The following is a 144,179-nucleotide window of genomic DNA, read 5'->3' as shown; positions in this document are numbered from 1 at the left end:
TCTACTAACTAGCAGCAAATGTTATCACTAGTAGATACGGGAGATAAATGTACCTTAATCCATGGGAATGTAGACTGATCTCACCAGCCAGAACTGGCTATAGACAGCTGGGGGGAAAACAGTCCAGGCAAAGCAACACAGTTTAACTATACAATTTGGGAGATTGATCCCTTCCATGTGTATAAAGCACATATTTCCCCTATACCATAATACATTTCAGGAATTAATCTTCTACAGAGTGTCATATTGCAGACCACTGTAGGGGAATTCTGCCTCTGGAGTAGAGTGATCAAATCTATACTGAGGGGACAAGCTAACTGGTCCCCTATAAAAGTACCCATGCCTCAGAGACTAGAAAACAATATAAACTTCCAGTTGGGCACCAAGAAATCTCAGTCATTATCAAAGAGTTGGAGTAGATGGAGATAATAACACCCATACACAGTCCTTTCAATAGTCCTGTATGACCAGTATGAAAGCCTGATGGAACAACACATATGACAGTAGACTATCAGGATCAATACCCTCCTGGCCTGGCAGAATTCAGCACATCATAAAATCTGGGGGGAAAAAATCTCATTTAAAACTGAAACCCAACTACCATACTATAATGAAACCAGAGCTTTCATCTCTCTGTATAAGAACAGGTGAATAAGCCCCAACTAGTATGCTATATATGATGGTTTGGGGTAGCTGATAGCAGGAACTATAACAGTTGATCTTGTTGCCTCTGTCTGTATGGAATGACTTGATAGAATTTATGATGTGGGGTGGCTACCCCCAACTTGTATAACTTTACTGTTAAGCTACAAAATGATAGTCTTTTCCACTGACAAAATGTTTGTTACCAACATGAGGCATATCTTTCTTCTAAGGGATGGCTATGGACCTGTGAACAATACGTTTTCTATTGTCTCTTAAACTATTGTTAGGGAATATGGATGCAATGTCTGTCCTATGGTCAACCTAGCATGCTGCATGGGGGTGCACAGACCCAGCACCTAGATACCCCTCCATATTGAGAGTAATTTACTGCATGTAGCCACTTATGTGACTGGGACAGAAGTTAAAGGTCAACAAAATTCCTCAGGGGGGGGGTGTACAAATGGTATTATAAACCACTTATCTTGTAAAGTATTGAAACTCCCCTTCCCTGATCACTGTTGATAACAAATCTCCAGACCCTTGTGTCATGAGACCCTGTTGAAAGTCTGTTCTCATACCTTATGGAATGTCTTTGTCCTAAATTATAAACTGCCCCTTGCACTCCCACCTTTGTGAGACACTATTTTCATTTTTTTTTCTAGATGGAGATCTCTGGAGACCCTCTCCTGTTTGTAAGTCCTAATAAGGCTCATATCTGACTTTGTGCCTAACATGTTCTTTGGTCTTGGAGTTGCACCAACCCCCCGAGTCCTTCAAGAACTGGTTTGGCAGACCAGTACTGTGGTAGGGGATGGTCCAAGCACAGCCTACTCCCTTTCCCTGTGACTCCACCAATAAACTCTGTACTCAAAGCTAGATATATTAGCCTGGCTCCTAGGATATATGGTGAATGTGGGCTGACTCTCTTCTCAGGGATGCCTTGAGGTGAAATAAGTCCCCTAGGAGATAATGGCTTGCTCTCAGGCACATTCCTTCCTTCTTTGCCCAAACATATGCAGAACCTCCTGCTGCTCTCTGTTCCAGAGGCAGAGGGGAGGGGGCCCTCAACTAAGACAGAAGGCATGCATAGAACATCTTCCTGAGTTGGCCAATGGATGGGGACCAACTGGCCATGGGAGGTCCAATGTCCATGAGTAAAGCTAACCTTGATCTGTCTTTTTCTCTGCAAAAGAGCAAGTAAATGCTCTTCCAGCCAGTGCCTGTGTAGTCTTGCTTTTGCTGGCAAGTCTGATATCTGTGAACTGCTCTTCCTGGTGCCAGACATTTTTATGCTCTTTGCTAGCCTCTAAATGGTGAAGCCCCAACTCCAGAAGAGGTAATAGGTATCTGTCTTTCTGACAGATAGTTTGAACAGCAATTTGAGTGTCATCAATTCAACAAATACTCTATTATAAAGATTTCTAATAAATGTGCTAAGGGGCATGATGAGCTCAAAGCCTAAGTTAGGGAGTTGCCTGTTCCCAAGGAAATCTTATGATCAGTCAAGTTGCAAAGATTCAAACAATGAGCAATGAGCTCTACAATAAAAGTTGTCAAACTGAGGATGCACTATATCCTGAATATCTTGATAGGTGGTTCTCAGTTTGTCACCACACACCTTGTGGGAGGTTCATTGTTAGTTACTTGGGGGATATAACACATCCTTCAATGTCAGTCATCTTACAATTCAACTGTACAGAGTTTTTGCTTGGTCTATAGCAAGTATGGCAACATTTTCTGCATAATGGTTTGTATGTACTGAGTATTATACAGGATAAAGATATATAAAAATCACATTCCACTGTCAAACACAATAGCAAATAAGGAAATCTCTAAGTACACAGCTCACAAAGTGATGTCAACTCCCCAAGGCTCTGCATAATCAATAATACATAACTTCTGCATGGGATGCCATTTTTTCGTTCAAAATATGACTCTTTATTCTTTTAGATTTTCTTATTTAAAATACCTCCTGTGGACAAATTTAGAAAATAAATATAAAATTGTTACCCAGTAATCCTTTACCCATAGATAATTTCTATTAGCATGCTGAAGTATAGAATTTTAGTCTTTTTTTAACACACAAATTCCATTTAAACAAAAATAAAATCAACTGGAAATACCTTTTAACATACTTTTTTCATAAAAATATCATGAAAATTGTGCTGGTTTGAAAGGATGTATGCCCCCTAGATAAGCCATGTTTTGATCAAAATCCCATTTCATAAAGGTACAATAATCCCTATTCAATACCGTATGTTTGAAACTGTAATCAGATCATCTCCCTGGATGATGTGATTTAGTCAAGAGTGATTGTTAAACTGGATTAGGTGATGGCATGTCTTCACCCATTTGGGTGAGTCTTGATTGGTTTATTGGAGTCCTATAAAGGAGGAAACATTTTGGAGAAACTTGGAGATCCAGAAAGAGCAGAGAAGAACGACATAGCCATGAGCAGCAGAGTCCACGAGCCAGCGACCTTTGGAGATGAAGAAGGAAAATGCCTCCTGGGGAGCTTCATGAAACCAGAAGCCAGGAGAGAAAGCTAACAGATGATGTGACTGCCATGTGTCCTTCCACTTGAGAAAGAAACCCTGAACTTCCTCAGCCTTCTTGAACCAAGGTATCTTTCCCTGGATACCTTAGATTGGACATTTCTATAGACTTGCTTTAATTGGGACATTTTCTCGGCCTTAGAACTGTAAACTAGCAACTCATTAGATTCCTCTTTTTAAAATCCATTCTGTTTCTGGTATATTGCATTCTGGCAGCTAGTAAACTAGAACAAAAGTTTTCTATGACATTTAATAGTATTCTATGACATTATTTTTAAGATGGCACTTTATTCCTTTTATGGCTATACCATTATTTGTATTAGAAATGCCATATTATTAAATTTTACATTGTGTAATGTGATCACTATTATAAACAGTGATAGGGATAGCCTTTTAAAAGATCTTTTTACACACTCATCATTTGTTAGAGTATCAATGAAGCAAAATTGCATCAAAAAGCACATTTTAAATGTTTCAATATAGACTACCAACATACATTCAAAAAAGTTTTTAAAAATGCATAATTCACCAAGAAATATATAAAAGAATTCATTATCTGCACTTTCTAAAACACTAGACATTGCAATATAATTAGTTTCTATACAGTTTGGTTGCTAATCTGCATTTCTATGTCTGTTAATAGAATTGAAATTAGCCTTATGAGGTCTGCCATTAGCATGTTTTGGACAAAGTACCCTATTGCTTCAAAGAAAATAAAGATGCTACAGTGTAGAACACCTCCTACTATTCCATTTTACTGCAGATAATTTAGAAGACCCATATGTAGAAATGTTTCTGCAGGCAACTTAGCTATTTCTACTTTATTGGGATTGTATTAGTTACATATAACTAAAGCCCAATTACAAATAACTTCTGCAATAGGGAAAATTTGTTAATTTTATTTAAACAATGTCCATGAGTGTCAGGAACACTAGAATTAGAGACTCAAGTACTATCTCTCCATATGACATCTCAGCTTGTTTTTGTATGTTAGTTGTGGAGTTAAACTTATTTTATTATTGTAAATTTATGATTATTCCCTTGGTTCCAATTTTTAAAAATTCCTTGAAAAGATATCTTTCCCTGGATCAAATGCCAATAATTTTCTCAAGGGAGTTGATGCTATAACTGGCAGATTCTATAACCACTTGGCTAAAATAGGAAGACAAAATTTCCCCATAGGGAAAAAAATCCAGACTAAAAAGAAATGCTGGTCATTCAATTGACCAATGTGATCACTACACTATTAGTCATACCTATTCTCAGAGCCCTCTATTCTGATGATCTTGACAAAGGGCCCTCTAATAAACCACTTGCATATCTTGCATCCGGAGATGAGAAAGAGTAGCCCAACCACTTGTCCGGGAATGATTTTCTGCCATGATTGGTTTAAGTCCTTGTTTAAATGGAGTCAATTAGACAGCTTTTTTACTGAGTGTTCGAGATATAATGGCAGAGTTTTGCAATAATTTGGTAAACAAAATATTTCCCTTGCTCATCCACCCAAAGATGAGATGAGAGATTCAGTGACCACAGCTACCTGACTCAGAATGGGATCTTTAGTTTCTGAGGAAGAACAGACCCCATCCAAACAAAATTCATGTGTGTGCCTATCAAATCTGTCCTAAGGCACAATTGTCTGTCATAGCCAGTTGGCAATAATGGACTAAGCAGGAGAACTAGTATCACAGCAGGAGTTCTAGATGTTGTAAAGCTCTAAAGCCATTAATATCCATCTATCCAGAGTTAGGTTCTACCTATAAAAGTATAAAATGCATAAGGCTTTTTTAAACATGCTATATTTTCAAATTTCTAAGTTAACATTTACCCATATTTATTGTTAAGTAGACCATAGCTGATCTTTTCACTGGTGATCATGAATATTTACCTAGTTGATTTAAGTCACTAAGAATCAAAGGTAAAATTGGAATGTTATATGAAGAAGAGTTAGGTGCATGGAAGAAATAAAAATTATTCATTCAAGGAAACATAGACCATGCTTGTACAATGTGTGTCACATTGTTCTGTGGACAAACTAAATCTTAAAATAATTGAATAGCATATGTATTTTTGCCCTAAAAGTCTTAACCACTCTACCACTGTGTTCAAATGAATTCCCCATGATCCCTCACAAATGACTCAAGAAGTAAATACTCTGTTAAAATAAAGGAATCATAGGTATAGATTTCTAATACACAACTCTTAGTCTAAGGTTACAAGTTCAACTTCAACATAGATTAGTAATGATATATTATCACTATGCTTTGAAGGTCACTCGAAAAAAGTCAACAATTTAATGTTAGCATCCAGAAGAAAAAAAATTTACAGAGATATCCTTGTCCATATAAATTGCTTAATTCAAGTAGATGAAAGCTTTCCTGGTAATAGAGACCAAAGTCTTAGAGAGCTCAAATTAGAGGCAAGAATAGAACAACAACAGCAACAAAACTACTCTCTGGCTCTCATTGTCTATTTACATGAAGAAGGATAATTTCATTTGATTTTTATCAACATGTAACCTTAGATGAAAGATTTAACTTTTACTATATATGCTATTTATTCATTAATAATTTTATATTTCAAAGATAAAATTTCTCTTCACTTCAATTTATAAATAATATGAACTATAAACCATAAAATATGATTTCTGTGGCAAAATCCAAATATGAAAAATACCTTTATTCAGTCATCAGTGAGGATTTGAGTCATGCCATTAAATTACGATAGAGTTTATCAACAGACCTAATTTATAACTGAATAAATAATTGTAAAATTGGGATTTTAAAATTTTGAGTTATAGAAACAACTTAAATGAGAACAGTAAAAACTACTATGAAAGAGTTTTATAACGATTTCAAAAACTATAACCTACATACTGCAATATACTAACTGCAATATATTTACTGCAAATGTGATTCTCATTCATTTGTCAAACCTTCTTTAGTAAAGATTGGTAAAATATGGCAAAATGCTGATCTAAGTGTTCCCCACTTAGCCTCATATGAATCAGAAATCTTTTTCTTTTTGTAATAATAATCCTTAAATTATAGTAGATCCAGAAGCTTTTCAAACTTCATTGGAATTTACTTAAAAGCGTTTTCAAATACAAGAGACATTTTATCTTAAATGCTTGTGATATTATTTTGATCTTGTTACCCTTTAATCTTACTCTACATGTATACTTAATAATAAATTACTTTAAATTAGCAATTTTTTCAATAAATGTATTGAGTATAGGTTATGTGTCAGCATGTTAGTGGTCAAGACACAAAGATTAATTAGATATGGACTCTTCCCTTAACATGGTTAATCTACTCTGGAAGATAGAATGGGTGTGTGAGAGAGAATACATGAATTAATGAATATTTATTTATAAAGCTCTATGGAAGCCAAAGAAGGAAGGACTGTATCTAAGAATTGGGAGTATGAAAACTGTGGGAGTAAAAGAACATCACCACCCAGATTTGAAGAATGAAGCTGAGTTTGTGATGTGGACAAGGGGATGAGGAGGAAGTTGTCCCAGACATACAGAATGACATTACAATCCAAGTCCCTCCTGTAAACACACTGCATGACTAGCCTCAGTTTCCTGATGCAATATTAACCCCTGGGAAACCTGAACCTGAATTCTCTTCTTGTGCTAATTTTTCAGAAATCTCACGGTTGTACTCTTCTAGCCACGTTTTGCTCATAAACTGAGTGATCACACTGAGACCCTTCCCGGCTAAGTTACTGCCTAAGTTGCAGTCTGGTCTTGTTAAGCCTCCTGACTCCACAAAGCAGATGATGGTTTTACCGCTCTGGACTCATTGCTGGTGGTACCTCACCCTGACCATCAGACCTCATGGAAGGGCTATGCCATAATTATTTCTCCCCTTTTTCTTCAACTAATTATTTTTCTGGTCTCTATATTCTGCCCTCTGGCAGTGGCAGTTTAACAATATTAATGGTTTTATTGGAAAAGTGAGCCTCTAGAAAGTTGCCAACAGGAAAGGCATCCTCATTGCAAAGGAAAGAGTACAACGTTATCATCTTTTGTTATGTCCTTTGCAAACCTTTTCTTTCTCATATTTGAAGTGAACTTAGAACACAGTAGTTCAACTTTTTAAAAAAGCATTAGCATTCAAAATGCTACTGCGATCCCAGAACCAGCACTCTGTACAAAAGTCTTAACTTGTTCCTGTTCTGCTCTACGAAGCTTGTATAACATTGGCTTGAATTGAAGAAATGAGGGAGAATTACTGTCCATGTACAGTATACCTAAAATTGGAAAGTACATATTTAGATATAGATATGGAGAATACAGATATCTCAGATGGAATACATCATTTTTAAATGCTGTGCATAATACTAATAACACTGTTAACTGGTGTGCAGCTAAATAGAGACATTTTCAATAGGAAGACAAGGATTTTTTAAGTGAGGAAGATTGGAGATTTTTGTTTGAATTCTGATTTCATTGCATTGTATCCTTTGTACTTTTTTGTTAATTCTCATAGACACAATTCTCAGTCATTGCTTCTTCTTATTTCTATATTGGACTACTAATCTTTATTTGGGCAGTTCTTTCTCTTACTTCTATAAACCGGTTTCTCAAAACCCCTCTTAAGACTCTTTGGAATATGTGGTTAATGATGAATTCATATAGCTTGAGGTTTTCAACTTGCTCAATGCTAGGTCTTTATTTTTGTATCTAGCAAATATTCATTAACATCTGAAGTCACTATATAAAAGTATTAAAACAAAATTAATTTGTGTATAACTCCCATCCTCTACCCACACAAAATTCAGGATTTAATGGGAGTCAGCAATATGTGGCTGAATTGTACTAAAATTCATTCTACATAAGCACATGCAGCCTTTTAGAAGCTGAAAATTCAATTCCCCCAGCTCCCTAGTATATTACTTTTTAACACTTGCTATTAATTTTAATGAATATGATTGAAAGTAATATTCACTAAATGTTTTGGAAATTTTCCAATTTGTGTTAATACTTAATTGAAATGTGCCTGAGGCACTTAACACATATCAGCCTCACACTGACAGTTGTTTGGTTTGTATAGGACTAAGAAAAATTGTAAATAACAGCAATACCTTTGGGTATTGGGAGATTGGAAATTACAAATCTAAGGTTAATGAAAATGACCTTTATGCACAAATGTTACTATCAGAGGTAAAAAGAATGATTGTTTGTTATTTATTAAAAATAAGCAAAACATAAAGAGTGCTTTCATATACCACTCTTATTTTGTAGTGTCTTGACCTTTTGCTGTTTCTATTTATCTTCAGGATGCATTTCATTTGCATCATTTTTGTTCTAACTTGTAGCATTCCACTTTTATCTATTTTTTCTAGTTTTAAATTCAAAATATCTCGTAGATAACATTGTAGAAATTTCCCTGTTAAGTGCGTATATAGTAAGTCCATTTATAAGAATTTGCTTTAAAAATATAGAAAATTAGCTGTGAAGAATTATGAATTGTGCTTAAATGTTAAGGAATTAAGATAAAAAGAGGCAGATATAAATTTAGAGTTAATTTTGGATCCATTCAGCAGGCATTCAATTTGTTGTTGCATTTCACATATTGGGTATTATGTTGGAGCCAGGTTAATTAAAAAAAAGAAAGAAAGGAAAATTATTTTTTATCACAATAATCTTATAGCTAAATTGGGCAAACACGACATATGCACCGAAGCAATTAGAGAATCTTCTATTTTTTAAAAAAACAACAAAATTTAAGCAGTTTAAATTTGCAACAAACTTTGTTCCTGTACATTTCCTTATAGCTATTTAAAAAAATTGTCTTAATCACTTTTTTCAGTTTACCAATTTGTGGAAAATAGTATTATGGAAATTAAAAGCAAAATGTTTGCAAGATTTCTTTAGTCAATTACCAAAAGGAGTTTTCTATCCAAAGATTAAAGTCATCACACTCTATTGTTATCACTGTAGACATGTACTGCCTACTAATTTTAATGGAAGCATTAGGAACTTTTCTCTGAAAGATACTGAACACACATTTAATTAGAATTGTTTGGGTTCACTTGAGAAATCAGAACTCTTGTTAGCAAATCTTTTGTGTAAAGAAAAACTGGTTAAACAGAAAATAAAATCTTGAACAAGGCACTTGAGAAAGTATGTACGAACATCCATAGAATAAAGAAGCACATACGCACTGGATCTCTATATTCTGAAATAATAGCAAATGACATAGACAAAGGTTCATAAATAAATGAAAAGATATTAACACACATTGGCTGTATTTTCCAGCTGTATAGCGGTCCAAGGCAGGAAGAGCAATACTTGCACACAGCTATTATCTAAGCCCAGTCCAAACACATTCAGTCATTCAAAAAGCATTTCTGGATGCCTTACAGCATTTCAGTGTTGACCTTACTTTGTTTCTCCTTGCTTGGTTCTGTTTCACAGCACTCTTCTAGTTTGTCTATCACTTCTCTGATTACTCTATCTATATTACCTCTACTGACTTGCCTTCCTACTCCTTTAAGCTCTTCAATGAAGGCCATCCCTTAGCCTCCATAGCGCTTGTCTTATTCCTTGTCATTCTATCCATAGCCAGTTAAATGCTTTCAAAATGCTTCAATTACCATCTCTTCTCAGATAGCTGAGAGTACTGTATTTCTAGCTCTCTTTCCTCTCTTACACATTAAATATTAATTTTTACGTTACTCCCACCTCAGGCCCTGGACATTTCTATCAAGACTTAATATATTTTAAATAAAACTCTCCCAAAGTCTTTTTTCAAAGATACAGATTCAATGCAATGCCCCTAAAATTCCAAAGGCATTTTTTTTTCAGAAATGAAAAAAAAATCCATTCTAAAATGTACATGGGATTTGAATAACTAATACAATCTTGAAAAAAAAGAACAGTGTTGATGGTCAACACTTCCTGATTTCAACACTTACTAAAAAGCTATAGCAATCAAAACGGTGTGGCACTTACGTAAGTATAGATATACAGGGCAAGGAATAAAATGGAAGTTCTCAGAAATAAATCCTTACATCTATGGTCTATTGATTTTCAACAAGGGTGCCGAGATCATTCCTATGGGAATGAACAGTCTCTTCAACAAAAGGTGCTGGGACAACTGAATATCCACATACAAATGAATAAAATTAGACCCTTATACACTATATACAAAAAATTAACTCAAAATGGATCAAAAACCTAAAGTTAAAGCTTTAAGAAATACATATATGTATAACATTTTAGCCCTATGTTACTACTGAGCCTATGTTAGCCACAAATTTATTATCTAATAATATCATAATGCATAAAAACAGTGTTTTCTGAGATACACAGGATTTAAAGTGAAGGAGATTCCATTACCAAGAGAAAAGTCCATGATTAGATACCACTAAACAAGCCATTAATGTGATTTAAGAAATTATTTTATGCCCTTTTCTAGACTAAATGGATCATACCCTAGAGTTACTATCTTAAAGATTTATCTCACTAGCCTATAAGATTTGGAGATCCCTAATTCTCTCCTTTCCTGAGGACATTGTGTATGTAAAGCCTTAAACCTTTTTCTTCCTTCATTTCATCACAGTGAATGTCAAAGACGAATTTTTCACCCTATGCAACAATACGGTCTTAGAAGAAAACAATTCAGTGCAACTTGAAAAATTAACCAGATTTACCACTCCAAGAAATGAAAAGGAGAAGAAGAAAGAAATGTTAATTTAGTTTTTGCTTTTGTTACATCAGAAACAGCAATGGCAGCAATTGCAGCCTTGAGGAGGATGCATGCTCCTGGTGCCCCAAATCTTCTTTATTTGCTTAAGAGTTAAAAGAACCTTTTACTATGATTTCTCTTGTTCCAAATTTATCACTCAGGTAGAAAATAAAGAGTCCTTCAGCAATCATAATTCACTGACCTATGTCTTTAAGCATTCGGCCCTCATTAAATGCATCCTCCAAATCAATATGTTAGCAAAAACATATCCTGAATTCTTGATGATAAACAATACGGTAGGAGTCCTAAGACCTTTTGGAAACTCATGCTGTAATCTATCTTGGCTCAGCATCAATGAAAATGATAATTTTTAATTCAACATGAATATAATTCTAATTATTCCATGATGTTCAGTCTAAATTCTATTCTTACCATGTCAGTAAATTTTAAATCTCGTTTGAAAGGTAGAAAAATGGCTTTTGTTAATACATGAAACAATGATCATCATGTCTGCTGACTAAATCAAATCACTTCAATCTCTAAGGTCAGGAGTTCAAGGCAGAGTTGGAGCCAGAAACCTTTAAGTTAAAGATTTATACACTCAAATCAAATACCTATTTTTTTAACTCTAAAAAGTTAAATAAATAAGGTCAGAAGGGATAAAAGAAAACACAGTGGTGTCAAACCATGCTGTCATTTTTAATTCTTTTACACAGAAGCTGAATCATTATGCCCTGAAATTTTATTCATGTATAATTTATTTTAGAATCTACTTAATTAAAATTCATAGGTATCCCTTACTGTCCTTTGTTTCCAAAATTAACACAATTCTAAAACTGGAACTCTTATGTGCTGCTAAGGGCTTAAATCTATGTTATTTTAACTTATGCAAAATCAACTGGAAAACTAGGGATAATTATTCAAGCAAATCAACCAAAACAAAGTTTAACTGCATGTGGATGTAATCAATAAAGAAAAAATTTAGAGCCCAATTTTACAGGTGATGTTTTCAGTTCTTTATTTTAGAGGTTAAGTGAAACTTGGCATGGCTATGGAATACTATGGTAGACAGAACAGTGGTCCCCAAAGATGTCCACATTTTAAACTCTAGAACCTATGTACATGTTACATGGCAAGGGGGAATTAAAGTTGCAGCTGGAACTGAGGTTGCTAACCAGATAATCTTAAAACAAGGAAATTTTGGTGATATTTTATTAGTATTGCTGCAGCAGTACTATATACACATCTATGCCATTGTATTTTTCTTTGTCTGTTTTGGTTTTATATGTAATTTTACTGACTCTACAAAAAGAAATTATAAAATTGAGAACTAAGTCTTGTCCTCTTTTTTATTTTTCTGATCACCTTCAAAAAGTAAATAATACATGTGGCTTGTATAGAAATTACATAATTCGAGCCAAGATATTGTATTTTTCTGATTAATTAGAGAAGTTAAGACTAGTAATCAGATACATGCAATTGTTTCAGAAATTTTCCAACAAATAGGTATTAGGTGTATCACTACCAATAAAGCATATAGCAAGAATATTTCTGTACATGAAATGTATTTGTATTAGATTCTCATGGTTGCTGTAACAAATTATCAGAAACTACATGATTCAAAACAACTCAAATTTATTACCTTATCATTCTGGAGGTCAAAAGTCCAAAATGGGTCTCACTGGGAGAAAATACTAGGGAAACTTTGTGGCACCATTGCTGGCCTTTCTTCCATTCTTTCTTCTGCTCTGTATGGTGCTTACCATACTCACAGTGAAGATCCCTTGTCCCAGTTCTGAAGGTAGCAGAGTAACCCTTAGGTACATACTAGAGTGCATTTTTGTCTGTAGGGTGCCTTTTGTCTGGTGGCATCTTGGAGGACTGAATAGAGATACTTGCTATAGTTGCCTTGTCTAAAGAATGTAGAAGGGGCCCACAAGGAAGTAATACAATATAAGAAACCTATCAAAGTGTAGCCACATGAGGAAACATAAAATATAGCCCCGAGAACCAGGAGGAAAGATTATTTCATAGGGAGATGGGGAACATTTATATCTGTGTAAACAGGGGGATTCTGAAAACTGTACATGTATTTCCATGTGAAGAAACCTGCTCAGAAAAGACCGGGAGGATCATATATTTTTGCCTTGAGCTGTTCTTTAGACCAATTATAAGAATGACTAAGCTTTGAAGAAGTGTACTTGCACAAATCAATCTACAAAGACTAGAAAAGGTGTTTTCTTTTCTTCCTTTTTTTTTTTTTGCGTGTTAATTCCTAGAATTCAAGGAAACCCAATTCATAAAACTAGTAGCTACATGCAAGTTTAAGAAACAGATGCCTCATTGACTAAATTCCAGAAATAACAGCTTAAAATAAGGAAATGCTCAGTGTGCAACAAAAATTATAAAACACACAAGAAAAGGAGAAAAATAGCCCATGATGCTCAGTGTGCAACAAAAATTATAAAACACACAAGAAAAGGAGAAAAATAGCCCATGCAAAAGATAAAGGAAAAAGCATTAAAATTATCAATGACAAAGACCAGATTTTGGACATACCAAAGACTTTTAAAAAGTTGCACTAAAGGGAAACTACAGATTAATTTCCTTAATGGACATAGATGCAAAAATCCTCAACAAAATACCAGCAAATCCAATCCAATGACACATTAAAAGAATTATACATCACAACCACGTGGAGTTTATACCAAGAATGCAAGGGTGGTTCAACATAAGAAAATCAATCAATGTAACACAACACATTAACAAATCAAAAGAGAAAAATCACATGATCATATCGATTGATGCTGAAAAAACAGTGATAAAATTCAGCATCCTTTCCTGATAAAAGTACTTCAAAATGTAGAAATTGAAGGACTTCCTAAATATCATAAAAGGCACATATGATAAACCCATAGCCAGCATCATACTTAATGGTGACAGATTGAAAGCATTCCCCCTAAGAACAGAAATGAAACAAGGATGCCCACTGTGATCACTGTTATTTGACATTGTACTAGAAATCTTAGCTGGAGTGATTAGACAGAGGAAAGAAATAAAAGGTATCCACATAAATCAGTAATGTTTCTATACACAAGTAATGACCTACCTGAGGAGACAATTAAGGAAAAAACTCCTTTCAAAATAGCAACCAAAAGTGGTACAATGATGGCTCAGTGGCAGAATTCTCACCTGCCATGCCAGAGACTCAAGTTCAAGTCCCAGAGCCCTTCCACCAAAAATAAAATAAAATAAAATAGCTACCAAAAGAATCAGATCTAGGAATAAGCCTCACCAAGGATGTCAAGGACTTGTAGACAGAAAACGATAAAACATTGCCAAAAGCAATTTTAAAATGACATAAATAGAAGAAAAGACATTCCAAGCTCATGGATTAGAAGGTTGAATGTCATTAAGATGTCAGTTCTACCCAAATTGATCTACAATTCAATGCAATATCAGTCAAAATTCCAACAACCTACTTTTTTTTTTTAAGACTTGGAGAAGCTAGCTATCAGATATATTTGGAAGGGAAAGAGACCCTGAATAGCTAAAGATACCCTAAAATAGAAGAGCAAAGTGGGAGGACTAACATTTTCTGACTTTAAAGCTTACTATAAGCCACAGTGATCAAAGCAGCATAGTACTGACACAAAGATAGACATATTAACCGATGGAATCAAATTGAGAATGTGGAGATAGACCAACAAATCCATGAACAATTTTTCTTTGATAAGGCCCACAAATCCACTGAAGTGGAACAGAAGAGTCTTTTCAATAAATGGACATGGAAGAATTGATTAGCAATAGGCAAATCAATGAAAGAGGGCCCCTACCTACACCCTATACAAAAATTAATTCAAAATGGATTAAAGACCTAAATATAAGAGCCAGTACCATAAAACTTCTAGAAGGAACCATAGGGAAACATCTTTAAGATTTAGTAATAAAGGGCAGCTTCTTAAATTTCAAACCACCAGGCAAGAATGCTTGCCTGCCATGCCAGAGGACCCGGGTTCAATTCCCGGTGCCTACCCATGTAAAAAAAAAAATTCAAATCAAAAGCACAAGCAAAAAAAGAAAACATAGATAAATGGGAACTCGTAAAATCAAAAGGTTCTATGCCTCAAAGGGTTTTGTCAAAAAGATGAAGAGGCAGCCAACTCAATGGGAGAAAATATTTGGAAACCACATATCAGATAAAGGCTTGATATCCTGTGTACATAAAGAAATTATTCAAGACAAAACAACAAAAAACCCAATTACAAAATGGACAAAGAATATGAATAGACACTTTTTCCAAAGAGCAAATACAAGTGGCTAAAATGCACAAGAAGAAGTGCTCAATTTCATTAGCTATAAGGGAAATGCAGATCAAGATCACAATGAGATATCACCTCATGCATATAGGAATAGCTGCTATTAAGCAAAGAGGAAACTAAATGTTGGAAATGATGTGGAGAAATTGGAACACTTATTCATGGTGGGAATGTATAATGGTGCACCCACTGTGGAAGTCAGTTTGGCAATTTCTCAGAAAACTAAATATTGAGTTACCTTATGACCCAGCAATACAGTATTGGATATATACTCAGAAGAGCTGAAGAAGTAAGACAAACAGACATTTGTAGATGGATGTTCATAGTGGCACTGTTTATAATTGCCAAAGGATGGAAACAACCCAAGTGCCCATCCACAGATGAGTGGATAAACAAAATGCCATTTATATATATACTATCAAATATTGTGCAGCAATAAGGGAAAATGAGGTCTTGAAGCATATGACAATGTGGATGAACCTCAAGGACATAATGCTGAGTGAAATGAGTAACTCACAAAAGGACAGATGCTGTATGATTTCTTATTGTGACTCTGGAAAAGGTAATCTCAGAGGTTACATTGCAGAATATGGCAAACCTAGGGGTACACAGAAGCTAGAGATGGACGAAAAGCTACCCAATGAGGTTGAACTTAAATGCAAGGGAGTGATTAGAAGTGAGGATAACTAATTAGTGGGATTATAAGTTACATTGTCATATTGGTGGTTAGTATGATTGAAATGGGATGTTTAGTGCCATGTATCCCATTGATTACATCTATAATTACAAAAAGTTCTCATATGAACTATTTCAAAGGTTTGCTATTGGACAAAAAGTCAATGGTAGAGGGGTATGGGACAGGAGAAATTGCATGTTATGACTAACAGTTAACAGGAAGATGTCACTAGTACCACAGCACTACCATGGACAACTAACTGTGAGGAGGGGAAGGGACAACTGATAAGGGGTAGTTTTTCTTTGATATTTGGTGAGGTTGTGTTTGTCAGCTCTTTGTCACTATGTACCAGTGAAAGCTGTCTAAAACTGAGAGTGCTGCTGATTGCATAACCAAGTGAAGATACTGTAAGACATTATAAGTTTATTTTGGACTATCAATGAGGCCCAATAGATGGAGGGAGCTGAAGTATACAATGAATGAAAAACAGAATGGTTAACCGTGTCACATATATATGATGTAATATGGTGTGGCTACAAAAAAGAAGGACATTGTGAGGCATGCAATGAACTGAATAAACCTTGGGGACAATATTTGTGCAAAATCAGCCAAAAACAAAAGAACACATATTCTACAGCCTCTTATAGAAAACACTTATAAGAAAACTGGAGCCTAGTAAGCCCTTATAGCAACCACACATAGTCTGAAGTTGTAAATGTATTTCTAGATTCTGAGTCACAGAGCTATATGTGTATCAGCTGGTATTTCCTTGGAACTTTGAATAACTCTGTAACACCTAAGATCCAGAAATGGAATGCAGCACCCCTGAAAGTTAGCATAGCTATATGTAATAATAGTTAAAGTAACCAAAAAAAGAGATGAGGTTTCAGTTAGAGATAAAGGTGAAGCCAATCTGGTTAGGACTAAGGTAAAATTAGAATACAGTGTAAAAGATGATAGTATGTTCTCTAGACCTTCACCCACTGTATGAGACCAAAGACAGAGATGTTTATTGTGTCTAGAACCTAAACTTTCTGTCACACAAAATTTAAAACAAACTGTCTGGATATCTCATTTTAAAAAAAACCTGAACTCCTGGAGTCCAGTACAAAAATGAGACCTTATAATTCTGCATAGCTTAATGTAATACCTGGATACATCTTAGACTATGGTTGGCTGATAAATAAAACGTATTGGTAGAGTCCCTTGAGAGTCCAAAGGAAAAAAAAATGGAACTATTAAACTTTCCCATCTGGGAAACCCTGGGTACCCTCTTAACCATTGGGGGCTCTCAAGAAAATAGGGTAAGCCCTTGATTTTGAGGCTTCCCCTTATGAAACTTACTAATGTAGTGGAGAAGCTAAGAATGCTTATAACAAGGCCTAAGACTTGCTTCCTGTAAACATATTTTATTGCTCAGATATAGCCTCTCTATATATATACCCAACTCTTCAAGGAAAATCATTCCCTTCCCCCTACTTGGGTCACAACATTCAGAGGTGAAAGTCTCCCTGACAAACTGGAGTATGACTCCTAAGGATGAGTCTGCCCCTGGCACTGTGGGATCAACAATGCCTTCTTGATCAAAAGGGGGAAAAGGAGTGCAATAAAATAAGGAATCAGTGGCTTAGAGAGATCAAATTGAGTCGAGAGGGGATTCTGGAAGCTACTCTTATGCAAGCTTCAGATAGATAGCTTTAAGTGCCAAGGTTTGCTAAACCCCAACTAACATCACCCTGGTTAACTCTTAAGAAAACCTAGGACTTGAAGTGCATAAAAGCTTCATGCACTGAGTTCATTTTCCTGGAACCTATCACTTCCAGAGGGTTTCTAGTCTGGGTGAATCCTGAAACCCAGTGGGACCATGGCCTCAAGATTATCAACTAATTACATCCTCCTATCCTTTAGTGTTCACATACCTTCTCAACATGAAAAAGTCAGAAAGGAAATTGCTCAAAGATTCCTAAAGATTGAGAGAAGGATCAAAAGAGAAGGAGGAGTTATAACAGAGAAAACAAGATTTAACAAATGAGTATGACTGTTGAATCACTATATTGATATTTCTTTTAGCTTCCAGTGCTTTAGAGATGGTAGAAGGAAAAATCTGAAATGTGGAATGGTGACCCTTAACAAATTCTGAAATCTTTCTATAACTACTTGGTGAATCTTAACAAATTCTGAAATCTGTTCTATAACTACTTGTTGAAGTATACTTTAAAAATTATTGCATTTTATTTATTTTCTTTGTGTACATTATATTTCACAGTAAAATGTTTAAAGGTTTAAAAAGTTTCACTAAATATGTTCAAAGAATTGAAGGAAATCATGGACAAAGAACTACAGAAAATCAGAAAAATGTTAGATGAACAGCAAAAAATCAACAAAGAGCTACAAATCTTAAAAGAAACCAAACAGAAATACTGGCAATGAATATCATAATAAATGAAATTTAAAAATTCCCTAGTGGGGATCTATAGCAGATTGGAGTAGTGGAAGAAAGAACCAGAAAACTAAAAAATAAGACAATTAAAATTATTGTCTGCAGAGTAGAAAGAAAACAGAGTGAAGAAATATGAATAGAGTCTAAGAGGACTTTGACACATTTTCAAAGGTACCAATATAGGCTTTATGTGAGTCTTAGGAGAGGGAAGAAAGAGAAAAAGGGGCAGAAAGAATATTTGAAGAAGTAATGGATGAAAACTTTCCAAACTAAATGAAAGAAATGAATAAACACACACAAGAATCTCAATGAAGGCTTTTTATCATAGATTTTAGAGGTTAAATTTAACCCCCATCATAACCACGAATAAAATATCTGAAAATGTATACAGAGGGAAATAAAAAGGTTCATATCAAAGGATAAATTCAATAGAAAAGAATGCAGTAATGGAAGAATTTATGAACCGAAAATATAAAAGACATCAAAAAACACATAGCAAAATAGAAGAAACTGTATTATCAATACTTACTGTAAATGTAAAAGGTTTAAACTCTTCAGTCAAAAGGCAAAGCCTGGCAGAATGAACAAAAAAGCATATCCAGGGTAGGCCACAGTGGTTCAACAGGCAGAGTTCTCACCTGCCATGCTGGAGACCTGAGTTTGATTCTTGGTGCCTGCCCATGCGGAAAAAAAAAAAAAAAAAAAACTACACACTGTTTATAAGAGAATCATCTTCAATTTAAAAATACAGTAGATGGGAAGTAAAAGCATGGAAAAAATATTCCATACAAATAGTAAACAGGGGTGACAATACTAGGATTAGTCAAAATAGACAAATTAGAAACTGTAAAAGGTACAAAGAATGAGTCTATATAGTAATAAAAGGGTCAATTCATCAAGAATATATAAAAATTATAAACAACCATGCACCTAACAGCAGAGCCCTTAAATGAATGAAGCATATAGGGAAAGATTTGAAGGCAGAAATATTAGATCTACACTAATGGTAGAAGATTTCAATTCATCACTTTCAATGTTAGAGCACCTAGATAGAATTATAAGTAACTAGAGGAACTGAAAAATACTTTAAATCAACAGGACCTGATATTTATTTATTTATTTATTTATTTATTTATTTATCCAACAACAGCAGGCTTTGCATTCTCCAGTGCACACAGATAATTCTCTAGGATAAACTATATACTAGGTCACAAAACAAGTCTCAATAAATTTAAAAACACACAATTTACCTAAACTGATTCAAGAAGATGGAAAATTTCAACAGAAGAATAGGAAGAAAAGATAATGAATCAGTAGTCAAAACCCTCCCAACAAAGTAAAGTACAAGACCAAATGGCTTCACTGGCAAATTTTAACAAACATTCAAAGACTATTAAAACCAATTCCCTCAAATTGATTGTTTTAGTTTGTAAGCTGCCAAAATGCAACAGACTAGAAACAGAACGGCTTTTAAAAAGGGGAATTTATTAAATTGCAAGTTTAGAATCCTAAGGCTGTGAAAATGTCAAAACTAAAACATCCAGGGAAAGATACTTTGATTTAAGAAAGGCTGAGGGTTCAAAACACCTCTTCAGCTAGAAAGACACATGGTAATATCTGCTAGTTTTCTCTTCTCATTTCATAAGGATTCCCCATGGGCATTTTCCTTCTACATTTCCAATAATTTCTGATTTTGTGAGCTCTGTCAGCACTGAGCTTCTCCCAAAATGGTTCCCTCTTAAAGGACTCCAGTAAGCAACCCCACATTGAATGGGTGGAGTCACAACTCCATGGACCGTGTAATAAAAAAGTTACCACCCACAACTGAATAGGTCACATTTACATGGAAACAATAAAAATGATCCTACCCAGCAATACTGAATGAGTATTAAAGAATTTGGCCTTCTGGGGTACACAACAGATTCAAACCAACACACTGATCCTAAAAATTGAAGAGAATAGAACAATTCCTAACACATTCTATGAGGTCAGCATCACCCTAATACCTAAGACAGATAAGTATACAACAAGAAAAGAAAATTATAGACCAATCTTTCCTATGAATTTAGATGGCTAAATGCTCAACAAAATACAAGCATATCACGTCCAATTGCACGTTGGAAATATTATACACCATGACCAAATGGGATTTATCCTAGGAAGGCAAGAGTTATTAAATATAGAAACATCATTCAATGTAAAGCATTACATTAATAGAAAGGAAATAAGAAAGCAATTCCATTTAAAATAGCAACTAAATGATTAAAATATCTAGGGATAAATTTAACCCAGAATCTAAAGGACTTGTGTATGGGAAAACTACAAATCATTTCTGAAAGAAATAAAGAAGATCTAAGTAATGGAAAGATGCCCTATGCCTATGGATCAGAAGATTTAATATCATTAAGATGTCAATATTGCCCAAAGAGAGTTATAGATTCAATACAATCCAAATTAAGATTCCAATAGCCTTCTTTCATCAAATTCATATGGAAGTATAAGGGACCCTGAATAGCCATATCTATCTTGCAAAAGACAAAAAAAAATTGAGTACTCACTCTTTCTGATTTGAAAGTGTATTATGAAGCTACAGTAGTCAAAACAACATGGTACCTGCACAAAGACAGAAAGATAGACCAATGCAATAGAATTGAGAGTTCAGGAATAAACCATCAACTCTATGGCTGATTGCTTTTTGAACAGGTTGCTAAGTCCACTCAAAGAGGAAAGAATAGTCTCTTTCCTTGATATCCACATTTAAAAGAATGAAAATGGAACCCTACCTCATACCATATACAAAAATTAACTCAAAATGGATCAGTGATCTAAATATAAGAGCTGAAACTCTAAAGCCTTTAGAAGAAATTAGAGGTAAGTATCTTCAGGACATTGTATTAGGCAATGGATTCTTACACTTTACACCTAAAGCACAAGTAACCAAAGAAAAATAGATAAATTGGGCTTAATCAAAATTAAAAAATTTTGTTCATCAAAGGACATTAACTAGAAAGTGATTTTCTACCAGAAAATGGTAGAAAATATTTGGAAGCCATACATCTGATAAGGGTTTAATATCCAGAACATATAAGAGACAATCAAACAAAAAAACTTGTAAAACTCAGCAGCCAAAGACAAATCAAACAAGTCAAAAATATCAAAGGACTTCAATAGACATTTCTCCAAAGAAGATCTCTAAATGGCCAGAAACACATGTAAAACTCTCAACATCATTAGCCATTAGAACAATGAAAATCAAAACCACAATGAGTTACTACCTCAAACCAATAGAATGGCTACTATTAAAAACCAGAAAATAAACAATTGCTGGAGAGGTGTGGAGAAATAGAACACTCATTCAATGCTGGTGGGAATGTAAAATAGTGCAAGTGTTGTGGAAGACAGTTTAGCAGTTTCTCAGAAAGTTTAGTACAGAATTGCCACATGCCTTGGCAATTCCATTTCTAAGTATATATTCAGAAGATTTGAAAGCAGGGACTCAAACAAATATTTGCACACCAATGTTCATAGCAGTATTATTCATAATTTCCAAAAGATGAAAACAGCATAAGTGTCTACCAACCAATGAATGGATATATAAAAATGTGCTATATACATACAATGGAATATTATTCCAATGTAAAGAGGAATGAGGTTGTGATACACAATGCACACATAAACCTTGAAGATGTTTTGAGTGGAATAAGAGAGATACAAAAAGAAAGAATATAAAATGACTAGAATATAGAAATGCATAGAGATAGAAAGGCAATTACAGGTTACCAGGGACTGGGACAGGACAAACTCAGAGTTAATGGATTATGGGTACAGGGTATCTGTTTGAGGAGATGGAAAAGTTTCAGTAATGGACAGTGGTGATCATAAGATAAAATTGCATACGTGAGTAATGCCTCTGAACTGTATGCTTGGAGTGGTAGAGATGAAAAATTTTAAGTTGTGTATGTGTTACCACAATTCAAAAAGAGAGAGAGACTAAATACACAGTGACAGTTAAATGGAATCCATGGTCCTGAACTGGATCCAATAACGGAGGATAAAATGTCAAAAGGACATTATTGGAATAATGAAAATAATTGGAATATAGACTGCATGATTCATATCAAGTTAAATTTCTTGAACTTGACAATTGTACTTAACGTGGCTATATAAATGAATATCCTTGTTCTCAGGTATGTACATGGAAGTATTTAATGGTAAAGGAACATGATGTGTGCAATCTAGTCACAAATGTTTAGAATGTGATATATTAGATAGATGATATCTAGATAGCCAGGTTAAATAGTCAGTTTAGACAGCTAGAGAGTAGAAAGAAAGAAAGAGAGAGAAAGAGAGAGATGGAAGGAAGGAAGGAAGGAAGGAAGGAAGGAAGGAAGGAAGGAAGGAAGGAAGGAAGGAAGGAAGGAAGGAAGGAAGGAAGGAAGGAAGGAAGGAAGGAAGGAAGGAAGGAAGGAAGAAAGACATGGTAAAATGTTAAAGATTGATAAATCATAATATCTGGGTATATTGGAATTCTCTCTTACTTATTATTATTATTACTATTGTTATTATTGTTATCTCATTTTGGCATAGGCAGGCTCTGGAAATTGAACCCAGGTCTCTGGCATGGGAGGCAAGAATTCTGCCACTGAGCCACCGTTGCACTGCACCTTCTCTTATTTTTGTATTATGTGTGCAACCTTACAGTAAGTTTGAAATTATTTTAAAATTAAAAGTTAAAAAAAAATGCACCAGAACCTTATTTCAGAAATCACTCTTAGAATACAAGCTGAAATGGAGTTCTGAATTTTGTCAGCCAAACACTGATTAATGTTAATATCAATGTATTATATATATAGAATATAATTAATATTCTCATGACTGTTGATTGTAAGGCAAATCCTCCTTTTAATCTAAGAAATATATATTTGTCTTATTTTTCAAACTGCCAGAATATGACATGACAGAAACGGAATGGCTTTTAAAAACGGGAATTCATTAAGTTGCAACTTTACAGTTCTAAGGCCATGAAAATGTCCAAATCAAGGCATCTGAGGAAAGATACCTTAAATTAAGGAAAGTTGATAAAGTTTGGGGTTTCTTTCTCAGCTGGAAAGTCACGGGGCGACATTTGTTAGTTTTCCCTTCAGGTTTCTTCAATGGCTTCCCTGGCGTTCTGTCCGTTTTGTTGGCTCTGATGCCTCTAAAGCTTTTTCCAAAATGGTTCCCTCTTAAAGGGCTCCAATAAGCAACCTCACCTTGAATGGGTGGAGACACATCTCCATGGAGACCATCTAATCAGAAGTCACCACCCACTATTGGGTGGGTTACATCTCCATGGAAACAATCATAAAGCTCCCACCCTGCAATACTGAATGACAATTAAAGGACACGGTTTTTCTGAGGTACACAACAGGTTTAAGCTGGCACAATGGTCACACCGTTTCATAGTCAACCCTACTATTAAAACACATAGATTGATATACTTTATAACTTTTATGTCTATGAACAGGAATAAAAATTCTGTTCAATTTCTAAATAAATATAGTTTCAGGAAGATATAAATAAATGGTAACCTCTTTTATTTTTGCATCCCAGCCTACTTTTATATGGACAATCTTTGGGTATCCTCTAGCTTTGCTGTGAGTACTGATGACAAAACTCTTTCCCATTTCTCTTCTTTCCATCTCAGCTAATAACCCTGCATCATACTTTATTGAGAAAATGAAGAACGAGGAAACATTGCCTTCAGAATTCCTCCAACAGATCCGCCAAACTACATACTATCTATTTTCTTTCTTATGACAGAGGATGAAGTGTTCTTGATCTTCTCTAAGGCCAGCCCTGACTTATTCGCTCAATCTTCCATCCCCTTTTCCCTATCTCCTCTTATGGAGGACTTTGGTCCTGTAGTCATCTGCTCTTTCTCTAGAATCATCAGTTTTTTCCTCTTCACTGGATCATTCCCATCACTAAAAAATAAATAAATAGATAAAAGTTTCTCAGTTCTGTATTCCCATAAGTCTTTCAGTTATCATTGCAATTTTTTTGTTGTTGCTCCTTTGAAAAGTCTTGAAAAATTTGTTCAAAATAGTGACAGGTAAGCTCTACCGGCTCACCTCCCAATCTTTCCTTTAACCTCTGCCAGTGAAATCATTCTTGGTAGTCACCTTGATAGAGTTAAATCCAAAGGCTGCTTCTATGCTCTTCTTACTCAGGCTCTCCCCACATTTAATATACTTAACAATTCCTCCATTTCGAGACACAAGCTCTTGGCATCAACAAAATTTCACTTGCCTGTTCGTTCTAGCTCACTAGCTGCTTTCTCAAAGTATGCTTATCTGGTTTCAGCATCCTTACTTAAAATCCAAATACTTAAGAGTTCTAGCCTTCACTCTTTAGATTCCTCTTTTTATCTGTATTTACTCCCCCCGAATTTCCTCTATTCTCTGTCTGTTGATTTCCATATTTTTATCTCCAGTCTTTATCTATTCTCTGAACTTCCAATTCTACCATTTTTGACAAATCACCATGCCTGCGTATCTGAAGACATTTTAAATACAACATGGACAAAACAGGACTTTTGACTATAACCCCTCAAATGACTAATAAAACAAGATAATGTTCCTCTTTTTCTCTGTAGATTTGTTTTTCCAAACTTAGAAAATGCACTAATATTCACCCAATTGCTCCAGAAAAATATAAGAATCATCCTTGATTATTTCCCTTAGCTTCACACTCCACACCCATATATTAACATATGTTCTCAAAATTGCATGAAAATATATTGCAAATCCTGAACATTTTCAATTAGGTCCATTACTATGTTTCTAGTGTTAACAGCCGTCATCTCTCAGACACTATCTTCTTTGGCCTGAACAACTTCATTAGCCTCCTGAGTGAGCAGCTTCATTTCTCTCTTGGCTCCCTAAAGTCTATTTGCCCCAGAGCAGTCAGAATGAGGTTTTAGAGTGTAAAATGAGCTACATCTCTGCATACATAAAACCAATGGCTAAACATTACATTCAGAGTAAAATCCAAACTTCCTTTCAGAATTTACAAGGTAGCTGTAGTCCTCAGCTATCTCTACAACATTATTTCCAAAATCTTTTTGCTTCCTTCCTGTCGCCCACTTTACTATTATATCTCTTTCAGAATCAACTAAAAATGGTGTATACATTTCAAATTTCTAGTATGTGACCCATTTCAATAGATCCTTTAGGCTTACTTTAATATTGCTTACCCATTTTTCTTCATTTTACTGCATAACTTTTAAATTTATCTCATTATGTTTTTGAGTAATTCAAAGACCATTTTTTTAAATATCCTCATTATTGCTGAAATTTTTGTCACTAATTTTTCAAATGTTCCATTAAAATTGACAGATAGAAATTCTCACTACTGCTATTCTTATTACCATTAGCTCAAAATAAAGAAGCAAATCTATGACGGAAGCCATACAAGCAGGTGATTAGGGAGATAACTGGATATAGTACTGACAGATATTTAGAGTTCTGAGCTTTCTCATCTCACAATAATTTTTTCAAGTTTTCTTTTTTTTTCTTTCCTCTCTCGCTATAGATGAAGACTTAAGGGAAACCTCACAAGAAGTCCAGTTTCTAATACTTGATGATTCCAAATTTGGGGTTTACTCTACCATAAGACCAAGAAGATGGTGGCTGTGTCTCCCTCTCCCTTTTCCACTTGTAAGAAAGTTTGAGCCAAATGACTAATCAATCGTAATGAATATATTATCTCAGAACGAGTGATACTCATTCCTTCTCTATCTTGTTTTGTTTCTATTTGACTTTGTAGGTGTTGCATTTCATTATATTTTATGGTAAACTTTGGCAAAGTCTCTTTGCAATTAAGTGGGATATATTATCTTTAATACACAAAAAATGCAGGACAATGTTGAGCTACTTACAAGCAGTACGTTAAATGGAACTTATGGTTTTGGTAAACAAAAATTCAATACCCACTTAAAATATGCAATATGGTTTTTAAAAGTCATTATAATCTAAGGTTGTATTTAAAACATGGTGTTCTGAAGAGGAGAAATGCAATCCCACTTTATTCTATACTTATTGAAGAGCACTATCCAAAGAAATATAATGCAAGCCACACATTTGATCTTAAAATTTCTTCTAACCACATTAAATATGTAAAAATTTGATTAAATTAACTTTAGTATTATATTTCATTTTATCCAAATATCCAAAATGTTTTCATTTCAACATGTAATTAATATGAAAATGATTAGTCGTATTTCACTTTTTTTCTTACTGTCTTTTTTTAATCCAGTATAATTTTATATTTACAGCACATCTCAATTCGTACTAACTATATTTCAAATGCCATATTGGCCAGTGCAGAATTAACCTATATCTGTAAGATCATAGCAATTTAAGACATTAATACACTTATGAGGGCATTGGCCCCTTCTTCTCCTACAGCAAAGAGAAATTTTGAGAAACCAAAACCCAAATCAGCAACATATGGAATATATGGGAGGTTCAAATAATATAAACAGAAGTCCAATGCATTCATTACCTCTGAAATCAACCTCAGTGATTCTGAAATACAACATTTTAAATATTTCTTTTTTAAAAAATATGATTTGTACTTTACCTCCTGCTGCAACAACTTAAAATTCTGCAAGTAAAAAGCTGCTAAAAATTACAAATTGCTACCTAAGGTTCCCTGCCTACATAATGATAATCAGTCCTATTTTTGAAGGGCCACAAATTATTGCCAAACAATTAGATACATCTCTAGAAAACCTCATCTCTTTCCTTTCAAAATACATTTTTGGAAGAAAAATCTCTTTCTATTCAGAAATGAGTTTGGGAATCTTCACATTTATATTGGTAAGTATATGAATTGGTAAGAAGTTGCATAGATCAGAATAATTAAATGGGAGAAGAAATCCTGGTGCAAGTAAATTAGAAAGGATCAGAGACAGTGGCTCACAACCACTTGCCTATAGCTCTATGCCATTACCTGTCTCAACATAACCTTTTTATCTTGTCCTAACACAGTCAAAGAAGAACTGGAAAACAAATTTTGTAAATTAACAAACCATAAATAATGTAGTATTTTTTATATATATATTTATCTTCTTTCAATTCTTTGCAAGTTTCCCAACACAATAACCAGACTGTGTTTATGATACTAGCCAATTACTCTCCAGCTTAGCACAGTGCCTGAAACAAAGCAGGTTAATATATGCTACAAAAGTGTATGACTGCTAGTTTTGTTAATAGAATAAGGGATTATTTTTAAATTTATCACCTCTTATCATATATATGTCCACTGTGTCCAGTTCTTCATAAGATTAGAATACAAGCTATTAGGGTAAATTAGGAAGTCCCTATCCCTGTTCAAGACAGCAGGAAGAAAACATGAATGCTCAACAATTATGTCAAAAAACTTTATGCTCCATCAATATCCATGTAGACCAAAAGAGCAAAGAATCCTCTTCAAGTGGCATAAAAAATGATAAGAAAATCAGTTCACATAAAAATTGCATGATGAAAGAAGTAAGATATGAAAGGCTGGAGGGATTAGAAGAAACTGAATTTAGTATTTTTTAGTGAATATTGGATATATATAATGAAAGAGTACTTCTATAAATTTTATAACATATAACTACTCAAGTTATTATTTAATCTCATTTGGTAACCATTTTAGATGAATAGCTTTGATCATAATGAGATGTAAGTTATCTTTAAGCTATACAATAAAGGTTATTCCTTGTATCATTTAAAAATCAATTTTAGTAAAAGTTATCTTATATATTATTGCCTGCAGCTTTGCTAAACCCATTTCATTTATATGGGATTTAAGATTTTCAATGCACTTTCATGTATGCTTATCTCATTTGATTCTCCCAGCAATCCTATAAATTAGTGGTACCATGCTATAAGATCTTCAGCCCAATTGATTTCACCTCATCCCCTCTCTTTGACAGCATCCTGCTAATCCATATCTTGCAGACAAAGAAAGAGTTTGTCTTTACTACATGAAGAACTCTGGAATTCTTTCTCATCAAATTCACTGTCCAATGATTGAGCCTGAGATACACAGAGAAGTAAGTGCTTTCTTACTATTTCATTTTAGTATCTCAATTTTTCCATCCAACACAAGTCTTGGTTGTAAAATCTCTATCTTTCCCTTTCTTTCCACCTTACACACATTGCCACTACCACAAAATTATGAAATCTTCAGCTCTACATAAGCATAATTTATATTAATTCCACTTACCCTAAAACTCTCAATTCAAGACATATAGCAAAGGAAAAAAAAAAAAGGAAATCTTCAGAACTGACTTAATATGATGTTACGTAGTGAAATCTACTTCACGAGTAGAAAATTCTTTAGTGTTATCTTTCACTTCTCTTTCAGTGTTGTGTCTTGCAGGCTCTTTCCCCTCATGGCCAATATGATTTCCATACAAATAAAAAAGGAACCCAAGAACTAGTTATTTAGTATCTTTCTAAATTTCAAAACCTAAGTCTGAGTTGCAGACATTTTGAATTAGCCAACTATTCAATTAGTCAAATAACTCAGATAAAACACTAGATTAATTGAGAAATATAAAATTTTGAGATATTACCTAATTTTACTGTAATCTTCAAAATGCATTAAATAAAATGTAATAAAAATTAAAACATACCAATAAATATCAATATCAAAAGCCACTGTTAGTATACTGACTCATTTGGGGTCTACTCAAGATAAGTAGTTTAAAAATAATTTAATAAAGGACTATTTACAAATAATTGGGTAAGGTTTAGAGAAACCAGAAGAGATAATACAATGTCCTGAATCTTACGCCAGCTGTGGTGGAAAACTTCACCCCTCTATGGGTAGAAGTGGTGAGGAGTGATAGCCTTTGTGAGAACCTCAAAAGGGCTCTTTTGAGAGAGCAGCCGTATGGGAGCTCTGACCTTTGATAGAGGGAAGTAGTATGTCCATGGCCAGCCCAGATCTAACTCTTCTTTCCTCTAATCTCCTGTTAGAAATTTGCAATAGCCAAATCCAACCAGGGGCCAACCTTGTTCCAGAACCCAAGGAGCAAGAGAGGTTAATGATGTGGTAAACTCAGAAAAAGTGAGAAGGATGGAAGATATATCTAGAGGGAAATGTATACCATCAGGCAATTATGTCTTGCACTTTTGTTTTCATTCTGCTGCTTAGTATCAGTTTTAAAAGAATAGTACATAGGAATTTATTTGATCAAGAAAGATATTGGTTTAGTAAAGATGTTGAAATTTATTTTTAGTTGAAAAATTCTTCAGATCCAATTATTTTATTTTTGAATTCATTCAACTTCTGCATCAATAATATGGGGGAAAAACATTGTGAAAGGAGAGTGAATTCAGAAACCCTTCTGATTATAGCCTTTTGCATGAAGGCATAATAGACTTCATAGTCAGGTAGCTTTCGAGTCTTAAAATTTTTGGTATTACTCAATGTAATTTATTAAAACTATAAAAGAGCTTTTACTCTTCTCTAAAATATTGTGAAGCACATAAATTTCATAATATCACTTTTGGGATCTGCAGGTTAATTTCATAACCCTCTTATTTTTTAAAAACTTTTTTATTGTATAACATAACACATATACAAAGCAAAGAAATAAAAAAGCAATAGTTTTCAAAGCACTCTTCAAAAAGTAGTTACAGAACACATCCCAGAGTTTGTCATGGGCTACCATGCAATCATCTCAGAGTTTTCCTTCTAGCTGCTCCAGAATATAGGAGGCTAGAAGGCATAAATATTTTTTTATCACCACAATCAACTTTTTTTTCTTTTTTGTGAAAAATAACATATATACAAAAAAGCAATACATTTCAAAGTACATCACCACAATCAGCTATAGCACAGATTTCAGAGTTTGGTATGGGTTACAATTCCACAATTTTAGGTTTTTACTTCTAGCTGTTCTAAGACACTGGAGACTAAAAGAGATATCAATGTAATGATTCAGCAATCATATTCATTTGTTAAATCCTATCTTTCCTGTATAACTCCACCATCATCTTTGATCTTTCTAGTCCTCTTTTTAGGGGTATTTAGGCTATGGCCATTCTAACTTTATCATGTTGGAAGGGTCTGTCACTAATTTGGGGTAGGGAGATGGAACCAGCTGATGCTCTGGAGAGGCTGGGCCCGCTAGGTTTCAGGGCTTTTCTGGTGCAAGGACCCATCTGGAGGTTGTAGGTTTCTGGAAAGTGACTCTAGTGCATGGGAACCTAGTGGAGTCTTATATCCTGTCCTAGGTGTTCTTTAGGATTGGTTGGAATGGTCCTGGTTGGGGGTTGGCAGGTTATGATAAGTAATAATATCTAACTGAAACTTCTGTAACAGCAACCTCCATAGTGGCCTCTCTACTCGAACTCTCTCTGCCAAAGTTACTTTATTAGTTACCCTTCTTTTTCCCCTTTTGGTCAGGATAGTCCTCTTATTTGTGATAGATACAAACCGGCCCTTGGATCTCACTTAAAATTTGTAAAAGACTAAGTAAAGAAACATACACCAGATAAAATGGAAGAACATTGTGGAAAGGTGGTGGAATTGGGAACTCCAGGACTCAGTCCTTCCACCAGAACTGTCTGAAACAATGATTTTGAACCTTTCTAAAGCCAGAAAAATACTGTACAGCATCCAGGGAAAGGTGAGAGGAACAAGTTGATAAATTACAGTAAGAAACAGTAAATTGCTCTTTCTGCACAGCAGCTACTGATGCCCACCTCCCACTTTCACAGCAGATAGTTACAGGGTTCAGCCCCAGGCTTTCTAGTGACAGAAAGAGACTTAACATTCTCTTCCAAAAGACCATGGTTGGGCACAGCTGATCACTGATCATGGCTTTTGATTAGTGATGTTGGATTGCTGGAGGCCTGCATCTGAGAGTGGATAGATATTGTTTCAATGAACCCTGGACAAAGGCAGTGGCAGAGGAGACTTAAAGATGCTACACTTACACAGGCTATGGGGGGCAGTTAGTTGAAGGACTACATTTGCTGGGCAGCAAAGAAAGCTTATATTTTGGGAGCCATGGAAGAAGCTCTTGGTAGTCTATCCACAGAGCACTTTGGAGCTGGTCTGTACCCCTTTGAGGGTCTCTGGACCTGTGTCAGCTGGTGTCATGGTCAGGTTCATGGGCCAAGTGGTGGTACCTGTTTGTCTGGTTGGGAAAGTGCTGGCCTGTATGTTGCAATGAGGACATTTGATGGAATTAAATCATGATCCTATTGGCTGCATCCACAGCTGATTCCATTTGTAATCAGCCAAGGGGAGTGTCTTCTGCAATGAGTAATGCTTAATCTAATCACTGGAAGCCTTTTAAGGAGGATTCAGAAGAGATAGGCTTTTCCTTCCTGCTTTGGCTGATGAGCTTCTCCTGTGGAGTTCATCCAGAACCTCCATTGGAATCATCAGCTTCACAGCCCGCCCTGCCCATTTTGTACTCTGTGTTCCCATAGTTACGTCAGACACTTTTATAAATTTTATATTTGCAAGTGTTTCCTGTTGATTCTGTTTCTCTAGAGAACCCTAACTAATACAGCTGGGTTGTTGTATTAGTTGAGAAATTTGGGAAATTCCTCTCCCTCCCAGAATTTGCCCTTTGGGCAAAAGCAATGTGAAATAATGAAAGGAGTGTATAGAGGCAGACAAGACCTGCCAACTTCAAACACCTTAGTAGAGGGAAGTCTATCTCTTGGGAAACAGAGAGGACACCAAATTCCTATAAAACTTGGAACTCTAAAACAACTAATAAGCAAAAGCCAAGGATGAGACAGAGGCCCAGAAAGACAGGGAAAATTTTGCATATTGGATTCACCTGGTACAGACCTTCTCAACAGGAGGGCTGACGCTCAAGAAAATCTCCATCTTAACATTAGCAGGTTACAAAATCAAGAAACATATATGTCAGGGAATAAATCCCAGAGTTAGTGTTTTAAAGTATTAAAATGTACAGTGTGAAACAGAAGAGTACAGGGTCAACAAAGAAGCAGGAAAAAATGGCTCATGCACAGGAAGAAAATAAAAACACAGATACAAACAATGAAAAAAAACTAGAATATGGATATATCAAACTAAACCTTTAAAAAATGACCTTAAAAATGCTCAAGGGGATGAAGGAAAATACAAAAATAACTAAAAATGTATCAAGAAAACAATGAATGAGCAACATGAGAATCTTTTTTTACTCTTTTTTTTTTCTTTTTTTTTTTTACATAGGCAGGCACCGGGAATCGAACCCGGGTCCTCTGACATGGCAGGCGAGCATTCTTGCCTGCTGAGCCACTGTGGCCTGCCCGACATGAGAATCTTAGTAAATGAGATAGAAATTTTCAAAAGTAACCAAAGAGACCTGCTAGAATTGAAGAGCACAATAAGTGAAATGAAAAATGCCCACGAGTGTTTCAAGAGTAGATTGTAGCTGACAGAAGAATCAGTGAACTCAAACACAAGACACTCTCAATGAGTCACACTGAAGAGCATAAAGAAAAAAAAAGTATAAAAAGAGAAAATAGCCTAAGATACCTCTGGACACCATCAAGTGTACCAATATACACATTATGGAAGTCACAGAAGGAAAAGAAAGAGAGAAAGGGGCAGAAGGAATAGTCAAAGAAGTAATGGCAAACAGCTGCTCAAACTTAGCAAAAGAGGTGAATATGCACAACAAAGAAGCTCAGAGATCACCAAACAGATCACAAATCAGACACATGAAGAAAATATACCCTGTCATATATTGATTACACTATCAAATGCAAAGGATAAGGAGAGAGTTCTGAAAGCTGCAGGAGAAAAACAATGTGTTATTTTTAAGTCCCAATTGGACTGCATGTGGATTTCTCACCCAAACCTAAAAGGTAAGAAGGCAGTGGGTTGAAATACTTAAAGTATGAGAGGAAAACAACTGTCAACCAGGCATTTTATATCTGGCAAGACTTTTTTTTTTTTAAAGTTAGGGCAAGATTAAGACATTCTTGGAAAAAACAAAAGCTGAGGGAGTACATCACCAATAGTCCTGCCCCACAAGCACTGCTAAAGGGATTTCTTCAGAATGAAAGGAAATGACACCAGACAGTAGTTTAAAGCAGCAAAAGAAATAAAGGCCTGTGGTAAAGATAACCATTTGGGTAATTATAAAGGCCATTATTATTGCATTTTATTGTTTGGTATGTAACTCTGCTTCTTACTTCCTACAGATGCTAATATGCAAAAACATAAAAAATAATGATAAATCTATGTTTTAGGACATACAATATACAAAGATATAAGTGGAAACAAGCACAAAAAAAGGTGGGGTACAGTGGGGTATAGGAAAAGTATATGTGCATGCTGTTGATGTTAAACCAAACATAATGGCTATATATTTAGGAGGTTAAATTTTAATTCTATGGTAACCAAAAGGAAAACAAATAAAAAATATATAAGAAAGAAAAGAGAAGGCCCTCCATATACTACAACACACACACAGACACACACACATAAGTAAATACAAAAGTAGGCACTAATGAAAGAATTGAGGGGCAAAAAGATATAACACACAAAGACTAAATAGCAGAGTGGTAGAAGAAAATCCTGCAACAGTAGTGAACATAAATATAGATGGATTAAACTTTCCAGTCAAAAGGCAAATATTGGCAGATTGGATTAAAAAACATGGTCCAAATATATGCTGGCTGCGAGAAACTCACCTTAAATTCAAAGACACAAGTAAGTTGAGCATGAATGGAAGGAAAAAATATATACCATGCAAGTAGTAATAAAAAGAGAGCTAGGATTCTATACTAATATCAGATAAAATAGACTTTAAGTAAAAAATGGTTATGAGGGAGAAAAATGGTCATTATATACTGGTAGACAGTAAAATTTAATAAGAAGATGTAACAATTATAAACATTAATGACCAAATAGCAGAGCCGAAAAGTATACGAAGCAAACACTGACAGCTTCAAAGGGAGAAACTGAAAGTTCTACATTAATAATAAAAGACTTTAATATACCACTTTCAATTATCGATAGAACAGCTAGTCAGAAAATCAATAAGGAAATATAAGACTTCATTAATTATCTAAACCAGCTAGACCTAATAGACATATATAGAACACTTCACCAAACAAAAACAGAATGCACTTACTTCTCAATGGCAGATGGATCATTCTCCAGGGTAGACTACACATTAGGTCATACAAAGATTCTCAATAAATTCAAAAATACTGAAATGATACAATGTAGATTCTCCAACCACAATTAAATGAAGGTAGAAATCAATAACAGAGATAATGGAAAATTCACAATATGTGGAAGTTAAAAAACTTACACAACCTTTGGGTTGAAGAGGTATTCTCAAGTGAGGTAAGGAAATGTCTTGAGGTGAATAAAAATAAAATACAATATACCAAAACTTATGGGATGCAGTGATGGCAGTTCTGAGAGAGAAATTTATTGATCTAAATACTTACATAAAAAAGAAGAAAGAACTAACCCCAAAACTGGAAGAGGTAAAAAAAAAAAAAAAAGAAGAAGAACAAACTAAAACCTAAAACAACAAGAAGGAAGGAAATAGCAAAGATTGGAGTGGAAGTAATGAAATAAAATGAAAAAATAAACCAATAGAGAGAATAGGCAAAACCAAAAGTTGGTTATTTGGAAAGATCAATGAAATTGACAAACCTTTAGCTAGTTTGAAATAGAAAAAAAGAAAGAGGATACAAATAATGAAAATCAGAAATGAAAAGGGGGTGATTACTATCAACTCCACTGAAATAATGACTATAAGAGGATATTATGAACAACTGTACACCAATAATTTAAAAAGATTAGATGAAATGGATGAATTCTTAAAAACACAACAAAACCAATTACTACTAAAGAGATTGTATCAGTGATCAAATACCTCCCAACAAAGAAAATCCCAGGACCAGATGATTTCACAGGAGAATTCTTTCATACATTCCAAGAAGACTTAAATCTAGTTCTGCTCAAACTCTTCCAAAAACTTGAAGATGAGGGTACATTCCTTCATTTATTCTGTAAGGCAACATCACCTTCCTACCAGATAAAGATACCAGAAAAAAAGAAAACTATAGACCAATATTTCTTATGAATATAGAGTCAAAAATCCTCAACAAAATACTAGCAAACCAAGAGATATGGTATATATGAATTTTTTTTCTGTTTTCTTTTTATTTCTTTTTCTGAATTGATGCAAATGTTCTAAAAGAAATGATCATGATGAATATACAACCATGTGATGGAAAAAAAAAGAATGCTCATAGTATATGTTGATAGGCTCATTAATAAAAATTAAAAAATATATATACACCATGATCAAGTGGGATTTATCCCTGATATAGGGCTCAACTCAAGAAAATTAATTAATGGTGTATACCACATTACTACAATGGAGGAAAAAAGTGACACATGTTCACCTCAGTTGATTTAAAGGCATTTTGTATAAACAATTAGACAACTTGGAGTAGAAGGAAATTTCCTCAAAATAATAAATGGCACATATGGAGAGCTTATAATTAACATCCAACTTAATGGTGTAAGACTGAAAGATATCCTTCAACGATGAGAAACAAGAAATGGATGCCCACTGTCATCACTGTTATTCAACATTGTACTGGAGGTTCTTTCCAGGGCAACTTGGCAAGACAAAGAAATAAAAGGCATCAAGTTGGAAAGGAAAAAGTTCCCTATCAGCGGATAATGTGATCTTATGTACAGGAAATCCTGAAAAATACATAACAAAGGACCTAGAGCTAATGAATGGATTTTAAAAAGTGGCAGCATAGAAGATCAACACCCAAAAATCAGTAGTGTGTCTATAAATAAACAATGAACATTAGGAAGACAAAACTAAGAAAAAAAAATTCATTCACTATAGCAACTAAACTGATCAAATATCTAGGAATAAATCTAATCAAGGATGTAAGGACTTGTACACAGGAAACTACAAAACATTGCTAAAAGAAATTAAAGACCTAAATCAATGGAAGTATACTCTGTGTACTTTGAATGGCTGACAGAATACTACTGTGAGATGTCATTTCAAGTAACAAGGGCTTTTAATCCTGTATACCTTAGTGTAATACCTGGATATACAGATATTATAGCGTGAGCTGGGCAGGTGATTAAAAAGAATTGGCAAAGTCCCTTGAGAGAATGGAGAAAAAATATGGAAATATTAAACTTTACTGCTGGGGAAACCCCTGATACTCTCTCAAACATTAGGGGCTCCCAAGTCAATAAGCCAAGCCCTTGACCTTGGGGCTTGCTCTCACGAAATTTATTTCTGTAATGAAGAAGACAAGCCTACCTACAGTTATGCCTAAGAGTTACTTCCAGAATGTGGTGCAGCTTCAATCAAGATAATAGAGTCTTTTAGAAGCAGAAAAAAATGTAGACATTGAGAAAGCCTCAGGAAGAAGCTGGAAGTCAACAGAACCTGGGGAAGAAAGAAGGCATCACTTTATACATTGCCATGCAACAGAAATGCCAATGACCAAAGTTCCCAGGCAGCCAGCCCCAGAACACCAGTTTTTGAGAGGAAAGCATTGCCTTACTGATAACTCAATTTGGAACTCCTCCTATTCTTAAAACTGTGAGCCAAGAAATTCCTTTTGCTTAAGCCAATCCAGTGTGTAGTATTTGTTTTAGCAGATGGGAAATTAAGATGTTGTGTCATTATAGTGTTTATTCTCACTGTTGTTTAGTTTTGCATTTTGTCTTCCATTAACAAATTCCTTAACTCAAACTGGTTTAAACTGACTAATGCCAGGCAATGACAATACCAGAGCTTCCATGATGCTATCAAGAAGCATAATGCATGCTTGAAAGCAGATAAAACGGAAGACTTCAGGTTGTATAAAAGTTACCAGGAAAAAAACAAAGAACTGTACAACACAAAGTGCAAACTTTAATGTAAACTATTGGCTAACGTTATAGCATAATAATATTCTTACATCTATTGTAACAAAGGTATCACAATAATGTAAAATGTTACTAATAGGGAAGACTGTGGGTATGAGAGAAGAGTAATGGAACTCTGTACTTCCTTCATGATCTTTCTGTAAACTTGTAGCTGCTTTAAAAAAAGAAAAAAAGAAGAAAGTTTTCTTCCATCCTTTCCTATGTATTGCCATTCTTATGATCACTTGATAGCTGCCAGTGACAATGTATCCAACATGATATAGTGAAAACCTCTCTCCCAGCCAAGGAACCTATATATCTCTTCAGTATGTTTGCGTCATTTGAATATAAGCCCACCATAAGAACAATAATAAATAAAGGGGAAATAATTAGCTTATCAAATTATATATCTGAACTCTATTCTGGGAAAACAGATAATTTTTTTTATTTTCAAGTATCTAAATATTATTTACTAATATTGATCAAGTCCCATTGAAGAATTCAATATATTTCAAAATTAGAAATAGCATAGAAAAAAATAACCGAAAAAGAGAATCTCTTATAAAAACTTGTCTTATCAGCACCAAAAAATTTTTAAAAATAAAATAAAATCTAGTAATGTGGTTTAAACCGTGTCTTGATTTGCCAAGACTGCTATAACTACCAAGGCTGGTTGGCTTAAACAACAAGAATTGACTGTACCTTTTGAACTAGTTTTGAAAGCTAGAAGTCTACACTCAATGTATCAGCAGGATCATGCTTTCTCCAAAGACTGTATTGTTCGGGTGGTCTGCTGGCAATCCACAACTCCATCTCTGCCTTTGTCATAAGGCGATCTGTCTGTTGTCTCCTACTACTGTGCCAAAATTTCCTCTGCTTATACAGACTCTGGTCTTATTGCATTAAGACCCACTCTTACTCAGTTTGGCCTCATCTTAACTAATAGGATATTCAGAGAACCTATTTACAATGAGTTTCCATCCACAGGACTGGGGATTAGGACTTAAATAGGCTTTTATGAACAGCATGATTCAATCCAAAACAATCAGGGGGTACGTACCTCTTATATTAAAAAGTAAAGGACTTGCACAATTGCTCAAGAATGTCATTCATGGCCCAGACTCAATCTTTTTGCTTTGACATACATAGCATGGGATTCATCTTTATGGTCATAAAATGTCTGTTGCAGCTCTAGCACCAAGTCCAAGTACCAAGTAAGGAGAAAAACAAGAATCAAAAGTTTTTTTCTTCCATGCCTGAAATTTATTTGGAAATGAAAATCCTTCCCAGATGGTTTTCCTTTATATATCATTGTCTGGAACTGTTATATAGTCACCCATAGCTGAAGAACAGGCTGGGTCTCTGAGTATGTTAGCGTTCCAGCCAATATGATAAAGAATGGCAAAAGAAGACAAGATTGCAAATGACTTTACTGTAGCTAATCCACAGTTTCTACCAAACCTATGAACTGGAAATTAAAAATATATATTAACAATATTGTCTTTCAAAGAACTTTTGGATCCCAGAGAATATAAAATCAAATTTGTAGATCTAGAATAGAAAGATAATTAAAATACTACAAATCAAAACATTGGAAAAGGTCAAAATAGTGCTCAAATATTCACAATCTTATATTTTGTCTTAACAAAAATGAAGAAAAAATGAATTAACTGTCTAATTCAAGAAGTTTGAAAATGAACAACAAAGTGAGCTTGAAGGCATAATGTAAAGAAATAAGGAGTATTATTTCCTTATTTATAGATAAGTATTAATTGATAAATTAGAAAGAAAAAATGGTAGAAATAGTTTTATTCCAAAAGTGGGTTATTTTTAGAAGAATAAAATAGAGAAGGTATTAATTAACCTACTAAGTAACCCCTCCCCTCCCAAAATTTCACAGAATAAAAAATGATAATGTGTAAGAAACCACCAACATAGAGACAATTTAAATGATATACAAAGCTATTCTGTTCAGTTTTATGCAAATTGGAAAACTTTCCAGGAAATTATTGATATCCAAAATGGATCCTAGAACAGATAGGCAATCTAAAGAGAAATATTGCCATCAAATAAGGAGGCAAAATTTTCAAAGAGCTATTTAACCATCCACCAATTCCTCAGAGCCCCATTTGGGAAATTTACTAAAATTAAAAGGAACATGTAACTCCACTGTTTGGCAACATAAGAAAGAGTAAAAGATAATTTTTTCCCCTATTATTAACACTTTGCATTGGTATAGTATTTTGTTACAATAGTATAAGTATACTATTAACTATGTGTCCATAGTTTACATTAGGGTTCACTTGTGTACATTCCTCTGTTTTTGTTGTTGTTGATTAATTTTATTCCAGTAACATGCATACAACCTCAAATGCTTTCCTTTAACCACATTATAATATACAATTCAGTGGAAACAACAACATTCACAATGCTGTGCCACTACCACCACAGTCATTACCAAAACTTTTTCAACACCAAACAGAAACTCTGTACCAAGTAACCATTAACTTCCATTTTCCTACTCCCATCTTAACCCCTAGTAACTGGTATTTTAGTTTCTGAGTTTATGAATTTGCTTATTCTAATTATTGCATGTCAGTAAGATCATACAGTATTTGTTCTTCCATGTCTGACTTATTTCACTCAACATTATGTCTTCAGGATTCATCCATGATGTTACATGTATCAGAACTTCATTCCTGTTTATGGCTGACTAATATTCCATTGTATGTATAGATTAATCTTTGTCCATCCATTCTTCTGTTCATGGAGATTTGGACTGACTTCATATTTCTGCAATTGTGAATAATGTCACCATGAACATCAGTATGCAAATATCTGTTTGAACACCTGCTTTCAATTGTTTTGGTATATATACTGAAGTGGGATTGCTAGATCATATGGTAATTCTGAAGTACACTTAACTTACAGAGAAACCACCAAACTGCTTTTCCACAGCAGCTTCACTATTCTACCAACAATGAAACAGTGCTCCTATCTCTCCACTTACTCTCCAGCAATTGTAATTTTCCATTTTCAAATTGTAGCCATTTTAGTGGGTGTGTAATGGTATCTCTTTGTAGTTTTGCTTTTATTTTGCTAATGGTTAATGATGATGAGCATCTTTTCATGTGCTGATTGGCCATTTGAATATATTCTTTGGAATATTCAAATCTTTTACTTTTTTTTCTTTTTAGTGTTAGTTCTCCAACTTTATTCTTTTTGTATGTGCTCTTTTTTTTCTTAGACATGCTAGTTTCATGCAGGATAATTATTTTTAATCGTCTAAATTGTAGCAAGACAAATTATTGCTATTAAAAAGGCTGTATTAGTTAGGGTCTTTAGCGAAAAAGAATCAACAGGGAACACGCACAAATATAAAATTTACAAATGTGTTTCACATAACCATGGGAACACAGAGTCCAAAATCCACAGGGCAGGCTGTGAAGCCGACGATTCCAATGGAGGGTCTGGATGAACTGCACAGGAGAGGCTCACCAGCTGAGACAGGAAGAGACTGTCTCTTCTGAATCCTCCTGAAAAGGCTTCCAGTGATCAGATTAAGCATTACTCATTGCAGAAGAAACGATCAAGTTCCCTGAGGGCAAGATAATGACATAGGGCTGGGGAGTTGATATACCCCTGAGGTAGGGCAGTGAAAGTATATTGCTGACCTTGCCAGCTGAAAGCAAACTGTTTCTGATGGTCCTTACTTATAGCTATTGAGAAAAAAGCATTTGCCAGATTAATAGCTGTACCAGGGGATGTATTGATTTGCTCAAGCAATGATACCACCTCTGTAACAGCAGCTGCAATTGGAGTTGAGCTTACCATAATCCACTGTCATCCTCCAAGACCCATCTGTTTTCTGCACAGGTCAAATAGGAGAGTTGAATGGGGATGTGGTAGGAATCACCACCCCTGCATCCTTCAAGTCCTTAAGAGTGGCAATAATCTCTGCAATCCCTCCAGTAATCCAGTATTGCTTCTGATTTACTATTTTGCTCAGTAGGGGCAGTTCTAGTGGCTTCCACTTGGTCTTTTCCACCATAATAGCCCTCACTGCATGAATTAGAGAGCCAATGTGGGATTCTGTCAGTTGCTCAGTATGTCTATACCAATTATACATTCTGGAACTCGGGAAATAACTACACAATGAGTCCGGGGGCCCACTGGACCCTCTGTGAGACAGACCTGAGCTAAAGCTACATTGATCACCTGACCTCCATATGTCCCCCACTCTGACTGGTGGACCAGAGTGATGTTTTGGGTACCCTGGAATTAATGTCACTTCTGAACCAGTGTCTAATAATCCCTGAAATATCTGATCATTTCCTTTTCCCCAATGCACAGTTACCCTGGTAAAGGTTGTCGGTCTCCTTAGGGAAGGTTTGGAGGAAGATTAACAGTATAAATTTGTGCAGTTGTAACAGGGTTCTCCCCCAAAGGGAACTGGCCTCCCCTTCACTCAAAGGGCTCTGGGTCTATAAACTGTTTCAAGACTGGGAATTGGTTAAGGGGCCATGACTCTGTGTTTTTTTAATTCAGGTTAGACTTCTGTTCCCTTGACTTAGAACTCTTTTGTTTATACAGCTCAAACAAGAATTTAGTAGACTGCCCTTCTATTGTATTTATAGGTACCCCATGATTTACTAGCCAATGCCACAAATCTCTGCGTGTCATATAATTTTGACTCCTGCTTTCAGTTTGCTGTCTATTATAATAGCCACATCTACCCTGTCTTTGGTGATTAAGTGCTGCCACCTGGCTTCTGCCAACTCGGGATCCCATCATCCCCATTGTGTTTAAGGATTCCAGCTCAGTGATAGCAGTTCCTACAGTAATATCTGACCTACAGAGAAGTGCAACCACAGAGCTCTTCAGGGATGATGGTGCTAGTCTCACAAATTTATTTCTCACTGTTCTGATAAAAGATGCATCCTCCGGACATTCCTGGGGTGTAAGAGCAGGCTTTGCATGATAAATCTACTCTATCATTCCAATCTCTCTAAGCCTCTGGATCCCCTCATCTACCTTATACCAGGGCAGTTCTGGCATTTCAACCTTAGGTAATGTTGGCCACCTTTTGATCCATGTTTCAACCAATCATCCAAACAAACTGTCAACACCTTTTCTAATCCCTTGAGCTATACTATTGAATGCAGAATCTCTGCTTAGTTGTCTCATATCAATAAATTCAGTCTGATCCAGCCTTATATTCCTCCCACCATTATCCCACACTCTTAAAATCCATTGCCACACATATTCCCCTGATTTCTGTCTATATAAATTGGAAAACTCACACAGTTCTTTTGGAGTATAACGTACCTCCTCATGTGTGATACTTTGTACCTCACCTTTAGGGGCCTGTTAGGACTTTAGTCTCATTATAGGTCTGGAAGAAATGAGGGATGGTGGGGGTGGGTCATGAAAAGAATTAGAAATATCTTCTAAGCCATTTGCTTCAGGACCTTCATTTGCAGTTTCATCTGGTGAAACAAGATTAATCACTCTAAGGCTAATCCCTTCAGGAAGAGGTTGCGTGGCCAACTCTTCAAGGCAGACTGGAGGTGGGGTGGTTATGTCCTCAGGGCAAGTTATTACAGGGTTATCCAGAGAAGACTCAGCATGACCTAGGGTTTCAACCTCGCCCCCAACATCATTATCAATCCATATGTCACCATCACATTTTTCAGGGTCCCACTCCTTTCCAATCAATGCCTTCACTTTAATGGCAGACACCATGGAAGACTGAGATTTCAGTTTATGTTGTAAAGTTGCTACTCTAACAATGAGATTCTGAGTCTGATTTTCAGAGATCTCAAGTCTACAGCTGTAGGAAATAAGATTTTCCTTCAGGATACTCATAGAAACATCTGCATCTGTCATATGGCAATTAAGTTTCTCGTTTGAAGCCTTAAGCCCATCCCTTTCACTCCTTAATGTAGCCAGTGTATCTAGCAACAACCAACCAACATCTCTATACCTCTTATTTCTACCAAACTCTGTAAAGGTGTCAAAAACATTATCCCCCAGAGCCTGGCTTCGTACAAGTAAACATTAGGAGAATCGAATGGTGATGTTTTGACTATCTCTTTTGCCAACTCACTCCATGGATTGGGAGTGTCATTCTGATTATGGGAATCAGAGTCCTTAGTGTCTTTGAGTCCAGTCAGAGTAGAAAAGCATTCATAAAAACCCATTTTTAAGATTCTGTTTCTTAAGAACCATTCCTGGTACCAAGACATATTAGTTAGGGTTCTCTAGAGAAACAGAATTAACAGAGAACACTCACAAATATAAAATTTATAAAAGTGTCTCACATAACCGTGGGATCACAGAGTCCAAAATCCATAGGGCAGGCCGTGAAGCCAACGATTCTGATGGAGGATGAACTTCACAGGAGAGGCTCACCAACTGAGACAGGAAGAGCCTGTCTCTTCTGAATCCTCCTGAAAAGGCTTCCAGTGATCAGATTAAGCATTACTCATTGCAGAAGACACTCCCCTTTGGCTTATTACAAATATAATCAGCTGTGGATGTAGCTGATATGATCATGATTTAATTCTATGAAATGTCCTCATCACAACAGACAGGCCAGCACTTGCCCAGGCAGACAAAGAGGTACCACCACTTGGCCAAGTTGACACATGAACCTAACCATGACAAAGGCATAACCATTCCATGACAAAGACTGCAATATTAGGAAACTACTGACATATCACATCACAGTTAATAGAGAAAACCAGAAGCATTCCTGTTAAAATCAGAGACAAATTATTTATATTCACCACTCCTATCCAGTCTTTTGCCTGGAAGTGCTAGCTAATACAATTGACAGTAACAACATGCTTAACAACAAAAAATGATCTAAAACTTGGAAAAGAGAAAGTTTCATTATATACAAATAGTATTATATGTAACCTGAAAACGTTAAACAAAATTAACTAATAAATTAGTCTAACCTAGAAGAGAATCAAACAATTTGGCTGAATACACAACTCAAAGTGTTTTCCTCTTTTATTCAAGCAACTAGTCAAAAGCTATAATGGGAAAATACTATTTGCAACAGTAGTAAAAAAAAGAACATTTAATAATAAATTAATTTTAAGTCTAACATTCATGTAAAGAATCTTAGAGAAAATAACTATAAAGTGCAAAATTATTTAGTAAAATTCTGATAAAAAAGAGTAATGAAGGGGATTATTAGTACTATATTTTTGAAGTATTTTATAAAGTTATAGTCATTAACCAAGGTGGTACAGCTAGCTGCACAAATAAAGATAAAGATATAAAAATTCATAGAACACAGTTGAATGTCCAGAAATAGAATGTGCATTTTGGTATAGAAAGGATTAGTTAACTGATAAATAAGGTTAAATTAAACCTTGATAGGTTTAGATAGTCTTTTGGATTCAAAATAAATTTGGATCCCTACAATATAACTGACACAAATAATTTAAGGAATCAGAGATCTAAAGGTTACATATATTCTATAAAAACCACAAGTCATGAAAGTAACAATGAAAAAATTTACTACATTAAAAATTACAAGTCAAAAACAGCAGATAAAGCCAGAAGATAAGTTAGGAAAATACTTGCAAAATATATAACTCTCCAAAACTGACAGAGATCATGAACTACAAATGGTTAAAATTAAAGAAATGGTTCATTTTAATGGTTCTTGAGTGTAATTTGTGTGAATGGCATCTCATAGAGTTGTACCGTATTGTGGTCCTAGCTTGATCTCATTTGTAATGGGAAAAATATAATTTAAAACTTACAGGGTAATAGCTTTTCATTGATAATATAGGCAAAGATCACCATTTGGTACTACATCATGTGGGAAGGGTGTGGGAAAACATGCACTCTCAAAATCTTCTGGTGAAAACATAATTGGTACAACCTATTTAGAGAATAATTTGGCATCATCTTTCATGGTTAAAAATGCACATACATTTTGACTTGAAAATTCACTTCTATAAATTTATCACAAAGAGATATTTATGTATAAATATGACATAAGGTACCTGCAGAGATAATTATTGTAGCAGTGCTACTAAGAATAAAAAGTAGTCCAAACCAATAAAAAGAATGAGGTACCTAGGAAGGTACTGATTTTGGATGATACCCACGTGATATTTTGGGGTGAGTGGGAGTGGCAGGAGAGAAAACCGTGTTTCCATGGGTGTATAAATGTAACCAAGAAGTTAGATTTAGGGGATGATTATGATTACTGAATCATTATATAGATGCTTCTTTTTGCTTTCTGGTATATTGGAGTAGATAGAGGGAAATACCTGAACTCTCTGAACTATAATCCAGCTGCCCTGGCCTCTGATAATAAATATAGCATTTATCTTGTGCCCTTATGATGGTAAAAGCCTTGTAACTAACCTTCACTTGTACCCATTTTATCTGTTTTTTTTTAACTTTAGAGTCTTGTGATCACTAAAGACAGCCGCTAATGTTTATTAATGAAGAGTCTTGGGTCAGCCCAGAGCTAATCTACTCCAAGCCCAACGTTATTTGGGTATAACCAAAATGGGCTCATCTGACATGCACAGCAGCTTAAATTTAACCTATAATTCACCTATACCTCATTATAATACTAAAAAATCACACCCATCTTCTTATTAAGGCTGCCATTTTCTTACATACATTCTGCACATGCTCAATAATCAGATCACCTCTAATTACATCATCTGGAGCCATTGTGCCCATTATCCTAACACCTGTCACCTTTTTTTTTTTTTAACTTTTTTTATTGTATAGTATAACATAGATACAAGCAAATAAATAAAAAAGCAATAGTTTTCAAAGCACTCTTCAACAAGTAGTTACAGGACAGATCCCAGAATTTGTCATGGGCTAGCATATAATCCTCTCAGATTTTGCTTTCCAGCTGCTCCAGAATATAGGAGGCTAGAGGGCTTAAATACATTTTTATCACCACAATCGATTTTCTTTCTTTTTTTTATTTTGTGAAAAATAACACATATACAAAAAAGCAATAACTTTCAAAGTAAAGCACCACAATTAGTTGTAGAACATATTTCAGAGTTTGACATGGGTTACAATTCCACAATTTTAGGTTTTTACTTCTAGCTGCTCTAAGACACTGGAGACTAAAAGAAATACCAATTTAACGATTCAGCAATCATATTCATTTGTTAAATCCTATCTTCTCTGTATAACTCCACCATCACCTTTGATCTTTCTATCCTTCTCTTTGGGGGTATTTGGGCTGTGGCCATTCTTTTTCATGTTGGAAGAACATGTTACTAAAATGGGATAGAGAGATGGAACTAGCTGATGTTCTGGAGAGGCTGGGCTCTCTAGGTTTCAGACCTTATCTGATCCAGGGGCTCATTTGGAGGTTGAAGATTTCTGGAAAGCTACTCTAGTGCATGAGACCCTTGTGGAATCTTATATATCGTCCTAGGTGTTTTTTAGAATTGGCAGGAATGGTCCTGGTTGGAGTTTGGCAGGTAAAACTTGCCCATCTTTTAGTACAATAAAACTATTAGAATTAATGCAGTTCAATAATTTTTTGACCAACAGGCCAACTGCTCTTCTGTATCATGCTTAGCTGTAACTCTTTGTCTCTTTGAAACTCCCGTGAAAATTACAATTTAAGACATTTAAAAATCATACATATAATGGGATTATAATAGTATTTTGCTATTAGTTAATGAATAATCTGGAACTTTTGAAGTCCAAATATTAATCTTAGACTGAGGTGAAATCTAAACAATAGCACATGATACAAACAAGTCATTTAATTATACTCTGAGAAATTCAAGCATCCCTAGACATTTACTTATTCTAGGATAAGCATAGGGCTCAAAGCCTTCTTTATAACATAATATTCAGTAAAATTTAAATTATGTTTAAGGTAGAGCAGTAAGTTGATCTTTGAGCAACTCATGAGTCAAATGTTTAAATTCAAGGACTAATGGCTTCCATTAGGCTTTATTAATATTTTAATTCTTGAGCAATTCACCATCAATTTTATTTACTGTTCTTAATAAATTGCTATTATTTTTTTTCATGACAACATTATATTCTAGAAAGAATGTAAATTAAGGAAGGAGATATGGACATTGTGTTCGGATTGAACATTAACTAGCTCTGTGGTCTTGATTCTATTTTTCAATCACTGAAATGAGAAAATAAGAGCTAGATCAGAGTTTTTCAATTCCTGCTTGGCATCTCATTAGTGGGTCATGAAATCAGTTAGTGGGTCAATTAATGCCACCCTACCTTCCAATGAGATAGAAGAGAAGAAAACTGAAGGAAAATAGGGTCTATTGTTGGTGGTAAAAATAAACACTATTCTGTGGAAATTTATTTTGATTAAAAGGTAGTATAATGTCTAATAGTATGGACTCAAGAGTCAATCACCTGTGTTTGTCTCCTACCTTACCTACTCGCATTTTGACCTTTTGACTCTGTTTAGCCTCTCTGTGCCTCAATTTCCTCCCTAATGAACAAAAGAGAATAATACTATGTGCCTGAGATTGTGAGGATATACTGTAAATGTTTATTCTAAATATATGTAACACTGCGGTGTAACATAAACAGGTTTCCTGTGAGAGCTAAGTTGTTGTAAAAAAAAAAGTCTAAAAGACACAGCTAAAATTCTCTAAGGTCATTTTTAGCTCTAAAATGATAGAATTTGAATAGCCAAGATGAACAGAAACGATTTCTCCCTCAAGTTATACATTTATATTTACAGATGGAATAGAGTAATGTTTACCAAGCGTAGACTTTTAAAACTAAACTTTTTATGGCATGTTCAATCTTTTAAGTTTTCCAATATAAAATTTAGCAGCTATATTTCCTTGTTTATTTTAAGCAGCATCTTACTCTTTGCACTCATAAGGGCAGTGCATAGGAGTAATACAAGTCAGATTTTTCTCAATGTATAAAGCTATCACATTACATTTGTTTCAAAGTATCTTAGTTGATTACATAAATACTCTGTCAGAACATCTAAACTCTTTTTAAAAATCAAGGAGATACTAGCCTCCATTAAGGTGGCTGTCCACCAAAATCTTATTTTTCAATAATAATGGAATTGTACCTAGGCAAAAGACCATATCGCTTGACTAAGTTCTCAGCTTCCTTTGAAGTTAAATTGGTCATGCACCAATGGAATATGAGCAGAGGGATTTATGCCAATTTTAGGTCTGGGCCTTTCAGCACTGACATGTCTCTTCCAGGTTCTCTTTCCCTTTCCCATACCCTGAAACCTAGATATAAAAGCAACTCATTTCTACCATGAAGATGGAACCATGCCCTAGGAAAAGACAGGGGAATATGATAAAAGGAATCTGAGACCCTGAATGATCATATGGAGCACAGCCACTTGACATTCTGAAGCACCTGAATCAGGACTATTCAAAATCTTGTTTGTTATAACCACTGAATTGTTGGATTTCTTTATTATAGCAACAGAGTTGTCATCATAGCTATTGAAAGGCCTTGTAAATTTAAAATATCATAGAGGTTATATGTTTAAAGTGACGGAATCTGAGATAAAGTGAGGAGATATTGTAAAATGAACAACCAAGGAAAATTTATCAGTCCTACTCTGGGAAAATTATGGGTTTTATTTCCCTAAGAAAGAATTCAATGATGATACAAAGAAAAGTTAGAACTTGTCCAATTATCAGAAATGAGACTGTCTTACCAGTTAGCTTCAATTAAACGACTTTTTGGGAATATTTTCACATATACAATACATGACTTTTTTATATACCAATGGAAAAGGACACTATGCGTTGGTCATTTCAATAGTATCATTTTTCTTCTCACATTTGAATATTTTTCTACCTGACATTTCCAGAATTCAATGCAAATAGAAAAAATTAGAAAACACTGTTATAAAACACCAAATATGAGACTGATTGTTGCTCAACTTCCTTCCTCAAAGAACTCCATGCTTAGACTGCTTATCAGAGAGAGAGATCAAGTACCAGCAAACTCGGTTATTCTCCCTCTAACTTTCTATGAAGCATGACAGATTTCTCACAGTTTAGATTTAAAAACAGACTTCCTTACTAATAAATTATCATGGAATGTGCAATGAGTATACTGGCAGCTAAGTACATTTTGAATGAAATTTGTAATAAGCAAAATCTGCTTATTAGATCTGTTTACCAATTAAGCACAATGTAGTTTATTTTATTCTGATTGTTGAGATGTACCAAGCTTAATCCTTAAAATCTGAAATTTGAGCATGATTAATCTCTGTAATTTCACATCTGGATGTTATCTAAGTGTTTGGAATGTTTGTTAATATTCCTATGGCATAAATATATTCATATACTATCTATATCAGAAAAATAAGATGTTAGAAAAGACAGTTTATGGAAACAAAAAAGTAAAAGATATAATTCATCAACAAATCACCAAATAGAAATGTAAATCAATCTTGCCATTCACGAAGGTTTTCCAACATTTTGTGACAAATTTCATGAATATTTGTATCTTTTAGCAAAATAAAAAATGGTCTTTGGCACTGGTATCAAAATCATCCTGCTAATAGTTACTTAGCATATAGTGATAAAGTTAAATAATTTGGTATTAGGTTCATCAAGGAAATATTCATGAATTAGCACACTTACATTTAAGAATATTCAAACGAGGCAAAAAAATGTTTTCAACTATTCTTCAAATATTTATAATATTCAAGTTTATTATGTTTCATGATCTAGATAAGTACTCATTTTATACCGTTTTAACTAGATTCATATTCAATTTTTTTCATAGAGAAAAAGATAAGGAAGATATTTTGTAAGAACCTTCAAAAAAGTAATGACTGACTAAAAAAAAGTCCACCCTTCTCAATGACTTGTTTGCTGAGGAGACATTTTTGTTTCTAATTTCTATAAATTGCAATTATAAATTGCCTTCTTTTCGTTGCACAACCAATCTGAAATTATTAAAATGTTATTGTGACAAAGTTTGGTACTCTGTAGTTTTATTCTATTTTAGATAAAATTAAATCCTAGAGCAAACATTTCTAAAATCTATTTTACCCATTTCTTAAATAGCTACACTCTGATATAACAAAACATTTTCTATGTTACAGCATGATGCTTTATCAGTTACCAGTAGGGAAATTTTAAAACAGTTGAAACAAGCATTAGCTTTAAACTATCTTATGGAGTATTATGATTTCAGAATTTTTAATACCTTCTAGAAATTCTGCTAAAAAATTGTCCTCATATTTTATGTGTATACCTCATGACTTTATCAAAGATGTGTCACCAGTAAATTTAACATACTTAGCATTCATTCATACTTACACTGTAAATAAATGTAAGATCTATGTAAACTAAATATTTTGCTTGGTTGTTTGAATATTCTCAGTTTAGCTACAATTGGCAAACATTTCTGAACATCATTTTGCACTGTATCCGTATTATGTCAGACTTTACTTCTCCTATATGCTTACAAGGAATAAAAAATCACAACTCATTCAGAACATTTATACCTTTGTTAATACTTGTAAAGTCATATAACAGCAAAATACAGAAAACAAGGAAAATTTCATAAGTTAAATACATATTTATCAGACTTATACTTTGGACAGTAATTCTCATAGAACACTTTGAGGCAGGCATATTGCATACATTATCTCAGTTAATTCTTATGACATTTTGAGGTACATGGTGTGTGTATTTTACCAATGAGAAGACTAATGTTTACAGAAATTAACTAATTTAAACCCTAAGTTACAGTTAAGTGGAAATGGGGCCAATGCACTTTTGGATGCTTCAATTCCAAATTTGGTATTCTTTACAGATTATTGCACTGTCTCCAAAATATTTTATTTCTCTCACTGTTATAAAATGAAAGGGGATAGAAATAATTTTCATATGCCTACTGTTGTCATCAAGGTTTTTTTTTTCCACATTTTTTTGGTCAAAGGGAATGATTTTAATATTCACAAGTGTCAACTATCGTTAAGCGAAATGCGTCTTCAAATCCCAGGACTAGAAAAATCACAAAACTGTTTTCCCTGGTACCATGTATTGTAACATAATGTATATGTTTGAAACTTTCGGAATATGCCATAAATAGTACATTTAATTCCCCTAACAAAAATTCTACTCCTGATTTCTTCTTTCCTGAAGTTACCATCATTTAAACAACTTACGTCCATCATTTTTATCAGACATAACAGTACCCTTTCCATTATTTAGATGGCAAAAGTTTCATTAACAAAATGCAATAAGATGACTTTAGAACATTTGGAGTTAAAATTAAACACATTTGCGCCACGGTGGCTCAGCAGGCAAGAATGATTGCCTGCCATGCCAGAGGACCCTGGTTCACTTCCCGGTGCCTGCCCATGTAAAAAAAAATAAAAATAAAAAAAAAATTTAAAAAGTGAGATGGCAAAAATAATTAAAAAAAAAAGAAACATATTTGTTTTCCACCACTGTAATCACAATTGAGATCGTTAAATCATCTTGGGGTTTTTGACATACAATAGATAATTTCTTAAAAGTTCATAAACATCAGTCAAAATAAGGCAAACTAGCTATGCACTAAGTTCTCAAAATTGCCTAAAATGGGATAAAAATAATGAAAAATGTTTAGAGTCCCTAATATTTCCATTATTTAAAATAATCTGTCATATAAAGCGAAAAGAAACCAGTAACACACAAACGGTAACAAAAATCAGATATTAAAAAATATAAGATATATACACACGTATATCTCTTAAAGAAACATAAAAATTCAACACACGTCAAATAACAGTCATGGGAAGCTTTCTGGTTATTTTTAATGTTCTGGATTTATTCATCAAATCCAGGGATCAGCTATTGGCAGATATTTCAGAAAGTCTCAGAGGTATACAAATTAATATATATTAGATGTATAAGGACTGGAGCCAGAACAGAAACGAGTTGGGTTCTAAAGTCAGGAATATTACCTTCTTTATAAAAGGTGGTATTTAATAGGAAACTCAAGTAATACCGATTTATAAAAACAAATACTTAAAATGTTGGCCAGATAATGGCTGCAGGTTTTAGAAGACTGAAGAATGAACAAACTCAAAAACTCAAAATACATGACATTCCTCAAAACAACAAAACATAGAAAACAACGTAACAGGTTCTCAAAACACCCAAGAATTCAGGCATCAGGAGGTGCAGAATGGCACCCAGTTTTTGCTGTTTTTAAAAATCTGCCCCTCAGGCCTTTGTCCTCTGAAATCTGGAGGGGCAAGAGGCAGGTGCTCTGCATCTGTCGGGACTCCAAGGGGCCCTTCCAGAATTCTCAACCTAAGCCCAGCCCAAAGCTTAGCGCCTCTCAGGTGTCGGGTGTCCCGGGAAGAAGGGGGAGAGTTGAGCCATCCAAAGTTTCCGTGCGCGCAGAGCTGCCCAGGACGTGCGCCGGCGGGGTGCGTCGGGACGCGGGGAGGCGGTACCAGCAAGAAGCCCCGCCTTTCTCTGGCTGCGGCCTCTGGCTACAGCCAGGGCTCCGGGGGCTCCAGGTCCGGGGCTCGAAGGCCTGCTTCAGGCTCCCGCAGTGATGGCCCCTCTTTGTCCCCACGCGGGTCCGGCCCCCGCTGCTCCAGGTGCAGCTGCAACAAGGCCCGGCGGTACATGTCCTCCAGCTTCTCAAGCCGGGCTCTCAGGGCCCTGGGGCTGCCAGGCTCGTCCTCGGGACTTCCGCCTCTCGCCCTCCGGTTAGTGCCCGCCGCCTCGAGGCCCGGGGTCGCTTCGGCCTCCTGCGCGGGCGCCACGGCGCTACCCTCGCCCGGAAACTGCAGAGCCTGGCGGAAGAGGCTACGGTTCTCACGCTTCAGCCGCCGGTTCTCGAGCCGCAGCCGGGCATTCTCTTCACGGAGCCGCGCGTTCTGCCGGTCCCGCTCGTCCCGCGCGCGGATGGCCTCCAGGTGGCTTGCTGCCAGATCTGCGAACCGCTCCTCCAGCTGCTGTCGGGCGCCGCCCGCACGGCCTCGCCAGCCCCCGCCGCCGCTCCTGCGAGCTCGGCCGGTGCGGCCCTGCCCGCGGCTGTCCCCGCCACCGTCCCCACCTCCACAGCTCCCGCGCCTGGTGGCAGCACCACGCATGCGCCACATGGGTCCCGACCGGACCGCGCCGCCAGCGCCGTGGGCAGAGGGCCGCGAACCCAGGCGCGGGCGAGTGTGGGGCCCGGCAGGGCGGCCGGGGCGATGGCGGAGGAGTAGAGGAGGTGGCGGGCGGTGGCTGCTGGCCTGGGGCCAGAGGAGGCCGGGAATTTGCCCAGGCTGACGCGTGTCTCGTCTCCTGTGGTGGAGCTGCCCTCCGGGCCTGCGATTGCCGGCCTGGCTCACGCGCAGTGCCCCCGGGGAGTGCTTTGCTGCTCAGCCCTCCAGCCGCTCCAGGAAAAGCGTGTATCTTCAGAGCCGGGTTCTGCCAAGGCGCTTCCGTGCAGGCCTGGGCACTGCAGGAACCAGCCGGCCTCGCCCAGTCTTCTGGCGTAACCACCAGTGGTTACCTTGCTCTTTGCAAGGCAATCTCGAAATAACTAGAAATAATAAAAGTCTAAATTATGGGACACTTTGGAAAACTGTAATTACCTCATTTAAAACCTAGTGGTTTTAACATTCCTATGCTTAATAAAGCGTTCAACAGATCTGAGTCCAGCACCTGCTATGAGGTCTTCAAGTGGGAACAGGTACCTCTCAAAAGTATAAAGGAAACGTCCAATTCGTGAAGAGCCTAAGATTATTTTGTAAAAGTGTTTGGAACACTATAGAAATAAGGTTACAGTTAGGCTATTTCAGACCAGTACTCAAAACCTATTAAACTCAAAATCCCCATTCACTGAAGAAACAGCATAGTCAGGTTCCACAATTTCTGGGGGAGGTGGATAAAACTCACTGAATGAATCGATCACATTCCTTGTTTTTAAGGAACTCAGCCCCCTAGAAAGGAAATTATTGCGAAGTAAATTATAGATTAGGTGCTGTCACTAGAATCTCTTGGGAGGAGAAAGGTGGAGACAAGGATCTACATTTTTAATAAGGTCCCAGATAATTCTTATGTACAGTGAACTCAAGGCACTGAAGCAAGTAAATGAATAAGAAGAGCATATGAGAACTTTGGTGAACAGATTGAGGTTCTCATTGAATATTCCAAATAAAAATTAGGGGAAAAATAGCTACTTTTCTACATATTATTTTGTCAAATAATAACCAAACACAACAAAAACAGTGTATTCTAAATTATAACTACCAATTCATTTAATGAAAAAGAAAGATGTAGTTTTCGAATTTCAAAAGATAAAGAATAAATTTAGTTCCCTGAAAAATCATATCAGTTTTAATATGCTCCGTTAAAAACAAATGGTGGGTGGGCCACGGTGGCTCAGCAGGTAAGACTGCTTGCCTGCCATGCCAGAGGACCCGGGTCCAATTCCTGGTGCCTGCCCATGTAAAAAAGAAAAAAAAGAAATTGCAGTCCTGCACTGACTTCTCTATGGACTACTGAGCCAAAAATATGGTTTTACCCATAGTTTATATAAAGAACAAGAGACAAAATGCTGGTGTTAAAAGGAAGTGGATGAATTCTCTCTTTAACACCTGTTGAATTTTGGGGGCCTGTAGGACAAGAAGATAGATAAGCCAAGCGAGCTTGAGAAAAGCTGTTTAAAAAAGAATGTCATCCCCTGTGTTATGAATTGAGTACTCCTGTTATTTTTGTTGTTGGCTGCTGCCCTCTCTCACCCCTACATTTGCAGATCTACTAGAACTCTCATTTTATTGCTTCACAGATTAAACCTGTTCTCTTTGCGTTATAGAATATCTTTTAAATATCTGTAATTAACCACTGAAGCAAGTCATAATGGGTTTCCTAAAGAACATGGCCTGGTTGTATGAGAAGACCTCTCTTGTCCTTTATACACCTTATCTGTTTTAGTTTGTTAAAGCTGCTGGAATGCAATATACCAGAAATGGAAAGGCTTTTAAGAAGGGAACTTATTAAGTTGCAAGTTTACAGTTTTAAGGCCTTGAAATGTCCAAATTAAGACACCAGCAAGAGGTTACCTTAACTCCAAAGAAAGGGCCAATGACATTCTGTCTTTCTCAGCTAGGAAGGCACATGGGAATGTTGACTAGTTTTCTCTCCTGGCTTCTTGTTTCATGCAGCTCCCCAGTGTGTGTGGGGGGGCGGGGGGGGGCGGTATTTTCCTTTTTTATCTCCAAAGGTCTCTGGCTGAGGGGTTTGTTGTTTCTGAAGCTTTTTTCAAAATTATTCCTTCTTAAAGGGCTCCAGTAAGCAACCCCACATTGAATGGGTGGAGACACATCACCATGGAACCCATGCAATCAAAAGTTAAGCATCCAGAATTGGATGGGTCACAGCTCCATAGAAACAATGAAGATTCCACCCAGCAATATTTAATGAAAATTTAAAAACTTAGCTTTTCTGGGGGACACAATATATTCAAACTGGCCTGCCACCCAATTCAGACACCTCTCCCTTATCTTTATAAATTAATGAAGTAATGTGAAATGTGATTTAAAGCAGGTAAACCTGAAAAAGTAGAAGATTGAGTAACATTGCCAATTTGTTAAGCAAATTGGTTTAATATATATATTTTTTTTGCATGGGCAGGCATCTGGAAGTTTAATATCTTTTTAAAGTAGCTAAACTGTTGTTAAATATATCCACTCAAAACTCACAATCTATTGATAATACTGCTGTAAGACAGGCAGATTTTAGAAAGAAAATAGGAGGGAAAGTGGGAAGGAGGGAGAAAGTGTTAAAGGAAAACTCAAGAAAAAAAAATTCCAATAAAAATCTGTTAAGAATAGTCATGAGGGTTATCTGTGCATGGCAGTGAGTAAAATGCCTTATGGTTGATGGAAATTCTGCCAGGCTTCCTGAATGGGAGACAGAGGCAATGGGTGTAATTTCTAAATTGAAAGAAGATTTGGTACAATGGAGGAACTAAAAAAATCACTGCTAAAATATTGTACTTACATTTTAAATTACTTAGAATAAGTCAAGAATTGTATAACTGAAGATGAACATTACATTTATTTCTAAGGAGGGTAGCAAAAAGTTTAGTAAAAGAGCTTCTACCCACTATGATTTGTTAGTGGCCTACTTAACAAAATATTATTGGCCAAATAATATAACATGTATATGAAAATAAAATAGGAAAAATCTGAGGGGAAATTACGAAACAATTTTAGAAGAAATAAGGGGCTATAATAACCTAGAAATAATATATTATTTATTTCTAGAAAGAAAATAATCTAGAAAAATAAACTCAGAGAAAACAAAATAGCTCTTTCCTTTTAAGAATGGGAGCTTCTATTTTTTTTCTCTTTCCACATTTTTTTATTAAAGAAGTTGTAGGTTTAAAGAAAAATTATGTAGAAAATACACCATATACACTTAACCACTCCACCCCATTATTAACACCTTACATTCATGTCGTATGTTATAATTGATAAAAGATTATTATAATTGTACTGTTAACTATAGTCCATGGTTTACATTAGGAATCACTGTGTTCCGTCTTATGTTTTGTTTTTAATTTTTATTCTAGTAACATGTATGTCCCCTTTTAGCCATATTGAAATATATAATTCAGTATTGTTACTTATACTCACAATGTGCCACATCACCACCATCTGTTACCAAAACTTTTCCATCACCCCAAATGGAATGGAAGTTTCTGAACAAAAAATGTCGTTGTTATATAGAAAGAAGTCTCAAAGGACATAGATCACTCTCTCCTTCCATTTATACTCATTGTCGTTCAAGCTGCTTTTATTCGAGGGAAAAAGGTAACAATTCTCCTGTAATAAACTTACAAGTTTTACAAATAAAAAAAATACAACTCTAATGGATCATTTATTTGTATTTAAGAAACTTTAAGGCCAAAGATTGTTTCCTATGTTTTTTGAGTTTTGGAGTAAAAGAAAAAAAATGCAATGAAATCATCCAGAATACTTAGCTCTGTGATTTTTCCTGATTTTTGTTTGTTCGTTTTTTGGTAATTAAGGGGTCTGCTTTAGTTTCATCCTCGCTAAAGCAAACAACATTCAGTGGGTTGGATTAAACAATGGAGATTTATTGGCTTACTGTTTGGAGACTAGGAGAAGCTCAAATCAGGGCATCATCTAGTTGATGCTTTCTTCCCAAAGACTGGCTGCCAGTGGTCCTTGGTCCTTGGCTATACCAACACCTGGCAGTGTACATGGTGGCTACTCGTAGTATTTCCCTTCTTTACCAGATTCTGTTGACTTTCAGTTTCTGGCCACTCCCTCTGTGGCTTTCTCTCTATTTGAATTTTATTCTGCTTGTAAAAACTCCAGTAATAGGACTAAAATCCATCCTGATTCACATTAAGTGAAGTAACACATGCACGTGAACTAGTAAATTTGTTTCCAGTTTACAGTTAATTTCTAAGATTCTTTTATTGTTATGCTCATTTGACTCTTATTTCCCTGTAATGTACCCGATTTCTTCTCAAGTGAGCCATGTGTCCGGGTAAGTTATGGTACCTTTGAACTGGGGTATGTCATCCTATATCCAATTTCTTTCCATTGCCTCTCTTCTTAAAACATCCTATAGTATCTCACCAAATAAATTTTGAAAAGTAACTTTGATGAAGTTCAGTTATGTAACAACTTTAAACTCCTTAGTCTGGCACTTAAGGCTGTCCATAATCTGGATGCTCTGGGTGTTTCCATGCTTATCTTCCATTATTCCTCTGTTGGTCTGCTCACCCCCCCATACTCAAGATCCTCAAGCAATTCTGCCCTTGAGGTTTGATTGTCTAGCACTTTTAATTCTTTCTTTTTTCTATTGATCTGGATTGCAAAGAACTTATTAAGACATAGTTTATGTCCCACCATTTCCAAAATCTGTCATAGAGCTCCTCAAGTCAAGGTGCTTTGACTGTCTTCTAAGCATTGAAAAATAACACCTGTCATCTGATACTGAGATCTTTGTGTTAACATTTCTTGTGCAAATGGATCTGCAGATAGGATGTGAGCTCCTGGACTTAAATGTCCTGCTTGTGTGTGTGTGTGTGTGTGTGTGTGTGTAATGCAAATGTTTCTTGAATGACTAGGATATTGAACACACTTATTCATAGAGTTTACATAGACTCTACATTTTCTTGTATAACTTTAAAGGAAAAATTACCAAGTAAACCTGTTAACTGTTTAACTGTCAAAGTTAATCTATAAATCTAACATATTAAGCTAATTGAAATTCATCAAGAAATGTTATAAAATGCTGGAATTGTTCATACCCAAATAGGAAAGAGGTTGGTGCTGCCTTATTAATGACAAGTAACTTGACTTGTTTTAATATATAGTGAGTTTTAAATATAGAAATTTTTAATGTAATAAGTAAGAGTTATGGGTTTTGAAGACAGACATACCTATGTTTGATAAATGCCACAACCCTCCCACCCTAGATATGCAACCTTGGGCAATCTCTTGAAGCCACAGCTTCCTCATTTGTAAAATGGGAATAAAAATAGTATCTATTTCATGATGTTCTTGTGAGGATCTATTTATGTCTTAAAAGTCAACAAACAAGTAGTACTTCGTAAGACTTAGATATTATTATTATATAGTTCTTTTCATTTTATGAGGTAGACATATATAAAATGAGTTCATTTAAATAGCCAGTGCTATTAAAATCCCCATTTAGTTATTTGCCTAAGGGGTCACCCCAAATTTTATATGCAGCCCCTCTGGGGATATTATTCTTATTTCTTGATAGTTCTCATTAAGTGTTTGGGTTTTTTTAAATCCATACTTTGTAAGCCCTGTATGCTGGAGAGTTTAGTTAATCACATTCTGAGCTTGGTGTTTGCTAATATTCTTTTTTAAAGCCCTAGCTGAACATGGCTTATTTTCTGGGAGCAGATTTATTAGGGCTATGAAGAGCATGTATTGATGCTTGGTAGCATGAATGTCTCTTTATTGGGATAATTACTAGAGAGTTAGGAATTGGGAATATTGATTGCATTTATTTAGTCTTTTAATATGGACAAACATATTAAAAGCCATCAAACACTAGCATTGCCCTTTGACAGCATCCATTTAATTCTAGCTACAGGGAAAATTGTGACATAAATAAAAGCAGTGTGACTTATTTATCTTAATTAGGATACTTTCTATGGGGGTGGAGGGGGTACCCTCCTCCCTTCAAATACTATAAAAGGAGAACTAACCAGACTAGTCAAAAAGGGCAAGTGGATTATAGATTAGCGGGACGTAATGAAGTCGAAAGAAAAGCGTATCCACACAGAATACTGGTCAAAACAATAGTCCAAAATAGATTTTTCAAGGTGGAATATAGCTGGGAAATGTTAGTTCTGATACCCTTGTTTCATACTATGTGTTTGTGGATTAGCATTATTTCTTAAGAAGTTAACCTGTGCTATCTACTAGCCACACATTAATATTTAAATTCAAGTTTATATCAATTAAAATAAAATGAAAGAAATCAGTTCTTCATTTACACAAACCAAATTTCAAGTACTCAATAGTTACATTTATCTTAGTAGCTGGAGTACCAATATAGACCATTTCAGTTATCACAGAGAGGTCTATTGGACAGCATTGAGACAATTCTTATATTCTACTTCTCACTGGAACTATTGGTCTCAGATTTCAAAAATTATTAATAGAAAAGAAAATGCAAGAGATCTCCCTGCATATTTCCATCATTTTTTGTATGAATGATTCATGCCACAGAACATTGCCTTTGGTTCACCTCTAATGACACCTTCCTCATCCCTTGCTCCAGTGACATATTCTTCTTAGAGCCACAGCAATCTGTTTGGTCACAGTCCTTTGGAGAAGGCTAATGCCAGTTATATTGCTTAGTTCCTATTTTAGCCTTAAATCAGAAAGCATAGGAAGTACAGGTGACTCTCACTACAGCCTTTTTATTTTGCTCTGTCATCAACGTCAGGCTGGGCTAACCTTTAACTTTAGACTCACTGAGGCACCAGTGTGTCTGTTCCACAAACACCAAGACACTCAAGACAACTTTCATCACATTCTACTTTGTGGAAGAACTATCTAAGAATATGAGTTTTCACAGTATTCGCTTCAGGCTGAGATGTCAGTCTTCTTTCTGTGGGAAACCTCTCATTATCTGGGGTTCTTTTGAAGCACTTACACGTGGAATATGCAGTGGGTGGAAATCTGTTAAACTCTTCCAAGAAATTCACACTCTCTAATCTCCTCTTTGATCATGTTCTCCTTTTATATGTAAGTCACAGAATCCATTTCCTGGCTACAGTCCCTTGATGAAAGTCCCTCTTTAGATGATGTAGGCACCTATACTGCATGTCTTCAGTTTTGGGGCCTTAGCTGAAATGAGGAAAAGTTCTACCATATTTGCCTTAATGAAAGATGTACATTCATTCATTTGGTAGTACTTACTGAAATCCTATTATTTACCAGGTATTGAATAGGGCCTAGGTATACACTAGTAAATAAAATAGATATTCTATTTTATGAGTCATTGCTCTCATAGGATGGCATGTTTTCAGACAGGTAGTGTAAATAGTATGGTCTTTGAATTTGAACACATAATGTCATCAAAGAAGACCTCCTTCAGATCCTGTTCTTATTGTGGTGTTGAACTGCACCTGTTTAATTAGAGAAACACTTTCATGGTTCTTATCACCATGTTAAAAGGCTTAAAATATATAAAGTTCATGGAACATTGTAGGAACTCAAATAATATATATTGCCAATACGATTATGAACTCCACAATTTCAAATTCTCTGGTTTACTGTATTCTTGCTTTTCTTTTTTTATGTTTTCCTTAGATATTTCATTCAATTCAATGACCTTAAATATTTTATGCTAATTATTTCCAAGTTGATTTCTTTTTCTAAAATTTATAATTTGAGTTCCAGCTTGTGTATCAGTTTTCACCTGACACATCTTCTTGGCTATTTCATAGATGCCTTAATATTTTCAAAATAAAACTCTTAATACATTGCCCCCTCTCCTAACCTGTTTTTCTCCCAGACTTTCCCATCTCAACAACTAGTACCATCATACGTGTAACTGTTTAAGCCAGCTGTCTTCTTCCTTACTGTTTCCCACCCCCAGTACTCAAACTATTTCATGTCATTCATTTCTTGCTTTTAAAATAGGTCCTCTGACATCAAATTAGTCCAAACTACTACCATCTTAGCCAGTTTTAAGGCAGTAAGTGACTGCCTTACTGATCGTCATCTTTACCATCTCAAATCCATACCACACATCACAGCCAGAGATTTTTTCATGACTATAAATATGAACCTGTTACTCTCCTACTTAAAACCCTCCTGTGGATTCCCATTTGCCTGGTAAAGTCCCAAATCCTGATCAGGGCCTACCCATTTCTGAATGATATGATCCCTGCCTATCTCTTAAACCTCACCTTATTCCTTGTTCCCTCCTTTGGTGTTCTATAGCCATGCCAACATGTTTTAATTCTTAGAACTTGTCAAATTGTTTCCTGCTTTGGAGTTTTTGAAGCTATTCTGCGTAACTGGAACATACTCTTTCTCTACTCTGTGTGTATTTCTTTTTTCTTTTTCTTTTTATATTTATTTTTGGTAATCTTTAATTTTAACTTAAATATTCTTTCCTTAGAAAGGTCTTTCTTGATGACTTAACTCTCTTGTTCACCATCCCTTAACTCTACTCATTTATTTCAGTATGTTGAAAATTTGTTATAACTATATTTTGCTTGTTATATATTTATTCTGGTTTGAAGCTATTATGTACTCCAGAAGGGCCATGGCCTTTAATTCTCATTCAGTATTGCTGGGTGGGATCTTTTTTACTGTTTCCACAGAGATATAATCCACCCAACTGTGGATGGTAACTTCTGATTAGATGGTTTCCATGGAGATGTGTCTCCACCCATTCAACATGGGGCTGCTTACTGAGTCCTTTATTATGCTCAATAAGTATTTGTTGAACAAATGAATGAATTTTATATGTGACCAACAGCTCTTTTTTAAGCTATATAAATGTATGAAAATTTTGATTACTTAAAATCAAGTTATTAGTGAATTAATTTTTCTAAGCTTAATTTTTCAAAAGATTATGGAAATAAGAGGGCTTTGAAGTTCAAATGTTGATAAAAATTGGTTTATTTTTAATCATATCTCTAGTAACCATCCAGGTTTAGAGAGAGGCTTCACCAAGAAGAAGCGACAGCCCTTAAAATTAGTAGAATCTAGATCAGAATGAAATGACAAGGCTTGGGAGAAAATGCTGTTGATGGTCATGAAGCACATAATGTCTGTGTTTAGGGAACAAATTCTATACAGTGTTCTTCTAGTCCCAAATCTTAATCAGATAAATGTGCTTCTATTTCTAATCATATCCTGTATCTCAAATTCTCTCCATACAACTTGTGACAGCAGTTGAAGGGGAACTTTGGCCAACAGTCAGTTGATGAGGAAATAACTAGGATGAAATAAACAAGGGAACAAACAAACAAAAACTGTAGTCTGAGAAATAGACACAAATGTTGCAAAGATACTAGGTAAATGCCTGAGGACACTAGGCAGATACTGTAACTCAGAGGCCACTTTACTTTTAAATGGAAACCGTAGGGAAGAGTTCACCAGTGATTACAGACTGAGAGAAAAGCATTTGAGTGAGATGGCTCAGAAGCAAAGAAGAAACCGTAGAGGGGGTGTTCCTCCAAAGGTAGTAACAGAGACAAAAAAGGGTTTCTAAAAAATATGTATCTGAAAGGAGGGTTGCTCAGAGGAGAAAAGCAATTAGAGGTTAGTACTATGTAGTACTAGCTTGTGAGTTTTCTCAGGTACACTTTGGCTAGATAATAGATTCCAATTTCCCCAGATATAGCCCAGAAGTTTACATAGTTGAAACTCAATAAACTATTTAAAAATAGATGGATGAATGGCTGAATGTTAAAATGAACAAGCAATGGATATGCTAGAGATGGAAAATTTGTGGCACAAAATTAGTGTTCCTCCCGGTCCAGCACCCATGTAAATAGCACTAATCATTTGCTGTACTCTTTCCTACTGAGGCTGGGTTTGAACTCAACTTCGAAATCTTCTCAACACAGTGCACCAAGTTTTCTAAACTAATCTGTAAGAGATCTAATTTCAGTTTCTTCCACAGGCACCTGAGAGAGCAATGAATAGAGGCTGGCTTTCATCCATCAAGGGTGGAACTATTTCAATACTTCTAAATTATGGTACTTGAGTGTTACTCAGTATTTCAGTGGTAGCCAGGGTAAAGAGACAATAACATTTCCTTTAAAAGGCTTGTGATGTGAATCCCAACTAGATTTGGATAAAATCACTGAATATATTCCCCTAGTTCTACACTCTTTGAACTATCTCCTGAGACATTTAAATTTTAGATCTGTTATTTTGTTTCGACGGATGGAGTTTTACATATAGATGGGATATAAAGGCATTGGTATATTCATTTTCCTTTATGCAATTAAAAATAACTATTCCTATATATATTTAATTTTCTCTAGTATGTGATAAAAATAGAAACATGATGATTTAAGCAAATTTGAGTTACTTATAACAAGTACAGATTAAATTTTTGGTCATATACTTTACTTATTTTCTTGCCACTGAGATATATATCATAATTTGGCAAGCTCTAAGTTTAACACTAGTGATGATCCAACATCTAGGATGAGATGGAAGCATCCCAACTGCCAGCCCTATTCTCCAAGTAAGCTTTGAAACCTTTTGTTTATAAGGCTTGAAATGAATGCTCTGAATGCTCTCCTTTATTCCAGATATCAACAAACAACAAACAAAAGCCAAATCTTTTAAAATACTCTTAAACGTTTAAGATCAAAACTGCCAGCAGAACCTATCGGTGCTTAGAGATTTAGAGGCTTCAGGGGGAGTCCAAGAGAAGGAACATTGTATTCTTTAACAGCTCTGACTTGCAAAAAAATATTTCTCAGCCATCTCACAAGCGAGAGCATCTGTCTAGGGATGAAACAAAGGGGTGCCAGAACAGAGCTATCCATCAGAATGTGACTTAAGGGAAAAGACTATTCATATTTAGAAAAATAAAACAATTGAAGCCCAGGGAATGAAGGTTGGGGACAATGTATTTGCTAACAGAGATAGCAGGGCTTAATGGAGAATTTCTGCAAGTGCAAATGTGCTACGTATTCCACTCCCAGGGAATATGCTGGTTTGTATGCTTGTTTATTTTTAAATTTAATTTACTTTGTAAGAGCTCAGTGGTTTTCATTTCTATTCTTTCCTGTTGTAGAACAGACAAAGCACTATTGCCCCAGAAAGTGAAAGGCGGGTTCATGACCTGCAGCAGGGCTAAGGATCTTTGTGGCACCATTCTGAGGCTATCAGGCATTTCTGGAAAGAGATGTGGCAGAGCTAGGGGCTAGCCACAGGCAGTGTTTTCTCTGCCTGGTCAGAAGGCATGTGTCCCAGTTCATGCTGCTAATTCTTACACTATCAATAACTACACCTCCAACTTATTGTCGATATCGCTTTGCATTTCAGAGAAATGTATACTAGGTTTGCTGCTAAAAAACGTTGGAGATTCTTGGCCTAGATGCTTCTTGCCAGTGGAAGCTTCAGCTCTCCTATCAGTGATGATGAACAAGGATTAACCATTTCCTTTAAAGTTATCTTGCAGAGGTTTCAAAAAGAGGGAAATGAGTTAAGCGAGATGGTAAGAATTCTGGTAGATAAAGACAACTGTGGAGAAATTACAGCCAAATAAGAATCTCCTGTTATTGAAGCAAGGTTAGAATTAGGGCAGCAGCCGGATGATGAGTAAAGGCAAATTTGGAGAAGGGTTCAGGTCGGGTCGCAAGGATAAAGATACATATAAGAAGACCAGCAGTAAATAGACCCAGGGCCAACCGAACCCACTCAATGAATCATCAGTGATCAAGCATCAATAAAGGAGGAATAGGGTAGGGCGGAAAGATAGTTAATAAAAATTACAAAAGGAGCAGAAATCTATAAAAGCAAACCCATCCCATGGTGTCAGGTGCCTCACGCCTCTCTTTGTGAGGATGCCAGCATACTCATAAGTTTTCTCATTGCTTGCTCAATCTGTATTGTGTCCTTAAATTCTTTCTCATGATATGGCCAAGAACCTAGGAATTCAATCCTGGCAACATTATTATTTCCCAATTAAATTATGGTTTTCATCTCAGAGGAATCATCCTATTTTCCTATTATCTTTTTTCTTTTATGTTTGTATTTTAATGAAGTGTTTTATAAAATATTTGAAATCATTATCTTTATTATGGTTTCTGCATATTGTATGAAATAATGTCAAATGATAAAAGCCAATAAATATTTAATTTAAAAAATTCTGAACAATTCCTTTTGTTTTGAAAGTTCATCTAGGTACAGATTTTTCAGAAGTTACTACATATTCAAAGCAAGTAAAAAATTAGTTTTTTTTTTCTTTCTTTTAGTTTCTGTCACTTCCTCTGTCTTTTTTTTTTTTTATCTTTTCTTAATCCTTTGTCCCAGTTTCAATTCAAATCTGTCTCTTTCAAATTCAAAGTTCTTGTTTAAGATATTTTTCACTTATGGTAAAAACTACCAGAAAAAAAAAAGATACATAAGTTTAAGTGCATAAAAAAGAAAATATAATTTGGAGCAACTGAAGAGGTACTAAACGTACAAATGTAGGTTTATTTCCTGTTGGCATACAAAGAAACCATTTTAATTTATCATTGTTTATTCAAAGAAAGTTTTATATGCATTGGAAATCTTCATATATAACCCCAGGGTAATCAAAATGACCTCTATTGGAATTTCTCATCTTTTTAAATAAGACAATTGTGAAAATTCTGGTAGTTTCACATAGCATTAATTTATGAAAACGTCACTCTCTGACCTTGGCAAGTTACAGTTCCAGTTTTCAATGAACATCTAGTTCATAAACTTCAAATCCCATGATGTCACTAGAGGTCCAGGGACTTACTTTTCTTCTCCTGAATCTCAGGTCTGACATATGGTGGTATGTGTCACCTTCAGTGAAAAAACATGTCAAAGAAGTCCAAGTCTTTCTTCATCTCAATGAAAATTTTCCTCAAATTCATGAACACCCATTGTCATGGTTAGGGACAGGTGTCAACTTGGCCAAGTTGTGGTACCTGTTCATCTGATTGGGCAAGCGCTGGCCTGTCTGTTGCAATGAGGACATTTCATAGGATTAGGTCATGATCACGTCAGCTACATCCACAGCTGATTCCATTTGTAATCAGCCAAAGGGGAGTGTCTTCTGCAATTAGTGATGCTAAATGCAATCATGGGAAGCCTTTTAAGGAGGACTCAGAGGAGACAGGTTCCATTCCTGCTTTGGCTGGTGAGCCTCTCCTGTGGAGTTCATCCAGGCCATCCATTGGAGTCATCGGCTTCGCAGCCTGCCCTGTGGATTTTGGACTCTGTGTTCCTACGGTCAGGTGAGACACTTTCATAAATTTTATATTTGCAAATGTTCCCTGTTGATTCTGTTTCTCTAGAGAACCCTAACTAATACACCCACATATGCTAAATCCAGAGAATTCTAGTCAGTTTCTTGTTCTCTTTTTTAAAATCACTGCTTATTGAAAGAAATTAGTAGATTCAACTGAAGTCCCCAGGCTTTCCCTCCATCAATTAAAATAAATAGATTTTTTCTTGAATATAAACTCATGGTCTCTGTTCTCAAGGTGCTTAGATGTTTCAAATCCAACTATAATGTAAGTAGTAAACAGAACTGGGTATGATTTTTAATAGTGTTTATCTTTTCAATTGTAGCATTGGTGTATGAGCTACATTTAGATTCTGGCATCAATGATAAGAGTCTTTCTACCTAGATATCTGGAGGTGAACACTAGCTGGGTAGAGAAAATACCTATATATGATATTGTACAGAACTTATTGCTCATATTTCATTGGAGCTGGAGCTATTGTTTTTCTCATGTTTTCATGGGCAGTATTCATAGGTCTTATTTAATATTCCAAACAAATGAGCATTTGTTTATAGCACAGTAATAGATAATGTATATTATATAATATAGCATGACTACAGTAAGAAATTCATTTTAGATCACAACTTAGAATATATACAGAGATATGTTTATGGATACGAGCATATAATTGAAACTATAAGTTTCACAGAAATAATGCTTACCCATTGTGATGTCAAGGTTCTGGTGTTAACTTGGCCAAATGATTATGCCCAGTTGCTGGTCAGGCAAGCACTGGCCTGAACTTTGCTGCAGGGATAGTTCATGGCTGGTTGATAAACTGGAAGGCTGGTGTATTAAATCATCAATCATTTCATTGTACCTTTGGCTGACTACATCTGAATCAACAAAGGCTCATCTCCCACAACGTGATAATCCAATAGTTGAAGACTTTTAAGGAAGAAGATAGATTTTTCACTTCTTCAGCCACTGAGCCTCTCATGTGAAATTCATCCAGACCCTTCATCAGAGCCGCCAGCTTCACAGCCTGCCCCTCGGATTTTGAATTCTTCCATTCCCACAGTTGCGTGAGACATCTTTATGTATCTCATATCTACAGATCTCTCCCACTGGTACTGTTTCTCTAGAGAACCCTGACTATCCCTTCCTTATATATGTGCTGTCCTTTGATTGTGTGTGTGCTCTATTTAATTACGGTGAAATTTTCATTAATGTTTCACTAATACATTGCCACCTACAACTTTAGCTGTTCAGCCATTTAAGGAGTTAGACTATATTGGATAACTAGTGGCAAATCATGGCATTGAAATATAAAACATAAAACAAATTTTAATATAAAATGTTATGGTTAAAATGATATTTTTTACTGCCTGCTGTGGTTTCCTTTGATGACAGGAATAGTTATTTTAACAAATATATTTTGGGTGTAAGGATGTTCATTTTCTCTAAGTTGCTTTTCCCTCAGATTAACTATTTTATTTGAGACTCAGAACAAGAGAGTTTGAAAATCTCAAGTTATTTCCACCATCATGTAACAGCACCTGAAAATGCCAGGAAAAAAAAGTACTATTTTAATTAATTTCAAGGTACATTTAGGAAATAATTTATAATTTGCTGTTTTTATGTTGTCTGAAATTACAGATAATTACATGAGTTTAACTGCTGGTTTAAAGAATAAGGAAAAATCCCTAGACAGACTATATCTAGAAGGAAAAATTATATATGAAATTTTTATATGAACATCTTCATTTTGTAGAGGAAACTGAGACATCTGCGATAATTGGATAAAAGCCCAAAGCTGGTTAGTAGAGAAATGGGCTGGAATCCATGTGTTGTGACCAGTAGTGACTGTGTATCCACTACCCCAGCATTTCCCAATTTAGTTTGATCCTAATTATCTAGGGTGCCTGTTAAAAATGCAAATTTCCAAACACTGCCCCTGGAGAGTCTTACTCAATAAAGCTGATGGGTCCCAGGAGGGTGCATTTTTAACAATCATCTTAAGTGTTCTTATACTCAGGTAAGTTTGGGAATCACTGCCTTTGACTATTTTAATGACTATTTGGTTACACTATAATACAAACTGTTTCTCAATGAAAAAAATTCAGTTTTCAGGAAAAGTGCAACAATTTTTTCACTATCCTCTGTGTGTAAAGAAATCTAAAAGTTTTCAATATTTTGAAGCAATTTGCTCTGTCCACTTAGAAATTAGTAAAGATGTTCTGGTCATAGAGATTCAAATTTAGCATAACAAAATATTTGCTTTCCATAAGTTTAAAAGAGTATTCCCTGAAGAGTTCTTGTCTCAGTCTTGCTTTCTAGTGCACCCTACCTGATTTCAAAGACCATGAGGGCAATCCACTTAGCAGCCTTCTCTTAACATGCTTTGACTTTTTCACTTTCTTTTTTTGTATGTTTTCATTCTTTTTCCATGTGAGTATCCCATTATTGCAGCACTATTTGTTGAATTTTGGTTGTTTGTTCTGTTGGCTTTGCTGTTTGTTAGTTTTGCTTGTTTGTTTTTTTGGGGGCAGCGCATGGGCCAGGAATTGAATCCGGGTCTCCCACATGGTAGGCAAGAATTCTACCACTGAACTACCCTTGCAACCCAATTTCTTTATTTTTAGTAACTTTTACATCGTCTCTGTCACCCCTCTGGCCCCACCACCCCATCCTCTAGGTCACACTGAATTTTGCCATCATCTGGAGCCACTGTGCTTCTAAAATCTTAAACTCTGATTTTTCAATCTCTGATCCAAACCTCCCATCTTTCCAGACCCCATCTTCTCTCCATGCATGTTACTCACTAATTCCAATTTCCCAAATCCCATTATTACTGACTTCACTCCCCTGTACTCCAGCCACACTGGCTTCCTTTCAGGTCCTTGTAAATAAGTCTTTTCTCCATGCAGAGTATTTTTCAGCTGTGTTTCATATCGCTTCCTCTTGAAACTTCAGGTCTCAGCACAAATTTCAATACCTGAGATATTTTTCATGATTACTTAGCTGTGGTAGTTTACCACTCCCCTCAGTAACTGTTTTGCTTAGCAACATATTGCTGTTTCTCACAACTCTTGCAGCAGTCTATTTACTTGGGTTATGTTAGGCTATAATTCTTTTTTTTAGGCTATAATTTATTTTAGGTCAAGTACCATGCTTTGTTAACTATCATATTTCCTGCATCTAACATAGTATCTGGTTTTAGTAGTCAATAAATATTGAATAAAAGGAAATACATTTCTGACACTAACCTGTTACTTCTCCTATATTCTTGGAATGGTTCTCCATGAAAGGAACCACTGATTACCCAGATGAGCAAAACAGAATCATGGAATCATCCTGTAATGAATGAGTCTACAAAACTATACATAAATTCTTTTATATATCTTCCATTGCATTTTCTCCCTTCTTTCTTTCCTTCCTTCTTTCCTTCCATCCTTCTTTCCCTCCTTCCTTCCTTCTTACAACAAATATTTATAAAGTGCTATGGAATAAGTACAATTCTAGATATTAGAAACTTAGCAATAAACAAAAAAAGAAATTCTTGTTCTCAAGATGCTTATATTTTATATTCCCTATTGTTTGAAGCATTCTTTTTTTTCTCTCACTAGGATTACTGTGGTAGCTCTTCATTTCAAGAGCCTCTAACTCATCTCTCTGACTTTAGTTTCATATTTCTCAAGTCCAGTCTTCATACAACACTCCTAAATTTTAGTGTTGCTCCTTTGGCTTAAATGTTGAGTGATTCCCCATTCTTTTATAACAAAACACAGATGTGTTTGTCTGAATTCTTTTCCATATAGCTCTCACATATTTCACAGGTTTCTACTTCACAGTCTAGTGCCACAAACAGCTCTCAGGTTACTGAAGTCTCTCTCTCAACTCTGCAACATGGTTCATTTGTTGCTTCTCTCTGTCCACCCTTACTCTCGTCCTTGTCTGGGTAACTCCTATCTCAGTTTCATGACTCAGCTCATCCTCCAAGAAAAATTCCTGTACCACTCCTATTTAAGTACTGTTTTATTTACTTCTATGGCACAGAGCATTCATCTCTTTCAAAGCATTGATCAAACTGTACTGCATTCCTCAATTTATTCCTCCCATTAGATTATTGACTCCTTGAGATCAGAGGTTTGTTAATTTCCTATCCTCCCAATAAAATGGAAGTCAATTAATATTTAGATCCTAATTTTTGATATTTTTATTTGAGTTGGTTTCTTGGGTTTTCTAATTGTATATTTCAAATAACAACATCTTTATTTAGTGATAGTGATGATCATGACTATAGTAGTAAGTATTCTTGTTTATTTAGAAAGTACATATTTGCATTTGAGGTAAGTTTGAACTTTAGATGTATAGTATTCTTGGTCAATAAAGAAAATTCAATTTGATATATTTAGTTGGGCATTGCTTAGTAATTAACAGAACTCAGGTTCAAACAATGAACAAATATGTATCTACATTAATTTACATTCTAGGCCCACTCCTGGCCTAGAACTCTTGTTAGAGCTAGACTCCTTCAGAGCTGGATTAAGCACAGAATTTGTCAGAGTTGGCCTTTGTGAGAAAAGTAAACCTGATCTATATCTGAGACAGCGGGGTCTTCAAAAGGCAGACTATGGATGAGCAAGGCCAGTAGATGAGATGGGAACTGTTAAGGATGATAAGCCTTAGACATTTTGCAGTCGTTTAGCTGTAAGACCTTGGAAAAAGGAAGTGTGAATCATAACTACATTATATGAAGAATGGTTAAATATTGGGTACTTTCGACTTGGGGAAGACCTAGGAAAAACTGTTATATTCAAATAATAATAGCCTATCCTTAGAAAAATGCACTGGGTTTAGTCTAATAGCTCCATAGGGCAGATACAGGATTAACATATGAATTCACAGAAAAGCAGACTATCTAAAATTAAGGAAAAATTTCTAATAGTTCAGAATGTCTAACAATGGAATGATGGAATGCATTGTCATGTGAGTGAAAGTGCTTGATTAGAAGTGGGTTATACTTCCATTAGGGATATTGTAGTGGGATTTCTGCTTTGCGTTGGATGCTTTTGAATTGGATGAGTATTCTTATTCTCCATGTAACTAAATTCCACTATTTGCATTCTTTTTTACCCAATTCAGAATCTCGTATTTCAGAAAAAAAAATCCTGATCTCCACATAAAATGCAGAGAATTATCTAATAATAATGGGTAGACACTCCAGCAACCTAATGGTTGCAACTGTAAATAAGAAGCGCATCTCAAAAACTACTTCTTAGAAAAAGTCAACATCTGATCTGTGTCACATGAGGATCTCAAACAATGAGTAATGCAGAGCAAAACAAACAGATGGTCATGAATATCCTGTCCATCAGCTAGGCAAAGACAACCTTAAAATGTCTCAGGATGTTTAACCTCTGTAATTTATTTAAAATACTATATTTATTTTAGTTGCAATTCCATTAAATGCTCAAATCATTTTCACCTATCCCACATATACTATGCAGTGACATTAGACATTTGAGGCAAGTAAATATACACAGTATATTTTTAGAGTAGCAAATATGTGTGCATGCATTTATAGTAAAAGCAGAATCGAACCTGATCTGAAGAAATGAATTCTTCAGCCCTGACCCCTATTGCACCATTTTCATCTTTAGAAGCTACATTTCCATGCTACAATTTCCAGTTACTTCCCACTTTTATGTGGCAGATTTAATCGGAGATTGCCATTTTTTTCTGTGTATACTACTTTGCAAAAGAAGCCCTTCTGTGATGGATCTTGAATGCTGTTAAGCCCTATTTATGGCTTTAATAGCTTTGCATTAATGAAAAAAAAAATCAGATACCCTTTATATACCCACCTCAGGGGTTCATCTAGATTTTCCAGTGATGAGAGTCAAATTGATTTCAGCTAAAAATGTGAAAGTGATGAAAAAAGTTCAAACTGCATATGGATAATGAAATGGCTTGTTTTAACACAAATAGTCACTGCACATATTTTTGACCTACTTCTCTAATGGCTGCCCCATCCTCTTCATATAGCTCAAATTCTAATGTCTCAACTGTTACATATGTCAACATAAACAGGGAATGAAGAGTATTCCATAATATTTTAATAAGAAGAGATTTAAACCAAGATATACCTGTGTTTTGATTAGTGGGGTTCAGTATTATTTAGATAATTGGTAAGTTTGCTTTTGAGATGAGTTAGAATCCCTGGGAGAATTGATCAGAGTCTTAATCATTGCATCTGTTAGAAATGAGGTAAGACGTAGGAGGCTAAGAACTTGTTAGCGCAGAAATATATACTTTTTTCTTCTTCCCCTTAAAGTACCAGGAATTTCTAAACTATGAACATTTACTGAATCTGGCCATGCATAGTCTTCAAAAATAGTCATGTTTCATTTATTTTCAAAATACTTTCCATTTCAGCAAGTTTCCATGAAGTGAAAACATTTACTATAAATGGATGAGCTTTGTCAGTGAGCTGCTTTAACAGTCCTAAATGATAGAGTAAAAGCACTGCAAAGATATAGCCGAAAAGAAGTAACACTCTTAAAAATCATGTTAAACTGTAAAGCCCAGTTTTATTCTGCAAATTGGACAGCATCCCAGGTATTTGCTAAGAGCAATTGAGCACTGCAGGGAAGTCAAAGACAGAAGATAGAATCTGGAATAAGAGTCAGTCAGGCTAGACCTAGATAGACTAGGTCCAATTGAGAAAGCAAGACTACTGTGCCCAGGGGAGTTTCCTGAGAAACTAGCATACAGATGGGAGGCATGGAGTTGCCAATGTAAGATGGGTACTGATGAAACATGTCCACAGAAGATAGAGGATAGAAGTAAAGACTCAGATTCAAATATGAGATCACAAGATGAAGCAGAATCTAACATTAACAAGAAGTAACAGGAAAAAGGTGACAATTACTTTCTAGCACCAACTAAAGCATGTACAAAAGACTAGAGGCATGCGTGTTTGCTTTGGTTCATAAAGCCAAGGAGGAGATTTAAAAAAAAATCATGTGGCAAGTCCTGTAGCAGTTTATTTGATTTGAATGTAGGTAGTCATCACAATCAAGAAATAAGAATGGTCATTATCAGTAGTTTGCATGTATAGATACTTAAGAAGTTTGCATACTCCATATGCACCTGTAAAAATAAATGAGGGAGATCCCTATTAACTGATATTGAATGATTTTCAATATGTATTTTTATGTGAAAAAAAGTATAGAAGAGGATCTGTAGTAGTGTTGCCTTTCATGTAAGAAAAAGAATAAATATGAATATATGTGCACACTTTTACAAAAAGAAACTCAGGTGAAACTCAGAAATGAGCAAGATGGGTTACCTACAGTGGATGATGAGTATGGGGTGGGAAGAATGACAGAATGAGAATGAGATAGAAGTAGATGTGGGAGAAGACAGGTACTTATCCAAATTTAACTTTATGTGCAGTTCTGATTTTTCAGATCATAGCAATATTTCAAAAAGTGAGGAAAAAAATCATTAAATTCAATTGGATGGGGGAAAAGAGGAATACAAACAATAACAAATGAGCCTAACATTATTATAAGTGAATAACATAACCCCAGTTTAAGGCAGTAAGGAAAAATAACTGGGCTAGGTATCTTTGTAAAACAGTATTTTGAGAAAATACTGTAAGGCTCAAGACAGAAAGAATGATAAACAATTAATATACCCCAACTAGTAAAGTTTGTTTTCACTGGGGTATGAATGATCAATTCTGAAACTATCCTATTTATATGTATCATATAGATATTGATTGTGGTAAAGGGTCGCAGATTTCCTACTATCAGAGAAACAAGTTACAAATAAGGAAATGGAAAGGTAGAATGAACTCTATGATCCTGAATTGGGATTGGGGCTTTCACGGCTTTTGTTTTATGTAATATCGATAGCTAAGGGATTGTTATAGATGTATATGTACAAGAGGCAGCATACACGCCCATATTTCCTAACTCTATCCACTGAGGAGTAACAGTGATGATGCCACAGTAGCAACACTGTGGTTTCTAGATACAATTCCCCGATAAAAACAAACAGGGATCCTGGAAGAAATGGTTGATTCCAGGGCTTGGAAATCACTCAAGAAGTACAAGATGAGCCCCGGACACTTTAGGGTATCAGAAAGTAAGGAGGTGTTATTTAAAAAAATAGATAAATAAGCAGAATGAGGACCATGAGAGACAATTTTGAAAAGTCCCCAATAGCCAAATCTGGGATAATTTGTGGGAAAACTTAAATACTAATGATATCAATGGATTATAGCTCATCCACCAAAACAAATATCCTTGAGTATATGTTAACATATAAACAATTGAATGCATAAATCAACAAATGGAGGGAAAAGGACATATTTTCTTAATAATAGAATTCCAAAAAATAAATACAGGAGCAATAATAGAAATTCACCATTGATAAACACTTTAGTGATAAGCATTTCAGGCAAAAATAATCAATAATGTTAAAATTAGCAGGTGAAAGTAAGAAGAGAAACAAAAATCTTGGATAGTTTCAAAGTATCTCTCCATAAAATACCTATTGGTTTTAAAGGGAGGAAAAACAAAACAAAACTTTACAATGGAGAAACCTGGCAAAAAATCACCAATATCCTCACTAGTAAGACATATCATCATGCACTCCTGATACAATATACTGAGAAGAGCATAGCCTCATTTCTGTGGGGCTTTTGTCATACATGTTTAAATTGAATTTGACCATGAGAAAATATACTCAAACTGAGGAACATTCTACAAAGTAAGCAGTACGCTTCAAATGTGTCAAGGTCATGAAAGACAAAAGAAAAAGACTGAGGAACTCTCCCAGATTATAATATAATAAAGACACATGACAACTAAATGCAACGTGGCATCCTGGATTAGATTCTGGACTAGACAAAGACCATTGGGGAAAATTTGTAGAAATCCTAATAAGGTATATAGATCAGTTAATACTGTATCCAAGTTAATTTCTTTATTTACATAATTATACTGTGGTTACAGAAAGTATTTTCAATCAGAGAAGCTACAAGAGCATCTTCCAAGATATTCCAAACACCACAGCCGTTAGCCAAGCAGAAATGGTCTCTTAGATGTAGTATCTACCTTGGTTATGGCATTGGCAATAACTTTTGTTATAATTTAGAAGTATATCCCTCTGAATTTGTTCTGTAGAATACTAGTTTTAAAGGATCTTAAAAGGTGTTCGATAAAGGATGTGGGGAGAGTTTTCATTTGCAAATACACCTCCATAAAAAGATAATCTCCAGGTATTTGACTATCTTTATAGAAACAAAATAAAATTCAAACTGTCACTTTTAATATGACATTCTTAATTTAGATACCTAAGTTCAGCAGTGATTCTTGAAGATTATATCTGATTGCATTAAACTAGAAATTAGTTAAATTTGGAAAATACTTAGCTAACAAATTGTAATTAACACATGAATTCTCAATCTTAAATTTTCCTCAAATTGCTTCATATATTTTCAAGAGGAAGGTAATAGTTTGCAGCATTTGAAATATCAGTATGGTTTATTGGTAGAAAAGGCAAAGGAGGGTTGGCTTGAGCCAAGCCTTGATGTGTGAGCAGGTTCTGTATAGATACAGAGCAGCACTGCGCATAGAGTGCTCCACACACAGTAGGTGTTTATTAAATGCTTGTTAATTAACCAACTAGCCTCAACCATATAGGCCTCAAAGGAAGCATGGGTAGGCTCAAACTGGAGAGGAGCCACCGGTAAACATCCCATCTGCCAGTGATGCAGTATAGGGGTCTATGAGGGAAAATCATTAGAGCCACTTTGACGAGACTGTACGAGTACTTTCTCCAGCAACCTGCAGTGAGACCATTCAGGCTGTTATGGCTTGTCCTGGAATTCTTCCCTCAGAAGTTAAAACTTGGCTGAAGGAGTAGAAGGCTTGAGGGTACAGTGTATGATTTCCCTCTGTCTGAAAGAGCATGGATTGATATATCCCTCCCCAGGAAGAACTAAGCTCGTTAAGTTATGACTGTGTGATCACTATCTCTTCTCACTGTCCACTCAATCGAAGACACTGGCTGAGCAGGTCATCAAAGCAAGGCACTATGACTAAAGATATAAGAGGTATGAAAACTTCCATCAACTCATCTGAAATAAGGAAGATAATACGTGCTTTTCTTTCAGGCTCTTGAGTGCGTGGTTCAAGCCTTGTTCCTCTCTGTATTCCCTTGCCACACACTGATTATAGTGTGTACTCAGTAAATATCTTCACCTTTTATAAGCTAGTGATTTAAGAAATATGTCAAAACAGCAACAGGAGCAATATTATCAGATCATAAATGATTAACCTGCTTGGTACAAATTTTGAAGATTCTGGTATCATTACAAAGCAAATAAATATCACTAGGGGCCCTTTCCTCTGCAAATAGTTTTTTAAAAAGCTGAAATAATAGATAACATTAATATGGAAGTAGAGAGTGGTAAACTGAAGATGAAAATGTGATCTTTTATTGTTCTTGAGGAATTTGGAAATATAGGTTATCTTTAGGTTCTCTTAACTAAATGTATATCTGATGAAGTATAAGAACAGAATTCATACAGTCTAGCCTATTAAATTCCAAATCTATAGAGGTGGAAAAACAAGAAATTAAGAACACTTAATCAAATCCTTAAAAAAAAAAGAAAAGAAAATTAAAGAAAAGGAACAATAAATAACAAGCATTTTAAAAGAAAGTGGTAGATAGTCAGCATTTATCAATGATCACAATATATGGAAATGCATTACTTTCCCTGCTAAAAGACAAAAATTCTCAAATGGGTTTGAAAAAAAAATCCAATTTATAACTTTATAACAAACACATTTTGAAGTGGTCACAGAAAGTTTGAAAGCAAAAGTATTAAATCTACAAACATACACACATATTTCAAGCAAATACTTAGACAAAGAGCCCTAGAGTAGCATTATATTCATATAAAATGCACTGAAATAAAAAAAAACATGATTATTGAGTATTGAGGACTATTACTTAATTATAAAATGAAAAACTCATTAAGAAGCTGTAGCAACCATGAAGCTATATGTGTCTGACTACATCACTGTTTAACATACACAGTCAAAACTGGCAAAAAAAGATAAAATCACAAATTCATAAATATGTTGGGAATTTTAAGATTTCTTTCTCAGAAAGTTTAAAGACCTATCAAAGTTTAAGGCCTAAGTATATAATCATGCAGCTTATTGGTCTGTAGAGTAGCTCTTTTTTTCTTTAAGAAGATCAACTTCTTGATAAGACATAAAAAATACCCTCCATTAAAATTCAGTATTGCCACAAGTTGCCACCATACTCAAGATCTGGTTTGGTTCACATGTGATTTTAAATATCTTTGAAGATACTTTGATATATGATGTAGAAAGCCAGATTTTAAAATCTTTTATTTGCAAATATAACTACATGAGAAGATAAAATCTTCAGGTTTTCGGCCGCCTTTATAAAAATGCAAAAAAAAAAAAAAAAAAAAGGCGAGGGGGGCAAATTGTCTCCTTTAATCTCAAATTCTTAACTCAGGTACCTTAATACAGTTGCAATTACTAAAAATTACATCTGATATATTAAAAAAGGAATAGACAATCTAAAGGTATTTCCTTTGATCCTTTCTAAAACCATAAGCCTTGATTGAGCTCTCTGATAATTCTTGATATACCTTGCATTACAAATGATAAAATAATAATGAATATCTATGAATAAATTATTCTGGAATATCAATCTTACAAAACATAAGTCCTCAGTTATCAATAAACAAACCTTTGAAATAGTAATACATTTTCATTAAAGTTAGGACTGAGTGATATATTTATTTGCTCATTGTCCATCTCTATCTATGAGAAGAGGGACCTTGTTTGTCTTGTTTAACACTGTTTCTTATCATATAGGGTATAAATGCAATAAAAATTCCTACAGTGCATGACTGAGTGAGCAAACTAACAAATAAGTTGCAGCAGGAAAATCTTTCTTTCAAAATGGATGTTTTTTTTAAAAGTAAAGATATCTAAGATTTTCAGGAGCCCCTTGATTAGGTTCCTGTCCTACCTTGGCATATATTAAAATCTCCTCAAGATATTAGTTATTAGATATCAGAATCTGCTCAAAGATCACCTGTGCTCAGAAAATTTGCTATTTCTAGAAGAACCCAAATATAATCAGGGTCTTTTAAGCTGGAAAAAGAGCCTCATTAGTTTTGTGAAGCTAAACCTAGAGCTGTGATGCAGTTAATTCTGTCACTCTTAAGCATTCATCTAGGCAATATAGCAATAGATTCTTTCTGGATGCTGTGAGTCCAGAAACCAGAAAATTTTATCTATGTTGTTCACTTTTTGACTCCAGTCTTGATGTATTCTTGGAACTGTCTGTGTCATGAATTGGAAAACCAGCCCCAGTTCCCCTCTTCTATTGCTTATTCTCCAAACCAAATAATCAAGTTCTTTTCTCCTTTGTACTGCATGCCTTCAACTTACCCTTTATTAAGCCCTTTCAACCTACTTTTTATACCTCTACCCCACACAAGAATCCAATTTTCTCTAAATTTAAAAAGACAGAAAGAAATCTAGTTATCGAAATTGTATTTCCTGAGGGACTTCAGGGGAAGACAGCAGAGCAGGGAGCTACTCTGGTGGAGTCTTCCACCCGAACAACTAAATAATGGAAGGATATTCTGTGTTCGTAGATTGGAAGAATAAATATCATTAAGATGTCAATCCTACCCAAAGAATTCACAAATTCAACAAAATATCAATCAAAATTCTAACAACGTTCTTCACAGAAATGGAAAAGCCAGTCATGAAATTTATATTGATAAGTAAGGGGCCCCAAATCCACAACAAAGCTTGTAGTGTTAATAAATGAATTGAGCAAAGTGGCTGGTACAAGATCAACGCCCCAAAATCAGTAGTGTTCTGTAGCAGAATGGCTGCTATTTAAAGAAATGTAAATAACAACTATTGGAGAGAATGTGGGTAAACAGTACCACTCATTCATTGCTGGTAGCAATGTAAAATAAGGTAACCCCTGTGGAAGATAGTTTGGCAGTTCCTCAGAAAACTAAATATAGAACAGTCATATGACCTGGCAATCTCACTACTAGGTATATACCACATTTTATTTTGCTAAAGCTGATGAAATGCAATATACCAGAAATGGTTTGGCTTTTAACAATGGGGATTTATTAGCTTACAAGCTTACAATTCTGATGCCTTACAAATGTCCAAATTAAGGCATCAATAGGTGACCCAGCGATCCTGGTCTCCTCTGTCACATGGCAAGGGACATGGCAGCATCTGTTGGTCCTTCTCTCCTGGGTTTCAGTGCTTTCAGCTTCTGGCTCATCTGTCTGTGGCTTTTTTTCTGAGCTTCTGTGACTTTATTTTACTCTCTGTCTTCTGTGTGAGTTTCATTTTCTTATAAAGTTCTCCAGTAAGAAGATTGAGACTCACCTAGGGCATGCCTCAACTAAAATAACCTAATCAAAAGATCCTACCCACAATATGTCTACACTGAATGTAATAGATTAGTTTCAAGAACATGATTTTATGGGGTACATACAGTTCAGACCACCACATACCCCCCAAAATTGAAAGCAGATATTTGCACACCAATGTACATAGCAGCAGCGATCACAACTGCCAAAATATGGAAGCAACCCAAGGGTCCATCAACCAATGAATGGATAAACAGAATGTGGTATATACATACAATGGAATATTATTCAGTTGTAAAAGGGAATGAAAATCCCGATACATAAGACAACATGGATAAACTTTGAAGACATCATGTTTTATTAAATAAACCAGACACAAAAGACAAATATTGTATGATTTCACTGTTTTGAAACTATTAGAATAAGAAAACTCATAAAGTTGGAATGTAGAATTTAAGTTACCAGGAGATTGTATGTGGGAAACAGTATGGGAAATTAGGGCTTAAAATGCACAGGGTTCCTATCTGGAATGGTGGAAATGTTTGGGTAGCAGATGGTGATGATTGTAGGACAACATTGTGAGCACAGTCAACAGCACTGAAATACATATCTGAATATGGTTGAAAGGGGAAATATTGGATTGTATATATGGTAACAGAAACACATTTTTTTTAAAAACAATCATTGAACTCTAAGTTAAACTATAGAATTATTTAATTGTACAATTTTAAATATGTGATATAAGAATTACAACAAACGTTCCACACCAATGCAGGTTGGTGGTGATAGGGTGGTATATGGAAATCCTGTATTTCTTCATGATTGTTCTGTAAGCTCACGACTCTCTAATGAAAGAAAAAATATATATTTCTTTGGGTTAAGTATAATTACCTTAGAAATTTCTTTTTAATCCAAATAGTACAAGGGATCCTAAAGATGAAAAAAATCATTGTCCCCTTATTTGAAAGAACCAATCATATAAGGAAGAAGGAAACTGAAGTGGGGTCAAATTGCTGGGCATCAGCTAGTAAGGGGTCCCATAAAAATGATGACAAGAACACAAAAAGAGAGATAATAGGACTCCCAAATCCAACTGAGGCCTTTACAACATTCTAGCATATCTTTTAAGCCTCACTTCTACTCCAAACAATATTTGCAGACTGTAAAAAGCACAATATTTAATTTTACTTAAAGCAGAGGAAGACAGATCTTAAATGGTCCCATTTGTGATAATGATCTGGAAAAGAGAAACAGTGTTTTGCAGTGTTGTTTTTTAGTTTGTTTCCATCAAGTCTTACTAGAGGCTATGAGTCAAGTAATATAAAAACTATTTTTATATAATTTTCCGCCTTCTGAATATATAAAACTCCATTTCACTAAAGACAGCTATTTATCTTTCCTCCATAAAATGTGACTTTTCATAACTGCAAAAAATGGTATATACATCATTTACAACTAAAATGAGAAAATCTTTATATGAGGAATAAATATAATAAATATGTTTAAATGTAAATGTAAAACACAACCCTCAGACAATGAGCCTACACGAACACTCTGATATTTAGACATTTGTCAGCCAGCCTTTTTTTTCTGTTTTGACAGCCAAATGAATGCTATATATAGAGGGTCTCTCCATGGAAGATAGACTCCCTTGCCTGGTTTCCTTTACTCTGAACAAAACTAACTGTAAGACATTTCAATATGTGGGAAGCGTCTGTGGTACACAGTTGGTAAATATTCAGGCATCAAGTACCCAAACACTCAAATGCTTGCAAACCCAATATGCTCATTCTTAATGATACATTCTCTCCTTAAATCCTGGGGCAATTCAACCTGTACAGTTAGCAAAACCTTTTGTTTTGACCTTCTTACAGATGAGCTGAAAAAGAAGGAATATAAAGTCTAAATTTTAATAGTTCGCAGCTCTAAAAGATGTTTTTGTTTGAGTGCTCAGACATGAGACAAATATTAAGTGCAATGATCATATCTTTACATCTTATGGAAACTTTGTTCTCATTCTTTGTATCCCTGATTTGTATAAAGCTACAAGATGAGAAATGCACAAAACAACTTCATAAGAGAAAGCAGTGATTCCCAGAATCCTGGCTTTAATATGAATGGGTTCCCTTATATGCAGGTGGAAATTATATTTGAGACCTATGACAAATGTGTATGAACTATACATTTGTGAAGTTAAAATAACAATATTATTGATGATGCATCATTTATTGTAAAATTTGCACTTTTTTCCCTTTCACAACTTTTAGTATATGAGGGCTATATACAGATAATTTCTCTCATAGTCTACTCATGTCTTGCTTTTGAGAAAAGATAGTTTCGATTACCCTATCCTGGCAGAAAAATGTTTATCATGTTTTGTTTCACTTTTGATTAGGTCCAGTGAGTTAATTGCAATGAATGTTTTTGAGCAGTGTAGAGTGAGCATTTAGAAGAAAGAAAAAATAGGAAAAAAGTAAGAAACAGGGAATAGTAATACTTGGCAATATTCATTCTGTTGGCACTATGCCAGAACACATTCTAATACTCTAGACAAATATTAGAGTTCTTGTTAGGGCATGAATCAAAAAGCATAATGAAATTTGGATCATGTTTTAGTTTTGAAATTGTATTGAGTTTTAAAACAAAATAGACATTACAAATATCACGTTGAAATTTTTTTCAGATCTGACCAAATAAAGTAAACCCATTGATAAATGATGATATACTAAGAAAACTGTAATAAAAAATAAATTAGTCTCTGTATTAAAAACAAAACAGGATGTTGATAATAGCTCCTTTCAAAAGCACTTGGGGACTGAGAAAATGGAAACATGCAGCCCTCAGTTCCTTATACAGCCTTATATGTAATCTTTTATGACCTATGTATTTCTTAATGATTGCAAACAAAGACAAGAAAACTTGGTTCTTAAAATATATGGAAGTATTAATGCTATCCTAGGTTTTATTAGTTAACATAGTCAGTTGCTTTCAATTTGTCATAACCTTTTTCTGTTTTTAAAAATACACTTAAATTTTTCTTTACTTCTTGCTTCATACCCAATCTTCTTTAAAAATTGTTAAATAGTTTAATAAAATATAAGAAAAAAGGTAGATAATCCAATAGAAAAATAGCCAAATGCTTATTCGGGTACCTTACAAAAAAGAATTTCCAAAGGTCAATGGTCTAATGACAAAGTGGTAAACTTCAGTGGTCATAATGGAAATGCCAATTCTAAAAGCAATTTAATAGCACTATAAACCCTCCAAAATATCTAAAAGGAGAAAGACTGACAATACCAGTTTTAACAAGATATATGTAAATTAATATAATATTTTGGAAGACCATTTGACATTATCTACTAATACTAATAACACAGACTGTATGACTCAGCAATTAACATTCTAGATATATATGCCCATTGGAACTTCATTCCACACCAGAAGATATATATAAAAGAATGTTCATAGTAGCACTATTAGCAATAGCTGCTCAACTGGAAACTGCCCAAATGTCCATCAGGCATAGGTTGAGTGTATAAATAGTGGCATATTTATAAAATGAAATATTATATAGTAATAAAAGTGAACTATAATATGCAACAAAGTAAGTGAACTTCACTAATTTTCATATATTTAGCTGAAGCTAAAGGAGTGCATATTGTATTTATTCAAAGTTCAAAAACAGGTAAAACTAACATAAGAGTTTTGAAATCAGCATAACACTTAAACGTGGCAGCTGTAGCAATGGCAGAGGGCCCAGGGATCTTCTAGGGTGCTAGTTATGTTTGTTTTTTATCTGAGTACTAGTAACATGGGAGTATTTATGTGAAAATTTATTAAATCACATTCATGATTTTTCGGGAGAGGAAAGTTATCTTGAATAAAAAATTACATTGTAAAAAACAATATATTGTAAATAATTATTGTAAGTACACAGAAGATGATTTGTGCCTGGAATGGACTTAGGACTGTGCTTTAAATTAATTATGTTTTTGAAAAATTTATAAAAGTAAGATCGTTTAGTTTAATTCTACTCTCTTTCTACTTCAACTTTTCTCTATTATGGTTCTGTTCATTCCACTGGAGAATTTGAGGGCATTTTGGAGATCCAGTAAAGAAGAAGTTGAGTTGCATACATTCAGTTAATATCAAATGAGATAGAATCACATGGTTTGCAGTCACCTCTTTGTACAGCTATGTTATTGGTGGCTGCCCTTGTATAGGAATGACTTCCAGGAATTCTCTGAGGACCCACATGGTATTGTGAGATACCACATTACAACCAGAGACCATGTGGCAAAAACAAAGTTGTCTACATCCCTCAGTACTGGAAATATGAGGTTAGTGGAGAAGAAACGTAGTCTGAAATGTGTGGACTCAAAATTAGTCTGTGGGAAATTCTTCCAGTCAGTAAATGTGTAAAAATTTAAGTGATAGATTTGTTTATCTTGGATGTCTAATCAAAGTGGAAGTTCTCTCTTGTCAGAAATATACTTCCTAATGTAGCATATGCAATTGCAAAAGCAACATATTTCATGGGAATCAGACAAAGTAAAATTTATTAGTATTGGATGGAACAAACTTACAACAATATTTAAAAACAGTGAGTAGTATTTTTTAAATGTCTGTGTGCAATGTGCCATATTTTATATGCCTTATCAATAATAAAAAACACAGATTTTGATAAAAAGTTTTAGAGAAAGACTGAGTTATCTTCCCAGTCTCTCTATGAAAAATATTATAAAACTGTTGTTGAGGAGAATGTAGCCAAAAAGTGTAGGGTAAAAAGGTAGTGAATCAATAACTACATGGTTATTTTCTGGATTTTGTGATATTTCTGATATTTGTGTAAGCTTTAATACTTGTATTAAAGCATTTCATCTTTCATTATAAATAATTATTTATTTTGTGTGAATTTTTATATTTATAATTTTCAACTTTTCTTCTTAAAGAATGTACCCCCAAATTATAAAATCTTCATGCCCTACAAAACCTAAATCTGCCATTTTAGGTGAACTGTCCTTACTTCTTTGTCTCATTACAGCCTTTCCTCTTTTCCTCTTTTTTTCCTACTATAGCTATTCAGGCTATATCTACAACCAACTTGAGCATTGTTATTGAACTAAATGTTACTAACCAGTTTCTACTGGTGCTTGGAAAAGAATTATTATAAATGGCTGGGAAGGGTGTGCCTCATGTAGTGCCAGACAGCCCAATGTTGCTGGCAGCAGAACCTCCTCCCATTCCATAGGGTACCTCCTATTGTGGAGCCCCTGCGCCTAAAATAGTGATACATGTTTTGAAACCACACCTATACAAAGAGTCCTTTAGAAGATATGAAGTCCTTAGGGTCCTAACTAAAATTAAACAAGACAATTGCTTTAATTTCTCAGCTGCTAAAACAAATACCATACATTTGGATGGCTTAAACTCTGGGAATTTATTGGCTCATAGTTTTGAGGCTAAAATAAGTCCAACATCAAAGAGTAATAATACAATGCTTTCTCCACAAAGACTAGTGATCTGAGGTTGGCTGCTGGAAATCCTCAGTCCTTCACTTTTTTGTCATATGAAATTCACAAGGCAATGCTATCTCTTTTCTCCTCCAGGGCTTGGACTTCTAGTCTTTAAATCATGTCTTCAAGAACCAGGGAAATTCCTAGTAAAAGACTTCACATTTAGTTCCTGTTGGAGATTGAATCATGTATTGAGAACCATGAGGACTCCAATCTCCTGATCCTGGGGGTGTGAACTCATTTGTAAATAGGACTTTTGTAGATACTAGTCGATGATTTAGGGTGGCTTAATTCCAGTATGGATGAAGTCCTTATAAGCAAAGGAAATTGGGTCCAGAAAAAGAATCATGGGAAGAAATCAGAAGTCAACTCAACCTGAAGGAGAAAGGAGAAGACATCATCCTGTGCATTGTTATGTTGAAGCAAAACCAAGGAACAAGAATCACCAGCAGTCAGTCCCAGAACATCAGTCTTTAGGGAGAAAGCATTGCCTTCCTGACCTCTTAATTTTGGACTTCTCCTAGCTTCAAAACCATAAGCCAGTAAATTCCCAATGTTTAAACCAACTCACTGTTTATTATTTGATTTAGCATCCAGGAAACTAAAACATTTTTGGTACCAGGATTGGGTTGGAACTATGGCAAATACCTAAAAATGTGGAAATGACTTTGGAATCAAATAATGGGTAGAGGCTAGGAGAATTATGAGGGGCTTGATAGAAAAAGCCTAGAGTGCTTTGAATATGCTGTTAGAAATATAGACATCAAAGGTACTTCTGATGAGGCCATAGAAGGAAATGATGAACGAGTTATTGCAAACTACAGGAAAGGTGATCTTTACATGTGAGAAGACCATGTCCTTTAAGGGTTCAGAGGGTCGTTCTGAGTTGAATCATGTCTTGTCCCAAAGGTTAAGGGGAACTGATTTTTTGAGCACTCATATATAATTTATTTTATTCTTACAGCAATTCTTAAAGGCAGGTATCACTAAAGATGAGGAAGTTGAAGGGCAAGGGCTTAATATTTAAACATTTATTTTGCACTTGTGAATTTAGAACTAAAAGCAGATTGGTTGTTTTCTAATTGAGGGAGCAGTTACCCAGGAAAGAGAGGAAAACAAAAGAAGTTACCTGCCTCCACTGGCACCTTTACCTGAATTGGGGAGAAAGGGAGGTTCCTAACCCAAAGGAAGGTAAACCCTTTTAGCTCTTCCCACATCCTATCCATGATGCTCAGGTGAGTGAAGTTAGTAGGGAGAGGATGATGTCTCACAGTTTATGGTCTAGTCGAGGTGTGTCACCTGTTCTGTCTGGGGTTCTAGCAGGTAACGCACAAATTGCAGGGGCTATGAGCATGTCCTGTTTCCCAGAGGCTATGCTGGAGAGAAGGACAGAAAGCCATCTCTCCTAAGATTCTAAATGGGAGTCCTCAAGTCTTTCATCAGGAAAGATCAGGCATTTGTGGGCTGGGCCATACATGCACAATTAAACTAGGAATGCTTTCAAATATATTCCCAAAATCCAACCACAAATTTATATTTCAAACATTGTATTAGCACCTAATATGGTGTGCCACATTATAACAAAATTACTCCATTCTGATTTAAAGATAAGTCCTAGAGATTTTTATTATTATAAAATCTGGTGTTTGAAATAAGTTTCATATTGGCATTTGCTTAGGGGAAGCGATGGAGGGAGATAGAGATTTCACAAAAACCTATCACCTTGGGGACCCCTATCAATGAAGAAGAATGAATTGACTTACTCTTGGTTACAGGTGTTAAAATGATAGAACTGTTTTTTTGTTTGTTTGCTTTTGCATGGGCAGGCATCGGGAATCGAACCCGGGTCTCCAGCATGGTAGGCAAGAATTCCGCCACTGCGCTACCAGTGTACCACCCAATAAGCTGTTTTTAAACTCAAATTTCATGATGTCAAGAGCACTATTGTTTTCCTTATGCTTCTCCTATCTAGAAAATCCAGAGGATATAAAATAGACGGAATTTTGAAAGGTTATCTCCCATTCAGAAATAGTAAAACCTAAATGGACCCTCATGCTAAAATGCCAAACACAAAGTGCAAAATTAGCTATCATTTATTGAACGGCCATTAGGCACAATGCTAGGAACTTCATAAACATTACAATATTTACTCTAATAACCCTTTAAGGTGATATTAATACTTTTAATAGTTCATGTTTATTTCATACGTATTACATTTCATGCACTATTCTAATGGTCCTATATACAAGACTCATTAAATCTTCACCAAATAACAATGCAGTAGGTACAATTATTATCCTCTACAATTTGCAGTTCAGAAAAATGAGGCTCAGAGGTTATTTGCTTATTGCTGTCAGTAGTGGAGGCAGAAGAAATCTGTCTGCTTCTAAAATCTGCACACTTAACAACTATGCTATATTAACTCTGTTATCGGCAGTATTATCTTTTAGCAAATGAGGAAATTAAGGGCAAGGAAGTTTAGAAGTACGCTCAAGATCATTAATATAGTTAATAGGTTTTTTTTTACTCCAAATTCTGTGTGTTTTCCCTATTGTCTTTTCTACATTCCAATTTCAGTCTTGTCTCCGAATATAGGACTTTAGGCCAATCACTTATTCTTCCTGAGCCTTGATTTCCACTATTAATCAGAGAAATTGTTATCAGTTCTATTTTCCATGCATGACACTGATTGTGAGTTTAAGAAACTATAAAATGTCATAGAGATATAATAGCTTATTGTTGTCCTTAAATCAATCTCATATCCATCTTGCTGAACATGATTTAGGATCATGGAACAGAATCTTATAACAAGAATGTAGCTCTGCTCCTGGTGCTCATTTGCATATTTTGGAATTTTCCTGAAGGGATCCAGAGCAGAGCATGCAACTTCCCTCTTCTAACATTTTCTGCTGTAGGCAGAGTCCCAGAATTCTCCAGTCTGCAAGGACTCAATTTAGAAGGCTACACATGTGAGTTCAATGCATGTATTCAATGTAACACTTTATGTGAAGTATGATGCCTTCTGTGGTAGCCAGCCTGCAAGATGGCCCCAGTGATCCCCACCTGTTGGCATCCATACCCTATGCAATGCCCTCCCACAAAGCCTTCCCACATTGTATCAGTATTGGTGATGAAGGTGATAGGGAATCACTTGCACTATTAAATCATAAAAGCTACTGAGCATCCACCTTGGGTCCCTCTCTCTTATGGATATTTTGCTCTGAGGAATGCCAGCTTCCATGTCATAAGAAGCCCAATAGAAAGGCTGATATAGTAAGGAATTGAAACCACTCCTGCAGGCAGCCTCATGAGGGAGCTCTGAGTGAATCCTCTAGATTCAGTCAAGTTTACAGATGACTGTAGTTCCAGCACAATTTTTATTCAGGGAAGGAAATATTTAAAATTGTGGTTAGGCATTCTCCTTTTAGTTCCTTAAAGTTTCCTTTTTTTTTTTTTTTTTTGGTAAAGAAAGGTGCCTACATCTTCTGAAATTAGCACACATTGAACTGATAAGAGAGCCACATTTTGTGTGTGTGTATGTGATGAGAGGTGGTGGTGTACTGGAGAGGGATACATAGGACATGATGATAGGTGCCAATATTCAGCTAGTCTAGGGAGATAAGACAGAGCACTCTTGGGAGATAACAATGTCCTAAAAAAGTTGGAGGGAGGGGCGGGCCGCGGTGGCTCAGCGGGCAAGGTGCTTGCCTGCCGTGCCGGAGGACCCCGGTTCGATTCCCGGCCCCAGCCCATGTAAAAACCAAACAAACAAACAAAATATAATAAAAACAAGAAAATGTTTAAAAATGTTTCCCTTTCTTCCTCCCTTCCTTCCTTCTCTGTCTTTCCTTCCTTTCCTCCCTCTCTCTTTAAAAAAAAAAAAAGAAAAAAAAAAAAAAGTTGGAGGGAGATAGACAAAATGGCATTCATGTAGTGAGTGTCTGTGTCATGGTGGGGACAGTGGCGGGGGGTGGGGATGTCAGTCGGGAGCCCTGGAGAATATATAGATTTGGCTGCGCAGGTGTCAAGGGTTAGGGGTAGGAGGAGAATGGAAAGTAGCCTGTGAATTCATCTTCTACTTCCATATTACAAAATTGTTAGAAGGGAGAATTTTTTATTGAATACTTCCTCAAGAGAAAATTGGGTTAGAGGCAGCACTGGGAAGACAGAGGGAGGCTTAAAGCTTTGTCATAGTCTTGCTGTAACTTCTCCTTCTTTATGACTGTTGTGCCATAGGAGATGAGCATATGGTTTGGAACCATTTGGATGTCTCATTCCTGTGGTATCTTCTGTCCAAGCCTCCGTCCTGGAGTAGTAACAGCTTCCACTATCCTTCTATGGGCCTTACATTGTAATTGGTCCTTTCAGACTCAGAACACTGCCTCCAAAATCCTGTCATTTTCTAATTTATCGCCCATCTACCTTCTCTGTACTGACCCTCAGCTGTTTTCCCTTGATTTCCAAGCAAACAGAACACTCAGAACAACTCGCACAAGTTATATGATTTTAGCAAATTTTACTAAATGTTTGGGGGCAAAGGGTAGGGGTCAGGGGCGGATATTGTGAGATGACCTTGCCTTTGCATTGATTTCCTCCAAATCAGACCAATTCTACCATCTCTGTGTGCTAATCCTCCACCCATGTTACATAGCCCAGTCTCTCCTCCCTGCCCCTCAGCCCAGCAACTCCAGAATAATTCATTCCACAACTCCAGTCTGAAAGTAAATTATGAACCTACTCTTACCTACTCTTAAAATCCAGGCACTGATTGATGTGTCCTGTTAAACTCTGTGACTTTTCCTTTGGATTGCGCAGATCCTTCCCCCCACAGGTATGACTTGTGCCATCCTCTTTGCCCACTCTTTAAGACCAGAGGCAGCAACACTCAGTCTTTTTGTTTATTTCCTCTGATGCACACAGGTGAGTGAGTGGGGTGATTATTTGTTGACTTCAATATTTTTACCTTTTGGATTTGATATTTGATTATATGTCATTCTAGAGAAGCTATTAGAGGCGCATGAAGCCCACACTGCATGCTGACAGAATCCATCACTTCATTTTTCAGATAATACTTAGGTGTACACTGCATTTTCCTAGACATGATCTCATCCCCACAGAAATCCTCTGACTTTGGTAGGACAGCTAGTGTATCAGTTAGGATCCTGTGAGGGAATAGAAAACAAAGACCATTGAATGGGAAGAATTAACTAGGTGTCAAGTTGTTAACTATTGAAAGGGTTACAAGGGAACTTAAGGTTTCACAATGGTAGCAACTTCACCAACCAGGAACTAGCCCTTGGGGCTGAAGGAACAAAGGGAAGAGTTTGTCATGATTAAAATTCAGGAACTTGGAGGAGGAGTTTGATGGAGTTGAAACCCAGACCCTGGAGGAAGGGGTCCTGCCAAGAGGGAGCCCAGTCTGAACCGGGAAGAGGGCCTGTGAGCTGGCACTCAGGGTTTACAGGAGGGAGAACTGACTGCTGTTGATGTCTGGAGTGGGAAAGTGGCCAATGCAGCTGGTTCTACAAGTGTTGGAAAAACTGCAAATGGAGTCAGTAGCTGTCAGGGCAAAACCGCTGTGCAGGGCTGCCAGGAGATAGGAAACCCACAGGAAGCAGACGGGAAGAACCCAGTCCCTTCTTCTTCCAGGTGTGCAGTCTCCCTCTAGTGGTCCTTACGGGCAGAGCTTTGCCGAGAGGCAGAAGCAGAACACAAAACGCGATGTGTAGAGTTCCAGCTCCAGTGTCTCAAAGCAGAATATATAAAGGTGGATTTGAATGTTAAGGTCAAGAACTGAGTGTGCTGGTTTGAATCTGTTACGTATCCCCAGAAAAGCCTATGTTCTTTTAATCAGTCCTAGTGGGTGCAGACTACTGTGGGTAGGACTTTTTGATTGGTTATTTGCATGGAGATATGACCCAAACCATTTAATGTGGGTTTTAATCCCCTTGCTAGAGTCCTCTATGAGAGGATAAAAGACAGAGACATTTTGGAGAGAGAGCTATGAGAGAAAGAAAACACCCTGGGAGAAGCTAAGAGAGAAAGGGATGCCCAGAGACATTTTGGAGACAGCCATTGAACCCAGAACCTGGAGAGAAGGGCTAGCAGATGTCGCCATGTGCCTTTCCATGTGACAGAGGAACCCCAGATACCAGCTGCCTTTCTTCAGAGAAGATATCTTACTCTTGATGCCTTACTTTGGACATTTTCATGGCCTTAGAACTGTAAATTTAAAAACTAATAATTCCCCCATTTTAAAAGCCAAATCATTTCTGGGATATTGTATCCTGGTAGCTTTCAGAAACTGAAGCAATTAGTAAGTAAAACAGGTGATTTCCCTGGCTTAATTTTGGTGGGAAAAAGGAAAATGAGGTATAAAGAGTTTAACCAAAATATCTTGCTAAAATAATAAAGCTGGGAAGTGGTAGGACTAGTAGCTATGTTCAACAATCTTGATTTATACATGTCATGCTTTGTTCATTATACTGCATTTTTTGCAGCATGAAACTTGGAATAATGCTCCTAGAATCATATACTATTTTGCTGATAAGCACTGAAAGAATCTCCATCTCAAAATATCCAACTTAGCACTTTTTGTTTATATCACCTAGACTAAAAAATGTCATATGGAGATGAGAAGAAAGCAACATCAGGAGAAAAGAGAAATCCAGCTTGGGAAGGAGGAGGAACTCAAAGCAGCTTTCAAGAAGAGATAACTTACCTAATAGGAGGAAACAGCTAACCAATGAGTGTGTAATGCTCCAATTATTAATTAATTCATTCAACAAACAACGATTGCATGTCTGCCATATTCCAGGCATTATTTTAAGTGGTGGTGGCTAAGAAGTGAATAAAAAAATTCCCTATCATTATGAAGTTAACAATCTAGTGAGGGAGCAGACAATAAATAATATAAATAACGTGTATAGTATGTTGGATAGTATAGAAAAAGTGAAACAAAGAAGGAGGATGGGAAACATCAAAGAAATGGGTTTCATGTTCCCATAGAAGTGCCAGAAAAGTCCCCACAGGGGAGGTGGCATGTAAATAAGGACCTGAAGGAAGCAAGGAAGCAAGCCATGCAGATATTTGGGGGAACATGTTCCAGTGCAGAGGCACGGCATGTGCAGATGTCCTGTGGCAGAAAAAGAAGAATGAACACAAGAACGATAGTAGTAGGAGATGATGGTCATGTGGTACCTTGTATGAAGAACTCCACGGGAGAAGACCATATTAGTGTTCTCTAGTATTTGCTGCCTCTCCCTGGGAACAATTTTACTTTCTTCCTTGTTGCCACCATATATGACTTACTCTGGTCAGTGAGATGTGGACATCCATGATACATGTCTCTTCAGGTAGAAGCTTTTGGAGCTAGTACAGGGTTCATCCTATTCTATTTTGCCTCTGCCAGGATGACCAGCTCCATCAATCTCATTTCCCCCAGTGGAGAGCTGATGTGGAAATAAGTTGCAGCAGACCTGAGATGGATATGTATGCAAGCAAGAAATCAACTTTTGCTTTATAAGTCTATAATTTTCAGTTTCTTACTGCAACATAATCTTACTTATTCTGACCTGATAAATACTCTTCTTCTGGTTACATATGATCAGGATATAGGCCTAGTTGTTGCTGCTCTTTGTTTGTTTGTTTGTTCTCAAGAAGAGAACTATAAGGGTAAAAGAGCATGTGACCTTGGACTTTATAATGCTGTAGTGCTCGTCAAATGCTTGAGAAAATGTCACTCAGATGGACAGTGATGCCTTCAATTAGAAAAAGAAAGGGCTCAAATCATTTTGTTGATTACTCTTTTACACAAAGCTGCCTATTAAGGGGAAAAGTCACAGTTCTAATAGGAGGTCATTCTCAAAGAAAGCTGATGCTCCCTACTTGCACTTATTAGAATTGGTGTGATAAGTACATTGTAACAATGGAGAGAACCAAGAATACAAGAGAGAAGAGAAGAAAGCACGTCCTACTTCTCCTTTAAGTAGCATCTAGCTCTCACCTCCCAGTCAGCTATCGTTGCCGTCTGTTCACTCGTTCTCCTACCACACCTCTACATCTTTACATACCCACCAGCCATTCTGTTTGCTGTCATTGCATCAAGACCACAAATATTTTAATTCCTCTGAGGAATAAACGGGGAAAGAAGACAAGTAGAATATCAAAAAAAAGCTTAAGGGGGATCTTATGAGATACCAGGTGGTAGTGATGTGTCAGCTGAAAGTGATACAGTCAAGTAAGAGAAATACACTCAGAATAATAACCATTGCTTTGATGTACCCTTGTCAATATCATGAAGAAATTAGCTAATTTTATTTTACAGCATTTCTCTCAATTATCCATGCATTCCTTCAGGGTTAATATCCTGCCACATTCACTTGTGTGTCCCCTATATCTAATACAGCAAGTAGACACTAAAAAAAATCTGTTGAACGAAAGTAAAATGACCAGAAACAGCTAGGGATGCCTAAGGAAACTGGTCTTTTGACCAGTTTTTGAAAATGGATTAAAATGGATTTAACTTGGACTTCATACCTCTCTCTCCCTTTCTCCATCTCTCTGTACCTCTCTCCCTCCCTCTCTCTCTCCCTTTTTCATCTAGCACATGAATTAATGGTGACCTGACAGAGATATCTAGCAATGTGCACACACACACACACACACACACACAGATATGGTTATATTTATATATGTATATATATGGAAATACACATACATATATAATATTAAGTGTGTCTATGTTTTATTTCCTTCTATATTTCATTATGGCATCAGTAATCTCAAAAAAGAACACATTTGTTTCCTGCACGCAGGGAACGTCTGCTGCGGGAGTGAATTGATTGCTTCAGTAGACATCTCAATTTCTGTATCCTTTGATTTTCCTGTCATTTAATTCTGAAAGCCAATATCCGCCTAAACCCGTAAACTTTACTTTATTTACTGAATTTCTGTAACGTATAGCTGGGACGTGGAGGGAAAAATAATGTATCTGGGATATTGTTATTAATATATACAGGAGCTGTCATGTAAGAATGACTAGGATGCTGTTAATATGACTTTAGCAGAATATACAGAGCCTCTAAATGGTGACATAAATTACATCCTGCGCTCATATTGCTGCTTGATGCTATTACCTAAGACAATATAAATTTTGCACTCTGAGGAAGTTAGCTCATGTCTGTAATGAAGGTCCAGGTCTCTCCTGCTGCTCCTCCTATAGCAAAACTAATTAGGACATGACGCCAGCGACAGTGAGTCCTCATGGTGTCATGTAATCTGCTGGGATTCAGCACGATTTTGCCCCATTAGCTTTTTCTTAATCAAAAAGGAAATCCTGGATTTGTTATTCTTTGAGGCACTTTTATAAATGAAACATGAGCAGCATTACATATATGATTGCACGTCTTTTCTGTAATTTGTTTCACAGGCTCTTATTAATAATAGATTTAAGAAATAATGAAAACTGCAGAGAGAAAAAATGAAATTTAAGTCTATTATTATATTATTTATTCACTTGGAAGAGGATTTGACAGGTAAAGATTTTGGAAAGTCATTGACCTAAAAGAGGTCAAGGATACACACAGATTTGCTTCACAGTATCCCTGTACTACCAGAATAAATTATAGTAACTTACTTTCAGTTTCCTTCAGCTAATAGCCTGTTTGGAAAAGGATAAACTGAAAAACTCAGCATGACTGAATCCTTAACATTATCCTTATCCTCATTGAGTCAAGCATTTCATTTGTCTTCACTGTCTGAGATTTTTTTGTTAGAATTTTCATTTTTCTTTTCCATATCTCCTAGAAAGGATGCACAATTGTTTTTCTTTGTTCATTGCAACCTAAGTTAAGATTCCATGGCACAGAAAGATATTTACTGCTGGAATTATATAATAGAGACCCAGTGTTTAAAAAAAATGGTTTTAAAATAGGAATAAAAAGGCATAAAATGTGGAGTCTGAATTTCCTTTGCTTTTATTAAGTCATATTTGGATAAAGATGTACAAGTCAGAAACAGATTACTCAAATGCACTGGCATGCATTCAATTTAAAAATATTTGTCAGAAAAAAATGACAGAAGACTATCTCATTTATAGTTTTGAATCATTTGGGAAAAAAAATTATAGCTCTTTGACCAAACTCTTAAAATATTTTAGCCACCTCCTACATGCTGAGCAAATATGCCTGTCACCAATAATAACATTTTTTACCAGACCAACTTGTTAGGTCTCTTATTTTTAGATTATGAAAAATGTCTTCAATCTTTAGACTTTACTATTGAAATTTATTAGTAGACAACATGGTATGGTAGACAGAATGGGAATCCTAAAAACAGGGTATGAATTCTTACTTCCTAACTGGAGATTCTTGGACCAGGTATAATGTCTTCTGTTACTCATTAGTGAAGTAAGCAGAGTAGTACCCACTCCTGGTATGAGATAAAGTTTACAAAATATCTGGCCTCTGATAAGTACTTAATACATATTATTTCCCTTTCCTTTCCTCCACTTTTTAAGAATATCTCAAGAGCTTTCTCCACAACTTCTACAGAGCTATTTTCTTCTATGTCTGTATGTTTAATTCTCTATATTTATTGACTTCTTATGTTTTGATTTCAAAACTACGTTACTATAAGCATCTGTTTTTTCCCCCATATCTTATGCTCTTGTGACTGTTTTGGATTTAAAATGAAAAGCAAAAATGAATTAAATGTGATTCATTAAGATAGTTTTCATTGATATATGCATCAGGTATAACATAGTTAAAACATACCACCTATAATATAAAAATTGTACATATTAAAAACTTGATCTATAATTTAGCCTTAGTAGTTTTAATGAAACTCTCCAACCAATTCTAGCTACTTTTTGCTTATTTGGCTTTCAATTAAAAGAATGTGCATAATTAGAAATAGTCTTAGATTTCTGGATGTTTTATTTATTTTTGAAGATTTATTAAGAGCTATGTCTGGTTACAACTGAATTTATGCACTTCTTAATGTTCTTATTGTTAAACGGTTTACCATCTTTTCTAGAAGTGGACCAAAATTAATTCTTATCTTTTAGCCCTGCTTTAATTCCATTGATGCATTTCATATTTCTTATCTACATATCTATTTTAGAACCTCCTGAGAATCACAGTCTCTAAGTCCAATACCCCAGGCGAGAAAACAATGGTTATCACATACATTTTGAACTGTTTCTTCTGGTTCCTACTGAAATCATCTTTTTAGATATCAGTTTGAGTTGCTGTGCATAGCTTTTTCACTTTTGAGTGCTGATGATTCTTATCCAATGAACATACAACCTTAGCACTGGGCCACTAAGTTATCTGTTCTTAAGCTGATAATATTGCTAATTTTTTAATGCGTAGATTTCTTACCATTACCCAGAAATAAGTATGGAAGCATTTCAAGCAACAATAAAAAAGTAATTGCATTCAATATTTGGAAATTTGGATAGAAAGCCAGGGACTATTACTAACGTTATCAAGTATTATGTACCAAGCACTATGCTCACACTTAATCCTTTCAACAATCTGCCTAAGGTTGGTAACATTCTCTTGAATTTTCCATGAGAAAACTAAGGTTCCGAGAGGTTTAATGACTTCCCAGGGTAATAGGATAATCTATCCTTGCCATCCTTTAATGTGTCAATTAACAGAGTTCATTAATCTGAAAAAATTGGGGCCTGGTCATATAGTTATGTGAGAAGAGCCAGCATATACAAGAGGTTTGCATATTTAGAATCAAAATATTGGCATTCAAATCTCAATTCTACTATACATTTGCTGCTTGACTTGAAGCATAGCATTTATTCTTTCCAATTTCCTCCTTATCTGGAAAAGTGGGAAGGAAATACTTCAAATATTTCTATACATGTGAAAATACTTCCCAAAATGAAAAGACCATGCAAAATTGTGGCTCATCAAATTCAGAGATTTTAATTAGCAAGCACAGTCATTATTGCTTAGTATGGTAGTGCAAGATTATAAATATGAGTGAACAATCTGGAGCTATGCAAAGCAATCTTAGTAATCAATGGGAAAAATTATGACTTTTTTCATAGTCATTAAATATTTTTGTCAAAACATTAAAAACTCCATCAATTATAAATGAATAGGGAATTGAAAACGAATAGTAAGACTCATATTTTTTAGGACCCATTTTAAAACATTAAGAATATTGAGAAATGAAGTTGAAGTTTGTTGTTCAAAAAGTTAGCAGTAGTTTGAACAGTGCCTGCCTTCTTATCATATAATTTACAAGAATAAGTGAGCACCTTTTTTTTATTCTGGCTTGGCAAATTTTCATATTCTCTCTTAAATTAGAATCAGCTTCCAAATTTTTACCTTTTAAACTTTCAATGTCATGAAATATCTCCAAAATTCCTTTAATGTGAATTTTTTGCTGGTGTTACTTCTTTGAGATATCTTCATCCTTTCCATCATAACCACTTTCCATATTTACATTAAGTTGGCCTTCAGTAAGTTCTCTAGTCATATACCTAAAATCTCTTCAGTGGTAAACCTAGTAACATTCCCATGCTGTCAGGTATTTCTTCTATAACTCCATTTACATTCAATTCAGATTTCATCTTTAGCATTACAACTTTTTGATTCTTCACTGCTCCTTCATCTTTTTAGCCAATTATTCTTCTGATTATCCAGTTTCTAAAAAATGGGCTTATCACTAGGAGCCAAGGATGCACACAACTGCACACTCTGCTGTGTGTAAACTGAGTAATGTATAACAACCAATCACCTACAGACTCTGAAGGAAGTTATGTGATGGGTCACTTATCATGATGCACTTCTGTCAATTATGTCATGGTTTGTGGACTGGAGAGCTAAGAGTAAAGCTGATACTTCATGCAGTTGATCATGGTAAATGAAATTTGGGCTGTCATTGGGAAAGCTGTTATTTAACTTAACTGTGGTAACTGAAATCAATGCATATCAAAATTGTGTAAAGTGAGGTGTGCCCATATTTGGTTAACTGTTTAAAATGTACACAATATTTACAAATGTATGCCATTCTGCCATTCATGATCCCCATGACTAATGAATCTACATTATTTGTGCAAAAAAGATATTCTGTACATTTTAGATTTTGATAAACAATGCCATAGGTAAGGTTATGGAGATCAGCTAACAGAAACACGTACACCATCTGTATCATACAACTAGAACTGCAATGCTAAGTCTTCAGCCAAAGAATGTGCTATTCTAGCAGGACTATGACCTATTCAAAAGTCTCTGCGAACTCTGTGGTCACTCTAAGGGGCAGCAACTTCCCACCAGAAGATTCTCTGGGACTTTATCCTATTCTGATGTAATTCCTTTGAAGCCCATGGATCTGAATCCTTATTTCTTAGATAGCAATCAGTAAAGACCATTTTCTTTATGTCAGTTATGTGTGGACTCTTAACATTCATTATTTTTCATCTTAATAAATAATTCTGCAAGGTAAGAATTAAACATTTTCTCTAACTTACTGTTAAGACCAGAGTTATTGGATAGCCTATCTGAAGTTAAATATTCAGGTCGCTGGCTCCCAAATCTGGACTCTTGTCTCTAAACTTAGTGTCTCTCATCGCAGGCTGCATAAGTTTTCTGAGGAACACATGGGGACAAACCAATAGATGGAGACAGATCACTCATGAAAGAAGGATGGGGTTAAAACTGATTGTCACAACTCAGTCAGGAAGCCTGGTTAACATCTATCCCATCACACAGAAGAAGGAATTTGCTTCTTCATGATCCTCTCTGTTGACTAGTGGCATAAATTTGGTTTAAATCTCTCTTCCACCTCCATCAATTCTACTGAATATAATTGAGGAGTTAAAAACTTTTCACCACCTTTATGTTCCAGGCATTGCCGAAACAAACTCACTGTGTTTTATGCTATTGCAAAGGCATTCTATTTCTAGTAGCTTATTTGTTTTCTCTGTGTTTAAGACCATCGTTCATCTTTCTGTAATTGATCAAGCTATTTTTAAAAAATGATCTGCTATAACTGTAATGTATTCTGAAAAAAGAAAAATCACAAAACATAATTCATTGTCGTTTTATCATATGACATTGCCTTTCAATTTCCTGGGCAACATAAAATTTACTTTTAATTTTGAAATATAACAGATTGCATCTTTTTAATTACCATAATAAATGTGGAGGTATGAAGATGCATTTGAATTTTTTACTAAATGACTCCAAAACAAATTAAAAGGAGAGAGGCTTTTATGTAGGTGCATCTTGTAGACTGAATAGGACAGATGAGAATTTTCTCACCATATTTTTAAAATACTGGAGGTGTAAATTTGAATGCCTATGCTTTACCATTTGAAGGACATGAATATGCATTTTTATTTTCTCCTACAGATACCTTATAGCTTTTTTTCTCTGAGAATACACACTTCTTCAACTTTTTTGCACCACACCTATAAAGCTTATCTGCAATCCATTCCTCTTTACCTTTTCTTTCCCTTTTTGGCAGGATGTCATTCTTCTTGTCTACAGTCAATCCTTCAGCCTGCATCCTGACTCTTATCCCCTCATTTCCTCTTTGCCCTCACTCTGTCACTTTTCCTTCTTCTCTTGTGTATCTTTAACTCCTCTCACTCCTTGTTCTTGGTCATCAGTATATGTACCAGCCCAGGTCACTGACCATATGGCATTACTAACTTATTCACTCTCCTTTACTCTTAGGCCAAGATTCTTAAAAGAATTGTTTACATTTCAGTGATCTTTTTATTTAGTCAAATCACATTCACTCTGAAACTGGTTTCATCCTACAAGTGTACTGAAATTGCTCTAGAAAATCACCAATGACCTTGAAAAATGCTAAATACTCTGGATGTTTTTAAACTTTATCTTTCTGGACTTTTCCCCAGCATTGAAACCAGTGAGCACCTTTTCCTTGAAAGTGTCTCTTTTGCTTCAAAGATACATTTTTCTCTTTTCTAAACTTGAAACTTATAACACCATCTGCCCAACATCAAAATGTTCTAACTCATCTCTCCATATCTCACATCTATCCAGTTGTACAGACTGCTGTTAATCTATCATCCAATATCTCCCAATCTTGCTTTTTGACTTCCTTCAATGAAATCCACCTTGATCTTTATGTCTTGGTGACCTTGGCTGTTTTCTGTAGTCACTCTAGACAAACATCTGAATTATTTTATCATCAATATTCCATTATCTAACATGCATTCCTCTGTCCAGATTTCTCTCTGGAGCTCCATATCATAATCATAAAATAGCTCTTATATATAGACAGAAACTTCAGTCTCAATATACATCTTCCCTCTAAAGCTGCTCCTTCTGTTCTCCTTAACTTACTTAGTTGTACTACTATCCATCCAATGTCAGAGTATTCTCTTTAACTCATCTCTTTTCCTCCTCTCTCACATCAGTTATCAACTTCTGATTATCCATTACCTAAATGTCTCTCAAATATGCCTCTTCATCTCTAGTTCCACTTCCATTGCCTAAGGGGGCCCTTATTATTTTTGGAGTCTATAACTGCAATGACATCAGCTTTATCTACTTCCTCTCTTAAATCTAATTTTACATTGCATTGGAATGAATTTTTAAACACAAGTATTACTGTGCTAAAAATTCAGCCCTCGTTCACAATTACTTTCAGAATAAGTTTTGCTCTCCCCAGTTGGTTGGACTAGGTCTTTTCTGTGCCCTCTTTCCAACTTATACTTTATCCTCATGTGCAATCATTGTGCTGGTTGTGCATCTACTTGTAAGTTTTCAAAAGCATGTTACCCTCTCATACTTTTGTGATTCAGACAAGGCTGGAGCATTTTTGTCCCATAGCCATTTCACTGTTCCATGAGAAAGCACCAATATACCCCTTCTCTGAGGCAGCACCTGACATTCTAATGGTGACATAGGTGTTCCTTCCTGTGTTCCTTCTTTCTTATTTCAACAACATCTTAAACAGTCCCTGTTTTTTTTTTTTTTTTTTTTTAGCTTTTATCCCTTTTTTACTGTGATCCTCAGTTTATTGTCCTCCATGCTAAACTGTAACTCCTTAAACATTATGTGCTCTTCAGCTCTGTGACTCCTGTGTGTGCACAGGGACTGGATTTGATAAGACCTCAGTTCTGGATTTATATAGTCATTAATTTTTAATACAATCGAAATGCAGAGCTAACCATTGATTTTTTCTTATCTGTAAAATGAGAACTTTGGGCTACATGATCTCTCAGGTCCATTCTGTAACAAGTGATTATGTCTCTGTATTAGTGTATAGTTCAATACATACTCCTGTAATGTACATCTATTCCAGGCCCTGAGAGTATGATACAATTGGTTTAGGCTTCATTTCTTTAAGACACACACAAAGATAGGAATTAATTTTAGTACTGTGATCTTGTGCATTTGTTTGCATAACTGAGTTTATACATGTCCACAGGCAGGGACAGCCAGAAGTAAAATATACCAAAGAAAAAGATAATTCAATTTACTGATGTATATATTAGGTTGTCAATCTGTCACCAAAACAAGTGGTGGGTTAGTAATTTAAGTGAAGCTATAGGTTAGTTTTGTGGAAAAACAAGAAACAAAACACTTTCCATTAGTATTTTTATTAAATGAATGCATTCTTCACTAAATTATTAATTGGATCAATTAAATTGTCTATGTCCACATGCTCATGGAATTAAATTAAATTATATAGTAGTTGAGAGCATTAAGAAACAGTCAAAATGATAGTTTATTTTTGAAAACATAATATCTAGCGGTAAAGAATCACACTGGTGCAGTTTGTTTCACTAAGTTTCTTGGCAATTTGAGTGGCTATTTTTGCAGTTAACCCTTCACTCTTCTCAGTTACAATAGTTTCATCAGAAAAGGGGCCTGGCACACCTCAAAGAAGAAAATAGAAGAAGGAAAGAGTTTCAACTTCTAGAAGTTGAAGCCATGTTAATGGGAAAAGCCAAGTTTGAGAAGAAGTACATTGATATCCCACCTTCATTCCTAACTAACCCTATCCTCTCCCAAATGTCACATTAAGGCAAGTATGCAGGACGGGAAATAAGAATTTATGAGGAGAAGAAAAAGCTTTAGAATTTTTTAGGCGCTCTAAGCTTGAGTAACTCCATAGTAGGACAACTGTTGTACTACACTTGAAAGTCTTGGGGTGTCCAGCTAAAATTTGGCCCCACATCTGCCCCCCACCCCACCCCATAAAATTATGTGTTACTTTTAAACTTTGTTGATCTAAAAATGATTGTGATTTGGGAGATACTTTGGTTCTTTGAATAAGACTGACAAAGATGTCTCTTCCAGAAGAGAAATTATGAAGCTGGCTGCTTATGGCAGCCTCTAGATTTAGAGAGTGGGATGGGACATGCGGTCATTTCTAGTCTGTCACATTCAGGTACTTGGGCTCTAAAAAGCAGTATGTATCTATAGAAGAAATTCAGTCTAGGATTACAAACTATTTAGTTAACTCGAGTCCTCTTGCTTTGTAATGTGTAGCATACTCAAGTATAAATATGTTTCTCAAAACCAAATTTAAAAGGAGCTCTATTATAGTTTTGTCCCATTTGGGCAGCAGATTCTTGATTCTAATAGAAAAATGAGGACCACTATTTCCAGGTATGAGTACATAGAAATTGAATATTAACTCAAAAGCATATAGAGATTGAAATGATACTATGTCATTAGAATAATATAATATCTATAATATCTACTTATATATGCAGGCATTTTACCAAAACTGTATCAGATTTATAGATACTTAAAAAGCTGCATAAATAAAATACAAAGTAAAATGCATTTCTAATAAACAAGGGAAATGGGACTAAGAATAAGTAAATGGAGAAAAGCAAGGGAGAGGCAAGAATATGTTGAACACAACAAACCTAGGCAACGAGACTGCATACTACATACTTGCTCAAAGAAGAGCAAATATTAGTTCTAAGTTCTCTAGCAGCAGCAGGAGAAAAAAAAAATCAGTAACACAAGTACAGCATCTATAGTATAGTAACAAACCAATTGTTTAAGGAAAACTAATTATCCCAATAAGAAATATACTTATCTCATAGGTTTTCCTAGAGAAGGGGTGGATATTATATAATAAACAATATAGACAACAGCATACTTAGAGTAAATACAGTGATGAATATTATGGGATTGCTTCTAATATGTTTTTAAGTCTAATTTGGTAGTCCAATGCCAAAGTGAAAATCAGTAAAATCACTTCAAGAGAGGTACCAATTTAATGTGCCCTCTAGATGTGACATCTTTATGTGTCTGGCTCCACAAAAGGCTAGGTTTTAGATTGGAGATCACAAAATGAAATGCGCTCAAAGCTCAAGCATCTAAGGGAAATTAGGTTAAGACAAGTAGGAATGGAAGATCTATGAGAGCATATCCAAACTAAAGAGATCAAAATGCACTTTAAAAAAAATACAAAAATACAATGTACTATGTAGACCCAAAAAAGCTCTTCTAGAGATCAAAACCAGCTTCAGCTAGCAATTTATAGCTTTTGATTGCAAGAACTAAGATGAATGAATAGGCTGCATATGCTTAAAAATGCTGCATAAATATTGTTTATCTCAGCTGATATTGAAAGTTATTGAGAACTAGCAACACAAATATTATACTCCCTGGCAGATATTAGAAATCTAGCTATTTAATGTTCTCAGTAAGACAGAACTCTATACATTATCAATTAGATTAACTGGGGGTGAAAGCAATATTTACCTGCAAAGATTGAGAAGAAAAATACATGTGAACCTGGATTGAAGGGATTTCTGGTTGGAGAATTGAAATTCCCCTTGGAATTCGATTATGAACTATTTAGGGACAGTTAAAAAAGACATCTTAAAAGGAAAAACTAATATAGCTATGATAGAAAACAAGAAGGAGTCTTTGGTGGGCCAAAATTTGCTAAATCTCCAAGAGACAGAAATTATATGGATATGTATAAAGGAAAAACTTTAGTGAAAATGTCAAACACCAACAGGGGCATCCAGACAGCCTGGGTTGAAAACCAGCTCTGCTTCCTTCTGGAAATAATGGTCTTAGAGAAGTTATAGAATATTTCTATGCCTTGTTTTTTTTCACTTGTAAAATCGTGGTAAAAATAAGAACAATTCACAAGGTTGCTGTGAAGATTAAATGTATTTACAAAGGGCTTAGAGCAATGTCAGATGCAAAGCACTCTCTAATTGTTAACCACATTACATTATTTATGCAGCTCATAGTAATACATAAAATATGTAAAGCAGACACTGATATAATTTCAAAGAAAAATTGGTAAATCTTTCATCAAAGAAAAAAATTATCGCTGGATGTTTTAGCAAACAACTGGTTAAGTAGAAAAAATAATTATAGATCATTAGGTTTGTTTTAGTTAGCTATTGCTTTGTAGAGGCTAAACTTAAGAGAAATTTATTATTTTTCATGATTTTGCGTATCAGGAATTCAGGGCAGAATTGACTGGGCAGCTCCTCAGGTCCATGTTGTATCAGTGGGGTCATTCCCTCCCCTGGCTTCAGCTGGTGGCTTGGTTGGAGAAGAAGGTGAAAGAAGGCTTCCCCCATTTGTCTTGCATCTCAGTGTCCCTTCACCCAAGCCTTTCCTCTCTCTGCACACACAACAGCTCCTCATTCACTAACGTATCTCAGACTTTTTGGATATTACCCTGAGTGAATCCGGAAGCTGTTAAGGCTATCAAAAGTAAAGCCTGGAACTGCCACAGTGCGACTTCTGTTACATTTTGTCAATCAAGGCAAATCACAAGATCAGCTCAGACTTAAGAGGAAGGGCAGAGGCAGGTGCATTCTGAAAGGGAAGGAACTGATGGTGGCGATCTTTGGAGAATCTCTACAACTTAATAAGGTTGATATGCATAAATGTGCACATGCGAATGTGAGCCTTCTCAGCAGTTTATATTTTTTGATTCTCCTAAAGAAAAACGGAGAATGGAGACCCATTTTAAACGCACATGAACCATTCATAAAATGCAACCATATACTAAATTACAAAGTATGATGTCATAGAAGCTAAATGAACTGAAACAATACAATTAGGAATTGACAATAAAAAACCCCTTTCCCTAAATACACAAGTATAAATTAAAAGAAGCACAGACACAGTTATAAACACTCCTGGACTAATATTAAAACAAATGAAAAGCATAATACATTTAAAAAAGAACAAATAGAACTATAGCTTTCAAATACTGTGAAACGCTGAAAGAGCAGTAATCAGAGAAAAGGCTGCCTAACCTTAGCAGCAACTCTTGAACATTAGGTCAAGAAAACTCTAGATGTCTTAATGCTGCCATAGAAGTAGCTATCGTGAAGGTAGAAACACACTTAAAAAAAGTGACCTAGAAACTAAGAGAAATGGAAACGCCCTAGCTAATCATTCTGCCAAGCAGGGAGCCCTTAAAAAATTCTTGCTGCTATAATGCTGTTATGCCTCTGTAATAAATTCAGAGGCCATTAAATAAACCAAAATGTGGATCCCAGCATCAGAGAAAAATATTAGAAAAGATCTTGATGTACATTTACATGAAGAAAATCTGGGTGTCTAAGGAGGGAATCTGGTAGCAGTCAAAGGATCTCAAGTGGGAACTTGCTAAGATCCTTCATGAGATCATTCGATAGCACAAGGACAAGTTGTCTCTAGTGCCTGCCTCACTTGACAAACTCACACTACTGGAAAACCTGTAAAGGAGGGGCATGGATGCAGTTAGAACTTCAGGCTTATTTGAATATCAGTGAATGGATTTTATATAATTACCCTCTGTGATGGAGCATGCATATATTCTTGTTGCTGTCTGTTTGTTCTCAGTGTGGATCATATCATTTCCCTTTTGAAGAGCTACAGCTCTGACGTGGCTAAAAAATATACTCAATTTCATGTTTCCTATTTAGAAAATCCCAACATGCCTTCTGTGGGTAGAGATGCTCATTTAGCTGGGAATGCCATTAAAGAGCTCTGCAAGGTATTAAGACTTTCTAAAATACTCCACTGTCTATAAAATCCCCCATCTTAAGGCAAAGAAGAAAGAAAAAATTCAATTCACAAATTATTTTAGATTAACTTTCAGAAAGATGTGAATTTCCTTGCCCCAAGGTCTTTCCTTTCCAACTTATTAGCCATAATAAAAATCTCCTTTGGAATTTCATTGATTTGCCTGAGTTAGCCATAGGTAGAAGTATGCATCTAGGAATATGACATCTGATCTTAGACTGCCTTTTGGCAAGCAGTTATGGCCAAAGAATGCAGAGGACTCATGCAAAACACAGAATCTTATCATCAACAATTACAGACACCCACTTCTCAATCCCCTCCCAAACAATGTTTGTATGACCTCAAAACCTGGAGTCTTGGACTGCTTGAAGAGATTTCAGAGAAAAACATCCTTTGACTACTGATGAAAAGAGTTTTATCTGATACAGTTAAAATAGCCAGCACACTAAAACTCCAAGAGATTGAGCCATGGATATAAATGTAGAATGCCATCTGATTCACCTAACTTTTTTTTCTTCGCTAGCACTTTGTCTCACTTACCTTGACCCTCATATTAAGAATTATCAGTCACTCTAAAGACTCATGCTGCTGTTGATGGCCTGTCTATGGATTTCTGAGGCAGCCTATGAGCAGTATAGTAATGCAAAGCAAACTAAAAAATGTGAACTTTCCTCACGCTTATGAAACAGCATTTTAGAATTAGCTGCGTGGTGTTCCGACATGTGGTAGTAATTCAATAAAACTCAGTTTTGGATCACAGAGGTCTCTTTATCTGACAGGGAGACTTTGCATAATGATAAACATTAATAAAAATTATACCCTGTGTTTGGAACACTTATTACATAACTTTGGAAGCTACATTTGTTTTAAAATAAAAATAAAAAAAGCTACGCACTGGGCTTTTAAAACTATTACTTAATAAATTGATCATCTTTCTTAAGTTTTATTGCACCAAGACAGAAAGAGGAGGAAAAAAAGAGAGGAAGGAAAGAAAGTAAGAAAGGAGGAATAAGGAACAAAACGGAAGGAGGGAATGAAACAGGAGAGAAAATAAGGAAGGAAATGAGAAAAAAGAAGAAAAATACAATTCCTTCCTATAAATTTGGCTGGAGGAAGGGTTCAAGTCAAGCCTGGATTCTTTCTGTTTGCCTCATTTTATCCTTCTCCCATACTGTCACTGTGAAGTTGCAGGGCTCGTATTTTTAGTCAGAGGTAATTTTAATATTATTGACTACTCCCTCGCAAAAATACAGTCTTTACATATATATTCTGTTTGAGTTGACAAAGATGAGGGTCACTGTAATACGTATTAAGAAAAATAAGTGCTGGATGACATATCCCTAAGTTTCTATATAACCCTGAGTTTTCTGTGGTGTTATCTTCACTGGCAGATTTGTTCTCTCTGTGGGATTAATATTTTCCTGTGCATGCATTGTAGTGATAGAAGAACTGTTTTAAAAATTCTTTAGCCGTGTCAAGTCACTCCCTGCTTGGAAACACCATGGAACTTCCTATATAATCTATTAAACATCAGGTAATGGCCATTACCCACTTTCGACTCAATATTGTATTTTATATTTATTTCTAGTTACCTGTATGTTGTATATGAAGAGCTGGAGGGTAAAGGGCCTCAGCACTTGTTTTTGCCTACTTGTACATATTTTGTGTTTTTATTATTCTCAGAGGAGGAATACAGCCAGATGTAGGGTTAAGGAATTGATTATATTGACTCTCTTTTAGAAGAAGCAGCAACTTCGTTCCTTTATGTTCCCATCGCACTGCTCTGCCACCTGCTTATAACTTATTCTTCTTATTCTCTTTAACTCAAGGGAATAAATAACAATAATGACCATCTACTTTTAACAAGGACTTTTAAAAACAATTACTTTTAATTTTTCACTCTCTTCCACCTATCTACCACTTCCCACTAATTATGTAACTCCATTTAGCAAGTGGATAAAATACAACAGAAAGATCCACAAGACGATTACTTTGCTATTAAGAACAACTAGGGGGCAGAAATGAGGCTCCTGCTATTGGGATGTAGTTTGAAACATAAAATGAAATGTGTACCTAAGACATATTTGAGTCCCACAGAACAATTCTAAAGAGCTCAATGTCCCTAAGGAACTTTATCCAGAGACCTCTCTATATTTGTTAGTGTCCATAGTTTAGCATTAGTCATAAACACTTTTGGGGGTCAGCCTGAATCAATTTCTGTCAAAAAAGACTATTAGTAGGCGTAAAGGAAAATAGTTAAGAAGAAGTGCAGAACTCTTGCCTGGGGTTTTTATTCTTATGCTATGATCCATATAATATAACAAAAACTAGTGCTTCCTCTTTTCTTTAAACAATTATATTCATTATATAATGTAGCCATTTGGTTATCTGTATCCTTTATTTCTGTTTTTACACTTAGTACATTATCATTTTTTATTGCCTTACAAGGTACCCTAAAACACTATATACTTCTTGAGGGTAAAGTATAACTTATTGAACTACCTCTAAGACCTAGAATAGTGCTCGTCCTATAGAAAATGCGCCTTAAATAACCACCATTGAGATGAAATGAATCAAATGAAAACTAGTATTTTGAGAAGGAAATTCTAGATAAAGATGGTCTTTTCAATACGTGAAGGGCATACTCTCTAATTTGATTCAATTTTACTAAAGGATGCCTCTAATTTTTAAAATTACCATAGAACCAACTATGAGATTTATGTGAAAGAACATCATAACAGGAATTTAAAAGTATGTATAGTATCTGGGATTTAGGACCATAAACAATCGAGTCTCAGTTTAACAGAAAGAATCTTCCTTAGTATCTTTCTAATGTCTAGCCAAAGAGTATAAACTTATTTTCAATGCTCTAACACTTTAGGATGGGCTATGGCTTTTAAACCACAGTATAATCCACTTGCTCTTTAATAGTGACATATGCTCTGAATCAGGCAAGCGAACTTTATTTTAGGGCCATGGATATTCAGTGTCCATGAGGTCAGTTACCTCGAGATGAGTGTAAAACGCTCATTTTGCCATGCCTGTCAAATTAGATAAAAATTGGTTTAAAAAGATTACTTTCCATCTTTAACAGAAATGAAGGGTCTGGATAGTTCCAGCGTTGAGCCCATCAAAACTGGTAAGAATTCTGTAAAGTTCTAATGTAGGAAATTTGTAGAATTGGATATAAATTTTAAACATGGGGGCAGTAAGTGTTCAAATCTGCAAACAGACTCATGATTGCTTTAGGTAGTCTCTTCAACAGAGAGACTGTTAGATTCCTAACAGTCAGATCCAGCAAGACCCAGGTAATAGGAATCTGGAATTAATTTGTATTTTAGGAGCAAGGGAGATGTTAGCAGTTGACGAGCTAATATTGGGTCTTTTTTTTTTTTCTAAAAGAAACTTCCAGCCTATGTCCTGAGGCCAATTGTTTAAAGTGTCTACATCAAGGGTCTTGTACAATGAAAAGAAAGTTCTGAAAGATGACCCTGAGGTGCCAGATCTGTAGCCATCAAGGAAAAATCAGTTATTTTCTAGCTACTCTAACATTATTGCAAAACAAACAAACAAACAAAAAGCATAAATCACATTTTAGAAGTATTTCTTTCCAAGAATTGAGACATGGCACTAAAGTAAAGGAATTAATATTTTTAATCTAAACATTTTTCTTAAGCAGTATTTCACAATATTTTTTAAAAGAAAATTCATAAGTATGGTATGTATATGTCAAATATAGGAGCTGATGTTTGAATAACTTTCTGGCTATATTTTGCATTATTTATACCACTTTACAAATGTTTCACTTCCTGTAGGAGGTCTATTTTATAATGGTTGAAGTTCCCTGAGTTCTCTCAGTAAATCAAGCCCTCATTAGAGATTCTGCTGAGATAATTACACATAATTAAGAAGGTCAGGAAGGCTTGGTTGCACCAGAACAGAGAAAAAGGGAACTTACATTCTTACACATGAGTGGAGTATTTTTGCAATCTTTTGCAATAATAATTGCTGTTTTGGAATGGCTGAGTTCTCCATTCCTGCATAAGCCTTAGGTGTTTTTTATTTTCTGTTAATAAAATTGAAATTTTTCTTATTCAGAATTGAGCTATTTGGCTTGAGGAACATTTGTGATATCAAAATATAATGCTGTAAGTTTCTTCAGCGACTTCCTGTAGTCACTCTGTCTGTTACCCTAAATTCACACAGGATTGTCCTTATCTTCTTGAATTATATATATATATGTATATAATTATATATGTATAATTTCCAAAATTTCCAGAAATCCAACTTTGGTCTTGATTACTAAGATCTGGGATCAAAATCCTAGAGTTTCCACTTATTTGTTATATGTTCTGGGCAAGTCACAAAGCCTTTCCAAGCTTCAGTTTCCTTAAATGTAATTGGGATAATAATAATAACAAGTATTCACAGAGTTCATGTGGCTATTCCTGAGATAATCTAAATTGTGAAGCATAATACAAGTACAAAAGTACTTGTGTTTGTTTCTGGGTATTCTCTTGAAGGTACATATAGTTTTCTGGTAAGCCTGATGTGGGATGAGATGTTTCTATATAAACAATTTGTTCAGAGCCTTAAAGTGCACTTTTTGGATGGCTATTCCAATGCCAATCTCTCTACTGGTAAATCAAAATACCTAGAACTGGAATATAAATACTCTAGACCCTTGAATTTACTAGGCACTTGATTTATATTAAATTTTGAAAGTCTTTCTGCTATTTTCCTCCTTCAGGAACTGCTATCTCAGAGGTCACAAGCACTTTCCTATTCTTAGATCTTTTACATGGGTGTGTGTGCGTGGGTGTGTGTTTGCATGTGCATGTGCATGTGTGCGTGTGTGTTTGTACATGGGTGTGTGTGTGCAGGTATTGGAGGTGGTAGTAGCTGTCATCTAGATAGTGTATTGAATGTATGAAATCTGAGGGGAAAATGGATTAAAAGACAATTTTGGGGTTAAGAAGTTGATTACCAGGAAATATCATAGACTCTCAGTAAATTAGAAAAATCTCATAAAAATATGATTATAAATGAAATATATATATATATTTAAAAGGTTACTAAAGAAACCTATCCTTTCTACTACTAATGATGCACAAATGGCTGACATCAGAGTGCAAAAGAAGGCTCATTTCCTTGCTTGACTTCTGGTTACTCAACTCGTTGCTTCATTTACCCCTTCTACCTCCTTTGGTTCTGTCCCTCTGTGGTACTATATTATTAAGGAGAGGTTGACTTAGTATCAGAGCCTCTTAATGCTGGATCTCAGAGAGTGTTTAATACCAAATTTCATTTAATAGAAAAGAAAGGTCACTACATAACCTGGCTTGCCCAGGAAAGTCCAGTTTTACTTCTGTTCTCCTGGTGAAGTTATTCCCACATTTATTTACTCTCAAATGTTTCCTGGTTTGGTTAATAAGTTATATGATTATTCTCTAGGCATGGGAATAAGGTACAGAAAAGCAAGACACTTGCCCAAATCTGAATAATTATTCAGCTCTACCTTTAGGCTAGAACTCAGACTCTGTTGTCTTTTTTCATGGGATTCCTATCGCTACAGTATTCTTGCTACTTTAACTTTCGTCATTGCAATTCATGAATAATTTTTAAACTCAGAGGAAAAGACCAAATCCCACCAAAAAGTGCGCAAATTCCTGAGTACAACATTGACCACTTCCTACTTAAAGGAAACTAAAATGTTTTCAATTTACCTGTTTCTATAATAATATGTATAGCTTTTTTATTCATGTGATCTTTAAATTGTTAAACTGACAGCATCAAAAACTATTTTCTTACCATAAGTGAATAAAAGTCAGCTGCTGGGGACCAGGGGCAACGTAATTTCTTTCACCATAAGGAAATCAATCAGTAATCAAACTAACCAACCTCGCTAGGCTCTTATAGTTACCCAGGAATATGCCAGCTGCAAAAAATGTGCTGCCTGCTATTTAGCCCTGGACAGTAGAGGAAGATCATGCTGTTAATGGGTAATTATAGGCTACCAAAAAGAATTGGTACTGGAAGCATGTCCTCCACCTTCTATTTAAAGGGCTCAAACTTAAAGACCTCCCCCCTTCATGGGGTCTTCTGAACAGGAGACCTGAGTGTGAATAAAGTCCCATTGTTTCTCTATTTATGTGCTACTCATCAGGCATCGGACAATCTGTCATGCATCTGCTCTGTTCAGGCTTTGCCTAATGATGTGGGAGGATCACAAAGTCTGATCTGACACAATGGCTATGTAAATGTCATATGGGTCCCTTGTACATTTGCCTGCCGGCTCCTTGATGGGGCACATTTCAAAAACGATAAAGGTTATAGCACCCTGTGAAGGATTTATGCCATGCAGTCTACTGACCATGATTTAGTTTTGTAGCAGACATTCCATTTTAAATTTAGGAATTAATCATTTACCATCACTAGTTTTATTGGATACCATAGAAAATATAAGAAAGAGTAAGGGATTAGATTTCTGTACAACATTGATTTTGTGAAAGGAAAATAATAAATTCTTGTATATTTTATCTTGTTGGTGTAATTCTGGTTGAAGAGGTATTAAATATATATTCTTCAACACCTGCTTTTGCTTTAGGATGGCCCAAGAGGTCTGTAATTAAATCACATTGCTAATTAATGATTAATATAATCCAGAACTACAATAACCTAATTCTAAATGTAAATCCTTATATTATATAATTGAATAATTATGAAATATTCTACTTCCAATGAGGTTCCATATATATACATAGAGACAAACACATAGTAATTGTTATTCAAAAAAAAAGTATGTAAAACCTTTTCTGGAATGAAAAAAGGCTCTTTCAGTTGAGGAATATGAATAAAGAACCTAAAGAAACCTTCAAGATGAGATCATCCATTAATTGCTCCTTTATTGATCCTCTAACCCCACGGTTCTCAAAGTAGGCTACATTTTAGGATTACCAGAGCTACGTTTAAATAAAACCAATGCCTGAAACCCGTCTCCTTTCATTTTGGACAGGCTGTTGTTTCTGTAGAAAACGTCCTCAAAACCTATTTTGGAAAGAGAGAGAGAGGTAACCCAATTTAAAGGTAAAATACCCCTATGAAAGGCTGAATGTATGCTAGGGAGCATGTTTGCCACAATTTTAGGAATGTGATTATGGGACAAAGCTTCTCGAGACTTATCACACATTATTAGAAGTGAATTAATGAGTAAAGTCACTAGTATCGAAAATTAAGGAATGATGCTGCTATTTGTGTATCTGAAAATAGTATGACAATATTCTAGAAATACAGTTTTATTTCTGTAAACAATACTTTATTGTTCAAGATGACCAAATAAAGTGCCCAACCTGGTTTCCTGGAACTGAGGGGTTTTCCAGACCCGGGGTTTTCAGTGCAAAAACCAGGGAACTCCTGAATGAGTTTGTCACCTTATAAACTGCTCCCAATTCTAGGAAAAGGGAGAAGAAATTGCCACTGATGCCCTAAAATGCAAGTATATTCATATCTTCCCAAATAAGCAATATTACAATGTAAATGATCAGCTTTGATTTACAGCCAAGTTCCTGCCATTTCAGATATTCTTTACTGATATTCCCCTACCCCTCCTCTCCCAGTAAATCTCTCTTTGGATCTGTCACTGTTTTTGTTTGTTGTCTACATTTCCAGCAACACTGAGTCGTTTCTGTGAGAAGACTTTTAAATTGGTTCCAATATTTTTTATTGTCTACCCTCATTTGTCTTTAAAATAGTTTTATTCAGATAGCTCATCTCATACCGTGGCTGTTTCTTACAAATTGATCCTTTTTCCATTTTATTTATGTTTTCTGTTTAGTTTTTCAATATGGACGTGTCTTTCTTCAATAGGAAATATTTCAGACATACAAAGAAAGATAGATGTAAAATAAAATGTAAGAAGAACTCATGTACCTACCACCAAGGGTAAATGAGAATATTAGCATGAATTTGAAGCCTCCTTACCTCAATTGCTTTTCCCCCTCTATCCTACAAAGTAAATGACTATATCCTAAATTTATTGTTTAATTTTTCCAAGCAAACTGTACATTTTTCGTATGGATGTATATAGAGTATATTGTTTGGCATACTTCTACTTTTTATAGAAATACAATCTTATTCTGTGTATCATCATGGAATTCATAATTTTTGACATTGTGTAGGCAATATTCACCCATACTGAATAAACAGAACTCTAGTCTAATCATTTGATGGTCTAATAGTATCTCATTTCTTCTTCACTGTTCGAGAAGTTGAGGGTTTACAGAACAATCGTATAAAATAAAGATTCTCAAATAGCCCACTATTATTAACACTTTGCATTGATGCGGAACATTTGTTATAACTCATGATAGCACAGTCTTATAATTATACTATTATTTATAGTCCATGGGTTAAGGTAGGGTTTATTGTTTGTATAGTATAGTTCCATGGATTTTAAAAGAATTACTCTGTTATTATACATAGGATCAAACATTTCCCCTTTTAGTCACAATAAATTATATATTTCAGTCGTGATGATTATGTCCACAATGTTGTGCTAACCATCACCACCATCCATTACCAAAGCATTTCATCATTCCAAATAGGAGTCCTGTACATTTTAAGGCTTAACTTCCCATTCCCTATCTGTACCCCATCCCCTGGTATATTCTAGATCTGACTCTGTGACTTTGCTTATTCTAAGTGCTTCGAATTAGCAAGATCATACAATCTTTGCCCCTTTGTGTCTGGCTTAGTTCATTCAGCATGGTATCTTCAGGGTTCTTCCATGTTGTCTTATTTATCAGGACTTTAATCTTTTTTACAGCTGAGTAATACTCCATTGTAAGTACATCTTGTTTACCCATTCATTGGTTGAGGAGCATTTGGGTTATTTCCATCTTTTGGCAATTGTGAAAATGCCACTATGAACATTGGCATGCAAATAACTGCATGAGTCCTTGCTTTCAATTCTTTTGGGTTTATACTTAGTAGCAGATTTGCTGGGTCAAAAGTTAGTGCTATATTTAGCTTTCTGAGGAACCAGCAAACTGTCTTCCACAGCAGCTGCTCTATTTTATAATTTTACATTGCTTCCAGCAATGAATGAGTGTTGCAATTTCTCTGCATCCTCTGCAATATTTGTTTTCCACTTTTTTAAATAGCAGCCATTTTAGTGAGTGTGATATGGTATCAAACTGTAGTTTTGATTTTTATTTCCCTGAAGGCTAATGATGTTGAGCTTTTCATGTGCTTTCTGACCATTCATTTCTCTTCTTTGGAGAGATGTCTATTAAAGTATTTTGGCCATGTTTTAATTGGGTTAGCTGTCTTTTTGTTGTTAAGTTGAAGGATTTCTTTACATATTCTGGATATTAAACCTTTATCAGATATGTGTTTTCCAAATATTTTCTCACATTGTATAGATTGCCAGTTTACTTTCATGATAAATCTTTTGAGACACAAAAGTTTTAAGTTTTGTTGAGGTCTCATTTATTTATTTTTTCTTTTGTTGCTTGTGCTTTGGGTGTGAAGCCTAAGAAACCATTGTTTTACAAAGGTCCTGAAGATGCTCCCCTGCATTTTCTTGAGTTTGATAGTTCCAGCTGTTATAGTTAGGTCTTTTATCCATTTCAAGTTGATATTTTATATATTGTGTGAGGTAGGGATTCTCCTTTTTTTAAAAAAAATGGAAATCCAGTTTTCCCAGTATCACTTATTGAAAAGACTATTCTTTCCTAGTTGAATGACCATTGCCCCATTGTCAAAAATCAGTTAGCCATAAATGTGAGGGTTGATTTCTGAGCTTTCAATTAAATTCCATTGGTCTATTTGACTGTCCTTGTGCCAGTACCATGCTGTTTGGATTATTGTGGCTTTGTAATAAGTTTTAAGGTTAGGAAGTTTGAGTCCTATAATACAATCTTCTTTTTCAAGATCATTTTAACTATTTTGGGCTCATCGCCCTTCCATAAAAATTTCTTTTTCTTCTTTTTTTTGCATGGGCAAGCACCAGAATAGGACTGCATGGGAGGCAAGAATTCTGCCACTGAGCTACCATTGTACTGCCCCTTTCCATATAAATGTGATGATTGACTTTTCCATTTCTGGCAAACAAGGTTGTTGGAATTTTTATTGGGATTGTGTTAAATGTATACATTGCTTTGGGTAGGATTGACATCGTAGCATCATTTTAGTCTTGCAATTCACATACACAGAATGTCCTTTCATTGATTTAGGCCTTCTTTGATTTCTTTTAGCAATGTTTCGTAGTTTTCTGTTTATACATTCTTTACATATTTGGTTAGATTTACTTCTATAGATTTGATTCTTCTGGTTGCTACTGTGAATGCATTTTTTCTTGATTTCTTCTCCCAATTGTTCATTGCTTGTATATTTAAACACTATTGATTTGGATGTGTTGACCTTCTACCTCACCAGTCTGCTGAATTCATTTTTTAGATATAGGAGACTTGTGGATTTTTCAGGATTTTTTGTACATTAAATCATGTCATCTGCAAATAAAGAAGTTTTACCCCTTCCTTTTCAGTTTGGATGCCATCTATTTCTTTTTCTTAGCTAATTGCTCTATGAGAACTTCCAATATAATGTTGAACAAGAATGGAGACAGTGAGTATCCTTGTTTTGTTCCTGATCTTTGAGGAAAAACTTTGTCTCTCAACTTTATGTAGGATGTTAGATGTGGGCTTTTCATATATGCTGTTTACCATGTTGAGGAAATTTCTTTCTATTCTTAGTATTATAAGTGTTTTTATAAAGAAAGGGTGCTGGATTTTTTCAAATGCCTTTTTTGCATCAATTAAGATGATCATTTTTTTTCTTCACTGTGCTAAGTGGTGTATTACATTAATTGATAGTATCTCATTTTATGCATACACACCGATTTACCCCTTCTTCCATTGATGGGCATTTAGATTGCTTGCCAATTTTTCACCATTTAAAATGATGTTGCTGTGAAATATATATATATATATAGACACTCACGTGTGTTAATCTTTCTAAAGTGTCTATATAGAAATAAATTTCTTTTTCATAGGGGATATGCATCAAATGCTTTATTAGATTAACCAAGTCAAGGAAGTATTTATAAGAACCAAGGTGTTTTGTAGATTTCTTTTTTTCTTTTCTTTTTTTTTTTTTTTGCATGGGCAGGCACCAGGAAATGAACCTGGGTCTCCAGCACAACCGGCTAGAACTCTGCCACTGTGCCACCATCACCTGCCCTTGTAGATACATTTTAACCAAGTCAAGGAAGTACTCATAAGAACCAAGGACAAAGGCCATGCATCCCTCTACCTTCTTGTCATCCTCCTGCTCTTATTCCCTACCCATTCCCATTTCATCTCTGCCCCTTCAGTCACACAAGCTCCAGACACATCAACAGATAGCCAAACAGCACTTGGGGAAGAGTGTCCATGGCTCCCTTTAGTCCTCTCACTAACAGCATGCTAACCTCATATTGGCCTCCCCAACAGGGTGAGTGTATGAGCATTTCTTACTTTTGTCTGCTGACTTCCCCTTGCTCTGTTTTTTTTTTGGTTGTTGCCATCATTTTGTCTAAAATAAACATTTTATTTTGTAATGCTTTTCTTAAAAAAAAAAGACCTTACATTTAATGTGTGGCTTGCAACTTAGAAGCATTCCAATTTATTTTGGTCTTCCCATAAGTTTCATTCAACCATTCAAGATCTCTTTTTGGAATGTTTTTTTGCTTTACATTCTCAAGCTATGGGGAAGCTGGTCTAAGCTAGCTAAGATCTGTGGGCCTTTCTGTGGGCCTCATGTTGAACCAAGGACTTTGCCTGTACTGTGTCACAAGATCCTTCCCAAAACTCTGGGCAGGCCCTGTAATCCCCACGTCATAACGAGGAAATAGCGACTAAGATTGGATATAAATTGCAGTGCTGCACACACAAAAAAAGAACCAATGTCTCCAGAGTGGGGTTTGTGTACCTCAAGGGATATTCAAAACCAGCATGGGAAATACGCATTTGAACTTCCCTTTATATTTACTTTCAACCTTAAAAATTATTTAAGTACTATATGAATTGATAGAAGCAAACACACATTCTTTTTTAAAATATACTTATTTTGTGGTGGCTCCTTTTTTTTTTTTTTTTTTGGTATGCTGTATGGTGGGGGGGCACATTTCATTCTTTTTCTATGTGCTTATCCCATTATTGCAGCACCTTGGTGGCTGTTTTTTTTAAAAACTAGGGGGTGGTGCAAGGTGGCTCAGTGGCAGAATTCTCACCTACCATGCCAGAGACCCAGGTTGGATTTCTGGAGCCTGCCCATGCCAAAAAAAAACAAAAAACAAAAAAACTATGAATGGTTTATAATAACAAAACTCTTGGAGGGAATTGTCCTAGACTAATATTTCTGAAAGGGTGGTCCAAAGACCAGTGATACACTTTATCAGTATCGTCAAGTCTCTTTTTTAACAATGAAGCTTTCCAAAAAATAAACTAAGAATTCTCGGGAAATGGACTGTAAATCTGAAATTTTATTAAATCTGTAGGTGATTACCATGTAAAGCAAAATTTCAGAACCATTGTCTTAAATAATGATGTTGGAGAAGATCCTAAAATTTTTATTTCTTTTCTTAAAATTAGATTTCTGAAATGTTGACCTCTTATAGGATTTCTGTAAATGAGACACTTAATTTAAAATCTTAAGAAAAGGCAAAACATAGAGTTCTTGATCACATATCCTTTTACTATTATTGTTTTTTACTGTAACTTCTGAGGAGAGATAAGAATGATTGCTATCTCTGGTCATTGAGAGAAGTCTGGCACTGATGTTAAATATATTTACTTTATGCTTTTACATAAGACTTATGGTCACATTCTTGCTCAAATAACACTAAACAGCTGAAGTCCAGTATGACAATATTTCCCATCATTTTATTAAGAAAAATTTCAAACATACAGTAAAATTGAAACACACTAATTTCCCACCCAAATCAGTCTGACAAAATTTGGCCCCCAATATTTCATCTATTATATTTCTATATATTTTTAATCATAACATTTTTCTTACAGGAGATATCCAAGGAGTTCAGCAAGTAAAATCTCTATTTTTCACTACCCACTTAAAAGGATACCAGTTTATCCCTCCAGTTCTTTGGCTAGTGAAAACAGAAACCCATTCCTCAGTTTCTCTCTTTCAAAAGTCCCTGTTAATTCCTTACTCAAGCTAAACTCTCTTACCTCTCTTTCTTTCCAAGATCTCCATTGGAATAAATTATGTAGGGGAATTGGAATAAAGATGTGAGAACGATCACTCCTTCAACTAGAAATGGAGAAACTGATAAAATCTTTATTGCAGTAGATAAACAATCTCTTTATTGCATGATCAGGCTTGTATTATATAAAATTATAGCAGTTATGGGGAATGTATGTGCTACCTGCAGTGCATGTAAGTTTCCAGCCAATATGTAATAATAAAATATGGCCCAAATGCATTGTTTGAAGCCACATTAATATCAATTTATTGTGCACATTGACTTTTTGTTAAATAAATGTTTAGAGAAATTATTCTCATGTTGGAAATTCTCAGCTGGACTAAAACTGTTTTCTACCCATTTTTGAAAAGATTTGTACAGAAATGTTTCTTTCTCTTTTTCTCTCTCTCTGCCTCTCTCTTTTGCTCAGAAGCATTGTGAATCAGGCAAAGAATAGAGAATACATTATCTTGAATTTCAAGCCGTGTTTATAATTCTTACTGAAATATAAATATTAATTATTGTTTAAAATTACAATAAAAAGTTAAGACTTTTAGTTCTCAACTATTGCGCACAGCAATCTACTGAGCTAATACAAATTTAATTTGTAATAATTAGTTCTGTAATACTTAAATTATATGGTACAGTATAATAAATGATAATAGTACATATTTCAAAATGGGCTGACATCTTAACAAAAAAACATTCTAACTCATGGCTATTATACAGGAGGAAAACATTGTAAAGCAGCTACACTTGCAATTCGCTTAGAAAATGAATCATAATGCTTCTGAATAATTTTCAAGTAAACGAACCACAAAAATTACATAAACGGTCAACCATAGGCATCTATTTTATTTAGTAGTAGGATTAGTGGGGCGAGTGGGAGAGATATTGGAATAAAGCCTTGTGTTAATGAGTGGTTGCATGTGTGCTAAGCCGTCTTATAATATTCAACCAGCAGAGATCTAAAATGCAATTATTTTCCATTTTTTATTTTGTTGATTCATTTGCTAATAAAATGTAATTATCAAATGACAATGTTGAAATAATTACATAATGATGTTCTTGAAGATTAACCAGATTAAATCATAGAACCCAATGGCTGAAGAATGACTGCAGAGATATCTAGCCACTCGAAAGTCTCCCAATGCAAAAGTCCTTTCAGATCATTGCATCGAGATAGTTCTTCATTCTGTCTGTGGAAAACCCTTTACCCGGTATCCAAACCCACATTTTCCCCACTAACAGAATGTTGAATTTTATCACGGTTTCAAAGGTGCTTAATTAAATCCTCACCATCCCAGCCACCCTTGTAGTTAAGATTGGCTATCTCATTCAATTCTAGTCAAACAGAAGTAAGCAGAAGTCTCTGGAGGTTTCTGAGAAAGCATTTTCTTTTCTCATATTTTCTATTTTGAACACTGATGTAATGCATCCATCTTGTTGCCTTGAAGGAAAAGCCAAAAGAATCGCAGAGATATTGACCCTGACATCATTGAGCCCTCCAGGAGCATTTATCTACTTCTGAATAATTTGATACGTGAAAATAAAACAAAAGCAGCCTTATTTGCTCAACCATTATGATCTGGTTTCCTGTTCCTATAGTCTAGCACATTTTTGAATTATAAACTGGCATTAAAATGTTCCAGAGGTGGTAAATTCATAAAACTACATAAGACATAAATTATTCCTCAGCTTCTTCCATCTGGATTTCCAGAGATGGAAGATATTTTCAACATTGCATAGCCCAATTTCAAATAATCAAAATCTTCTTGAGAGCCTGCTATTTCTTCTATATCCCAGAAATGCAAACATCCACTGTATCACTGAAATCCGAAACCATGCAGTCATTACTATGACACCTCTCCTCATAGTATTATATTATGTTAGTCACATGGACTAAGTACATGAATTTACATTGCATCATTTAATCTGGTGAGTCAGGTATTAATATTACTCAATGGAAAACCAAAGCACAAGGTGCTAAGTAACTTTCTGTGTTTACACAGCTATTTAGTAGCAGAGCTAGGATTTGAACATAGACATGCTAATAAAAGCATCCATATCCATGAATTCCCCATTCTCTCTTCCTCATTCACCTTGTCCAATAGACTAGCAAACCCTGCTTGCACTACCTCAACAGCTGTCAAGTCTGCCTGCTTTCCTGTGTTCCCATTTGCACTGTTGTGACCTCCCAACATACCACCCCTTCCATAGGACCTTCACACCATGCAAAGGTTATTTTCCCAAAATGTAAATCAACTCCTATGGCTCCCTTTCTTAAAGCACTCAGTGATTAATTTATAATTAACCAGCCATCCTTACTTTGTAAATGAAAGAAATTCTCTATTAAAGACTAGAATGCCTACTAAATACCAGGCCAGAGCTCTAAGAACTATTTTAATGATTAAGCTTTTCTAATTATATGTTTTAAAAATAGGGTGGAAGTACTTCCTTTCTATAGAATTCAACCGACATGAGATAAACTCTTTTTCCACAGAACCAGCAAAATAGAGGCTCAAGGGCAAGATCAGTCCATAGGCTTCTTTGTTTGACACACACAGTACTTTTAAAAAGAAATGAAGTTCTGAAAGTCTAGAAATAGTGGGCCTGCATTCCTTCATGGTAGCAGTTGGCTAGAACTGAAAAACAGCTGTCCCTTCGTAAGTCACCTTAGACCTTAAGTGTCCTTTTGCTTTTATAGTCAGTGTGTTCTGCTCATTTGCACTATTGCCTAGAGTCATGGAGATTTGAATTTTGGACATTTGATCTTGGTTATTTTTGCATTGCAATCTCAACAGCAGCAGCAGAAGAACATCATTTTTGCTGGGTGGCTATAATGTGTTTGTCAATGTGAAGGGCATAGAGATGAGCTGCCTGACATGCATATAATTAACAATCTAATAGGGAAACCAGATGTATCAAATATGGCAGAAAGAAACCTTGAGCTCAGAGACACAAGTTATGCAAATTAAAATATTAATAATATCCATCTCACATGACTTTGTAAGGCTTAAACACTAAAATAATGTAAAAGCATCTAGCAATCTACCTGACATCTATTAGGTGCTTAATTTAATTGAGTTTCTTTTTTATGTGATAAGAATAGAACAATTCTTAACCTTTCCCAAGTTGTACATCCCTTTTGCAAATCTACTGAAATTTCTGAACACTTCACTTCAGGAAAATAAATGTTTATTTGTTTATATATACAGACTTTTTCACAATTTTAGGCTATCAAGCTACTGTTAGGCCCTGAAGTGGACCTCAATTTGACATCTTATATATACATAGGAACTAGGGTTTCATACGTATATGAACCTGTGAATACCAGGTAGCATTCATTCATCCAATAAGCAAAATAAAGGGTGGGTTTGTAAATTGTTTATTGAGGGCTCTCAGAAGATATTAGGAAAAGGATGAAACAATATTGCTTCATTTCCAGGAACATATCTCTGCTAAAGACAGCCTTGGATCTACAAAAATGATTCTGTGATTAACTTCATTATTTTTTTTTCTCAAGAACTGTATTGCTCTGCTCTGACTGTATAGCAAAATCAAAATTTCTTCAAACTTTGATTCCTCAATCAATTAAAGAGTGGGCACATAAACATAAAACATCATGAGTAGATTAGTGAATTTCATATGACAAATTATATAAATAGTAAACAAAATTGACTTTGTACTTAAGGTCTGAAAAAGTGTCCTAGAACAACTGTCTGTAGGTTATCCACTAAAAAAGATGGAGAAATCCATTTACAAGTTACAACTAGATTTCCAGTCTTCTCAGGATTTCACTATCAGTGCACCTCAGTCCAGATCACACATGTATTTTACTCTACTCAAACAAAAGCAGCCATAGGAATCAATAAATTTAAACAAGAAGAAGAGGAATATTCAAAAAGGAGAACAAGAGGGAAACTAATACTTATTGAGTCTTTATAATATACAGGGCACAATGTTAGTTCATAGCCCTGTGAGGTACTTATTATTATATCTACTTTTTGATGATGAACTAAAGTTACACAGGTAGTCAGTAGCAATACAATCAATTGGGATGGGGGTTCATAATCAGGTGTTGTTCTAGTTTGCTAGCTGCTGGAATGTAATATACCAGAAATGGAATTTCTTTTAAATAGGGGAATTTAATCAGATGCTAGTTTATAGTTCCAAGGCTGAGAAAATGTCCCAATTAAAACAAGTCTATAAAATGTCCAATCTAAGGCATCCAGGGAGAGATACCTTGGTTCAAGAAAGGCTGACGAAGTTCGGGGTTTCTCTCTCAAGTGAAAAAGGCACGTGACGAACACAGTCAGAGTTACTCTCTCATCTGGAAAGGCACATGGTGAACATGGCATCGTCTGCTAGCTTCTTCTCCTGGCTTCCTGTTTCATGAAGCTCCCCAGGAGGCATTTTCCTTCTTCATCTCCAAAGGTCGCTTACTGGTGGACTCTGCTTCTTGTGGCTGTGTTCTACGCTGCTCTCTCTGAATCTCTCATTCTCCAAAATGTTTCCTCTTTTATAGGACTTCAGAAACTAATCAAGACCCACCCAAATGGTCCCAATCCAGCTTCACAACCATTCTTGATTGGGTTACATCTCCAGGGAGATGATCTAATTACAGATTCAAATGTATAGTATTGAATAGGGATTATTCTGCCTTTACGAAATGGGATTTAGATTAAAACATAGGGGACATACATCCTTTCAAACCAGCACAGGTGTTAATGGTGGAAGTGTCATGGTGTTGCTATTTATCAGATTTAAAAGGCATTGGTTGTCCATATTGGGACAGTAGTTTAGGATTCTTGGCCCTAAACATATGCTTATGTGACCATTCAGAGATTGTGAGCCTTGCTGATACTAAGACTAATCACAAAAGTTTAAGTAGCTGAGCCATTATAACCATAGTATATTTTTACTATGCCGTAGCAGCAACTTCACAATATTCTCCATGATCCAAGCATAAATTAATCCATTCGGATCCAATTCTAATCACAGCATTTCAGAGAAAGAAAAAAAAAATCCTAGGCTGCTTGATTTCTAGAATGTAGAAAACATATTGCACTATAAAGTTGCCTCTGAAATCTCAGAAAGAAAAATATTCATTGAGAGCCAAATCAGATAAGCAGTCTGGTTTTATGCTCAGTTGAGTGATACCAGTTGCTTTGCCAATTTGCTAAATTTTAATATATTTGTTGACTTCAGTCTAAATATTTTTCCTCCTTCACTTCTCTCCTCCACTGCCACTTTGTCCTTCTCTTTTTCGAGTTTGATTAACATAAAATGAACATACCAGAGAGCTTTGCTATTTTTGAAGATATAAATGTCTAAAATAAAGTTTTGGACACTATTCTCAGGCTGCTTTCTGCCATTTACAAAATGCTGGGCTCATTTTCATATAAAGCTATGGAGACTGAAGGAGTTAGATGGCAAAATGAAATGTCCTAGCAAGCTTTCCCTGCATGGAGGGCTACTGACAAATTTTATGGCCTCAGATCCAGAAATAAACACTATTTGGTGACTGTTTGTACAGTCAGGTCATTAAGTGCAATGATTTGTATTTCCTCAAGAGATCTCTTAAACCACAGCGCCTTGTGTTTGCAGCAGCTTGGCAGGAGTTGTATTTTTTTTTAATCCTGCAGTTCATAGGCCAATAAACTATATGCAGGGTACAATACCTCCTAGTAGGTATAAAAGAAAAGAGAAGGGACTGTAGGTCCTCTGGGAAATAAGTCATTATCTACAGCATGTTGAACACCCAACTATTAATAACTTTTGTTGAGGCATCTTTCTTCAAGAGAGAGGCTGCTTACCTGGTTTTACTCACTCTGTGCTCTGGACCTCTCACCACAATAATCTATAGAGCTTTCTCTAAAAGTTCTTAAGAGGGCTCCTTAAAATAGAACTTAATAAAGATAAACAAGATCCAATGATAATGATTCACTCAACATTCTGAAATAAAGATTACAGCTACTTATGCGAAGGAGCCCTTAAACAAGCAAATACTTTTGTAAAAATTATAGTAGTGGATAACCACTGCCACCACCCAAATCTAAAAATTGGTAGAAACTTCCACCAGTTAACTCTGAGCCTTATTTTCTGGCATGATTTGAGCTGTGTTCATCCTGTTATAGTTTCCTGGGCTATTTTCATTACTGATTAGTGTATGGGTGTTCTCTTGGAATCAGGACTTACTGCTATATTTGTTGCTCAAAGTTCATTTGAAAATTTTCTCAATAAATTTGTATAGAAATTGCCTTCCTTCCAATTCTCTCTGAAAAATGCTGGATACCAGCTCTTCATGTTACCCAAGAAATAGCTTTCCTCTTTTTTGAGATGCCATGACTTGCTATCTTTTTCTTTTTGAGTACTCTGTATATTGATCTCCAAATGCTCTCTGCTCTCTAACGAACTATGGGGAAGTCAGGAGAATTGTAAACTCCTTTTAATGAAAAGTAAGTATTTTTATTTGGTGTTCTGGCTAAAGTTGAATTTCCTACTTTGGACAGAAATATATGCCATATTATACAATTACCAATTACCGCCCCCTCCTTCCCTTCTTTCTCCTCACACTGAAATTCAGGAGGGTTATTTCCAATTTAATCTTGTCACATGCACCTGGAACCCAGATTCACATATGCAGAACATATTATATAGAGTAGGAATTGAAGTATTGATTTTAAATGTGAATATATTTACAAAGTTATAAGTTTCAAAATACATTCGGTCCTTTTGCTGAGTAGCTGTTATATATCAGGCACTCTGCTGGGCTCTTAGGATGCAAATATAAGGACCTTGACTCAAGGAACTCACTTTGTAGATAGGGGGAGCAGCACAAAGTGTTACAGCATAGAAACAGCAACTGAGTGGCTTTATAAGTAAAAAGTCTACTCTTTAGCTGAATACTAAAGAGATTTTATTTTTTAGAGCAAAAAATTAGATATGTCTGTAAAGAACACATATATAGAAGGGATACATGCCTAAGAAACAAGGTAAAATAAATCATTTCAAAGAAAGACACCATGCCAGATTGAAGCTGGTATGTACCCCAGAAAAGCTATGTCCTTTTTCCTGATCTGATCTTGTGGAGAAGCCATGTTTCTTTTAATCCTGATTCAGCGTTGTGGGGTAGAAATTTTGGATTGTTTCCATGGAGATGTGGCACACTCAGTTGTTGGTGTGAATTTTTTATTAGATTGAGATGTGACTCAACCCATTCAAGGTGAGTGTTGATTAGTTTACTGGAGTCCTTTAAAGTGGGAAACATTTTGGCAAAACCTGAGATCCAGACATTTGGAGAACAGTTGCCTCAGAGCCAATAAAGACACAGACATTTGGATATGCTTAGATTCCAACAGAGAGAGCAGATGCCAAGACACAGGCATTTGGAGATACAGAGCCCAGCAGACGCTGCTGTGTGCCTTTTCATGAGATGCTAGGCAAGCCAGAACCCAGAGTTTTTCTCCAGAGCAGCTCAGTGAATGCCACAGTTGCTTAGAGAGGAAGCCACTGGAATCAGGAGCTGGAAGCAATGGAACCCAAGCGAAGACCTCAGATGCCAGCTTTTTGTCTTCCCAACTGACAGAGAGATCCCAGATGCCATTCAACCTTTATTGAGTCAAGGTACCTTTCTCTGGATGCCTTAGTTTGGACATCATTATGGCCTTAGAACCATAAACTTGTAACTTAATAAATTCCCTTTTTAAAAGCTGTTCCATTTCTGATATATTGCATTCTGGCTGCATTTTTAGCAAACCAATACAGATTTTTTTAAATAAAAAATGAAGAGATTGAATAAATGAATATGCATAAATCTCTGCCCAGTACTGTGGTTAAGTAAAAATGATACATCAAGAAATATGAAGAAAAATACAAGGACTTTATAACCAACAAGAAACTGAAATGTATCTTAGGATAATAAGGCAACTAAAGAATTGGTATGACAATAAATCTTGGAAATGCAAAAATTTAACTTGAGTATCCAGAAATAGCAAAAGTGACAAACTGATATTTTCATTTTTACCTGGGCATTTCAATTTTAAGGGCCATTAGAAGGTCATATATTTACAAACAGATTGAGCAACTATTATAAATAAAACACAGATACATTTGCAAGTGCAAAATACTGGAGTCATTAACTGGAGGTTTTCTGTGATAAGATTAATACCGTTAATGATTAATTATGGAAATTTTTCCCATTGTTCAGTCATAATTTTGTTTTAATTTTTATGTGGACTACACACAGTGACCGCTGCACCCCAGTGTTCTTTGGCTATTTGTATCTCAATTTGTATTTTTGCATCTCATAAAATTCACATTCTCCCTCACAAGCTCCTTTTCCTCTTTATGTCTCATCCAGTGCCCAGGAACAAAATCCTTGGGAATCTTTGTATCTGTCACACATATTTCTTTGCCTTTTGCCCCTGTTCATTTAATGGCTTCTTTATGCCAGCACTGCTTCAGCCAGCCAAGCTCCAGGAGTGATTCTTGGGTTGGCTACTGGAATCTCAACTGATGCATTTGGGCTTCCATTGAGTGCACTTGCCTGTCATGTGTGGCACGTATATAGCATGTCATGTGAGGAAATCATACATAGTTTATTTAAAAGCCCCTCAGCAACCTAGCGGCAATAACCAAGCACAGGCAGCTAAATCATCTAGTGCCTCTGTTGTGTGCTACAGATCACATCATCAAATTCAGCATCTCACTCATTGGGGGGCACCCCCAAAGCAATTTACGCTGATGAACCCCAGATATTAACATAAGTAGCACTGGTTCAGCCTGCCTGGCTGAAAGCTGGATTGACTAGGAGTGGAGACATAAAAAAACTGGGGTAGAGCTAAAATCTCTAGCAAATTTACTGGAGGATAAGTATAGCAGGTATACATGTACAAATCACAGCTACCATTTTCAAAGTACAATCATATTTGTCAGTTTTTAAGAATTTAGAACAACAAATAAAATAGAATTACTGGGGATGTCCCAAAGAATCAATTTTCCATAAGGGACAAACAAAACAATGATACTGCTAGAAATAACTCCTGGACTCCTTGGGATTATAGTGAGCTGAAAGCTGCATGATTTTACCAAAATAACAACTTATGAAATAAACTCCCAGAGAAGCTGTTCAAGAATTGACAGGATTTTAAGGGGTTTTCCTCCCTTACTTTTCAGCAGAAAGATAAAGGTCAAATCTATACACTGCCTGTTTGTAATATTTTAGGAAAGACTTATCCAGGTATGGCAATAACAGTTCATCAAAGCACCCCATGAGTACCAATTGCTCCAAGTTTGTTTAATAATCAGATATCTCTTCAGTTACAGCCAAAAGTTATGTGACTCTAAGATAAAAGGTATGAAATTATGCTCAGTAGTGTGAGGTGGAAAAAGAGTCTGAGGTCATAGTGCCTTGGAATCAATACTGATCAGTTTTAAAACAAATGAGAAGCTAGTCATGTCTGACTACAGAGATAGCATGTCATATTTTATACAAGTGAATTCCTGCAGAAGACTTAAGCTCTGCCCTCTTATGAGACACAGCAGATTCTAAGTTGTAGTGGAGACCTTACTATTGGAAGTGGAGAGGAGGTGTGCCAACAGGACCATGAACATAAGTCGGTGCATGAAAGAGGGAAGAGTTACAGGGGATATTATACAGACATCGTTGTCAGGAAGCCGAATGGAGTACTGTAGCGTAAGCCCATTTAGACAGAAAATCTTTCATGCATTTATGCTGTGAAATCTATAGCTTAGGAGTATTTAATTCCTTATACTTTAAAAAATAGTATTTAAAAATGCACCAAAATACTGAAAATTTGATGTTTCTAAACTCACACTTAGAAAGATCAAGACTTAAACCACAAATCTCTTTCCTTGCTCTTTAAATACTAACAGCTTTTCACCAAGGAATTCAGGACAGATCCTGCTGTTGACCTGCAGGATTAAAAGGCTTTGCTGGGACTATCTGCAGCATGAACCAAGGTCATGGTTTGGTTCATCTTTGTTTTGATGCCTTTTGAGAGGCATCAAAAGTTGAAATAGCTTTCCTTCTTCCCTCCCTCTTTCCCTCCCTCTCTTTCTTCTTGAATATTCTAAATACAATGCCCTACAAAAGGCCATTAAGATATCTTTGAAATTGAAGTTTTATCATTCATAAAGATGTTGCATGCTCCTCTTTTAAATTTGAAAGATAAATATCTAGATGTAACACATTGCAGAAAAGCTGTACAGCCATTCATTTGACTCTAAAACAAACAAATGGAAGACTAACAACATATCACCCATCACAGACTACATCAACAATTTTCTCCATGGGTATCCCCTGGTGGAATATGGGATATTCCAAGGAACACCTATGGCATCCACCCAATACATTTCTAGTCAGCACCCATTTGTATTCAATCACAGGGACACAGGAAAATAAAAGTTAGGCACAGCCTGTGGAGTCTGGCAGATAAGAATTGGATTTAATCCATACAACTAGAAATATCTTGAAAGTTTAAAATGTTAACTAGGTAATTATATAATTTTAAAACTGAGATGTGTTCTTTGTGAAGATCAGCTGTGTACAATGTGCTAGAAAGAACATCAGCTTTGTTTCCAGACAGGTTTAGCTACTAGCTCTCGGTCTTACTGTGTGACATAGTAAGTGATTTTTCTGCATGATATAAAACAAGGAAATGTATATCTCCTTCAAAAAGTTATATAATTATGAATGAAAGACGCTATGGCAGTATTTAAAATGGAATGAGATCAATTCTTTGATCCCAGATGGAGGCAGGTTCAAACTCAGCGTGGCGTTGGAATACAGACAGGCCGCACTTCGCACAATAGTCGGCAACTGTAAAAATGATCGTGTGGAATGAAACGGCACAAATCAATGATAATCAATAGGAAAAAATACAAGCATTATTAATTTTACACTTTTTGTCAAAGGATTAAAAGCACTTTTACTGTTAGTTATAAGTACATATATATGAATAATAGTAATACTACTATTTATTTAGCATGTTGAAATTAATATTAGAAACACTGAGAATTAAAGGATTGTATTTCTTTGTGAAAATCTTATTAAGACTTCAACTTCCAGGAAGATGAAGCAGATGTACTTGGCCTTGTTCCTCCCAATAACTAATCCACAATTACAGCTGGAGGCTTCAACAAGCCCCTGTTGGAAATTGATAGAAAACAAGACAAAAGATCAGCAAGGATATAGAACAACTCAACACCACCATCAATCAACAGAATCTGTTTGACAGTTACAGAGCACTCCATCTAAAAACAGCAGAATGCACTTCTTTTTCCCCCCAAGATTCATGGAAAATATCCTGAGATGAACTAGGTCCTGGGTCAGAGAACAACCTCAACAAATTTAAAAGAAATGAAATCATACAGAGAGTGGCCTCCAATCACAGCATAAGCAAACTAGAAATCAAATAACTGAATGATAGCAGAAAAATTCCCAAACACTTGGAAACCAAGCAACACACTTCTAAATAATCCATAGAGCAAGGAGAAAATCTTCAAAGAATTTTTAAAAAATATACTGAACTGAATAAAATGATAATACAATATACAACAATTTGTAAGACGCAACTAAATCAGTATTGGAAAGAAAATCTACAACACTAGATGATTACAATTGAAAAGATGAACTCTCAGATCAATAATCTAACCTCCCACATCAACAAACTAGAAAAAGAACAAATAAATGAAAATGGAACAGAAGGAAAGAAATAATAAAGATCAGAGCATAAATCTATGAAATTGAAAACAGAAAACTGATGGAAAAAATCAATAAAACAAAGAGCTGCTTCTTTGAAAAGATTCATGAAATTGACAAATATCTGGCAAGACTGATAAAAAAAGAGACTTCAGAAAGTTAAAATATCAGGAATGAAATGATATATAACACTACAAAAGCTGTAGCTATAAGAAGAATTTTAGGGTAATATTATGCAAAACCTTACACAATAAATTTAAAACAGAAAAAATGAACCAATTCCTCAAAAAAAAAAACACAAACTGTGCACCTCATCCTGTATGAAATAAATAATTTGAATAATTGTATAATTATTAAAGACATTAAATTTATAATTTAAAAACTGCCATAAAAGATATCTGCAAGCCCAGATGGTTTTACTAGAGAATTTCATCAAACACTTAAAGAAGAATTGATTCCCACAATCTCTTCCAGAAAATATAGAGGGAGGGGATACTTCCCAATTCATTTTATGAAGTATTACCGTGATGCCAAAACTAGGCAAAAAATACAAAGAAATGAAAATTAGAGACCAATATCCTTCATGAGTATACTTCCAAAAATTCTTAAGAAAATATTTAGCAAATAAAATTCAGTAATATGTAAATAAAATTATACAACATAACCAAGTGTGGTTTACTCCAGGGATGCAAGGCTGATTCAATATTCCAAAATCAATCATGTCCCCCACCCTAATTGCTTTCTTACTGTTGCAACAACAAATTACCATAAACTCGGTGGCTTAAACCTATACAAGTTTATTATCGTACAGCTCTGGAGGTCAGAAATCCAGGTTTAAAATGAAGGTATTGGTAGGTCCTGGTTTCTTCTGGAGGCTCCAGGTGAGCATCCGTTCCTTTCCCTTTTCCGGTTTCTAGAGGCCCCATCAAAACTTGGCTCTTGGTTCGTTTCCATCTTTAAAGCCAGAAATACCCAGTCAAGTCTTTCACATGCTACATCACTCTAACACTGAGACTCTGCCTCGTACTTTCATATTTGAGGTCCCTTTAACTGTCACAGCTCCCAGGAACAGGACATGGACATCTTTAGGGGGCTCAATTCTGCCTACCACAATGGTTAAAGAAGAAAAAAATCACATGATCATAACAATTGATGCAGAAAAAGCATGTGACAAAATTCAACACTCACTCATGATAAAACTCCCAGAAAAATAGAAATAGAATTTTCTCAACTTGAGAAGGATCATCTCCAAATACAACAGCGACAATTATACTTAGTTGTAATTATACATACAGCTAAATACTTTCCCTCAAAGTACAACACAAGGTATCCTCTCCTCACTCTTATCCACCATAGTATTACAAGTCCTAGACAGTGCAATAAGGCAAGCAAAGAAAACAAAAGGCAAAAATATCAGGAAGGAAAAGTACAACTTTCCCTATTTGTAGATGACAAAAAGGAAAAAAATCCTACTTTCTCTATTTGTAGATGACATGATTGTCTATATAGGAAAGCCCAAGGAATCTCTAAATAAATCCTAAAACTATAAACTAATAGTTTAGCAAGGACACAGGATACAGGATCAACATGCAAAATCAATTGTATTTCTATATACTAGCAATGAACATCTGAGTATCAAAATTTAAAACATGAAACTATTTAAAACAGCTTTAAAAATGAAATACTTGGGCAGGCCATGGTGGCTCAACAGGCAGAGTTCTCACTTGCCATGCTGGAGAACCGGGTTTGATTCCCAGTGCCTGCCCATGCAAAAAAAAAAAAAACTTTTCTGTATTCCTAATAAAACATGCATATGACTTGTATACTGAAAATTACATAAAGGTGATGAAAGAAATCAATGAAAATCTAAAGAAATAGGGGGATCTGCCTTTTCCTTGTCCATGGATTGGAAGAGTCTACATACTAAAATTGTCCATCCTTTGCAACTTGTATACAGGTTTTAGCATAATTCCTATCAAAATCTCAGTAAGGTTTTTTGTATATATAGACAAGATTATTCAAACATTTATATGGATAGATGCACTATGGAATACTACTCAATAATAAAAAGGAATTAAATGAGGTCATTTATTTGAAGATTTTCTATAGAGCAGGTACTCAGCAAATAGCACTTCGCCAAGTAACTTTAGTTATGGTGTTTGGATGGGATGGGGAAAAAGCTGATCTTGGCAGGGTTGTGGGCCCAGTGCAGGTATAGGAAGGTTACAAAAGCTTGAGCCAAAATATAGTAGCCTGAAAAGACTATAGTAGCAGGAAAAGAGGACAGTCACAGAGGAATGGGCATAGAGCCCACTCCTGGGGTGGGGCACAGCTGCACACTTACCAAGTCACTCATGTCAGGGAGCTGAGTGTGAAATTGCCAAAGTCAACACTGGGCCCGGTATGTGCTGTGAGAACAGTCATGGGGAACTGTACAGACCCAGAGTAGGAAACACACGGATCTAGCATGTACATACACCTCCCATCCCCTGCCCCCATTCTTCATGCTTTCAAGACGACCCACAAAGAAACAGAGGAGAATTCAGAGCTGGGAGTATTGGCCTGGGACTGAGTTGATAAATTCTAAATTTGACAAAGAAATCTGGATTGAAATGAATTTTGCTTAAAAACATAAAAATTACGTTTTCTATCAGAGACAGAGAAAGATATGTTTTTCAGTATTCAGAAGTTCCCTAAGTTTTATGGACTTTCATAACAGTAGAATGTTCCATTGGCTATTCAAATTTGATACTGGTTCTTGGTTTTCTGTTAGATGCCAAGGAATTTCCTGTGAGTTCTACATCATCTTGCAGTACTACTGTGTGGTGAGGAGGAGTCACAAATGTGACAGGAGCTAAATGTTATAGGGTAAGGAGAAAGCACAACCTGTGACTGGTTCTCCAAGGTTCTCTGAGTAGCTAACAGATGCCTATGGTCTGTTACCACAATATACACAGCTAGGTTTTCAGATTGGGTATTACTTTCATTATGCGCCTTTCTGATTTTCACCCCTGGTATGCCTTGTAGCTAGTATAAAAAGTATTCTACAATTAGTCTACTCTCAACCTTATGTAACTTTGCATTCTTACAAAAAAAGTTGATAGTTCCTTCACTTGAAATATAACGGTAGGTAGTCTTATACCATGTAGGTTTTTGTTTTAAATTATTCATTGTTAGTTTTTGATAAAATTCACACTAAATCATTGAATAGTTCAAAATATATTCAGAATGTTGTCTTTTCCATTGTGACATACTTTTTCCTGGAACTTAATCTGTCTAGCACATTGTACTTTATTAATATCTTTAATTGTATACATTAACAAAGTTTAGGCATATTCCCCCATATTTCAGGTACTCATGACTTTTCTGTGATCAAAACAGTGCTCTTGTGGATAACTTGCTGGAAATTTATAAATGAAGACACTGGTAACTGACAAGTAGGAATGTCTGTTTCTAAAAATCACATCCATTTTGAAGCATTTATTGTTTTTATTTTAAAAAGTAAGTTTGGATTTTCTATATTATGTAATGTTAAATACATGTCACTCCTTTTGAACTTAACCTATTGCATATGTGTTCATAAGAAACGTTTGTCTTTCATAGCATCATGTTTTAAAAGGTATTCTTGTCTTTCATTTGAAATTTTTTATTAAAACACTAAATGCCCATAGTTCAAATATCAATCCAACGGAAAGGCTTATAACAAAATGAATCAGTCCCTATGTTAACTCCCTAACTCTGCTCTTGAAAGGCAATCATTTTAACTGCTATTTAAAGCATCTTTTAAAAGTATTTAGCTCTTTAATTCTAAATGAAATATTTTTTATATTTGACTTACCAATTTCATGTATTATGAATTGACCTTAATTGCAGATAGATAGAATTTAGCCATCTATCTTTCCAAAATATTGTATGAGAGGTTTTTATTAAAAAAGAATCGATATTCATTAGCATGCATTATATAAATATATATATATATATACACACACACACATATATGCATATATACACTTTACCTACAAAGCCAAATAGTATATAGATTACAGTTCCTTTACTATATGATTGTTTGTTCTTCCTGGAATTAATATTTATATATATAATATACTATATATATTTATCCATATATTAAATATATATTTGTTAGTTTTCAATAAACGTCTATTCTGCTTTATCTGATTTGCCTTATTAACGATCGAGCTTCACCCCCACTCAAGTTATCTATAATAATAAAGAATCTATCAAGGCCTCTTATTTTCATGGAAACTTCTTTTTTCAGAGCCCTTGGTCTACTTCTTCCAATCCAAACTGGTGGCTCTCTGAGTCTGATGTTCAGTTGGCATCCTGGATTTTCACTCCTTGGTCCAGTTTTAGGTCTGTTGTTTACTGCATATCCTGCTTTGGTTTAATGTCTCATTTTACTGGAGATCCTTTATGAATTTTCTAAGAAAAGGTATGTAAATGCCCTAAACAGTCTATTTTCTGACTGCCCGTTAGTCTGAAATGCATATCCTGCTTTCACATTTGATTGATATTTTTGCTATGTTAGAATTCTAGAGTAGAAAGCATTTTTCTTGATAATATTGAAGGCATTTCACCATGGTCTCCTAGCTTTCACTATTGCTATGGAGAAGGCTAATTCCATCCTGATTTCTAATGCTATAAGTGACCAGTCATGGTAGTGATGGTGGTTTGTCATTTCTAGAATCTTACAGGATCATCTCTTAATTGATGATGCTCTGAAACCTTTTGATGATATGTTTCTATGAGCCTACTTTCATCCACTGTTCTGGGCAATAGAAAGACCTGATCAATAGACTTCATGTTCTTCAAATTCCAAAATGTTCTTCTGTTACTTTCCTCACTGTATTTTTTCTATTCCCATGAGACATTGTTGATATCATAGCGGAAGGTAAAGAGAAATGATGAAACCATGAGATAGCTCTTAAAGCTTCTACTGAGAGGCCACATACATCACCTTGTTCCTCTTTCATTGGTCAAAACAGTTGCATGAACAAGGCTGACATCAACGCAGTGAAAATTATAATCCTCCCACAGGAGCATCTGGTTGGAAGGGTCAGTGAATATTTTGACAATAATACCAACTAGCACACTTGGTGCCTTGTCATATTTTGAGTGATGAATAGCTCTGCAGACACATTCAGAGTTGCTGATAGAGGAGCTTCACTGTTTAATGATTGACTGGAGAGCTAGATAGTAAAAGCAGGAAGACATCCATAGGTTAGGATGTAGAGATAACTTCCCAGCAGTTATCCAATTTCTTAGAGAAGAAGTATTATTCGTTGTAGTCTTCTGCCTGGCTGGAGGTTTTCTAGGAGCAAAAGAGACTAAGTGTGCATGCCTGTAGTAAAATCTCCATTTTCAGCTCCATGTCCTGTCCTTGCTTTCCAACTCATGTGAATCTGTGATTTCTTGGTCTCTCCTATTATGTTTCTCCAGAGAGTAAACCTTTAAACTTCTGCCTGAGAGGGTGGGGGAGGGTATTCAATAAACTGGGTGGGATTATAAAGGGACCTGGGCTTGAGTTTTTCATATAGACTTGCAAATTATCTTCTCATTTGTGCTCACACCTCTCATTACCCCCAGGAACTAGAGTCTGCAAGTCCTGAGTTTTATAAAAGTCCTTGCTTCTTTTCCAGTATTCTCCACTCCACACACTGAGGTTTTAGTTCTTTCACCCCATAGAAGCAGTCATCACTTCTCTCTTTGCTTTCCAACTTTGCTGCTGCTGTCTACTCTCCTGTAACTTTTGTCATTATGGGTTTATACCATTCTATACTCTCTTACTGTCATTTACTGGCCTCTTGGGAGGAAGGAGAGATGAAAACATGTGACTGGAAGTCAAAGTGTAAAGGCTGAAGAAGTGTAAAATAGAGTGATTAAAGGTGATGAATTTTTAGATGCTTTGGAAAAAGAGTATTAAAACACTAAAGCAATGTTCAAATCAATTGTGAGACAAATGAAATTCATGACGATTATTATAGTGAGCAAGAAACAAAGTAGGAAAAGAATGGACAAAATTGGTGGGAAAACCCAGGAAAATGCCTGAAGATAATACAATAAACATAATGGATGAGAATAATCAACAAGCTATAAATAATATGGAAAATGAAAAATGTGATTATGTAAAAAAATATGTTATTACTTTTATATTTAACACACGGTGAAGCTACATTTTTAAATGTCTGTAATATGATCTACACCTGAGGGTAGAAAATGTGTTTTGCTCATTTTTTTTTATTCCTACTACCTAGAAAAGTGCCTGTAACATAATTTAATTGCTGTTGCTTAAAGGCCTTAATGCCTTCTTGATTTAATATAATTGAGGGTCACAATACCAATTTAATAATTTTAATTCAGAAAATCTGTGAAATAGGAATCTGGCACCATCAAAATTATTTAGGCAGTTTATTAAAAACAACACAGACTTTATTTGGTAAAAGATTCCATGCCCAGGGAAATATAATGATGCTTACATTTTTATTTTTTATTTTATTTGTCTTTCATTTGTAAAACATTTCATATTGCTTCTGAAATTTATCAAAAGTAAAGCTTTGTTTGATAATTGCAGTCAGGATTTGAGTTAGGATTTAAAGAAGTATGAGATGTTAGAAAAACTTGAGTAAAACTAAAAGAACTTAGATTTACCTATATTATTGTGGACACAATCATTAAGTCAAAATTACATATTAAGTGAGCAATGACTATGTTCTAGCACTCTTCTGTGCTTTAGAGACACAGCAGTGAAAAAAATAGGAAGAAATTGCTTCTTTAATGGAGCTTACATTTTAGTGGAGGTAAAGAGACAATAAAAAATAAGTCAATAAAATATAGAGCATTTCAGATGGCAGTAAAAGTTATGGAGAAAAAGTAAAGTAAATGGTAGTGGTGGAAAGTGATCCTGAGAAGGTGGCGTTTGAGTAAAAACTGAACATGTTGATGGTAGGGGAAAGGTGTTCTCAGAATTGGCAACAGCAAGTATAAAGCCATGAATTAGTACATGGTTTTTATTTTTGAGGAATTAAAAGAAGACATTTGATCAAAGTAGAATAAAGGTATGGAAGAGAAATAGGATATAAAGTAAGATCGATGTCAGGAGAACAGATAGTTTAAAATCTTGGAGGCCGTTATAAGGACTTTGGCTTTTACTCTAAGAAAACCAATGAGAATTTTGAACAGGCAGATAAAAGTCCAAAAAGAGTAAGAATTAGGGCATTTGTAAATCATAAGTGAATAAATTAAGTCAGCATTCAGTTTGGTTGCTATTATGCATGCTTGAGGTTGAGTTTCTCTTATTATCATTAAGTGTGGATGCTCTGGGAGATTCATTGCATTAATAGCATCACATTTTCCTCCCCACCCATATTCAAGCCTTTGTCACGTAAAATTTGTAGCGATCCCAACTCTTCCTCTGGGCATGACCATGTGGTTTGCTTTTGGCCAATGTGATGTTAGTGAGTATAACGTATGCAGGGGCTTGATATACTTGCATGATGGGGCTTGTTGCTTTTGCCCTCTACCATGGCCATGAAAACACACCTGGCCTAACCTGTTGGAGAACAAATACCATGTGAAACTGAGTCTAACTGTCTCTTTTTTTCCAGCTGAATCCATCCTAGGTCAGCCAACAGTCAATCAATCTCCAGATGTGTGTGCAAACCCAGTCAAGTCAGAAAAACTTCATAGGTGACCCACAACTGAACCCAGACGCATGAACAAGTCCACAAGAGATCAGCCAGGCCAATGCCAGATCTGTTGAATGTTGCAGTAAATGCTACTGATATGTGCCATGGAGATTTTGTGGGGTTTTGGTGTACCACATTATTATGTTATTACGTAACTTATGCACATGGTAAGAACTTTAGTTAAGAGAGAAAACACAGATAACCAAAACTAATGATAAAAGAGGATGCATTAGTTGGAGTTCTCCAGAGAAACAGAACAGATGGGATATACAAAAATATTATGAGATTTATTATAGGAATTGGCACACATGACTGTGGGTTTTGGCAAGCCTGAACTGGGAACTCCAATGTAGGTTTCAGTGAATTCCCCAGTAGAAGCTGACTGGTTGAAATTCTTCCTTTACTGCTGAAATCATCAGTTTTCCCTTTAAAGCTTTTAACAATCTCCTTTGTTGAGTGTGATGAAATTGGCCATAGATATAATCAATTGACTAATGATTTAAATCCACAAAATACCCTCACAGTAACAATCAGGCAGGTGGTTACTTGACCAAACAAGGACACCATGACCTAGCCAAGTGGACTCATGAACTTAACCATCACAGAGGATATAACAAAAGATAAAGAAGATATTTACAATCAAAAGAGGAGATCTTGCACAGATAAATGGAATATACACAATCTGCTTATAAATAAGAAGAAAACATGTAAGAATTTCCAGTTAACTCTATAAAAGAAAAGTAACCAAAATCATAAACTATAACAGAAAATAGAAAACTACACAATATTTATGTGTGTTGATTCAAATTCCTGAAAACTATTACAAAAGAAGTCTTACTACAAAAAATTAAAATAATTTATCAAAATCATAAGGCATGATGTAGTAATGAGTTACTTTTAAATCTATTAATATAACACATTAAAATAAAATGTCAAATGAGGAAAAGCTATGTCATCTCAAAAGATGCCAACAAAAAATGCAAAAAAAAATATTTAAAAAAAATCATGTGTGCAATTATAGAGTTTTCCTTACAAAATTAAAGATGTTGATTTATGCCAAGAACTTACAATTTACTTAACACTGTGGTTTTTCCATTGAAATTAGAATGATACAAAGATCTGTGATAGGCAGAATTCTAAAATGGCCCTAAGATTTCTGCTTCCTCACATACACACATTGTATAATCTCCTACCATTGAGTTCAGGAAAAACCTGTGAATATGATGAGATATCATTCCCATGATTAGATTATTCATCAGTTGACTTTGGGGTAATAAAATGGAGATTATCCTGGTGGCCTAATCTAATCTGGTGAGCTCCTAAAGGAACTAGGAAATTCCTGAAGTCAGATTCGAAGCACAGGAGGGTTTTTGAAGGGCTTATGCAGCAAGGAACTACTAGAAACTTCTTGGAGCTAAAAGCAGCCCCTGTCAGGTAAGGGGAGCCTTAGCTCCACAACCGCAAGGAACCGAACTCTTTCAACAACAATGTGAGCTTAAAAGAAGACCCCAGCTCCAGAATGAAATGCTGCTCAACCAATCCCTTGATTTCACATTTTTCTGAGTCCCGTAGAGAATCCACACTAGTTGTGATCAGACTTCTGACTTACAGAAAAAAATGAGATAATAAATGCTTATTGTATTAAACTGTCAAATATGTAGTAATTTGTTATGCAGAAATAGAAAAATAATACTGAATGCATACTATCATTGTGATACAATAAAAAAGCATTGTTATCTAAGAGAAATTCTGTGATAATTAAGTGAAAATTATTTGAACTAATATGAAAGTTATTTCATATACATGGAAAATAATTAGATAAAGGGCCATTCTTGGAAGCAAGGAAATAGACTTAAAAGTCTAAACCTAAAAATAAGTTGAATTAAAAATATATTTTGTCCATATTTTTAAAAATGCTTTCCCCCTAAGATCAGGAACAAGACAAGGATGTCCATTATCACCACTGTTATTCAACATTGTGTTGGAAGTTCTAGCCAGAGCAATTAGACAAGAAAAAGAAATACAAGTGTGTTAGTTAGATTCAATTGTCAACTAGGCCAGGTGAGCATATCTAGTCTTGTTGCTGTGGACATAAGCCAATGGTACGTGAACATCATCTGTTGCTAATTACATCTGCAGTCGGCTAGGAGGCGTGTCTGCTGCAATGAGTGATGTTTGACTTAATTGGCTGGTGCTTAAATGAGAGAACGCAACATAGCACAGCCTAAGCAGCTCAGCATTCCTCATCTCAGCACTAGCAGCTCAGCCCAGGCCTTTGGAGATGCAGAAAGAAGTCACCCCGGGGAAAGTTGTTAGAACCCAGTGGCCTGGAGAGAAGACCAGCAGAGACCATCTTGTGCCTTCCACATAAGAAAGAACCTCAGTGGAAAGTTAGCTGCCTTTCCTCTGAAGAACCAACAAAATAAATCCCCTTTTATTAAAAGCCAATCCATCTCTGGTGTGTTGCATTCTGGCAGCTAGCAAACTAGAACAACAAGTCATCAAAATTTGAAAGGAAGAAGTAAAACTCTCACTGTTTGCAGATGATATGGTACTATATGTCAAAAACCCCAAAAAATCCACAGCAAAATTGCTAGAGCTAATAAATGAGTACAGCAAAGTGGCAGGTTACAAGATCAACATTCAAAAATCTGTAGTGTTTCTATACACTAGTAATGAACAATCTGAGGGGGAAATCAAGGAAAGAATTCCATTTACAATTGCAACCAAAAGAATAAAATATTTAGGAATAAATTTAACTAAAGAGACAAAAGACCTATACAAAGAAAACTACAAGAAATTGTTAAAAGAAATCACAGAAGACCTAAATAGATGGAAGGGCATACTGTGTTCATGGATTGGAAGACTAAATATAGTTAAGATGTCAATTCTACCTAAATTGATTTACAGATTCAATGCAATACCAATTAAAATCCCAACAACTTGCTTTTCAGAAATAGAAAAACCAATAACCAAATTTATCTGGAAGGGCAGGGTGCTCCAAATACCGAAAAGTATCCTGAGAAAAAAAAATGAAGTCAGAGGTCTCACGCTACCTGACTTTAAGGCATATTATGAAGCTACAGTGGTCAAAACAGCACGGTACTGGCATAAAGATAGATATACTGACCAATGGAATCAAATAGAGTGTTCAGATATAGACCCTCTCATCTATGGACAATTGATCTTTGATAAGGCAGTCAAGCCAACTCACCTGGGACAGAACAGTCTCTTCAATAAATGGTGTCTAGAGAACTAGATATCCACATGCAAAAGAATGAAAGAGGACCCGTATCTCACACCCTATACAAAAACTAACTCAAAATAGATCAAAGACCTAAACATTAGTTCTAAAACCATAAAAATGTTAGAAGAAAATGTAGGGAAATATCTCATAATTCTTATACTAGGAGACGGTTTCCTAGACCTTACACCCAAACCACAAGTACTGAAGAAAGAAAGAAAGAAATGGGAACTGATCAAAATTAAACACTTTCATGCATCAAAGAACTTCATCAAGAAATTAAAAAAAGACAGCCTACACAATGGGAGACAATATTTGGAAATGACATATCACATAAAGGTCTAGTATCCAGAATTTATAAAGAGATTGTTCAACTCAACAACAAAGACAGCCAATCCAATTACAAAATGGGAAAAAGACTTGAAAAGACACTTCTCAGAAGAGGAAATATAATGGCCAAAAGGCACATGAAGAGATGCTCAACTTCCCTGGCCATTAGAGAAATGCAAATCAAAACCACAATGAGATATCATCTCACACCCACCAGAATGGCCATTATCAACAAAACAGAAAATGACAAATGCTGGAGAGGATGTGGAGAAAGAGGCACACTTATCCACCATTGGTGGGAATGTCAAATGGTGCAACCGCTGTGGAAGGCAGTTTGGCAGTTCCTCAAATGCTGAATATAGAATTGCCATATGACCCGGCAATACCATTGCTAGGTATCTACTCAAAGGACATAAGGGCAAGGACACAAATGGACATTTGCACACCAATGTTTATAGCAGCATTATTTACAATTGCAAGGAGATGGAAACAGCCAAAATGTCCATCAACAGATGAGTGGCTAAACAAATTGTGGTATATGCATACAATGGAATATTATGCAGTTGTAAGACAGAATAAAGTTATGAAGTATGTAACAACATGGATGGACCTTGAGGACATTATGCTGCGTGTGATTAGCCAAAAACAAAAGGGCAAATATTGTATGGTCTCACTGATATGAGCTGACATTAGTGAATAAATTTGGAATATTTCATTGGTAACAGAGACCATCAGGAGATAGAAATAAGATATTGGGTAACTGGAGCTGAAGGAATACAGACAGATTGTGCAACAGGACCGAATATAAAAACTCAGAAATGGACAGCACAATACTACCTAACTGTAATACAATTATGTTAAAACACTGAATGAAGCTGCATGTGAGAATGATAGAGGGAGGAGGGCTGGGGACATAAATGAAATCAGAAAGAAAGATAAACAATAAAGATTGAGATAGTATAACCTAGGAATACCTAGATTGTATAATAATAGTAGCTAAATGTATGGATTTTTAAAATGTTTTCGCATGAGGAAGGACAAAGGAATGTCATTACTGTAGGGTGCTGAAAATAGATGGTAATTAATATTTTAAAATTTCACCTTATGTGTGAGACTAAAGCAAAAAATGTTTATTTGGTTCAAAATTTATATTTTGACTAGTGCAT

General features: G+C 35.4%; 1 protein-coding gene and 1 long non-coding RNA gene across 2 annotated transcripts; one reads left to right on the top strand and one right to left on the bottom strand.

Moving 5' to 3' along the window:
- Positions 1-48,874: 48,874 nt before the first annotated feature.
- On the bottom strand, positions 48,875-53,419 carry TUSC1 (tumor suppressor candidate 1). The gene has a single exon (XM_077148008.1). The coding sequence runs from the start codon at positions 53,386-53,388 to the stop codon at positions 52,771-52,773; it is 618 nt and encodes a 205-aa protein (XP_077004123.1). The 5' UTR covers positions 53,389-53,419; the 3' UTR covers positions 48,875-52,770.
- Positions 53,420-67,522: 14,103 nt separating this feature from the next.
- Positions 67,523-139,942, top strand: LOC143660698 (uncharacterized). The gene is made up of 3 exons (XR_013164186.1): positions 67,523-67,829; positions 92,360-92,497; positions 139,359-139,942. It is a non-coding gene; the product is annotated as an uncharacterized LOC143660698 (long non-coding RNA).
- The last annotated feature ends 4,237 nt before the right edge of the window (positions 139,943-144,179 follow it).

This window comes from Tamandua tetradactyla, chromosome 2 (genome assembly GCF_023851605.1).
Source record: "Tamandua tetradactyla isolate mTamTet1 chromosome 2, mTamTet1.pri, whole genome shotgun sequence".
NCBI lineage: Eukaryota > Metazoa > Chordata > Mammalia > Pilosa > Myrmecophagidae > Tamandua > Tamandua tetradactyla.
Note: the sequence above shows the minus strand (reverse complement) of the source record. Positions and strands in the feature narration are given on the sequence as shown.

What these genes read in the sequence shown, in the direction of transcription:
- TUSC1 (XM_077148008.1), bottom strand. Translation starts at nt 53,388, where the DNA reads ATGTGGCGCATGCGTGGTGCTGCCACCAGGCGCGGGAGCTGTGGAGGT.